This window comes from Schistocerca cancellata, chromosome 9, assembly GCF_023864275.1.
Source record: "Schistocerca cancellata isolate TAMUIC-IGC-003103 chromosome 9, iqSchCanc2.1, whole genome shotgun sequence".
Taxonomy (NCBI): domain Eukaryota; kingdom Metazoa; phylum Arthropoda; class Insecta; order Orthoptera; family Acrididae; genus Schistocerca; species Schistocerca cancellata.
In genome coordinates this window covers 497,137,919-497,282,097 of record NC_064634.1, presented here as the reverse complement: position 1 = coordinate 497,282,097, position 144,179 = coordinate 497,137,919, and positions in this window count along the sequence as shown.

The following is a 144,179-nucleotide window of genomic DNA, read 5'->3' as shown; positions in this document are numbered from 1 at the left end:
GCCAACAAACTGTCGGATCTCTGATACGCAGAACCAGTGATGTATTTTCTCCCAAACACGGACAGACAGGCTATCATAATACGTTTGGTTCATCAGTGTAAAACATACGAAATCGTGTTTGAAGAAACATTCATACTTATTACATCAACAAGAAGACCAAAAATGACATTCTTGAACAGCCAGTAGTGGATATTACTGCTCTGATTTGCAAAGAAGTATCTCTTCCAGCCGTTTAAAAATGCAGCCAATGGCCGTTGCATCGAATATTAGTTTTGTAAAGGGAGGGGGTGGGCCCGCATCTCGTGGTCGTGCGGTAGCGTTCTCGCTTCCCACACCCGGGTTCCCGGGTTCGATTCCCAGCGGGGTCAGGGATTTCCTCTGCCTCGTGATGGCTGGGTGTTGTGTGCTGTCCTTAGGTTAGTTAGGTTTAAGTAGTTCTAAGTTCTAGGGGACTGATGACCTTAGATGTTAAGTCCCATAGTGCTGAGAGCCATTTGAACCATTTTGGGGGGTGGGGGGGGGGGTGGGGGGGTGGATCTCATTGCCAATAGTTTGGGGAGACACGAGCAGGAATTCTTTGATTAGTAAATAAGTACTTTTCTAGTGATGTCTGCAGACGTTTGGCAAGGATGGCACTGCACTACGAGAGAGAGCACAAGAAAGTCTTCGTTTCCCGAACCAGAAGGTTTGAATACACACATGCATATATTCATTCTTGCAAAGATTGTTCTTGAATATGGAGTGGACGAGAAGCGTATGTTAGTGATTATACAAAACAAATGTTGTCATACCGCCCCTGTTGTCTTTTCAACAGGCCATAACACGCAGAAAAACATATCTACAGGGTATAAACAGGATTACACGACAACATTATGCAAGAAAAATGGAAGTGGGTCTAGACAGCCTTTCTTCATGACGCCACTCCATATCAAAGTGAAATTTCTTTTCTCTGTGATGTACTGTAGTATTTGGGTGAAGTGGTGTTTGCGCTTGGGGACTGTATGGCCGTGAGGACAGATTTACAAGTAATTTATTGAACATGAAATATTCTTCTTGACAACAGACAAATGGAAACAAAATAGAACTTAATTTACAGCCCAACAGAAAAAAAAAATGGTTCAAATGGCTCTGAGCACTATGGGACTTAACATCTAAGGTCATCAGTCCCCTAGAACTTAGAACTACTTAAACCTAACTAACCTAAGGACATCACACACTTCCATGCCCGAGGCAGGATTCGAACCTGCGACCGTAGCAGTCGCGCGGCTCCGGACTGAGCGCCTAGAACCGCTAGACCACCGCGGCCGGCTCCAGCCCAACACAGTTCTTGAAGGCAGGACTCGACAAGAGCATAACAATCTATGCTAAGAGTACGACTGTAAAACCGTCGTGTCTCTCAGTTCGTCTGTTGGAAAAAGCTAATCTCCAGAATTATTAAACGAATATTGATGGTGGTTTCACAACTCGAGCGTAGCTTGGGCACCGTATAGGCTTTACTTCATCAAAACTGCATCATGGGAAAACAGATACTGTGTTTTAAAATTTGAGGAGTCTGCTCAGCTTAGTAGTTAAGATGTTTACCTTAGTGACGGCACCAAAGAAACAATAGACGGCGCTGTTAGGTGCGTAGCATACCAACGTTAGTTTTTTCTTCGCCAGTGACAGAATTATGTGCTGAAATCTTATCTTTAGAAACACAAATTAACATGGAAGTTACTTGGCTAGGAATTTACTGATTTCAATTTTTTTATCAAAAACTTAAAGATTTTTATTGTTTCTTTCTACAGATTTCGTTTATATTCGACTTCTTGGATAGGGAAAACGGATTTATTGACAAAGTGTTCCTATAAGGGCTCCGTTTTTCCTATCGAGGCGCGTATTCCTAAAAAGCGATGGTATGCGAAGCCTATATTTAACTTACATTAAGAAAAGAAGGTGTACAGCCAGTGTAAAATGCCTTTAAGACAATAAAAACAAAAATCAAATAGACTTCGCAGTAGCAGACAGAACTGGGCCAGTGACAGCTTGCCGCGCGGAGTGGCCGTGCGGTTTGAGGAACCAAGTCACGGATTGCGCGGCCCCTCCCGCCGAAGGTTCGCGTCCTCCCTCGGGCATCGGTGTCCGTGTTGTTCTTAGCATAAGTTTACTTTAAGTAGTGTGTAAGTCTAGCGACCGATGACCTCAGCAGTTTGGTCCCTTAGGAATTCACACACACTTGAGTAACAGCTTACAATTTATGACCCCTGGCCACAGGCAGAAAATCAATAATAAACACAGGACAAGAAACATCTTTCTGATTTCATTAAGGCTTTATACATTAACACTCGTCTAAATATAGTCAACGGGCACTCCCAGCTAGTGCTACTCCTGTAATCTGGAAGACCCAGTTTGCGTCCGCTCTTGAATTGCCGCCTTATGGGCCGGAAAAAGACACCAACCGCCCCACTGGGTTGTTTGTGTCCATGTAGCGGCCGTGGCACACACTGATCGTTAGTGAGGTCCCATAAATTGCTCGACGGGTCAGGAAAGGTTTCCTGTTGTTGGCTCTCCACCGTCTGGCTGCATTCCAACTGCTCCGCGGGCAGACAGCACGTACGGTCCACTTGCGTCATTCCCGGCACCTGGAACAGCCCCTGCTGCCTGCAGGACAACTCGGGCGGCCGTCGCTCGTCACTGCTGCTTCCCTCCTAGGCTCCGCTGCTCTGTCCAGCTCTCCTGCTGCTCGATCCACGACCACCCCCATCAATGCTCTGGTCTGACGCTGCCCCAGCCAAAACTCCGACCTCTGCCGGATGGCCACGAACGCTGCCGGCAGCACGCGCTACCGGGAAAGCAGCACTGACGCAGCCCGTTGAGTGGGTCGGAAACGTCACGTGACACGTATTACGAATTCACGGCACAGTGAAGCAGGGCGAGTTCTCTGGGAACTGACCTTGCACAAGCCTTACTGTAGCTCCACTTGTTTTGAGCGGTGGTGTGGATTGCGGCAGCAATTTCTCGACTTTGTCAGTAATTTGTTCAACCGTAAGCCGTCGTCGTTCTTCGATAAGTGGATCAATTCGGGTTTCCAACGCCGAAATCACTACCGCTAATGAACACACAGAACGATACTCAACTGTTACACTTCTACGACCACTTTTGAACTATTCCACCTACTTGCAGCAACTACGAGGGTGAGTCAAATGAAAACCTTAAATATTTTTTTAAATATTATTTATTGTGCAGAAGTGGTACAAAAGTATATCACTTTTCAACATAATCTCCCCCACGCTCAATGCAAGTCCTCCAGCGCTTACGAAGTGCATAAATTCCTTTAGAAAAAAATTCTTTTGGTAGTCCACGCAACCACTCGTGCATCGCGTGGCGTACCTCTTCATCAGAATGCAACTTCTTTCCTCCCATTGCGTCTTTGAGTGGTCCAAACATATGGAAATCACTTGGGGCAAGGTCTGGCGAGTATGGTGGATGAGGAAGACACTCAAAATGCAGGTCTGTGATTGTTGCAACTGTTGTACGGGCAGTGCGGGGCCTTGCATTGTCATGTTGCAAAAGGACACCTGCTGACAGCAATCCACGTCGCTTTGATTTGATTGCAAGCCTCACATGATTTTCTAGGAGATCTTTGTATGATGCAATGGTGAAAGTGGTCCCTCTAGGCATGTAATGCTCCAAAATGACGCCTTTTTCGTCCCAAAAGAGAGTCACCATTACCTTCCCTGCTTCCCTGGCTTCAACTGCTGCAATGTTCTGTGGAGTCACAACTCGTTGCACCTGACCTGGACGAGCAGCATCTTCCACTGAAGTCACACCATTTGCGAACTTCCTACTCCATTCGTAGACTTGCTGCTGTGACAAACATGCATCACCGTACTGAACCTTCATTCGTCGATGAATTTCAATATGTTTCACACCTTCACTACGCAAAAACCTAATAACAGAACGCTGTTCTTCTCTGGTGCAAGTCGCCATCTTTATACTGACACTGCGACGGTATGTGTGCATCTACATTACGCTGCCACCTACAGGCTATTCTGCACGCTGTTTGTAGCACGCTTACCAACTTACAGGATAACGGCGCAAAATTTCGATTTGTTACAACAAATTTAAGGTTTTCATTTGACTCACCCTCGTAGCAGGGTTCATGCAGCTGTCGCCGTATTGTTTGTCATCCGAGAGAACATTCTCGGTTGTTGTACAGTTTTCGAAAGTAAAAATCGGATCGCAGGACAGTATTCTTTGAAAGTACTTTCTTCGAGTGGACTCGCGATCTCACACCGTAGAGTTTATGTGTACATAAGAAGTAATCAAACAAAATTAACAAGCTCCGCAAGGTTGCCAATTCGCACAGTAGTTCCAGTTCCCTGTATCGACGATTGCCGTCGCTATATACACCGATGAACCAAAACATTATGACAACCTGTTTAATATCGTGTTGTTCCACTTTTCAATCACAGTACGACAAAGATTCTGCTTGGTATGGATTCTAAAAGCCTTTGACAGGATTCCAGAAGTATGTGGCAGCTGATGTCTACTCACAGGCCAAGCAATTCCCGCAAATTGTGGGATAGTTGTTTACGGGCACAGTTAGCCATCCGTTACCCAAACTAGAGGAAGAAGATACCTTCATTAAAGAAAAATTAAACCTCGCCCCAATGAACAAAGTAGGACCATGAATAAGAACAAATTGAACAGTTTTAGAAACTCCTCTTGTATCGTTCTTTTTACCCTTGCCAGAAGATGTCGAAGCACCTAGAGTGCCGTCCACATTGACAAGTGATTTGTAAACCAGCATTCGCCGGCGAATGCTGGTTAGTGTTCTCATTACTTCTTTATTATTGTATTGTTTTTTCTATTTATAGGTGGTTATTGGTAGAGGTGGTTATTGGTCGCGCCAGACCGCTCCGTGAGATTTTTTTTTTAATTTGGTCTAAAGTTATTGATTTAGGTTAGATGAGTATATCCTCAGTAGGATAAATTTTATTTTTATTAAAGAAGAACTACACATTGATCTTGCCAAAAGCCGAGAAGCGATTCTTCTTGGTGTTGTAGCTCTCTGGGGCACCCTGGGATGCTCTCTGGGTCACTGTAGGATGCTCCTGTGGCTACAGATCAGACACATTTGCTGACTACAGAGTGGATTCCATAAGTAATGCGACCAATTTTTTTCTGACGCATCGCTACACCCAGCATGTTGTAACCGGCTGGCCTAAGTGGAGGGGGGTGTTAGCTTCAAAACGCTCTTTGTCTGATTCGGCTGCGAGCTGCCGGAGAGTCTGGACGTGCGTTTCCATCAACCCCTTTTTGAGTTTATGTAACACGGCACAATGGATCATTCTGTAGAGCAAAGGTACGCTACCAGATTTTGCGTTAAACTTGGGAAGTCCGCCACCGAAACGTTTCCATAACTTCAGCATGCCTTGGGACTGATTGCTTGTCCAAATCACAAGTTTTCTGATGGCACAAGTCGTTCATGGAGGACCGAGAGCAGATCACCGTCGAACCTCGCAGTGGACGGCTATCAACCGCACGAGTCGACGAAAATGTGACGCCTGTGCGCGATTGTTTGAACTCTGACAGATGGCTGAGCACTCAACTGATAGCACAAACTGTAAACATGTCAAAAACAACCGTTTTCTGCATTGAGACCGAAGATTTGAACATGAGAAAGGTGTGTGCCAAACTCGTCCCAAAAGTGTTGACCGACGAACACAAGCACATGCGAGTGCTTCGGTGCCGAGAAATGTTGGAAATGTGTGAAAACGATCCTCATTTTTTAAACTCAATTATCACTGGTGATGAGTCGTGGATATTTTAGTATGACCCTGAGAGAAAAAGACAGAGTTCAGAGCGCACACCCCATCGTCGCCCCATCCAAAGAAGGCACACATGAGCAAGTCCAGAATCAGAACCATGCTCATTGTCTTCTTTGACGTCAGATGAATTGTCCACCACGAATTCGTACCTACTGGGACTACAGTGAACTCACTTTTCTACTTGGAAGTGCTCAAAAGACTGGAAAGGAGAGTCTCACGCTGCCAAAGCGACATCAAGGACACGTGGAAAGTTCACCACGACAAAGCGATGAGTCACAGCGCCTTCATTGTCAGCGACTTCGTAGCCAGAACCAAGACCCCATTGGTTCCCCAGCTTCGCTACAGTCCTGACCTGACTCCCACTGACTTTTATTTGTTTCCTCAGCTAAAAGGAGTCATGAGAGGAAAACGTTGGGACACGATTGAAAGCATCCAGGCGCTTGTTACATCAACTCTAAAGGACATTCCAGATAAGGCATTCCATGATGCCTCCCAGGCATGGAAGCACCGCCTCCAGAAGAGTATCGACGCAAGAGGGTGCTATTCTGAAAATTTTTGATTATTTGTACGAATATATTCACTAAATGATTTTTTTATGAATTTGGTCTCATTAGTTATGGAACGCACCTTGTAAGGCATCAGTGTGAGTTCATTATAATGCCACTCAAACCACAGTAGTACGATTCTCACCTTGCAACACGGGCAGTTATCCTACTGGAAGATGTCATCGCCGTAGTAGGAGACTTCAAGCACGAAGCAATTCAGGTGGTTCGCAGAAACGTTCGCCTACTTAACTGCTGTCATGATGCTTTCCATTACCACCACAGATCCTATGGAAGCCCAGCTCAGTGTGCCCCACTGCATGGTTCTCCCCTCACTGGCTCACATCTGTGGCACGGTGCATGTTTCGTGCAGCCATTCGCCTTGATGGCGGCATGGAAGGATCCAGCCAGTGATCTGTTGGGATTCATTCGACAGGCGACACGTTTCTGTTAATCCACGGCAAAACTCAGTGCTGCTGAGTCCACTGCAGTCGTAACTGACGACGTCACTGGCTCAATACAGGAACACACAGGGCTGTTGCGATGTAGAACACGTTCAAGAATGGCCTTTGAACGGTGTGCTCCGAAACTCTTGTGCCTGCTGCAGCACTGTACTGTGTCGTCAGATCTTCCACAGATCGCTGCCTGACCTGGATCACGGAGTGGGGGATTCTCCGACCTCTACGTTTTATGACGAGACGCGGTCGTCCAGTACTATACGGCCAACTCGTCATTTCACCAATCTTCAACCAGTTTCCAACAGGCGACCAGCGTCGCCGTTTCATCAGAGATTCTCGTTTCCAGCCGTAGTGCCACAGCAATTTTCCCCTTGTCGAAGCCGCTTATACCAGCGTCCCATATCTTCGCTATAATGACTGCTCATTCGTCTCTATTCCGCTTACGTTCTTTCCTTACTGCTTCAAGTGCATGCAACATCACCGGGAGGCATTAAATCTTGCAGTCAGCATTGGTCGTAATGTCTTGACTCGTCAGTTTACGTTAGTCTGTGTCATTACTGGATGGCTTCTGCAATACACTTAACTCATGAAGTGTGGTCTCTCAGACCACTCGAAAAGTTCCGAATTTCCAATCCAAGGTCAGTTCTGGTGGAATGCTCCTATACCCCCACAACCTCCTTAAATTGCTAACCCTACATTTTTTTGGTGTTGGGTACATTATCATCTTCTGTCTTTGTCGTTGACATTTCGTACTAACACGTGTTGTGGTCTCCTAGACCGCACCTCGAGAACTACATTAGTACAGAACGTGTTCGGGGCCGGTCATGGTGGCAAAGCGGTTCTAGGCTTTTCAGTCGGGAACTACACGGCTGCTACGGTCGCAGGTTCGAATCCTGCCTCGTGCATGGATGTGTGTAATGTCCTTAGGTTAGTTAGGTTTAAGTAGTTCTAAGTCTAGGGGACTGATGACGTCAGATGTTAAGTCCCATAGTGCTCAGAGCCAAGAATGTGTTCACAGGAAGGGCTCTGAAGGTCCTGTGTTTCATGAATTTGTTAGTTATGGATGGAGGAAGATGATGTGATTTACAGCAAGAAACAGTCGAAAAAGACGACGATTTTACAATTTTATGATTTTACTGGAGGGTCACCCAGAGGAAGAACTGCAGGACAATTGTCGTGTGGACATTTCTGCTTCTCAAATAAAATACCTAGAGTGTCAATCAAAATCAAACCTGTTCCTAGTCGTGATAAAGAAAAATTTAGACCTCAGTACTAAATGTCAATTTTGCAGACTTTCTTTTGGTAAAGTGAAATTTTTATATGCAAGTATAATTACTGGAATTTAAGTTTATGTGAAGCTTAACTAGCTACGGAGATACTATGATTTTTCAGAATGTGAAATTCGGTTTCCTAACAGTGAGTGTATGTGTACTACTTACAAAACTGCACAATAGTATGTCATTTGATGTGATAAAGAGAAAAACCGTGTAGGTTTTATTCGGTGAAGTGAATTCAACAGAGAGTACCTGAACAACTCGTAGATAAATGTAAAAATAATTATTATGTAAAAAAATTTTGAATGATTTACGCTTTAAATATAGCTTTAAACATATGAGTCCCAGAGACCCCATATCGTAGTATAAATTGCAGAAAAGTCGCCTTGTGAGTGAAGTGTAAAATTTGTTTATGAACTGGCATAAGCTGTCGCCAGGACAATAGTCGCCAAAGATGTAGTGTGAAGATCGATAACAGGCGCTGGATCAACCGCGCCTATCACGAGAGAGGCCAGAGATTCACCGACAAACAACAGGCTGCCAACGCCCTCTCGACAGCATGTGTTTAGATCGCCGACGCTGACCTGAGGGCCTCACTGACTGACACTCCAGTTTGACGTCTGTGAGTGTGTTGCAGTGCGGGCTCTGTTCCCGTCTCAGGTTACAGCAGTACATAGTAAATAAATGCCGAGTTGCTAGGACCTCCCGTCGGGTAGACCATTCGCCGGGTGCAAGTCTTTCGATTTGACGCCACTTAGGCGACTTGCGCGTCGATGGGGATGAAAGGATGATGATTAGGGCAACACAACACCCAGTCCCTGAGCCGAGAAAATTTCCGACCCAGCCAGGAATCGAACCTGGGGCCTCAGGAGTGACATTCTGTCGCGCTGACCACTCAGCTACTGGGGGGCGAACACCAGTATATACTGAGACCAGATTAGTGACTAGAGTTTGTAATAGTGGGACTACCGATATTGCCTGCAAGAGGACTATTACTGGCTGGTCAGGGTCGCCTAGCGGTTCTAGGCGCTACAATCTGGAACCGCGCGACCGCTATGGTCGCAGGTTCGAATCCTGCCTCAGGCATGGATGTGTGTGCTGTCTTTATGTTAGTTAGTTTTAAGTAATTTTAAGTTCTAGAGGACTGATGACTTCAGATGTTAAATCCCATAGTGCTCAGAGCCTTTTGAACCATTTTTGACTATTACTGATGGTCTTGGACCGCAGCACATGGACTCTATTCAAGATAAGTAAATACTTTCATTTCATGTAAATAAAGAACCGTGTCAATCCACATGTGCGTTTGTGTTGTAGAAAGAGGATAGCAGCCACCAATATCAACATCCTCTCCCTTGGTTCAAATGGTTCAAATGGCTCTGAGCACTATGGGACTTAACTTCGGAGGTCATCAGTCCCCTAGAACTTAGAACTACTTAAACCTAACTAACCTAAGAACATCACACACATCCATGCCCTAGGCAGGATTCGAACCTGCGACCGTAGCGGTCGCGCGGTTCCAGACTGTAGTGCCTAGAACCGCTCGGCCACCCCGGCGGGCCCTCTCCCTTGCTTCTCTACGGTACAAAGCTACAGATTATGTTCGTGATGGGTAATTAAGTCGTTAAGTGCTATACAAATATCTGTTTAAGACAAAACAGTAACCATTCCTACCAGCAGTCCCTTAAAAAGTAGAACTCCCATGTACTAAACAACTTCAAAAGTCTGATCACTTTTCAAATGAGCTTATGGGCTAGGCATGTAAAAATCTGTATGGCTGTTGGTTCCGTTAGTTTAAGATGATTCACCTGTAGACTAATGTAAAATTCAGAACCAAAACTGGTAAACCCAAGAATTAATAATCCATTCAAACTTTCATGTAAGACCTTTTTAGCAAATAATCTATAGTGTATAACTGTTTGTTTAGTGTTTGATAACAGCAAATATCAGTTATAAAACCAACGTTACTTGGAGGTCGCTGGGTGCTCCCATGCTCAAATACTGCGGTGCGGAAAGGGAACAAGCAATAAGACCAACGATGCAGGAGGTGGACTCGGTGATATATAAATCGAAAAATAACCGTTCACCTAGTGAATAAGAGGTGGTGTCACAACTTACAAGATCTGACGGTCATCCTCTAATACGTGAAATATGTGCACTAAGCAATAACATAACACGAAAATGAAAGCGTTCCCGAAGACTGGAAAACTGCAGCAATATGCCCAATGTACAGAGTTTGACGATTATGTGTGTAGATATTTTTGTTGGTGACTGAAGACAGCGTACTGAGCAGCAACACAGTAGTATTTACTTCATATCCAGACTAACATTTATATACACTCCTGGAAATGGAAAAAAGAACACATTGACACCGGTGTGTCAGACTCACCATACTTGCTCCGGACACTGCGAGAGGGCTGTACAAGCAATGATCACACGCACGGCACAGCGGACACACCAGGAACCGCGGTGTTGGCCGTCGAATGGCGCTAGCTGCGCAGCATTTGTGCACCGCCGCCGTCAGTGTCAGCCAGTTTGCCGTGGAATACGGAGCTCCATCGCAGTCTTTAACACTGGTAGCATGCCGCGACAGCGTGGACGTGAACCGTATGTGCAGTTGACGGACTTTGAGCGAGGGCGTATAGTGGGCATGCGGGAGGCCGGGTGGACGTACCGCCGAATTGCTCAACACGTGGGGCGTGAGGTCTCCACAGTACATCGATGTTGTCGCCAGTGGTCGGCGGAAGGTGCACGTGCCCGTCGACCTGGGACCGGACCGCAGCGACGCACGGATGCACGCCAAGACCGTAGGATCCTACGCAGTGCCGTAGGGGACCGCACCGCCACTTCCCAGCAAATTAGGGACACTGTTGCTCCTGGGGTATCGGCGAGGACCATTCGCAACCGTCTCCATGAAGCTGGGCTACGGTCCCGCACACCGTTAGGCCGTCTTCCGCTCACGCCCCAACATCGTGCAGCCCGCCTCCAGTGGTGTCGCGACAGGCGTGAATGGAGGGACGAATGGAGACGTGTCGTCTTCAGCGATGAGAGTCGCTTCTGCCTTGGTGCCAATGATGGTCGTATGCGTGTTTGGCGCCGTGCAGGTGAGCGCCACAATCAGGACTGCATACGACCGAGGCACACAGGGCCAACACCCGGCATCATGGTGTGGGGAACGTTCTCCTACACTGGCCGTACACCACTGGTGATCGTCGAGGGGACACTGAATAGTGCACGGTACATCCAAACCGTCATCGAACCCATCGTTCTACCATTCCTAGACCGGCAAGGGAACTTGCTGTTCCAACAGGACAATGCACGTCCGCATGTATCCCGTGCCACCCAACGTGCTCTAGAGGGTGTAAGTCAACTACCCTGGCCAGCAAGATCTCCGGATCTGTCCCCCATTGAGCATGTTTGGGACTGAATGAAGCGTCGTCTCACGCGGTCTGCACGTCCAGCACGAACGCTGGTCCAACTGAGGCGCCAGGTGGAAATGGCATGGCAAGCCGTTCCACAGGACTACATCCAGCATCTCTACGATCGTCTCCATGGGAGAATAGCAGCCTCCATTGCTGCGAAAGGTGGATATACACTGTACTAGTGCCGACATTGTGCATGCTCTGTTGCCTGTGTCTATGTGCCTGTGGTTCTGTCAGTGTGATCATGTGATGTATCTGACCCCAGGAATGTGTCAATAAAGTTTCCCCTTCCTGGGACAATGAATTCACGGTGTTCTTATTTCAATTTCCAGGAGTGTATGTTAGGAGTAGTATGTTTTTGGTTGGTTAGTACCTCCAAGTACATTTGGCAAGAGCAAGCCATTAATGCTTGTTTTCCCCCGAGCAGCAGGTCAGGTGTTGGAAGTGTGGACACTTGGACGCAATGCCGTTAGTCTATGATGCAGCTGTAGTCCAATAATTAAAAGTTGGATTAATAGGGGGGGATAGGGAAGGCTCAATGAAGAGCGGCCCACTTGCAATGTTACGGAGATGTTCAACTAATTCCACTGGCAGACACCACCAGAGGGATGTTACGTTTCATGGAGAAATTTACTGCTGAAATTTCAAGCAAATACGCTCCGGGAAGAAAATGGTTCAAATGGCTCTGAGCACTATGGGACTTCAGTTCTGAGGTCATCAGTCCCCTAGAACTTAGAACTACTTAAACCTAACTAACCTAAGGACATCACACACATCCATTCCCGAAGCAGGATTCGAACCTGCGTCCGTAGCGGTCGCGCACTTCCAGACTGTAGCGCCTAGAACCGCTCGGCTACTATGGCCGGCGCTCCGGGAAGAGTCGGGCAAGATAGTACTTCCTCTGCTCCGACATGCGCCTATCTAAATGACTGACGAGGCAGAATTACATGTACGGAGCTCTGCCTACACTCAATTTTCCCACGCGCCATTCCCGAATGGAGCGGAAGAAGATGGAACAAATGTTAGTGCCAGAAATACGCTCCACCACCCACCGTTAGATGGCCTACGGAGTGTATGTATAAACGCGTGGCGTGATCTGCGTTGTTCTCAGTGTGTACTGACTTCTCAGAAACAGTTACTTTCTGTCAGATGTACTTTATCTCTATGGAGCTACATAACCTTATTGCACAACCACATCTTGCCGTTTAAGTGCCAGTTTAAGGAGGGCTTTTACTTTGCCGTGAAGTCGTTCCGAGACGATCATTTTCTCTTTCGCTGAGCTACATGTACAGGACATCTTGTCTTTTGAGTGCCACTTTACGTGGACTTTACATGTCCATAAATGTTCCAAGGTTTTGACTCTCACTTTCGCTGTCCTGACTATTGCCCATCTCGGCTTGTAACTAACAGGCAAACGAGTGCTTCTTAGCCTCCGTTTATATATATATATATATATAACTTACTTATCGCGAATGGACCCAGAAGGATCACGCAAAGCTTTCTGACGTCGTTTCTTCCATACTTCTTTCATTCGTTCTCCATGTTTTCTTTTTCTTTCTTCTGTCCATTTTGTTCCTGGTCTCTTTAGTGCGTCCTTCTCCGACAATACAATCCACTTTTCCACCTAATTTCTAAAAGTTTTTCTATCTTTAACATCTTTAAGTTCAATATTTGCTTTTTGTAAATCTAATTTTACTTGGCTAATCCATGGTGTTGTTGATTTGACTTTTTCTATGTAAGTGAGAATTCTGTTGGTGAGTCGTGTGGGGGGAAGTCTAGTGACATGTCCATAAAATTTTAATCTTCGCCTTCTTATGTCTGCTGCCAGGTTTGATATAGTTTCTGTGGTTCTTCTTGATTGTATCCGGTATCCTTCTTCTGTTAATTTTGGACCTAAAATCTTTCTCATAATTTTGCGTTCTTCTTTTAGTATTTTTTCTAAGTCACATTTTGTGTGGAGTGTGAGCGTTTCACTAGCATATAGTGCTGCTGGCTTAATTACTGCGCAGTAGTGTCTGATTTTTGTGTTCGAGGAGATGCATTTTTTATTGTATATTTCATGTGTCATACCATATGCTCTCTTCATTTTCTGTTGTCTGATCTTCTGTGCAACTTTCTCTCCTCCGGTTGGCTCCAAAATTTCACCTAGGTATTTAAAATGTTTTACTCTATTTATTTTTCCATATTTTGTGTTCAAACTGTGTATATGGAATTTCGTACAGAAAAATTCTGTCTTTTGAAACGAAATTTGTAAACCTACTTTATCCGCGCATTCCTTAAGGATCTCTATTTGTTTGGTGGCGATTTCTTCATCATCTGCAAGTATGGCCAAGTCGTCCGCGAATGCTAAACAAGATACCTCCACGTTGTCTTTGGTTCTACCAAGATGGATTGGTTTCCAGTAGGATTGATTTTTTAATTCTTTTTCCCATTCCTTAATGACTTTATCCAGGACTAAATTTAACAGAAGTGGAGATAGCCCGTCACCTTGACGTACTCCAGTTTTTATGAGAAAAGGTTCAGAGATTTCTCCCCTGAATTTAACTTTAGATACAGTGTCTGTCAGTGATTCTTTGATAAGCCTTAGTGTTTTGGAGTCAAGTCCAAGTTTCTCTAAAATGTTAAACAAAGATTGCCGATCAATTGAGTCATAGGCTTTCTTAAAATCTACAAATGTACAAATTATGGGGGCATTTCTAATTGCTTTGTGTTTTAATATTGTCTTTAAATTAAATATTTGTTCTATGCATGAGCGACCGGGGCGGAAGCCTGCTTGATAATCACCAATTTGGCGTTCCAGCTGCTCTTGTGTTCTTTTCAGCAGGCATGTTGAGAGAATTTTGTAGGTGACTTGTAAAAGTGAGATTCCCCTGTAGTTATTGACATTTGTTCTGTCTCCTTTTTTATGTAACGGGTGAATAAGGGCACATTTCCAATCCTCTGGTAATTTTTCTGTTTCCCATATTTTTGTTATTATTTTTGTGAGCTCTTGCAACGACTTTGGTCCTAGGTTTTTTAATAGCTCTGCATCAATGCCATCTTCGCCAGATGTTCTATTATTTTTTAAGTTTTTAATGTGACATTTGATTTCTTCCTGTGTTGGTGGTAATGAATCCGGTTGAGCGTTGGCACTGATTTCTTTGGGAAACCTTAAACTAGGTTCTGGGCAATTTAGTAGGTTAGAAAAATATTGAGCCAATACTTTACAGTTTTCCTGGTTTGTTAGGGCTAATTTACCATCTGGTTTTCTGAAACATAAATTTTGAGGGATATATCCTCGTATTTTATCTGCGAAAGTTCTGTAGAAGTCTCTTGTATTATAGTTTTGGAAATTTTCTTCTATGGCATCCAGTTGTGCCTTTGTGTACTTCCTTTTTGCTTGCCTAATAGATTTTGAAACCTGTTTTCTAACCTCGTTAAATAAATGTAGACTTTCTTGTGATTTTTTACTGTTATATTCTTGAAATGCCTTTTTTCTCCTTTCCAATGCATTTTCACAGTCTGAATCCCACCAAGGGTGTTTGAATATCTTTTTCAAGGGAATAGTTTCCTTAGCTATTCGCGTGATTTTAGAATGAAATTCTTCCCATGTGTTTGCCTTTTCCTTCTCCCATTCTTCTTTTACTTTAGATTCTTTAATCTTCTTGGTGTCATATTTCTGTATTTATGTTTTCTTCTGATGACTTCTTCGTGCTGTAAACTTGATTTTAATTCTAGTTAGGTAATGGTCTGAATCAATGTTTGCTCCTCTGCGTACTTGGACGTCGTAAATTTCTTTTTGTACTGGGTATGAAATCGCCACATGATCTATTTAAAACTCGCCAATTTGTTGTATAGGAGATCTCCATGTCTTTTGTTTTCTTGGACATTTTCTTAGAGATGTTGACATTATCTTCAGGTTATTCTGCTTACATAGTTCGACGAGCCTTGTACCATTTTTATTGGTAAATTTGTGTGCAGGATATTTGCCTACGGCTTTTTTGCTGGATTTTCTCTCTACCAATTTGGGCATTAAAATCGCCGAGTAGAACTTTTGTATCATCTTTTGGAATCTTGGCCATTATATTCTCCAAATTTTCCCAGAACTTTTCTGTTTCTATGGGGTTTTTCTTGTTGTCTCCGTTTGTGGGAGCATGAACATTAACCATTGTGTATGTTTTGTTGGCACATTGTAAGCGCATCGTCATTATCCTATTATTTACGGGAGTAACTTCCTTGATGGAGCTGAGCACGCTCTTGTGTATGATAAACGCCATCCCGAGATGGGGGGCTCCTCTTCCAATTCGTTTATCCGTCTTGCTCTTAAAGATGCGATAGTTGCCATAATCTGATGTTTCTTCATCTGTAAAACGTGTCTCCTGTAAAGCTAGTATTACTATCTTTTGCTTTTCAAGTTCTGTTGTAAGGTTTAGAAGTTTTCCTGGTTGGATTAATGTATTTATGTTAAAGGTTCCAATGTATGTAGGTGTTTTAAGTGGAAGTTTGCCAGAGAGCTCCGACTTTCTCTGATGTAATCGTGTAAGTCCAGGTTCCCCAGAATCCGAATTCCTGGTTGCCATCTGTTGATGGGTGGATTGGTTACCACCTGGGGTAATGTTGTTATTACTTGCATGAGTCATACTTGCTTGTAATCAAGTTGGTCCAGTGTTTCCACTGGGTGTTTAGAACCAGGGATTGTTAGTTCCTGGCGCATTATGACCAGCCGCACATTGTGTGAACAGACGCTGACCAGGATGCCGATGGTTCCCACTTCAGACGCATCCTGGATTTGGGTGTTGACAGTGCTTATTGTAATGGCGGCACTTACTCGCCATGACACAGCAATGTCTTCGGGTTCTGTGGTTTTTGAATGAGTGTGACCCTTGCAAAGGGTCACCCTCCCACACCCTCGTGATGCTGCCGCCTCGGTCCGGGACTGCTTATTTGGGTTTCCCCGTATTCGCAGCTATATATATATATATATGCGTGTGTGTGTATACAGGGTGATTATTAAACTTTCAAAACGCTGTTGAAATAGCTCCACTGGTCAGAATGACGTCAAATTGCAACGGAATACTGTCAGAGAAGGGGAAAAACGTATGGCAGAAGAAAAATTAGTGTGAAAATTGATCAATAGATGGAGCTGTATGTGTCAGAATACGTAAATGAAAACATGTAATGCGCACGACCCACTGGAGTTGGTATAAATAGGCCAGGTACACGGCTTTTCCTCCGATCCTTGAGCGTCATGCACTCCGCCTCGCCTTCCGTATACGCCTTCCGTCCCCCATGCGGATCCTCTATGATCTAATTCCTTTCCCCCATCTGCTCCTATTCCTCGATCATATCCGCATCCTCTACACCTCCCGCCGTCTTGAACCCCCTCACCCCCTGGTTGCTCCTCTCCTCTCCCATCCCCGCCCCCTGCCACGTCTTCACCGTTGTGTCCCCCCTACCCTCCATCTCTACACCCTACATCTCCTTTCCCAAGGTGGCTTCCATCAACTCCCCCTCCCGGACGATGCCCTCTCTCCCTCCATTTATCCCTCCTATCAACTCTGATCCTCACTCCCCGTCCTTTCCTCTGTCCTTTCCCTGGGCTCCCTCTTACCCCACTCCGTCCTATTTCCCCCCCACTAAACCTCTCCCTACCTCCCTTCTCCCCCCCCCCACGTCCTTTTGTATTCCCCTCCTCTGCCTACCCCACTCCCTGTCGTGTCTGCCCCACACCCCTCTTATGGGTCCTCGTCCTCCATCAGCTCCTTTCCCGGTTCCCCCCTTCGCTTTTACTCTCCTTTCCCCCCTTTTTTGTTTTCCCATCATCTGTCCAGTTTCCCCCCACCTGCTCTCGGCTGTGGTATGTCACATTTGCCAACTTTTTAGTGCAGTGTTCCAGTGACTATTCAGTGTTGTTCGTCTTTCTCGTGTTGCGAACAGAAACCATGCTGTCGCTAGGTGTGAATTTTATGTCTTTTGCGAACAGAATCCAGACTGTCGCCGTCTTCTTTAATTGTCTGTCTATTGTTTTACCTATCTGCTTCGTATGTATTTTATTAGCATCATCATCCCTATGTTCTTTGTTTTAAGTTCCACGATTTATTTTCGCCATGTTACTCTTTAAGTCTCCGATTTTATCGCCTGTTTTTATTATTTATTCTCTTCATCTTTCTCACAAAGTCTGTAGGCTGAAGAGCGGAATACTAAGCTGCTGCCAGCCCGCCCCTTCGGGGGGAATTGAAATTCAATAAAAAAAAGGCTTTTCTTTTCCTCCTTTCGCGTCTGTGACGTTCGCCATGACTGTCTCAATGCAGGATCGAGCTCTGCTTGTAAAGCTGTATTACCAGAATGATGACTGTGCACTCGTCGCTCTGCAGAGGTACCGGACACTGAACGGTCTGAAAAAAAAGGCGTTGGTCCGATGACCGCCGTGGGTCTGGAGAAAATGATTCGGAAATTCGAAAAGGCGGGTTCTTTTAGTGTGCAACGTGGTAGAAGGAGGAAACGAATTGATCCGATGACAGTGGAAGCAATGGCCTCAGTAATGCAGGAGGAGACGAGTGGTGGTGTGCAAACATGTAGAGTTGCCCGAACATTGGATACACCCGTGAGCACGGTTCCATAAAATTCTATGACGCATCCATCTTTAGAATCCGTTCAAAATTACACATGTGCACGAGTTGCTTCCTGTTGACCTACCAGCAAGAGAGGCGAAGCCCACTACCATCTGACAGAATTGTCGAATATGGGCAACGGAAAATCCCCACGCAAATCTACCAGTATCACTTCATCCTGAAAAGATCACTGTGTGGTGAGAGTTTACGGCATCATTCATGATAGGGCAATATTTTTTTGAAGAGACAGGTGCTTCCGATCTTGTTGCCTGTACCGACACTGGTAAGCTCTATGAGTGTTTTCTGCGCAACCTCGTCGTTCCAGCTCTCCAACAGCGTGGATGTGTGGATGGGATCATTTTTATGCAAGATGGTGCACCTCCGCTCATTGCAAATCCAGTTAAGCAGCTGCTGAAGAGCCATTTCGGAATGTGCCTTCTGGCTATGGGGCTATCTGAAAGATGTTGTGTTCAGTGTTCCGACTGCAAACTTAGCTGCTCTGAAGGCATGCATTGCACAACACATTCTGAACGTGACCCCGGAAACACTTCGATCAGTTGTGGAGCATGCTGTTTCTCGATTTCAACGTCTTGCAGAAAACGGACAGCATATTGAAGATGTTTTGCGCCAGTCACACGCAAATTAATAGTCCGAAGGGATTTTCATTGATGCTTTCTATGCGGTTTTTGGCCTCAGGACAATTAAAAACCTATGTGATTGATGCTTTTTATGCAGTTTTTGGCCTCAGGACAATTAAAAACCAGTTTTTCCCATCTGATGTGATTTGACTTTGCCGTGGTGGATGGGCTTACGTAACTAACAGTATTACACTTGTACAGCTATGCACATTGAGTAGTACAGTTCGTTTAACGTCAGACGTACACATTAAGCATTGTTGTATGATTCATTTGTCATTTGTAGTCGACCACTATTAAATTATGATGCTTACAGCGCCATCTATCGCTACATTTTTTATCTATTTCTTTCTGCGACGCGTCCCCCCCCCCCCTTCTTCGATAATATTTCATTGCAATTTGACGTCTTTCTGACAGGCGACGTTATTTCTACAGCGGTTTGAAAGTTTAACTTTGATTATAATATGTACACTACCGGCCATTAAAATTGCTACACCATGAAGATGACATGCTACAAACGCGAAATTTAACCGACAGGCAGAAGATGCTGTGATATGCAAATGAGTAGCTTTTCAGAGCATGCACACAAGGTTTTCGCCGCTGGCGACACCTACAACGTGCTGACATGAGGAAAGTTTCCAACCGATTTCTCATACACAAACAGCAGTTCAGCGGCGTTGCCTGGTGAAACGTTGTTGTGATGCCTCGTGTAAGGAGGAGAAATGCGTACCATCACGTTTCCAATTTTGATAAAGGTCGGACTGTAGCCTATCGCGATTGCGGTTTATCGTATCGCGACATTGCTGCTCGCTTTTGTCGAGATCCAATGACTGTTAGCAGAATATGGAATCGGTGGGTTCAGGAGGGTAATACGGAACGCCGTGTTGGATCCCAAAGGCCTCGCATCACTAGCAGTCGAGATGACAGGCATCTTAACCGCATGGCTGTAACGGATCATGCAGCCACGCCTCGATCCCTCAGTCAACAGATGGGGACGTTTGCAAGACAACAACCATCTGCACGAACAGTTCGACTGCGTTTGCAGCAGCGTGGACTATCAGCTCGGAGACCATGGCTGCGGTTACCCTTGACGCTGCATCATAGACGGGAGCGCCTGCGATGGTATACTCAACGACGAACCTGGGTGTACGAATGGCAAAACGTATTTTTTTCTGATGAATCAAGGTTCTGTTTACAGCATCATGATGCTCGCATCCGTGTTTGGCGACATCGCCGTGAACGCACATTGGAAGCATGTATTCGTCATCGCCATACTGGCGTTTCACCCGGCGTGATGGTATGGGGTGTCATTGGTTACACGTCTCGCCGTCTCTTATTCGCGTTGACGGCACTTTGAACAGTGGACGTTACATTTCAGATGTGTTACGACTCGTAGCTCTACCCTTTATTCAATCCCGGCGAATCCCTACATTTCAGCAGGATAATGCACGACCGCATGTTGCAGGTCCTGTACGGGCCTTTCTGGATACAGAAAATGTTCGACTGCTGCCCTGGCCAGCACATTCTCCAGATCTCTCACCAATTGAAAACGTCTGGTCAATGGTGGCCGAGCAACTGGCTCGTCGCAATACGCCAGTCACTACTCTTGATGAACTGTGGTATCGTGTTGAAGCTACATGGGCAGCTGTACCTGTACACGCCATCCAAGCTCTGTGTGTCTCAATGCCCAGGCGTATCAAGGGCGTTATTACGGCCAGAGGTGGTTGTTCTGCGTACTGATTTATCAGGATCGATGCATCCAAAGTGCGTGAAAATGTAATCACATGACAGTTCTAGTATAATATATTTGTCCAATGAACACCCGTTTATCGTCTGCATTTCTTCTTGGTGCAGCAATTTTAATGGCCAGTAAGTTTGCAAATTCGTAAATCAGACGGATATCGTACGGAAAGTTCTCAACATTCTAAATCTAGGTGTTGGGAGGTGTTGTTGAGGTAATCTGAGAGGAGCGGGAAAGTGAAGGCAGGACTGGTTGGCGGGTGACGCTGCCTACATCACGGCCACGCCACAGCAGCTAACTACGGTACTAAAGGCGATAGCGGCTGTTTCAAGAACTCTGATCGTTGTGCTTATCTGACGATTGTGGCCAACTCTGATACAGATTGCCGAAGGTCTAATAGAACATTGTAGGATTTTCACCTACATACGCACTTACGTAGCATTTGTTTTCGTTGGGGATCAACTCTGAATATCTGCTAAAGCTCTGTCCACGTGCATATCGCTATGCATGTGACAGCATGCGCTACCTAATATGTTCTAAAACGCCGTCGATAAGAGCGGGATCAATCCGATGTTCATACCTCGGGTTCTGTTGATGACAGAAAGGTAGGGTCAGGCGGTTTGCATAGCCCTTGGGCTATGGACCATTTGTATAGCCAGCAGAAGCATCTTCTTACTATAACCGTACAACCTCAGAGTGTGGATGTTATACACTTCCTCCTGCTTAGGCAAACGGAGAAAATTGGTTGATTCTTTTTGCATTTTATGTGGACTACGATGGGCTTCATGGGAACTGTGGGCGCACAAGTTCTAGGGCTATTTATCGGGAAACCCCAAAAAAGGATTTTTGGTATATTTTCACTGTCACCAACGGACCAAAACACAGCCAAGGATTCCGAGACAGTTATGCACATCAACTGGTTGACATTTTTACAATATATTTCTCATATCCCGATCAGAATTGAAAATTTTCATTATATCTTCATCCATTTCCAAGATACAGAGGTTCAAAGTTGCCCTACTTCTACACGTAAAATACGCATTTAAAATACGCACGTAAAATGCGGTGTGAGGCGAAAACGTTGTTTATAAAGTGACGTAGAAGTGACGAAACACGGAGAAATATGCAGTAAAGTGTCTCTGTTATGATCTGAGATATCTTGTTGTAGTTCTGCAGCACATGCAATCTTTTTTTTCTTCGCTTCATGTAAAATTCGGTCTCAGGTTAAACTTAATTTTGTGTTATTTCAGTTTCACATAAGGAAACTACCTAAATTTTACTGACTAATACATTTATTTTCATATCAGTTATATGTCGTACTGAGCCAGGGAAAAGAATGGAACTAGCCGAATAAGGCTCTTATCTTAGCATAAAAGATGAGGATTTGTTCCCATTTACTTAAAAGACTAACAGAAAAGTGGAGTACTAGGTGCCTAAGTCTACCTTCCTCAGCACCTTTAAAACTTCACCCAAAAATTTTGCACTTGAACATATTCGCGGTTTTTTATTCTGAGAGATGAGAAGAAAGTGGCAATGAGAAAGACAGAAAAGTAATAAATACGGGAAGATAGTAGACAGTGGTTGTGATATACATAGAGTGAAGGTGACAATGGTAGTGTTAGACGAAGAGAGTGTGGCAACGGAACATAGTTGGTAGTGACACAACAGTGGTACGAAAAGAGTGAAGGAGACTTGACGGGAGGAGTGGGAGGAAGGGGAGAAATAAAGAGAAAGAGACAATGGAAGTGGGTGAGAGCCAGTGATAATGAGATAATGAGGAAGATGATAACGAGGAAGAGAGAGATAGTACCAGTGAGAAGAGACAGCAGCAGTGGGAAGAAGTGAATGAGAGAGACTAGCACTAAGAGAGAGCAAGAGGGAGACAGCGACAGTCTGAGGGGACACTAGTAGTAAGACAGAACGAAAGGGACTGTGGCTGTGACACAGGAGACAATGACACAGAGACAAGGAGAGACAGTGAGAATGAGTTGGGCTGGAAGATTGAGTGAGAATGGCCAAGTGGGATTGGACGGATATAAGTGAGCCGGCCGGAGTGGCCGAGCGGTTCTAGACGCCACAGTCTGGATCCGCGCGACCGCTACGGTCGCGGGTTCGAATCCTGCCTCGGGCATGGGTGTGTCTGATGTCCTTAGGTTAGTTAGGTTTAAGTAGTTCTAAGTTCTAGGGGACTGATGACCTAAGAAGTTAAGTCCCATAGTGCTCAGAGCCATTTGAACCATTCTAAGATGGGACGAATAAGTAACTGATTTGTAAGTAGTAAGCTGACTGCACTTACCGGTAACCTGGTACCTGCCTTACCAAACACTCGGCGTAGGTGGTCATTTCATTTTATGTCACCATAGATTGTGGTACCCAGGTGCGTATGAGTCAAATAATTACAGTTGTGCCTTACTGATATCGCAGTCATAAAATGTTACGATTCTGATTTTGGTGAGTGCACAGCGCTTCTAAATATGCAAAGCAGTTGCAGTTATTTGTACCACATTGAAATCTCAGTTCTACATTTCACATCAGTTTTATAATAATGCGACCTCTCTACATACAACTCCACAATCAACGTATAACCTACGAGGCATTTGCTGTCTTTATGAGTCCTGCATGGAATGGACAGTGCACATGCATTAGAAAATGTGTAAATTATAAACACAGTTATAATTCGTGGAGACTGTACATTGCGCAACACAATTAAGGGATTACTTTTTTTTAAACCACGTATGTGTGTCGCACTGAGGCTCAGAAGTTTGAAAGTTGACTCAGAGCTGCCTAAAGCCGTCGGCACACGGACCGTGCATCCGAACGTTGAGCGTTGAGTGTGCCGAGTTTTTGACGTCATAGCGTGGAATAGCACGTTCGGGAGTCTTTCCGAACGTGCAGAGCAATATCTGGCATGTCAGATATTCTGAGCGTGCGTCTGAGCGTTGACCAATGAGATGACACAACGCCACCTACGTCACAAGCACTCCGTCTCCCTTCAGTACAGAGTTGTGAGGCGCCATATTGGCATTTATTTCAAGCCTATATGTATATATGCCGTTTCTGAGCACCAGCAAATTGAGAATCACAGGAAACCCCGTTGTTAACTGTGTAATTCGTTACAATAAAATAATGAGAAACGTCATATTCGTGGCAAAAGAATTATTGTAACTTGCGTATTGTGAGAGTAGGCTATTTGAAGGCAGCGACACACTGAAGATCGACCCAAAACGTATTTTTCTTGGTACAATTTGTTATAATTAAATTTCAGTTAGTAACATATCTACGATTAAGGATTTCAGCAACGGGTAAGATAACCTGATTAGTTGGCGATGGTGTGATGTTGGTTTAGCGTAATGAGTAGAGTCACTGACCAGTGAAGAGTTTCATAACGACGCTGTGGTTCGCGTCTTGACTCTCCTGAAATTTTTTCCTAACATTCGTGCTTTTGTTAGGTTCTGATACTTTATTATTAGTTTAATATAAGCATATATTATAATATTTGATGTTATGTAAATATAAGTTCACCTTTTTTTTAGGAGTGACTTTGTTGGATTGCTACAGGACAGCTTGCGCTACTTGTATGAAGATATTTTGTTCCTTTTTCTTTTACGCCTCGTAGTTCACATGTTGCAAAGTTTCTGCTACTGCGTAGGAACAGTGATCAAGTAAGACTGACCGTGGGGTTTTTACAAAAATGTGGGAATGATGAAATCTTATGCGGGGAAGTATTCCAAATTTGTAATGCACTGTTTGTAATGGAACTTCCATAAGCCTGTGTCCTTATTAATTGGACATGGTACTTTCCTTTTCGTGGACGATGGAGGAAATCTGCGTTTTTATAGAACTAGCGTGGGAATTTTACGCACTCCCGTTGAGTAAACAGAGTGATTACGAACTAGAAGCATCCCTCAACTGCCGCTGGAGTGCGTTGTGATCGCATATACCACGTTGGGGCCCACGCACCGTATGCACAAGTCGCATCGTTCCTGAGCGTTCAGCAGCACGTTGAACTTGCCACGCTCCACGTTAACGTTCAACAGCACGGTCCGTGTGCCGACGGCTTAAGACAGTCCTCTATAGTGGTCCAAAAGCGTGGCTGTGGCGCCCTGCTGCGTCATCATCGGGCTCGGCGACCCTTCAGACTGCGAGGTCTCGACACATGCAAAAAGATAAATTAAAAAACCGCCACCGTGGACGTGTCAAGGTCCTCACAACCCTTCTTATCCACGTTTCATCCCTCCGTTTGACGCCCCTGCCTTGGAGGTCAGAGCCACGGCGCCTAGCGTTGAAATCAAGCACGTTTCATACTGGTGGCCCAAGAAAACATTTAAAAAACATCGCCGCTCGGAATCGATACGAAAAAGCCTCAGGTGGTGCCACAAAGGGAGCCGATGAGACCACCCCTTTCCTAAAGCCGTCTGCACACGGAGCGTGCTGTGGAACGTTAACGTTGAGCGTGCCGAGTTCAACGTGCTGCTGAACGCTCAGGAACGATGCGAGTTGTGCATACGGTACGTGGGCCCCAACGTGGTATACGCGATCGCAACGCGCTCCAGTGGCAGTTGAGGGATGTTTCTAGTTCGTAAATCACACTGTTTACTCAACGAGCGCGCGTAAAATTCCCACGTTAGCTTTACTAAAACGCACATTTCCTTCATCGTCCACGAAAAGGAAAGTACTATGTCCGATCAATCAGGACACAGGCTTATAAAAGTTCCATTACAAACAGTGCGGTACAAATTTGCAACACTTCTCCGCATAAAATAAACATTATTTCATGATTCCCACATTTTTGAAAAACACCAAGGTCAGTCTTAATTGATCACTGTTCCTACCCAATCTTTGGAACATGTGAATTACGAAGTGTAAAAGAAAAAGGAGCAAAATATCTTTATACAAGTGGCGCAAGCTGTCCTGTGGATTAAGCCAATGGAACAAAGTCACCCCTCAAAAAAAGGTGAACTTATATTTATATAACATCAAATATTATAGCATATACTTATATTAAACTAATAATAAAGTATCAGAACCTAATAAATGTTACTGAAAAAAATTTGGAAGTATCAAGACGCGAACCACCGCCTCAACAAATAACTCAATACTGGACTGTGACGTATCTAATCATATTATGTTACGTCTTGCTAAAAACCTTAATCGTAGATGTGTTACTGACTGAAATTTAATTATAACAAATTGTACCAAGAAAAATGCGGTTTGGGTGGATCTTCAGTGTGTCGCTGCCTCCAAATAGTAGCCTACTCTCATAATACGCAAGTTACAATAATTCTTTTGCCACGAATATGATGTTTCTTATTATTTTATTGGAACGAATCACACAACTGACAACGGGTTTTCCAGTGATTCTCAATTTGCTGGTGCTCAGAAACGGCATATATATATATATATATATGTGTGTATATATATATATATATATATATATATATATATACAATATGGCGCCTCACAACACTGTACTGAAGGGAGACGGCGTGCTTGTGACGTAGGTGGCGTTGTGCCATCTCATTGGTCAACGCTCAGACGCACGCTCAGAATATCTGGCATGCCAGATACTGCTCTGCACGTTCGGAAAGTCTCCCGAACGTGCTATTCCGCGCTATGACGTCAGAAACTCGGCACGCTCAACGCTCAACGTTCGGATGCACGGTCCGTGCGCCGACGGCTTAAGGCCGTTTGGGCGTTCATTTTCACGCATTTCGCTTTCGTAAACGACAGTACACAGTGCGGTGAGCAATAGGATGATGTTCTTGACACATATTGGCACTACTGATACGCCCGCAGACGATTCAAACCCTTTTCTAAGGACACCTCAGGGCTGGAATCCCACTGAACATGATCTTACGCAATGTGTCCTGTACCATAACGACGTACTAAACATCATACTGGGACCAGACGTTTCCGTGGAATTGACGGTGGAAGTGTATGACATTGGATCGAAGCGAACTGCAGGCCACAAGAAGTGCGGAATACAATAATATTCAAAGATGATGAAAGAGAAGTCGACAAATTTTGTGTGCAATAATATGACAATTTAAAATTAAGCGAGGGACGTACTATGAACTCATATATGTAAACGACCTTCCTTTTAAATACAACAACCAGAATTAGTTCGTTTTGCAGCTAAGTAGTGTAAGTAACCGAAGTGTAAACCAGAAACGCAGAAGACAGCTCGTCGGTCGTGGGACCTCCTCCGGCGGAGGCTGCTACCCTGTCAATTCGAACCTGTGACTGTGCTTTTTGCCCAGATTAGTCTCTGAATCTACAGGAGGCAAGATCTGTAGTACTGACATTGATGGAAGGCGACACTTCTCATTAATGTATCCTATTTGGTTATTACTCAAATGTTCACACTTTACACTGTCTTTTACAACACTCGACATATCATAAATGTATGGTAAATTTTCTATCCAATTTCCGAAATATGATACACATCTCCGGCTCACCGGTACGCACTAGACAGAGTGAGTATTACATATTCACACCTAAGTTAAGCCCGATATAGAGTACAACATGTCCGGTTCTGAATAACACCCGAAACGGGGTGACTATTACATATCCACATCTAAGTAACGCACTATACTGAAATACGTGTCCAACCCTCGAGAAACAGAGATACGTGTCCGGTCTTCCGGAACGCCCGAAACAGTGTGACTAGCGCAACCGAAGTCCTTCGTCTCCCAGGCGCGCCAAAGCGACACAAAGGTGTCCCAAGTACTTCAATTTGCAATATCTTTACTCTTATGTTTCTCAAAACTAGCGAAATTTAATAAAAGCGATAGACTCGTAGGGTAATCATGAAAGATTGTCGTAAAAAAACTGGGTTCAGTACAATGAAAAGTATGTAAATAGTTAGTAAGAGATGTTAGGCATTTTGGCACCCAGCACCAGAACGTGCCGACCAATCAGAAGCAAGTTCAGTACAACAGGACCGCTACATACTGTACCATCTCTCGCTCTTGTACCTCACTCCACTGTTGTGCCATATGGCACTTCACGTGTATCAAGCAGCATCAAGGCGAACTTCTACCAAAATAAAATACTGGCGGCGACAGCCAGGAATATTACACCTTACCAGCGGAAGGACCTGAATGGTGAGAAATCCATTAGAGCGCCCTCAAATTATTTATTCGATGCTCAGCAGGGACAGACAAAGGGTAAAGTATACTAAAAACTCTGTTTAAGGTACTGCGTATGAATCTAGCACGTCTTAGAGTGTGCGCAGAGATTAAGAGATTAGCGGAAGCCACCCGGGATGGAGGACGACTTCAAACCAGTTTCAGGACCGCAGTCCTCAGAAACAAAAGCTTGTCCGACTAGTTAAGAGTGAGAAAATATTAGTATTCAGCACAGCAAAACAATTTGCGACTGACGTAATTCGCGGCTGTCTTTTTCTGGCCATACTCCCTCACCGGTTCTCACTATAAAAACGCATTGATTTGTAATGTAAAATATCCCGTTTCTTGCAGGTAATCACATTAATTACTTTTGATGCTGGTCGCTTTATAGTGCTGAGTTGTGAGCGACCTTCGAGTACGCAACACAAAATTTCCCGGACTCTGTTTCTGCGCTCATACACTCCTGGAAATTGAAATAGGAACACCGTGAATTCATTGTCCCAGGAAGGGGAAACTTTATTGACACATTCCTGGGGTCAGATACATCACATGATCACACTGACAGAACCACAGGCACATAGACACAGGCAACAGAGCATGCACAATGTCGGCACTAGTACAGTGTATATCCACCTTTCGCAGCAATGCAGGCTGCTATTCTCCCATGGAGACGATCGTAGAGATGCTGGATGTAGTCCTGTGGAACGGCTTGCCATGCCATTTCCACCTGGCGCCTCAGTTGGACCAGCGTTCGTGCTGGACGTGCAGACCGCGTGAGACGACACTTCATCCAGTCCCAAACATGCTCAATGGGGGACAGATCCGGAGATCTTGCTGGCCAGGGTAGTTGACTTACACCTTCTAGAGCACGTTGGGTGGCACGGGATACATGCGGACGTGCATTGTCCTGTTGGAACAGCAAGTTCCCTTGCCGGTCAGGAGTGTAGGTAGCACACCACGCCTGGAACACGTCAATCGCGGCGCTCGGGGGCCACAGCACAGTTGTGACACCTGAGGATGGGATTATGAGTAACCGAAACAGGTCGTTATAATGAATGAACTTTACAACTGAAGCGGTGTTTTCAACCTGTCATATAATGGTCAGTTTCGGGTGTTCTTCCAACAGGATTATTTGTAATTTTATATGGTAGTTCCTCTTCAAATGACACCATACGTACACTTCTAAATGCTTTATCGAAGTAAATGATTTCACTGATAGTTCTGCAATTGTGTAGTCATACACTGAATGATTTTTATGTCTTTACATTCGCAGTACGTTACTTTTGTTTATTTTGAGGGTCAATTTTAAATCACCGTACCAAGCGTCGATTATCTGCAGCCCTTCTTGCATTTCGCTACAATTTTCTAGCGCCGCGACTTCTCTGTATACAACATCATCACCCGCGAAAAGCTTCATAGAACCTCCGATGTTATCTAGTAGGTCATTTATATGTATTGTGGAAAGTAATGGTCCTATAATACTCCCCTGGGGCACGCAGAATTTACTTTTACGTCTGAGAACTTCTCTCCGTTCCGATTGAATGCTGTGTTCTGTTTGCCAGGGACTCTTCTGTCCAGGCGCACAGCTGCTCTGAGATTCCGCTCCCTCGTATTCTGTTCATCAGGCGGCAGTGCAGAACTCTGTCGAGACGCGGCATCTACCTCGGCCCCTTTACCTACTGCTTTCTGCGTCTCGTGCACGTACAGTGCGACCTGTGTCTCACACGACCGTTGTTTTCGATAGCCATGCTGGTTCCTGCTGAGGAGATTTACGGTGAAACATCCTGGCAGTCCAAAACTGTGTGCCGGATCGCGACTCGAACTGAGGACCTTCGCCTTTCCCGGGCAAGGGCTTTACCAACTTAGCTTCTGGAGCACGCCTCACGACCCGTCCTCACAGCTTCTACAATTTTGGAAGGTGGAGGATGAGATACGATCGAAGTACAACTGCGAGAACGGTTCCTGAGTCGTGCTTAGGTAGCTCAGTTTGTAGAGCACTTGTTGACGAAAGACAAAGGTCCCCGAGTTCGAGTCTCGCTCTGGCAAACAATTTTGAACTGCCAAAAAGTTTCCGATTAGCACACACTCCACTACAGAGTGTAAATATTAATTCTGAGATTTTTGATATCCAGAAACGCAATAGTATGTTAGCATACAATATCTTTCAAAATTCTATAATAGATGGGCGTCAGAGATATACTTTTGTGTGTTTATTCGACGACCCTTCCTGAAACGGATATCACCTGCGTTTGTTTCCATTAATTAGGTACGCATCTCTCTCTCTCCTCCAAAGACCTCCGGCATACTGCTGCTGGGCGAGACTTTTTACATACTCTGTGGAGAATCTAAATCAAATGCCGTGGTATGACGTCCAGTGGCTTTTTCTCTGTAGAGCGTTTTCAGTTGCTTTTCTATGCCTTGGTCACTCGCTTCGTTATCGGTCACCTTGTCGTTTGGTCGACGATATAAAGCACTAACTACTCTGCGATCTCCCTCTGAGAAACAGTTTTGAAAAAAGCCTTTTAGTATTTAGGCCTTTTCTTTTTTGTTTCAGCGCCATTATGGTCACGAAGTGCGTGGACAGATGGCTTGTATTCGTTTACTGACGTAACATAAGATGCGCACTTCTAAGGATTTTCTGTGAAGTTGGTAAATGAGTTTTACTTTCGTATTCGTTTAACGCTTCCTCTATACCCCTCCTTACACTAATTTTGGTGTTGGTCTTGCAGCAGCTTCCTAAAAAGCTTGTCGACCCACAGTGGTGCTTGATCAAGGTATCTCGGGTCTCCAGCCGGGTGGTGGCGTTGATATCTCGCGACGTTTCGGTAAGTTTCATACTACTCATCTTCTGGCGGAGAAGAAAAACGCTAGCACCCGGCTGAAGACCCGAGAAACTTTCATCAATAGTTTACGCCGGGAAAGTCTACAGTGGGACTTTTCCATCCCTTGCAATTCTGCCCCGTCCATACTTGTCTAAAGCGTGCTGTACGATGCTCTCAACGTTTTCGTTGTCGCTCCACGTTGTCAGTGCTGGAGATGATTTTGTGATGACCTGTCAGCTAATCTGAAATCTGCCTCATGTCGCTCTTTCTCAGCAGGAAGATCTTCGTAACTTTGTTTGTATTCCTGCTTACAGCCGTATTCAGTGATGCTCTGATGGCTCTGTCACTGATTCCCTGTTCTACGCTGAGTCGGAACGTTCGGAACTGTTGGTCACCAGCAGTCTGCTTGCCATCAGATGGTCTAGTATGATATCTTCACATGTCAGGTCTCTGACTAAAGGTAATTTTCGGAAAAGGCTTCGAACAATATCACACGGTTCTCTGTCCCTGCTGTCCGTCGTAATTACCTCAGTCTCCCAGTAAATAGCTGGTACGTGAAAATCGCCACCTAAAACTACATAACAAGTCAGGAAATTTACGTTTCCCCTCTAGTATTCGGACACTACTATTGTTGAGGCAGTCGGTCTATAAAAGTACCCGAGGACCATTTATGATACATCTTAACACTTATCTACACCCGAATTATTTCACATTCTGAGTCTGTGCTAATCTCACTACATATTACATTTTTCCGTAATATATGTACTACTGGCCATTAAAATTGCTACACCACGAAGATGACGTGCGAAATTTAGCCGACAGGAAGAAATTGCAGTGATATGCAAATGATTATTTTTTCAGAGCATTCACACAAGGTTGGCGCCGGTGGCGACACCTAAAACGTGCTGACATGAGGAAAGTTTCCAACCGATTTCTCATACACAAACAGCAGTTGACCGGCGTTGCCTGGTGAAACTTTGTTGTGATGTAAGGAGGAGAAATGCGTACCATCACGTTTCCGACTTTGATAAAGGTCGAATTGTAGCCTAAAGCGATTGCGGTTTATCGTATCGCTGCAATGCAGCTCGCGTTGGTCGAGATCCAATGACTGTTAGCACAATATGGAATCGGTGGGTTCAGGAGGGTGATACGGAACGCCGTGCTGGATCACAACGGCCTCGTATCACTAGCAGTTGAGATGGAATGCATGTTATCCGCATGGCTGTAACGGATCGTGCAGCCACGTGTCGATCCCTGAGTCAACAGATGGGGACGTTTGAAAGACAACAACCATCTGCACGAATAGTTCGACGACGTTCGCAGCAGCATGGACCATCAGCTGCATTACAGACAGGAGCGCCTGCAATGGTGTACTCAACGACGAACCTGGGTGCACGAATCGCAAAACGCCATTTTTTCGGACGAATCCAGGTTCTGTTTACAGCATCATGATGGAGGCATCTGCGTTTGGCGACATCTCGGTGAACGCACATTGGAAGCGTGTATTCGTCATCGCCATACTGGCGTATGGGGTGCCATTGGTTACACGCCTCGGTCAGCTCTTGTTCGCATTCACGGCACTTTGAACAGTGGACGTTACATTGCAGATGTGTCACGACCCGTGGCTGTACCCTCCATTCGATCCCTGCGAAAATCTACATTTCAGCAGGATAATGCACGACCGCATGTTGCAGGTCCTGTAGGGCCTTTCTGGATACGGAAAATGTTCGACTGCTGCCCTGGCCAGCACATTCACCAGATCTCTCGCCGATTGAAAACGTATGGTCAATGGTGGCCGAGCAACTGGCTCGTCACAATACGCCAGTCACTACTCTTGATGAAATATGGTGTCATGTTGAAGCCGCATGGGCAGCTGTACCTGTACAAGCCATCCAAGCTCTGTCTGACTCAATGCCCAGACGTATCAAGGCCGTTATTACGGCCAGAGGTGGTTGTTCTGGGTACTGATTCTCAGGATCTATGCACCCAAATTGCATGAAAATGTAATCACATGTCAGTTCTAGTATAATGTATTTCTCCAATGAATACCCGTTTATCATCTGCATCTGCATTTCTTCTTGGTGTAGCAATTTTAATGGCCAGTGGTGTACATATATAAACACGCCTCCGCCAAAAGCATTCAATCTACCTTTGCAATAAATATTCAACTCCAAATTTAGAATTCCACTGCTGTTAACATCTGGTTTGAGCAAGGTTTATATCCGTTGTGCTATGTGCGCCCCGTTACTGTTTATAAGCGAGACTTGTTTCGGGACCTTTGCATAGACGCCCCTTGTATTAAACCTTCTCCGATATACTACGACGAATGCTACGCTTTCTGGACTCAGAAGGCATCTTAGGAGGCCTGCGGAAATTTTTATCCTAAGAAAACTCACTTGTGCGTGGACACGTCCTCCGCTACCCTAGTAGCTTCTTCCTGCGTGTGATGCACGCCTCATACTAAGAGGTACCCTACAATTCTGCACCCAATAACGGAGGTCGACATATTTGCTTCTGGTACCGCCGGAGAATCGTCTGAACCTCCAGTTTAAACCTTCTGCGCTGCTCCAAACCAGCGAACCACGATCGTTTATGGGAACGATGTTGCTTCACACGATTAGCCAGCCGCTTATAGGAACCGAGGGTTCGTCTGAACCCAGGCAGCAGGCGTCATTGATGTTTAAATGAGCCACGTTTTGCCGCTTCGTGTTCCCAGTGTGCACAGTCGCTGCCAGCAGAGCCTCCTCCACATCTCGAGCGAGATAAAATTAATCGTCGGTAAAGCAGATGCCAGACTGAGATTCATTGGAAGAACCGTAAGGAAATGCAGTCCGAAAACAAAGGAAGTAGGTTACAGTACACCTGTTCGCCTACTGCTTGAATACTGCTACCGTACCACACAGGGTTGATAGCAGAAATAGAGAAGCCCCTACGGAGAGCAGCGTGCTTCGTTACAGGATCATTTAGTAATCACGAAAGCGTTACGGAGATAGATAGACTCCAGTAGAAGACTCTGCAAGAGAGACGCTCAGTAGCTCGGCACGGGCTTTTGTTGAAGTTTCGAGAACATACCTTCACCGAGGAGTCAAGCAGCATATTGCTCCCTCCTACGTACAGGGCTATTACAAATGATTGATGCGATTTCATAAATTCACTGTAGCTCCATTCAGTGACATATGGTCACGACACACTACAGATACGTAGAAAAACTCGTAAAGTTTTGTTCGGCTGAAGCCGCACTTCAGGTTTCTGCTGGAAGAGCGCTCGAGAGCGCAGTGAGACAAAATGGCGACAGGAGCCGAGAAAGTGTATGTCGTGCTTGAAATGCACTCACATCAGTCAGTCATAACAGTGCAACGACACTTCAGGACGAAGTTCAACAAAGATCCACCAACTGCTAACTCCATTCGGCGATGGTATGCGCAGTTTAAAGCTTCTGGATGCCTTTGTAAGGGGAAATCAACGGGTCGGCCTGCAGTGAGCGAAGAAACAGTTGAACGCGTGCGGGCAAGTTTCACGCGTAGCCCGCGTAAAATTGGCTCATGCCACAACTGGAGACCGACAGCGCCGACTTCATCTTTCAACAGGATGGTGCTCCACCGCACTTCCATCATGATGTTCGGCATTTATTAAACAGGAGATTGGAAAACCGATGGATCAGTCGTGGTGGAGATCATGATCAGGAATTCATGTCATGGCCTCCACGCTCTCCCGACTTAACCCCATGCGATTTCTTTCTGTGGGGTTATGTGAAAGATTCAGTGATTAAACCTCCTCTACCAAGAAACGTGCCAGAACTGCGAGCTCGCATCAACGATTCTTTCGAACTCATTGACGGGGACATGCTGCGCCGAGTGTGGGAGGAACTTGATTATCGGCTTGATGTCTGCCGAATCACTAAAGGGGCACATATCGAACATTTGTGAATGCCTAAAAAAACTTTTTGAGTTTTTGGATGTGTGTGCAAACCATTGTGAAAATATCTCAAATAATAAAGTTATTGTAGAGCTGTGAAATCGCTTCAATCATTTGTAATAACCCTCTATATCTCGCAAAGAGAGGATAAAATCAGAGAGATTAGAGCCCCCACAGAGGTATACCGACAATCTTTCTTTCCACGAACAGTAAGAGACAGGAATAGAAGGGAGAACCGATAGAGGTAGTCAAAGTACCCTCCGCCACACACCGTCAGGAGGCTTGCGGAGTATAGATGTAGATGTAGACTCCCTATCATCTCCACCCCCCTCCCCCAGTAGGCAAACAGAGCGGATGGTGGCTTTCTTTCCCGATCTTCCCGCGTTTTTGCTGAGGGGTTCCATGACCTACCTAACGCCGAAGCTCCCAATGACAGGCAATCGCACCATATAGGCTTGTCCGGACCTCTCAGGAAGGTCGGCCACAGTCCCTGCTATTTTTAAGACGTAAGGAGCAGTCGTGGATCCGGTACCAACTTTCACCTTCCGCCCAGAGGTACCTGACCGCGCCACTGTTCGCCAGTCACTGTGAGGCAAGTATTAACCGGCAATTAACTGGGAACTAGGCGGGTCGGGTGGCGCAGCGTCATCAGGGATCTCAGGCGCGCAGTGGGCCCCAGAGGCGTTGACCTCAAAGGTCACAGTGCCACTGCAGCCCAGGGCAGCAGCCCGAAGCCTGCCGACCATGGCCAGCACAGCTTTCAGCCGTTTACAGACAGTGCCGTCCACTTGCATCCATACACAACAGCCACAGTGCATGATACGTTGTCTTAATATTATATGATGGGTGAAACCATGCTTGTATGCACACTCTAAGTCAAAAGGAATAACGCATCATGACAGCATTATCCTTTTTGGATAGAAGTTGTATATGAGCAGACAAACAAGTGATTACAATCTCACAAAGTTTGGATGCTTTATTGAAGAGGAAAGGTTCAGAAACTGAGCAAGTCGATAACACATTGGTCCACCTCTAACTCTTATATAACCAGTTATTCGGCTTGACATTGATTGATAGTGTTTCTGGATTTCCTTCTGGGGGATACTATGACAAATTCTGTCCAACTGGTGCGTTACATTGTCAAAAACCGATCTGGTCAGATGGCCCTGTCCGTAGTGCTCCAAGCGTTCTCAGTTACGGGGGAGATCTGACGAACTTGCTGGCCTAGATAAGGTTTATTAAGCACCAAGACAAGCAGTAAAGACTCTCGCCGTGTGTGTTCGGGCATTGTTGAAATATAAGCCCAGGATGGTTTTCCGTGTGAAAGGCACAGAACGGGGCTTAGAATATCATCAACATGATGCTGTGCTATAAGGATGCCGCAGATGACAACCAAAGGGAGCTGCTGTGAAACAGATGGCATCACAGACCATCACTCAAGGTTGTCAGGCTGTACAGTGGGTGACAGTAACGTTTACATCTTGCCACTGTGCTGGACATTCCCAGACACTTCTTCGGCCTGGAATCTCATCGACTGGAGCCGATTTGTCTTGAATGTTGGTTTCTGCTTCGAACTGAGTCCTGACGATCAGCGAAGACGTTTCTGGAGACGCCTCAAACAGCTGTGGGACACCACCCTGATCGTCGCCCGCCATATGGCCCGACAACCAGGAGTCACGGACTGGCATGCCATTTTTTTTCATAGCACGATCCCTTTGGTTGTCATGCGCTCCACCCTTACATCACAACTGTATGTCGACGATATTCTACACCCTGTTTTGTTGCCCTTCGTAGCGAAAGCCGTTCTGAACTTACATTCCAGCCAGATAATACCTGCTCTCACATGTAGAAAGTCCCTAGTGCTTCTCTTCCTGCTTGCCACACCACAGCTTGACCAGTAAGGTCGTCAGATGTCAATTGAGAACGTTTGCAGCGTTATGGGCAGGGCCCTTTGACAAGCTCACATTTTGATGATTCAGTACGCCAATGGCAATGATATCCCTGAGGAGGACATCAACAACTGTATCAAATGGTTCAAATGGCTCTGAGCACGATGGGACTTAACTTCTGAGGTCAGTCATCAGTCCCCTAGAACTTAGAAATACTTAAACCTAACTAACCTAAGGACATCACAGACATCCATGCCCGAGGCAGGATTCGAACCTGCGACCGTAGTGGTCGCGCGGTTCCAGACTGAAGCGTCTAGAACCGCTCGGCCACTGCGGCCGGCTATCAATAAGTGCCAAGGAGAATAACTGCTTGCATAAGGGACATAGGTGAGCCATCGCGAAGCTGACTCGCTCACTTTGTGAAACTCTTTCTCTTGAATAAATCATGCAATGTTTCTCAAATTGTAATCATCTGTTTGTCTGTTCATGTACATCAAATGTACTGATTCCGGCCCCATTTGTACAATTCATTGGAGATGCAATTTCTTTTTCTTATAGCATACGTTCTAGGATGAAAGACATTCTTCTTAAAGAGCTGTTCTCATGCGACACCAGAAATTGATCTTGAAAGAGGTATATCTCGAATTGCCGTTGTCATCCACATAGTATAGCTTACAGTGGTGCAGATTGTAGGAAACAATATCCTGTTTACTGGACTACCACAAGAAAGGTCATTAACTCCGGAAGTTATTAGCTGGTCCCACATGAGCAGATGTTAGCTACAGACCACGGGTATTTCCGATGCATTCTGGGAAACCCGCAGGCTGCACCCGTTGCGTTACTGGAGAGGCGACCTTGAGACGGTCACCTGCTGTTCTGGGAACCGGAGACCCCACCTCCCCTGCTGGGAGTAAACCAGAGAATTTTTGCGATGAGCCACGTTCGGGAAGTCCTGAGTGTTCATGCAATTTTCATGTTTTTGTTTTGTAACTGCTTCAAATATGGTGACGAGTGGAGAAATGAGAGCATCGAAAAATTCATACAATGGCACTGCAAAACATCTAGTTTGTGTTAGTTGGCACATGAACATTACCCCAACGATAAGGTAAAAAGTAGGGCATATGAAGGGCACGAAATATTCATAGAGGACATTTCAAATGTGCAAAAATGTGTAACAAAAAATAAGCAACAAAATGTGAAGCAAACTTTCTGAAGAGTCGAGAAAGGTTCAAACTTCTTACAGAACCGATGAAGGGAGGGCGTAAGAATTGTATAACCAACGATAAGGTGAGTGCCAATAACATGTTGCTTGGAATATTTTGCCGGCCGGTGTGGCCGAGCGGTTCTAGGCGCTTCAGTCTGGCAATGCGCGACCGCTACGGTCGCAGGTTCGAATCCTGCCTCGGGATTGGATGTGTGTGATGTCCTTAGGTTAGTTAGGTTTAAGTAGTTCTAAGTTCTAGGGGACTGATGACCTCGGATGTTAAGTCCCATAGTGCTCAGAGCCATTTGAACCATTTTTTTGAATATTTTCATTACTGTATTACCATTAACTGGGCTACGTCCATTACACTGAAGTTACAAAATTGATGAGATACCTCCTAATATCGTGTCGGACCTCTTTTCGCCCGGGCTAGTGCGGCAACTCCAGCTGGCATGGACTCAACAACACGCTGGATGACCTCTGCGGAAATGTTGAGCCATGCGGCTTCTATAGTCGTCCATAATTGCGTGAAATGTCAGTGGACGCAGCAGGCTAAGGAAACAACTGAACGGGCAAGGGAAAGGTGCAGGCCACTTATCATAAGTCATTTGTTACTTCACAATGGTCCAACGATTTTTTGTTGTACAGACACTCACAAAACTAACAAAATAAAAATTATTCAGGCAGTTACTCCAAAATATCTTCATTTGAATCACTTGATGACCAATCAGTTAACTTAACCGAATAAAATGCATCAATTTAAGAAGGACTAACTAGTAAATGGTACAGTCAATTATAACTCAAATAGACGGTCAGGACTGGGCAGCCAATGACAGCAGCGATGCTACAGATTACAATTCCAAAATTTGGCTGGCCAATGGGAGTGCTTGACATTAATGAATATAAAGGAAGTGGAATAACATGAAATTACTAAAGTCTGGTATCAACACAAATATGCAATATTCAATCAATCAGATAAGCCCTTTTGGCATAATCACGATATAGACGTGGAAATACAATTTAGCAAATTGAGAATTACACCAATATTAAAACTATTACCTTAAAGCCAAACTTCAGACAGGGAAAACATGGAAGGGGCAGGTACGGCAGGCCAGGTCTGAATAAGATGTTTTAGAATAACGGGCACTACTGGCTAAATTAACGCCCGATTGCTACGGCATAGAAACTCAACTTATGAGGTATGCCGTAGTAAACTAAGATGCCGACGCTGACAGGCTGCGCCCGATGATCAGTCGGGTAACAGGAAACACCCCGGGGCAGCGCCTTCAAACGCTACGAACGACTCGGAAAGTCGAGAGCAAACAGTCAGACTATAATTGATGCACAACAATCGTAAAACATATGAAAATGCTCAAACCAAGGCAAGAAATTCAATGCGAGCGTGGCCCCAAGCCCCAACAAAACTTCACGTATTCTAACAACAATATTACAATAAAAATTACTACGTATTCTAACAAGAACATCACAATAAAAATTACTAACAGGATTAACCGGTTAATCTACAGTAAAATATAACAAGTTAATGTAATAAATCACGCATACTCAAACACGTTAAATTAAGTGGCTTAAAAGAAAACAGGCAAATCCTGAAGGCCAACACTCAAATACTACCATAGTAAATGTATTTAGAACAGTAAATATTAACCTTTAAAACGGGAAAAATCTCACCAGAGTTGTAGAACTAAACTACCCAAATGAGCCAAGATTCATTGGGCCGTTAGCGTTTGCTTACCACGGCCGTAGGCAGTTTTATAGTTGTTACGTCAGCCAGCAACAACTCCCAATATAAATAAGACTTAATTTCGACGTCAGTGGTCAGTAATACACTTGGCGGCCTAGAACATATGACACAATTAATTTCAGACCCGAATAACAAGATAAACAGACACTGAACAAGTTACAATTAAGAGAAATTTTAAAACACATCAAATATGGCATTCAGATAATTTGAAACAGAGCCACAAAAGGCGAATTTAATGGTTCAAATGGCTCAGAGCACTATGGGACTTAACATCTGAGGTCATCAGTCCCCTAGAACCTAGAAGTACTTAAACCTAACTAACCTAAGGACGTCACACACATCCATGCCCGAGGCAGGATTCGAACCTGCGACCGTAGCGGTCCCGCGGTTCCAGACAGAAGCGCCTAGAACCGCTCGGTCACACCGGCCGCCTTGAATTTAATGCTTGAGACAGAGTGATGGAGGCAAGACAGCGTACCGGGAGCTACTTTAACAATGGAGCACTTGTTTGAATCAAGTAACCAGTACGTCATCCCCAAAGGGCAGAACAGACGGCACAACTAAATGAACAACACTCCAATACCCACATCAGCAACTATGCCTCCTGAGCACAGGTTAAACCGGCTGCGCCGGCATTAGGTCCAAGTGTTTCCGACCAACACAACTCTACCAACAGCCCGCAGGTTGAACAATCCTGTGCCCGTAAGCTGCGTGAAAAGTTCACCGTACATCACATGTGTCTCTTGTCTCTGTCTCTCCCCTGTGACCGACTGCCTCCCATGTGGTCAACAAATCGCTGCAAGAAACTACAACCAAAGACTCAACTGTCAGGCAACCGAAGCGCCACCTGGTGACTAGATAGAGGCGGATCGCGCCAGTAGGCAAAGATGTAAGAAGATAGAACGACCCGACACGGCTCATTGCGAAAGTGTTTTCGGTGAAGGGTTTTGTGGAGGAACTGACCTCTCGATTACGTCGCATAGGTAGACGTTCATCTGGGTGGTCAAATCATTCGCTCGAACTGTGTAAGACGTTCTTCAAATCAATCATGAACAATTCACCTACATCTACATCATACTTCGCAAGCCAACTAATGGTATGTAGCAGAGGGTACTTTTGGCACCACTATCTCATCCCTCCAACCCGGATCCACTAGCGAACAGTGCGTGCGAAGAATGATTGTCGGTGAGCCTCTGTACTGGCTCTAATTTCTCGAATTTTCTCCTCGTGGTCAATACACGAGATGTATGTGGGAGGAAATAATACGTTGTCCGACTCCTCCTGAAAAATACTGTCCCGAAATTTCAATAGTAAATCTCTCCGTGATGCTCAACGCCTGTCTTGTAACGTCTGCCAGTGGGGTTTGTTTAGCATCTCCGTAACGCTCTTTCGCCAGGTAAACGATCCTGTGACGAAGCGCGCCGCTCTTCGTTGGATATTCTCTCTTATCGGTCCTACTTGATAGATATCCCAGATAGATGAACAATACTCAATAATAGGGTGAACAAGCGCCTTATAAGCCACTTCCTTCATAGATGCGTTACAATTCCTTAAGATTTGTAAGTAGGCTGTTTATGTTTTCTTATTGGCAACGTTACGTAGCGCTCTGTATGAAAATCACTGGCTGTGCTGTGTGCAGCCTGTGGCTAGTTTGCATTGTTGTCTGCCATTGTAGTGTTGGGCAGCGGCAGCTGGATGTGAACAGCGCGTAGCGTTGCACAGTTGGAGGTGAGCCGCCAGCAGTGGTGGATGTGGGGAGAGAGATGGCGGAGTTCTGTAATTTGTCATGAACTGCTATATATATATTATGACTATTAAGGTAAATACATTGTTTGTTCTCTATTAATATCTTTCATTTGCTAACTATCCCTATCAGTAGTTAGTGCCTTCTGCAGTTTGAATCTTTTATTTAGCTGGCAATAGTGGCGCTCGCTGTATTGCAGTAGTTCGAGTAATGAAGATTTTTGTGAGGTAAGTTATTTGTGAAAGGTATAGTTTAATGTTAGTCAGGGCCATTCTTTTGTAGGGATTTTTGAAAGTCAGATTGCGTTGCGCTAAATAATATTGTGTGTCAGGTTAAGCACAGTCGTGTATAATTTGTTCTAAGGGGACGTTTCAGATTCTTCCGATGAATCTGAATCTGGTACCTGCTTTTACACTATCTGTTTTATGTTGTCATTCCATTTAGGCGACCGTGGTGGCCGAGCGGTTCTAGGCGCTTCAGTCTGGAACCGCGCGACCGCTACGTTCCAGGTTCGAATCCAGCCTCGGGCATGGATGTGTGTGATGTCCTTAGGTTAATTAGGTTTAAGTAGTTCTAAGTTCTAGGGGACTGAGGACCTCAGTTGTTAAGTCCCATAGTGCTCAGAGCCACCCGAACCATTCCACTTACGGTCGCTCTGAATAGTTAAGCCTAGGTATTTTACAGCAGACGCTGTCTCCAGCTGTTTGTCATCAGTAGTGTAGCTGTGCAGTAGTGGATTTCTTTTCCTATGTATGCGCAGTTGCGTCCCGGTGCCGTGGCATATTGTCATTCATATAAATTCCGTCTTTGTTTGAGTCCAATGACCTCCAAGTAGTCGAACATAACCATTTCCAGCTAGGGATCGGTTGAGATGGACCAGAGGACTCGGTTCATTCCACGTGGACACAGCCCACACCATTGTGGAGCCACCACCAGCCTGCTCAGTGCCTTATTATCAACTTACATCCACGACTTCCTGTTCTCTGCGCCATACTCGAGCCCTGCCATCAGCTGAAATCGGGACTCACCTGACCAGGCCACGGTTTTGCAGTCACCCAGGTTACAACAGATACGGTCACCAACCCAGGAGAGGCGCTGCAGGCGATGTCGTGCGTTAGCCTGTTAACGCCAAATTCCGTCGCACTCTCGTAACATATACGTGTGTCGTACGCCCCACAATGATTAATGCGGTTATTTCAAGCAATGTTGCTTGTCTGTTAGCACTGACAACTCTACGCCAAGGGTGCCCGCTGTCGACGATATTGTATGCCATCGCTGTCGAGCCGCTGTTCTGCAGGCTCCGGAATCGACTCCAAGGAATGACCATAAGGCACAACACGTTTGTATGCAGAACATACGCGGATGACCTAGTGTTTTTAGCACGGTTAGGCGACGAGGCAAGAGCGGCCCTGCATTGAATTAATTTGTATTGTATGGCTACGGGAAGTCGCCTGAACATGGCAAAGTCGGGAGCGATGAATATCGGGAGAGGACTCCCGACAGGAAGTGTAGCACCATTACAGCCGATCAGCAAGATGAAATGCCTAGGAATTATCTTCAATACAGAAATTCCGACGCACGGCGGCACTGAGCTACAGACATCTTCTGTAAACAATTCGTGCGAGTGTCCGAAGTCACAGGTTAAGGGCACTGGATATGATACAACGGGTCACCTTTGCAAACACTTACCTAGCTTTCGCATCCCCCAACTGGCACAAGTTCTTCCTACGCCGGTGGTGTTGGCGTGTTGTCCCGCCGAATCCTGGCGGCATTAGGATATTTTGATAGACGAACTCGCTCCACCTTCTCGTTCGGCTCCGGTAGCGGTGTCTCGAACGACACTGCTGTTGGTCGTTAAGTGAAGGCCGTCGGCAACTGCGTTTTTCGTGGTGAGAAGTAATTTGGTATTCTTGGTACACTGTGGACTGCAGAGTATTGAATTCCCTAACGATATCCGAAATGGAATGTCGTACGTATGTAGCTCCAACTACCATGCTACGTCCAAGGTATGTTAACTCCCGTAGTGCTGCCATAATCACGTCGGAAACTTGTTCACATCAGTCACCCGAGTACATATGGTAGCTCTGCAAATGCGCTGTCCTTTTATACCTTGTGACTGCGATACTACACCGTCATCTATATATGCACATACCGCTATCCCATGACTTCCGTGACCTCAGTGTATTTACAAATATGAGTTCAGAAAATATCTTGAACGCTCTCTGCTTAGCGTATTGAACATTCACGATTCGAAGAGTAATGCCAGCGATCCGATCGATATGCCTGAAAATCCCATTATGTGTTGTGATTCTTGAGTTTCTCCCGGCGAATTTGGTAATCAAAATATCCACGGGTGTGCTGCCGGTCTATAGTGTCCAACGCGCACAATATTTCGGCCATCATACATGTCGCCATCATCAGGTGAACTGACGGACTGAGCACCTGTGAACGTGCCGGCACGGAGATCCGTACGCTATGGCTGCTCAGAGGGAACTGGGTTCGGTCGCGGCGGCGGCCGATTTAAATACCCTCCGCCCGCGGCGCTCTCCCTCCGCCGTCCGCGCCCCGCGCCACGGTCGCGCGGTGCAACAGATATATTGTGCCCGTTGGACACTATAGACCGGCAGCACACCCGTGGATATTTTGATTACCATTATGTGTTATTCTTCTTTCGAGAGATGTATGAGTACGTAGAGATGGGACTGCCATAATCTTCTTCCCACTATTTCCGATGCCAAATTTTCGTCGTCGATATAAACGCGTTCCAAAATTTAAAAATTTCCTGGCATAAATTAACGCCAAACACGTCGCACTGTACGACGTACTTTCGGCGAGGCAAAGCCAGAACCCCTGAAAACCGTCCCCCGTGGCCTCTTGACCTGTCGAGCACGCACCGCAGTCGACGGTCCTGGAGTATAACACGAAAACCGGTCAGTTTACACCAGGGACGCGACCTCCGGGCGGATCTGAAAAAACCGGATCCGACTTCCGGTGCCTGCACGTTGTAACAGTGGGGAACACCCGCGACTGAGGTCGTCAAGAAAGTCTGCGTGACTTGCCCGTCCTGATCCCTCGCAGAAATTCGCACGTGTGTTGTTAGCTGTATGCCTCTAGCTTCTGCGGAAGCTGCTTGTGCTCAAGAAATCGAAGGAAGGCAGAAACGACATCATGAGGCACTCTATTGCCACCAACCTTCTTGCCAAGTTTCGTCTGGATTTCACTAAATCTTTTGATAGCGTAATACCTGATCGAAAGTTGCAACCGTCAGTGAGTCGAAACAGCTATTTAAACCTAACTCAAAAATGATATGACGCAAAGGTAATAATGATTAAAATTTTAGTCTGCACTTGCACAGACACCATTTGGTCGACCTGTATTCCTTACCTTCATGCAACAGCAGATTTCCCCCATTTTGTCCGTCAACTAACTTTCCCAGTGTTTGGCAAACTGTCATAGCTTAATTTTCTCTTGAAGAGTTTGTGATATCAGGGACATTAATCGGAGAACAGTATCAAATCCTAAAACTGTTGCAGCACGATAATGGATTTGTGGCTGGAAGATACTGTCACTATCGAGAAGACATGAGACGCGTTGGGAAGCAAGTCATGAACAGTAATGTTCCCACAGTCCAGATCTACCTTAGAACATACAATGACTACTATAGGTCCCTCGGAAGTGATTGCCCTTTTAGCATAATTCTGACCCCAACTCCCTTTGTCCACTCAGCGATACATTTTTCAAGCCGACGTCTATTTCAATACAACTATCTTAGAACGTGCAATGACCCCACAGGTCTCTGGAAGCCGAACTGTCCACCCTCTTAGTATAAATCTGTACCCAACTACCTTTGTTCCCTCTGCGATACATTTTTCGAGCCACCGTATATCTGGACACAGCTATATCACAACATTCACTGACCCTGCAGGACCCATGGAAGCCGAAATGTCCGCCCTCTTAGCATAATTCTGCCCCCAGCTACCTTTCTACATTGCACGATACATTTCTCGAGCCGCAGTCGGTATGGATACTTAGAATATTCGAATTCTATAACACGTCCCATTGTAGCCGAAGTGATTGGCCTCTTAGCATCATTCGGCCCTCAGCTGCCTTTGTCCACTGTGCGATACATTTTTCTAGTTCCCATCTATTGGTATAGAAGTACTTTAGAACAATCAATGACGTCATGTTTCCATGTAGAGAGGGAATTTGCATATTTCATTACAATATAAGAGGTATGAGAGATAAAGTTAGTGAACTGCTTATAGACGTAGACTCTGAAGTTATTGGTATATCAGAGCACTACTTAAATAATTTAACAATTCTGAGGCTTTCTTTACCAGTATACAGATTGGCTGGCTGTTCTTCAAGGAGTTCCTTGCGGGTTGGGGGAGTGGACACGTACATAAAAAACATTATTCCATTTGAGTCCATAGACGTATCACGGCACTGCAGTGAACAGATATTTGAATGTCGTGCAGGTGCAGTATAATTCAGTGAAACTAAACTTCAAATTGTTGTTGTTTATAGGTCCCCTAACTCTGACTTCAGAGCATTTCTGTTCAAGCTAGAGAGGGTTCTCGATTCACTTCATAGGAAGTACCAGAAATTAATTATATGTGGTGACTTCAGTATTAATTCTGTATATGATGGTGCAAGAAAAAGGATGTTGGTAGATCTCCTAAATTCATATGACCTGATGCAGACTGTGTTTTATCCAACTAGGGTGCAGGGGAACACAGCCATAGACAATATTTTTATTCATTATTCATTACAAGATGAGCATTCTGCTAGTAAAACTGTGAATGGCCTTTCAGACCATGATGCACTAATTTCAGCACTAAGAGACTTTTGTACTCGAACAAATGTTATATAAAACTACAAAATATGTAGAAAAGCAGATCCAACGGCAATAAGAGTTGTTTAAAACTCCTCAAGGAACAAGAGTGGCGGGATGTTTATAGTGACGATAACATAGATGACAAATATAATCCTTTCATTAAAACATTTCTCATTTCTTTCCATTAGTACGTTCTAAACGGCGTAGTAGCAGTAAAAGGCAACCTGGATGGCTGACTGGGGGGATAAGGATATCATGTAGAACAAAGCCGCAATAATGTCAAAAAGTTAGAAGTAGTCACAATCAAGCTACAGTAGCTCGTTACAAACAGTAATGTAATGTGCTTAAAATGGTATTAGGAAGGCAAAGAGTATGTGGTACGCAAATAGGATAGCTAATTCACAGGATAAATTTAAAACCATATGGTCAGTTGTGAAGGACGTGTGTGGTTAGCGGAACAAGGTCGACGATATAAAGTCAGTTCATAGTAGAAATATTTCTGTTACTGATAAATCAGATATTTAACAATCATTTTCTGAGCATTTCTGGGGAATTAAATAAAAAGTTAGTTTCTATAGGAAGTCACATAACTCTCCTGGGAAATGCCTTTCCGAGATTGACGACTGAAATACTCCTCTGTGATACAGAAAAGCGGAGACTGAGTCAATAATTAAATCACTGCAGACTAAGGACACTCATAGATATGATGGAGTGACAAGCAGAATATTAAAGTACTGTGCTGTATATGTTAGCCCTGTACTTAGCCATTTGTAGTTTTTCCTTTAGGAATGGTCAGTTTCCTGAACGATTAAAGTACTCAGTAGTAAAGCCACTTTATAAAAAGGGAGAAAGGGATAATGTAGACAATTTTAGACCTATTACTATGGCATCAGTGTTTGCTAAAGTTATTGAAAAGGCTGTGAATGTATGGGTATTTAATCATTTTATATCACACGATTTACTTTCAAATGTACAATTCGTCTTTAGAAGTCGTTTAACAACTGAAAATGCTATATTCTCTTTTCTGTGTGAGGTACTGGATGGGTTAAGCAAAAGGTTTCGAAAGTTGGGCATATTTTCTGACTTAACTTAGGCGTTTGATTGCGGTCACAAAATATTTCTCCAGAAGTTGGACCATTATGGAATAGAGGGGGGGGGGGGGGGTGCCCCAGGGATCAGTGTTGTGGCCACTCGTGTTCATTATTTATATAAATGATATGCCCTCTAGTATTAAGGGGACTCTAAAATATTTCTGTTTGCTGACGACACTAGATTGGTAGCAAAGGAGTGTGCAACGTTGGCTCGGTTTCAAATAGTGCAGTTCATGACATAAATTCATTGCTAGCAGAAAATAAAACTAACGCTAAATCACAGTAAGACTAAGTTTTTAGTTTCTAACACACAATTCAACAAAACCTGACGATTTAATGTCACAGAATGAGCATATGATTAATGAAACTGAACAGTTCACATTTCTACATCATCAGATAAACTGTAAACAGTCGTGGAAGGACCACGTTCGGGATTTTGTTCGTATACTTAGTGCTGCCATTTTTACTATTCGAACGGTATCTGAAGGGTGATCGTTCGACACGAAAACTAGTCTACTTTGCTCGTTTTCATTCTGTTATGTCGTATGCTATTATATTTTGGGGTAACCCTTTCCATTCTAAAAGGATATTTTTTGGCTCAGAAATGGACGGTTCGAGCAATAAGTGGTGTAAGTTCACGAACCTCTTGTCGTCCCCTGTTCACGAGTCTGGGAATTTTGACATTGGCCTCTCAATATATATATATTCCTTATTGTCGTTCCTTGTTAACAGTGTCAGCTTATTCCCAAGAATAAGTAGCTTCCACTCAGTTCACACTCGGCAGAAATCAAACCTGAATTTGGAACGGACTTCTTTAACTCTTGTGCAGGAGGTGTGCAGTATACTGTTGCGTCCATTTTCAATAAGCTACCACAGGAATTCAAAAATCTTAGCGGTAATCCACGCACTTCTATTCTATCGAGAAGTTCCTTGAAAAATTAAGCTGATTCTTGTTGTAATATTGACTGAGTTTACTTAAACTTATGGCTTGACCTTTTCGGGTTCATAAACATTTTATTTTTATCTGTGATAACTTTTATGTTGTAGTTTCATGTACTGACACGTTCCATGACCTTGGAGCCGGCCGGGGTGGCCAAGCGGTTAAAGGCGCTACAGTCTGGAACCGCGCGACCGCTACAGTTGCAGGTTCGAATCCTGCCTCGGGCATGGATGTGTGTGATGTCCTTAGGTTAGTTAGGTTTAAGTAGTTCTAAGTTCTAGGGGACTGATGACCTTAGAAGTTAAGTCCCATAGTGCTCAGAGCCATGACCTTGGAGATTTGCTCCTCAAATTGTCCCTACGCAATTGACGGGTAAATAAATAAATAAATACCCCAGGACCCACGGAAGCAGAAGTGATTGACCTCTTTGCAAAATTCTTTCCTCAACTGCCATTTTCCACTGTTCGATATACATTTCGACTGCCTGTAATTTTGGATACAGCTATCTAGAACATCCAATGACCCAACAGGTCCTATGAGAGCCGAAGTAACCGTTGTCTTAGCATAATTCTACCCCCAAGTGACATTGTACACTGCACGATCCTTTTTTCGAGCACCATCTATTTGGATACAGCTATCATAGAGCATTCAATGACCCCACAGAAGCCGAAGTGACCGCCCTCTTAGCATAATTTTGCCCCCAACTGCCGTTGTCCACTGTGCGATACATTTTTCGAGCAGCCTTCTATTAGGTTAGATCTATCTTACAACAATCAATGATCCCACAGGTCCTATGGAAGCCGAAGTGACCGCACACTTAGCATAATTCTGTCCCCAACTGCTTTTGTGAATTGCGCGATACATTGTTCGAGCAGGCGTCTAGTTGGATACAGCATATCCGCTCACAACCATCGACTTGGAGTGACAATAAAAGTAATTTGTCAAACCATCGACATGTTCCTATCAATCCATGGTTCAATTTCGATTATTCCATGACCACTACAGTGTTCATCTGCAACGTCATTGGCTCGACATGGGAACACACAAAGAGTCGTTTGACCTTGAGTCCCATGTCCTACAGTGTCCGCTGGACTGTGTGCTCCGAAACACTAATGCCTGTGCTGTGTCGTCAGATCTGCCACAGATCGCTGCCTGTCCAGCTACACAGAGTGGACAAACTTCCGATATCCACATTAAATAGTGAGGTGTTTACGCGCAACACGCAGGCTCCTACTCATGGTTTCACCGTCCTCCAACCACTTTCTGCAGATGGTCACTGTAGTAGCAGACCAACGGCGGACCAGCTCCGTTATTTCCAAGGTCCTCGTTCCTTACCATGTCACTCAATCACAAAGCCATCGTGTGGCACTTAATTTAGCTTTCGGCAGTGGTTACAGGGATTCGGCTAGTCAGTGTGAAAGGTAACTCTGGTGGGACTATTTAATTGATTGAGAATGTTGGACAAAATTTAATGTTCTAACAATATTTATTTTTTTAAACAAGACATAAATTATACTAAACAAGTTATAGACTGAATACCCTAAACAACTAACAGGTTATTTATGAAGGTAAGTCAATTATTATACGCAAAGTAGTTATAAAATTTTATTTTAATCAAATAGGAAACTTACAAGAACATATTTTTCGACATAGTCTCCTTGCGTTTCAACGAACTTGGTCCATCGATGTACAAGCGTCCTGATGCCCTCATAAAAGAAGGTTCTCGGTTGAGCTGCGAGCCAGGAATGCACCGCTTCTTTCACTGCTTCATCCGAGGCAAATCGACGGCCCCTTAATGCCTGTTTGAGTGGATCAAACAAGTCATAATGAGAAGGGGCAAGAACGGGACTATGTGGAGGATGATCCAGTACTTCATATTTGAGTTTCTGGAGCGTTTGAGCAGTGGGGGCAGCAGTATGCAGACGGGCATTGTCGAGCAACAACACAACACTTTCTGATAGCAATCCTCAGCGTTTGCTTCGAATTGCAGGCTTTAACATGGCAGTAAGCGTCTCATTGTTTATTGTTGTGCCTCTTTCCCCATAATGTCCCAGTACTGGACCTTGCGCGCCCCAAAAAACCGTAAGCAACAGTTTTCCTGCGGACGGTTGGGTCTTGAACTTTTCTTGCACGGCGAATTTGGATGTTTCCATTCCATACTCTGCCGTTTACTCTCCGGCTAGTAATGATGGATCCATGTTTCGTCATCAGTAATTTTTTTGAGATATCTAAGCGCGTTTGTTTATGCAACTGTGTGAGTTGCGACCCATCTTGCACAAACTTTATGAAACCAAAGTCTGATTTCGTAGTCAGAACCGTGACTAATTTGCAGACGATGTACCAGTTCGTCAATAGTTAATCGTCCGAAAAGAATCATTTCACGTGAACGCTCAATGGTTTCTTCATTTGTGGTGGTAAACGGTCATCCGGCTCCCTCATTGTGCGTAACACTTGTGCGACCATTTCGGAATTTTTCAATCCATTCGTGGACACTCCGCTGTGGCAAAACACTGTTCCCGTACTGTAACGAAAGTCTTCGATGAATTTCGGCGCCTGATATGCCTTCCGACCACAAAAAACGGATCACTGAACGTTGCTCTCCTTTGGTGCAAATAGAGAGCGGAACAGCCATGATTAACAGTACGACAGCGATAGCGAAACTAACCAAGCAGCTTACTGCAATGATATAACAACAAATAAACAAAGCATGCGTCATCAATGTAAAATGATCGTACTACCAAAATGAACAAAAACATAACTAAATTGCGGATAAAAATTGACTTACCCTCGTCGTACTCCACTGGGTGGATCCTGGTTGGCAAAGACAGTTTAGCTAGGTGATCAGTAAGTCAAATACTGTGGCCCTAAAATAGTGGATAATGCAATCTGAATAGATCTGAAGCTGAGTAGACTTTAATTGATCAAATCTACTGAAGTTTCTCTACATAGGTGCAGCTGAGAGCAAGTGGCGATTGGGACCTGCACGTCCTGACAACGCTGGAGCGGCAGCACGTTACCCCGCTTACTTCGCGCGGCGACGTGACGTGCAGCTGGCGGAATGTGTGTGGCGGGGGAGGTGAGGCGTGGAGGCGGCCCTTGTGAATCGACCACGCCCACCAAAGAAATGCACAAATCTCACAGTCTAGCGATCAGGCATACGGATCGCAAATTACTCTCTACCAGAGCCCTGATATCATGGTAGATTTCAGTGTATGACACACCCGTTCGCTGGTCGTACCAAGGACCAATTCGGGTCACTTATACGACAGAGCGCACAAGGATATCAAACGTCAAGACTGGTAAACCAAAAACGAATAAGTGTGCCCTTGGAAAACGAGAAGTCCGAGACGTTTCAAGTCACACTGTTGGTACTGTAAGAACTTCACCACCAGCTCCCCAGTCCAAACTACTTGCAAGTGAAGACAGTCTTGGGACACACATGCCAGAGCTCCGACCAGAAGTGCTTTACCAGACCAAAGTCCCGCAACTCTGAGCTACTCACCTCTCCAGAAAAAAATTCCATTTTCCCACAAAGTGCAGGAACGACACCGCCTTCACCCTGTCTTGAGCCAAACACAGGGCTCTATAGACGCAAAAATCTCACCTCCCACACAACTGCACAAACTCATGTCGAACCAGGGCAAGAGTTAAGTAGCCTGCATCAGTAAAACAAAAGGAAACAGCCAATTACTGTCTTTTTTAACTTTTCGCAGAGGGGGAAGAGATGATTTTTTCCAAAATGTTGTCGCTTACCACGGCAACAAGTGAACAGATATTCTCTTAAAGACCTTTATCCAAATCCTCTGTGCCTTGGAGCTTGTTAGTCCTAGCTATGAGGTGTAATAAAAATTCTATCGCTAAACGTTTCTCAGACGCCAGAGTTTTCTTATACAAACGAGGCAGCTGAGGGAAATGGTTCACTGGCCTGCTTGCAGTATCGGCGAACATGAAAACGTGAATTTTTAGTACGCGTGGCTCTGTACACAAGCCTGATTTACGACTCCACTGTGTAGACACCTTCCTTTAAACCATCGCCCCAGCGCAGTCATCTGCTGGCGCTGTGGCAGGTATTGCGGCATTGTTCTGCTGAAGCCCTGTCTTGACGAGGGGCTGCCCTGTCTGGTCTGTACGGCTGTGGACCTGTCTGGCAAGATTTACTAAGGGATGAGCTCGCAACTAATTGCTTTCAACTCCCAACATGCCGTCTCTACAACCTAAGAATCATAAAAATACCTCATGCTCTTAGGGCTCTACCAGGCTCAGTCAACATCTGCTCAGGCCGTTAACTCTCTAGAATCTGGCTCAACGTACATCATGTTGTAATGAAATCTTTAATAACTTTCCATATGCGAAAATAGGTGAGAGAGTAACTTGTATGCTCTCGAGTGTATATAAGCAAGCCTCTTTACGGTGTGTGAGGAGGACACCTGCAGTACCACTGACACGTCCCCTTTTTCTTGCTTCAGTCAGTGAATGGTATGATGGACGAACCACTGTTGCTAAACCTTATCAGCTCGAATCCCTCTAATTACTACTTCACGGTCTTTTCACGAGTCATATGTGGGAGAAGGAAGTACGAGCGGCGTGCAATAACTAACGCAAAAATTATTTTTTCTCGACCAATTTCGGTTAGAAAAAAGGCAGAATTCGTTGTGGAACATTGGGGAATATTTCCACTTCAGTCCCTATAGTTTCATGAAGATTCTTTTGGCAGAGAGTATCGCAGATATTCGTAGTCGCTTGCAGATTGTTTACAGAGGCCTGGCAATGAACAAAGGCACGGCGAATCATTGTGTTAGGTGTCTCTCATCAACGCAATGAGATTGCGCAAACCTTCCCGAGCTCCAGCGTGTGGCCAGCAGCACAGAGCTGCGACTCCTGCTGTGTTGGAACGTGCAGACACTCTCATTTATAGGGTCGTCACTTCGAACGGGAAACTAAACGGAAATCCATGGAGTGACGCCACAATACCTCTTAACAGAAAGCCACACAATGATCCACAAGTGATCTTTTGTATAGTACAACACTGGAGTTGGATAACCCTTTCACGTGTACTGAACTAACTCGTCACGAAATGCACTGCGCTTCCCTGAATTGTCTGTTTTCGATATCAGTCGTACCAGCTAAGAGTCGTAGAATGATCAAAACAAGCATGTTCCGATGGAATAACGGTTTTGTAGCCAGTTTGCAAAATTGAATACTTCTTGACTTTGCTTGGGAGCGTAGTGCAGTGGGGAAGTGGCGATCCATCAGCTTGGCTGAAAGCAAGGGCAAACTACAGCCGTAATTTTTCCCGAGGGCATGCAGCTTTACTGTATGGTTAAATGATGATGGCGTCCTCTTGGGTAAAATATTTCGGAGGTAAAATAGTCCCCCATTCAAATCTCCAGGCGGGGACAACTCAGGAAGATGTCGTTATCAGGAGAAATAAAACTGGCGTTCTACGGATCGGAGCGGCGTGGAATGTCAGATCCCTTAATCGGGCAGGTAGGTTAGAAAATTTAAAAAGGGAAATTGATCGGTTAAAGTTAGATACAGTGGGAATTAGTGAAGTTCGGTGGCAGGAGGAACAGCATTTTTGGTCAGGTGAATACAGGGTTATAAATACAAAATCAAATAGGGGTAATGCAGGAGTAGGTATAATAATGAATAAAAAAATAGGAGTGCGGGTAAGCTACTACATACAGCACAGTGAACGCATTATTGTGGCCAAGATAGACACGAAGCCCACGCCTACTATAGTAGTACAAGTTTACATGCCAACTAGCTCTGCAGATGATGAAGAAATTGATGAAATGTATGATGATATAAAAGAAATTATTCAGGTAGTGAAGAGAGACGAAAATTTAATAGTCATGGGTGACTGGAATTCGAGAGTATAAAAAGGGAGAGAAGGAAACATACTAGGTGAATATGGATTGGGGGTAAGAAATGAAAGAGGAAGCCGTCTGGTAGAATTTTGCACAGAGTATAACTAAATCAAAGCTAACACTTGGTTCAAGACACATAAAAGAAGGCTGTGTACATGGAAGAATCCTGGAGATACTAGAAGGTATCAGATAGATTATAAAATTGTAAGACAGAGATTCAGGAACCAGGTTTTAAATTGTAAGACATTTACAGGGGCAGATGTGGACTCTGACCACAATCTATTGGTTATGAACTGTAGCTTAAAACTGAAGAAACTGCAAAAAGGTGGGAATTTAAGGAGATGGGACCTGGATAAACAGACTAAACCAGTGGTTGTACAGAGTTTCAGGGAGACCATAAGGGAACAATTCACAGGAATGGGAGAAAGAAATACAGTAGAAGAAGAATGGGTAGCTCTGAGGGATGGAGTAGTGAAGGCAGCAGCGGATCAAGTAGGTAAAAAGACGAGGGCTAGTAGAAATCCTTGGGTAACAGAAGAAATATTGAATTTAATTGATGAAAGGAGAAAATATAAAAATGCAGCAAATGAAGCAGGCAAAAAGGAATACAAACATCTCAAAAATGAGATCGACAGGAAGTGCAAAATGGCTAAGCAGGGATGGCTAGAGGACAAATGTAAGGATGTAGAGGCTTATCTTACTAGGGGTAAGATAGATACTGCCTACAGGAAAATTAAAGAGACCTTTGGAGAAAAGAGAGCGACTTGTATGAATATCAAGAGCTCAGATGGAAACACAGTTCTAAACAAAGAAGGGAAAGCAGAAAGGAGGTAGGAGTATATAGAGGGTCTATACAAGGGCGATGTACTTGAGGACAATATTAGGGAAATGGAAGAGGATGTAGATGAAATGGGAGATACGATACTGCGTGAAGAGTTTGACAGAGCACTGAAAGACCTGAGTCGAAACAAGGCCCCGGGAGTAGACAACATTCCATTAGAACTACAGACGGCCTTGGGAGAGCCAGTCCTGACAAAACTCTACCATCTAGTGAGCAACATGTGTGAGACAGGCGAAATACCCTCAGAGAAGAATATAATAATTCCAATCCCAAAGAACGCAGATGTTGACAGATGTGAAAATTACCGAACTATCAGTTTAATAAGTCACAGCGGCAAATACTAACACGAATTCTTTACAGACGAATGGAAAAACTGGTAGAAGCTGACCTCGGGGAAGATCAGTTTGGATTCCGTAGAAATGTTGGAACACGTGAGGCAATACTGGCCCTACGACTTATCTTAGAGAATAGATTAAGGAAAGGCAAACCTACGTTTCTAGAATTTGTAGACTTAGAGAAAGCTTTTGACAATGTTGACTGGAATAGTCTCTTTCAAATTCTGAAGGTGAGCGAAAGGCTATTTACAATTTGTACAGAAAGCAGATGGCATAATAAGAATGGAGCGGTCTGATAGGGAAGCAGTAGTTGGGGAGAAAGTGAGACAGGGTTTTAGCCTATGCCCGACGTTATTCAATCTGTATATTGAACAAGAAGTAAAAGAAACCAAAGAAAAATTTTGAGTAGGAATTAAATTCCATGAAGGAGAATAAAACCTTTGAGGTTGTCGTTGACGTTATAATTCAGTCAAAAACAGCAGAGAACTTTTAAGAACGGTTGAAATGAAGGAAAGAGTATAAAAGATGAACATCAACTAAAGCAAAACAAGAATGTTGGAATGTAGTCGAAATAAAGAAGGTGATACTAGGGGAATCAGATTAGGAAAGCGACTAAGTAGTAGATGAGTTTTGCTATATGGGCAGCAAAATAACTGATGTTGATCGAAGAAGATAGAATGTAAAATGTAGACTGGTAATGGCAAGAAAAGCATTTCTGAGGAAGACAAATCTGTTAACATCGGATATAGATTTAAGCGTTAGGAAGCCTTTTCTGAAGGTATTTGTCTTGAGTGTAGCCGTGCATGGAAACGAAGCATAGGTGATAAACAGTTTAGATAAAAAGAGAATAGAAGCTTTCGTAATGTGGTGCTACAGAAGAATGCTGAATAGAATTGGGGAGACAAGAGATTTATGGCACAAGTTTACCAAAAGAAGGGATTGGTTGATGGGCACATTCTGAGGTATCAAGGGATTACCAGTTTGGTATTTGAGGGAAGTGTAGGCGGTAAAAGTCACAGACGGACACCAAGAGATGAATACACTAAGCAGATTCAGAAGGATGTAGGTTGCAGTAGTTACTTGGAGATGAAGACGCTCCCACAGTATAGAGTAACACAGAGAGCTGCATCAAACTAGTCTTCGGACTGAAGACCACAACATTAACAACATACAGTTAGATTGTTAACACGAATGGCATGTTAGTCTGGCAGGTAGAGTGAGTGACTGTGATCCTGAGGGTCGCTGTTTCATTCCCGCGTAGAACAGGAAGGGTGGCGGGGTGGAATTCCTCGTCCCAGTCCCTCTAAGATGGTCTCAAGTCCAAATAAAAGTCATGATGACCGAGAAAACAGTTCGAGAGCAACCATGATAATCAGCAAAAAATTCATGTATTCCTGGAAATGAAGAAAGAGGAAATGGTTTCTAGGAAACACTTAGTCAACTTAGATGCCATATACAGGGAAACAATAAAACCGACGAACTGCAAGGACAGATTCCTGAGTGGAAAAGGAGAAATAAAGGTACTATGAACACGTGTCCGGAAATGCATCGTTGCCACAGTAGATGGCGTTGACGAACGTGTATTCCTTCTCTGTCGTCGTCTGTGTGATTGATGCAGCGTAGTGCAGGCAGCAGAATGGTCCGGTAGTCCTGTCGGGAACAAGCCGAGATGGTATTTGTGTACGACCTGACAGATGGAAACGGTCGTGAGGCAGCACGGCTGTACCATAACAAGTACCCTCACGGACACCAACCACGTCACACAACATTTCAAGCCCTTTTTGGGTGTTTCTGTGATCATAAGTCCTTTCATACAGACGAACCTGCAGGGAGGCGATGGACCGTGCGTACATAGATTTGGAGGACCGGGATCTACAGGATAATGATACGAACCCTAGTACAAGCTCCACGTAAGTGCGCCACAAACATTGTGTGAGCCAAAGTAAGATTATGTGTATCCTGAATGACAACCACATCCCATGGAGGCTACTTTCAACATCTGTTGTGTCGTGGATGCGCTGCCGGGACTGTGCCGGGATGATTTGCTCTGTTTGCACCCACACCGTCCATTTGCAGATACATATCCATAGGACCTTTTTTCGCCCATTTACAGTCAGGAATCCGTTTCTGCAGTTTGTCGGTTTTATTATCGGTCACCCTGTATAAGCCGTTGTTTGCTTACAAAATTTCACATCTGAGAATGTTAGCAGATTTACTGCGTTGTTCTCTAGCGTTGTGTCATTTAATGGCGACTGGCTTAATTAAATTGGCACAAGGGTTTTTGGTTGCTTCGGCAAAATGAAAGCCAAAGTGAGCATTAGACTAGCTGAATGAGGGAAGCCTCCTGAACCACCCTCAAATTAACCGACATACTCCCCTACTAAGAGGTGGTACCTCATCGTGGTTCAGGTTTCACACATTACTGTGGAGGTGCGTTAACTGAATCTGTGGAACTTCGAGAATGTTCGGTTCCACGAGACGACACCTTTTCTAATTTGAAATTTCATGCTTTCGATCCCGCCTTCTGACTGATATATCTGTCTCGATAGATGTGTAGACGTCCGGCTCCGAAGTCTGCTATGATAGCTCTACCGTGTAACACCGAACGAAGATCACGTAGCCCTAAGACAGACAGTAGGCCTATACTGCCGTAGTGTGGTAGGAGTGTCCATGTGTTGTATAGTGCAGCCACATTTGTAATGCCAGGAATAGTCATCGCAACCCAGGATGCGACGTGTCGTAGAGGAGCTTTCCTGCTGCTGCGGGTGGCCTGTAGCAGGAAACCGCAGAGGGAACGCCGCGTTTCTTTCCTTGATCTGAGCCGCGGGTTATGGAGAATATTCTGTCAAAGTTTTGTTTCACTATCTCAACGCTAGAGGTCGGGGCAGCGTGTTCTTGATGTGTATGCGCGCAAAAAAGTCTGTTTCAGATTAGGCCTAATGTAGTGAGTCCTTACTATGCAGGTTTGCTTAGTAGGAGCATCCGCAGTTGGTTCAGTACTAGGCTCACTAACATACAAAGGCCCATATACATCATTACGACTTTGCAAACAGAAATAGAGTAATGGAGTTGAAAAACCTGAGACTACCAATAATAGCTTTTGATCCAGTACAGCCAGAAATTGCAAAGTATGTCAGGGATTTATTTAAGTAGATGGATGATGATAGTAGTTGTAGTCCGTGATTAAACACTTTGCTTGAAGACAGTCACCAGCTACGAGGCGTTATCTATTTTGTTTTTTTTTTTTTTTTTTTTTTTGGTTGGGTTTAAGGGCGCTCAACTGCTGAGGTCATTAGCGCCCGGTCACTGTTGTTAGAGCACATGGAATCTGGTAAAACTCAAGGGGATGGAGGGGACACCAGAAGGACCTGACAAAGATGCAGATAAAATAAGTAAAAAGATTAAATGTCTTTGGACAAGCCAGTTAAAGTTATAAAACGCAGAATACGAGCAGCTGCTCGAGCGTCATCAGCTAAAACATCAGGTAAAGTAGATGGCAGGGACATGGCAACACGAAATTGACTAAAACGGGGACACGACAATGAAACATGGCGCACTGTTAATGCCTGACCACAAGGGCACTGCGGGGCTGGGTCACCGGAGAGCAGGTAGCGGTGGCTAAACCGGCAATGCCCAATCCGCAACCTGGTCAGAAGGACCTCCTCGCGCCGAGATGGTCGGGAGGATGTTGTCCAAGCAGTTGGGAGCGGTTTTACTGCCCGGAGCTTGTTTCCTTGGAGGGATGACCAAGCATCCCACCACAACGACACAAGCTTCTTACATACAACCCCACGAACGTCAGATGACGGGACACAATGGGAGGCTGGCCGAGGCAGGAGGACTGCAGCCTTGGCTGCAGCATCCGCAGCCTCATTCCCAGGCACTCCTACATGGCTGGGAACCCACAGAAAGCTGACAGAACCACCATTATCAGCGAAAGAATCCGTTGAATCAAGGGATGGACCGGATAGGGAGCTCCAAGGCTCTGAAGAGCACTGAGTGAGTCAGAGCAGAGTACATATGATGAATGGCGGTGGCGGCTAAACTTTCGATCCGTTAAAAAGGAATCAATAAAAAGGGGCAGGCGACCGCGTAGGCCCCACCTGTGCATAGTGCGGAGGATACCTCCTCTCCAACAGGTATCATAAGCCTTCTCCAAGTCGAAGAACACGGCTACCGTTTGGCGCCTTCGCAAAAAGTTGTTCATGATGAATGTCGACAAGGTCACATGGTGGTCAACAGCGGAGCGGCGGCGACGAAAGCCGCATTGGACATTAGTAAGTAGCCGTCGAGATTCAAGAATCCAGACTAACCAAGCATTAACCATGCGCTCCATCACCTTACAGACACAGCTTGTAAGAGAAATGGGGCAGTAACTAGAAGGAAGGTGTCTATCCTTCCCGGGTTTGGGTATAGGAACAACAACGGCGTCACGCCAACGCATGGGGACTTGACCTTCGGTCCAGACGCGATTGTAGGTACGAAGAAGGAAGCTTTTGCCCGCCGGAGAAAGGTGTGCCAGCATCTGAACGTCAATGGCATCTGGCCCCGGAGCAGAGGACCGGGACAGTGCAAGCGCACGTTCGAGTTCCCGCATAGTAAAGGGGGCATTATAAGTTTCCAGATTCAGCGAGTGGAAGGAAGGTCGCCGAGCCTCTTCTGCCTCTTTCCTGGGAAGGAAGGCAGGATGGTAATGGGCGGAGCTTGAAACCTCCGCGAAAAAGCGGCCAAAGGCGTTGGAGACAGCCACAGGATCAACAAGGACCGCATTACCTGAGGTCAGGCCAGGTACCGAGGAGTGGGCCTTAATGCCCGACAGCCGGCGCAGGCTACCCCAAACGACGGAAGAGGGAGTAAAACTGTTAAAGGAGCTGGTGAAAGAGGCCCAACAAGCTTTTTTGCTGTCTTTGATAACTCTACGGCATTGCGCTCGGAGTCGTTTGTATTCAATACAATTAGCCAACGTAGGATGGCGGCGAAAGGTGCGTAAAGCACGTCGTCGAGCACGGATAGCGTCCCTACAAGCCTCGTTCCACCAGGGGACGGAAACGCGACGTGATGAAGAAGTAGTACGAGGAATGGAACGTTCGGCAGCATTGATGATAACAGCCGTGAGGTATTCGACCTGACTGTCACAACTGGGAAAATCGTGGTCCGGAAAGGTCGCCAGGGATGAGTAAAGTCCCCAGTCAGCTTTCAGTATGTTCCAGCTCGAAGGACGTGGGGATGGGGTGTGGTGCAGGAGACGAACGACACACAGGAAGTGGTCGCTCGAATAGGTGTCAGAAAGGACATACCACTCGAACCGATGGGCAAGAGCGGTAGAACAGATCGAGAGGTCCAAGTGGGAGTAGGTATGAGTAGAGTCCGAGAGGAAAGTCGGGGCGCCGGTATTGAGGCAGACAAGATTGAGATGGTTGAAGACATCTGCCAAGAGTGAGCCTCTTTGACAGGATGCAGGAGAGCCCCAAAGGGGATGATGGGCATTGAAGTCGCCAAACAATAAAAACGGCGGGGGAAGCTGAACGATCAGGTGCATCATGTCAGCCCGACTAACAGCAGACGACGGTGGAGTGTAGATGGTATAAACTGAAAAAGTAAAAGCAGAAAGAGTAATGCGGACAGCTATTGCTTGGAGTGGGGTGGTCAATGGGATGGGATGGTAATAGACATCGTCCCGAACGAGCAACATGACCCCACCATGAGCTGGGATACCGTCCACAGGGGTGAGGTCATACCGCTCCGAGGTATAGTGGGTAAAGGCAATACGGTCAGACGGGCGCAACTTGGTTTCCTGGAGTCCAAGGACGAGCGGACAGTGCAGGCGGAAGAGCAGTTGTAATTCCTCCCGATGAGATCGAATACCCCTTATGTTCCAATGAAACAACGCCATCGCTAGTCAAAAAGATGGGGGAACGAGACGGGGACGGCCGCGGAGGGCCAGGTTGCGAGGGAACAACGCTACAACCGACTCGTCGCCAGCTGCGGACGCTGTCCCTGGTTGTGTAGGAGGGGCAGCATCATTTGCCGACGAAAGGCCAGCTGAGCGCCTGGCAGCAGAACATCCCGGCGAAACTGAGGACGGCCGGGAGCAGCGACTCACGGATGGAGCGTCAGACGAAACGCGCCGGGGTGGAGAGGGGGATAGAGACTTCTTCTTGGAGGCCTTCTTGGAAGGCCGAGGAGGCACAGGGATGGTGGGCTGGACCCGAAGAAGGTCCTCACGCGCGGGGTCCGTTTTGGAACGCCGGACCTCGGAAGCTGGGGTCCGGAACGTTTCCCCGATGGACGCCTGAGAAGAGGATCGCTTCTCAGGTGGCGTGGGGGGAGAAGGAGGAGGAAGGGTGGCCCCTGGGGCAGAGGGGGTGGGGGCCACGGGGTAGGAGGATTTGGAAGGGAGGGATTTGGGAGGCGGAGGCAGAGCCCCCTGATGGGCGGAAGAGGCGGCGGGGGGACAGGATTGGGGTGAGGATACCGCGGAAGGAGTCGACACAACTGAGGCAAACGAAGTGGTCAATGGCACGGGATGGAGGCGGTCACACTTCTTCCTGGCCTCAGAAGAAGAGAGCCGATCCAAAGTTTTGATTTCTTGTATCTTCTTCTCCTTCTGATATGCGGGGCAGTCTGAGGATCTAGGCGAGTGGACGCCAGGACAATTAACGCACCAAGATGGTGGGGTGCATGTATGTTCCTCACGAAGAGGACGTCCACAATCGCCACAGAGGGGCTCAGCCTCACACCGTGACGACATGTGCTCAAAGCGCAAACACCTAAAACAGCGCATAGGAGGCGGGACGTAGGGTCGCACGTCACACCGGTAGCACATCACCTTTACCTTCTCCGGGAGAACGTCCCCCTCGAAGGCGAGGATAAAGGCCCCGGTGTCGATGCGACGGTCTTTGTGGCCGCGCTGGACTCGCCGGACGAAATGCACGCCTCGGCGCTCCAGGTTGGCCCTGAGCTCCTCATCAGATTGTAGCAGGAGGTCACGAAGAAAAATAGCCCCCTGCGTCCTATTTAGTGCCAGATGTGGGACAATGGAGACTGGGATGTGCCCTAGGCGGTCGCACGCCTGGAGCGCCGCCGACTGTGTGGCGGAGGTGGTCTTGATAAGAACGGACCCTGAACGCATCTTGCTGAGAGCCTCGATTTCCCCGAAGATGTCCTCAATGTGCTGAACAAAGAATATGGGCTTGGAGGTGGCGAATGTCCCCCCATCGGTTCGAGAACAGACCAAATAGCGGGGAAAGTACTTCGCCCCAAGCCGGCGGGCCTGTCCCTCCTCCCACGGAGTGGCCAAGGGGGAAAGGGCAGGAGAACCAGAACTAGAAACGGTACCTTTTCTTTTGAAAGACTCGGCCGCAGAGCGACCTGATACGTGGTGACGTTTCATCTGCGAAACGTCCGCCCCGATACCACCCACTCTGACCAGGGGCTCTCCCCACGGGCGCCACCCAGCCGCAGCAAGGGCCACCTGGCAGGATGACCATTGCCGGGAGTCCTGATGCCCCAAGGAGACGGGCATCTACTCCTTGGCCGACGTGGGGAGGGTGCAGCTCAGGTATCGGCAGTACGATCCCTGTGTTGTCAGGGGGCTACAACCTAGAGGGTACATGACGACCTCACCACAACGGGCTGGCTACCGTGCTGGATTTCTGGTGCCATGGAAAGTCCATCATGATCGCTGGTGCAGATGGAGATGCACTATGGGCGTAACTTGGACAACCCATCAGGCGTTTAGGCCCAATTTGAGGAATAGTGGGTATGGTTACAACGCCGGTGCAATGCTGAGTGCCAAGGTCTTAGTGCACTTAGGACCAGTGGTACACCACGTAAGGTGTCCTTCCCCAAAAGGCTCGTACTTCAGTAGAATTTTGAAAAATGGAGGTCAAACCCCAAGGGGGACCATCACATGGAAGGCCGAAACGGTTGAAACTCCTTTTAGTCGCCTCGTACGACAGGCAGGAATACCTCGGGCCTATTCTTACCCTGGACCCGCAGGGGGAGGCGTTATCTAGACATCCATGCAGGACAAGAAGAAGGCGATGAAGAGAATTAAAATTTTCTTCAGTAAGTAGAAACTATGCCGCAGTAACAGTCCGTCATGATGTACGTACCGCAGGCCAAAACAATTATTTGTGTTTTATTTGTGTAGTTGTATTTTGTTTTCAATTTACTTGCTATTATTTTATTCCTGTAGCTTTCTGAGCGTTTCTTGATCGTAGGTAGTATTACGAATACTGTTACTGTTAACTTTTAATGTGTTATGAAGATTAAAATAACATTTGATGAAAGAAGTGCTCTGGAAGTGTGAATTAAGCAACAATTTCCTGTGAGTGCATCATTAGGCGTAATTTGTCTTAATACATGCTTTATTTTTACTCTTGAATGAGGTGAAACGCATGTTCCTGTCATGAAGAAGTTTGATGATAGGTTATGATTTTCGTAAGTCAAACGCGGAAAATATGTGCGAAATACTGGAAAAGATGAACAGTATAAAGTTACCACGAAACCCAAGAAAAGCGTTTTAACTTTATAGCGCACGATGGAGAAAAGAATATATGATAATGCTCAAACATTAAAAAAACGCTTTTCTTGGATTATGTGGTAAGTTTACACTGTTCATCTTTTCCACTATTTCGCACATTATTCCGCGTTTGACTTACGAAAATCATAACCTATCATCAAACCTTTTCACAGGAATATGCATTTCACCTCATTCAAGAGAAAAAATAAAGCATATATTAAGAAAAATTACGCCTTATGATGGACCCACAAGATCCGAAATGCATCGTGTACTTAATAAAACACGAAACGTTGGGACTGAAGGTTTTTTTTAAAATTCATACTTCCAATGTATTGAATACAGCCGCGTTTGAAGCTGCAAAATATGGATAACATTAAAATGTCTGTTCACTACAACCTACTGACACCGATTTATGGGAAAAGGGCCCATAATGTTTATTAGATATATTATTCTTCGCTATGGAATGACTTACTTAATAGTAGTACACGTTATATTGAAATATACTTGTATATTAGAATCACGTTGTTATTCAAATATGTTAAAAGTAAGTATTTAACTGTAATTCATGACATGTTCGTGGGAGACACAGTGCTCTTCTGCAGTGGACTTTGTCTGATGTTCCTTGTCTGAGTGGCTTCATGCTCCGTGCATCTCTCCTGTACCGTCTGGGTATTCTGGCCAACACACTTTTCCCGCAGTAGCAAGCGGTGCGGTAGACTCTCGCTTTCCAGAGTCCAAAATCATTCTTGGCTGATCCCAACAAGGCTTTCGTCTCGGGTGGTGGGCGCAACGTGCTCTTAACGCTCTGTTTCCTGAGTATTCTTCGGGTTTTCACCGATGTACCCTTGACGCATGGGATAATCACCATTGCAGCAGGTTTCTCTTCACAGTCAGCAGACTGTGGCCTCGGCTTCTGAACTTCAGGCGTGTTGTATCTGACGGTTACTGTAACCTCTTGTGCGGAAGACGCTCTGTACCGGCTTTAGTTCAGGTGCTGTATTGTCACGGTCTGAGATATCACGTGCTCTGTGCATGCGTGTCGAAATCTGGGATCTACTGTGCTATCTGGTCTTCGCTTGATGAACACATCCAGAAATGTAAGTTGGTTACGTTCTACCGTCCCCGTCTTGATATTTTGATGGAGCGAATTCAAGTGTTGCGAGAAGTCCTATAGATGGTATTGTCCTTTTGACCAGACCTCTTACTTACATATCGAAAACAGCACGGGGTCTTGTAGATTGCAGACTTCAGCGCTTCTGCTCGAAATGCCTTCATAAACATACCGGGCACTACTGGTGATAGTGGCCAACCCATTGCTACTCCGACTGTAGTAATTTCCATCGAAAGGAAAGTATGTTGACGTAAGCACAAATTAAAACAGTTTCTTTAGCGTTGGCGCAAACTTCTACGATGCCTAAAGCCGTCGGCACACGGACCGTGCATCCGAACGTTGAGCGTTGAGCGTGCCGAGTTTCTGACGTCATAGCGTGGAATAGCACGCTCGGGAGTCTTTCAGAACGTGCAGAGCAATATCTAGCATGTCAGATATTCTGAGCGTGCGTCTGAGCGTTGACCAATGAGATGACACAACGCCACCTACGTCACAAGCACTCCGTCTCCCTTCAGTACAGAGTTGTGAGGCGCCATATTGGCATTCATTTCAAGCCTATATGTATATATGCCGCTTCTGAGCACCAGCAAATTGAGAATCACAGGAAACCCCGTTGTTAACTGTGTAATTCGTTACAATAAAATAATGAGAAACATCATATTCGTGGCAAAAGAATTATTGTAACTTGCGTATTGTGAGAGTAGGCTATTTGAAGGCAGCGACACACTGAAGATCGACCCAAAACGTATTTTTCTTGGTACAATTTGTTATAATTAAATTTCAGTTAGTAACATATAGGATTTCAGCAACGGGTGAGATAACCTGATAGTTGACGACGGTGTGATGTTGGTTTAGCGTAATGAGTAGAGTCACTGACCAGTGAAGAGTTTCATAACGAGGCCGTGGTTCGCGTCTTCACTCTCCCGAAATTTTTTCCTAACATTCGTGCTTTTGTTAGGTTCTGATACTTTATTATTAGTTTAATATAAGCATATATTATAATATTTGATGTTATGTAAATATAAGTTCACTTTTTTTTTAGGGGTGACTTTGTTGGATTGGCTTAATCTACAGGACAGCTTGCGCTACTTGTATGAAGATATTTTGTTCCTCTTTCTTTTACGCCTCGTAGTTCACATGTTGCAAAGTTTCTGCTACTGCGTAGGAACAGTGATCAAGTAAGACTGACCTTGGGGTTTTTACTAAAATGTGGGAATGATGAAATCTTATGCGGGGAAGTATTCCAAATTTGTACCGCACTGTTTGTAATGGAACTTCCATAAGCCTGTGTCCTTATTAATTGGACATGGTACTTTCCTTTTCGTGGACGATGGAGGAAATCTGCGTTTTAATAGAACTAGCGTGGGAATTTCACGCGCTCCCGTTGAGTAAACAGTGTGATTTACGAACTAGAAGCATCCCTCAACTGCCGCTGGAGTGTGTTGTGATCGCATATACCACGTTGGGGCCCACGCACCGTATGCACAAGTCGCATCGTTTCTGAGCGTTGAGCAGCACGTTGAACTTGCCACGCTCCACGTTAACGTTCAACAGCACGGTCCGTGTGCTGACGGCTTAAGGAGTCTCTCAAGGTAACCTTGCAAGGAGAGACAGCACGTCGAAGATCACTGTAAGGTATTCCAGCCCCAGGCGGAAGTTCTGGAGTTGCTGGACGAAATGCTCAGAATTTCGTTTGTGGTGCTGGCAAATGTCTGCAACCATTGCCGACTAATTAAAACGTTGGTGAACCATATTGTTAACTATTGTGTGGAGTGGCATTCCTTCCCTGTGGACTAAAGGCAATGTGTAAAGCTTAGGTTGTGCAGCTACCTGTAGGCGAAGTCTCTCAGCTGTCTTCTTATCTGGAAATTTGTGTTTACTTCCTCTTCACTCAGCTGATGCAACCATCTTCTTTTCTGCTGCTACGACCTGATAGACGATGACACCTGCAGGAGAATGGAACCTATGAACTGGGTAAAGAGGAAGACTATTGAGCTTCTCAAATACAGATTACCAGATAATAAGACAGTCAAGAGACTTCGTCCACGAGTAGCTGCACTGCTTAAAATTTTGAGGACTATCTAAGATTCACAAGTAAGTAATATCCAGTGCCGCCCAACACAAACAGATATGCCCTCTAGTATTATGGGTAACTCTAAAATATTTCTGTTTGCTGATGACACTAGCTTGGTAGTAAAGGACGTTGTGTGCAACATTGACTCGATTTCAAGCAGAGCAGTACATGATCTCAGTTCATGGCTTGTAGAAAATAAACTAACGTTAAATCACAGTAAGACTCAGTTTTTACAGTTCCTTACACACAATTCAACAAAACCTGACGTTTTAATCTCACAGAACGATCATATGATTAGTGAAACAGAACAGTTCAAATTCCTAGGTGTTCAGATAGATAGTAAGCTGTCGTGGAAAGCCCACGTTCAGGATCTTGTTCAAAGACTTCATACTGCCATTTTCACTATTCGAACGGTATCGAAAGTGAGTGATATTTCGACACGTAAATTAGTCTACTTTGCTTATTTTCATTCACTTATGTCGTATGGTATTATGTTTTGGGGTAACTCTTCCCCCATTCTAGAAGGATATTTTTGGCTCAGAAACGGGCGATTCGGGCAATAAGTGGTGTGAGTTCACGAACCTCTTGTCGACCTCTGTTCACGAGTCTGGGTATTTTGACATTGGCCTCTCAATATGTATATTCCTTATTGTCGTTTCTTGTTACCAATATTAGTTTATTTCCAACAATAAGCAGCTTTCACTCGGTTAATACTCGGCAGAAATCAAACCTCCATTTGGATCGGACTTCCTTAACTCTTGTGCAAAAAGGTGTGCTGTATACTGCTGCATCCATTTTCAATAAGCTGCCACTCGAATTAAAAAATCTTAGCAGTAATCCACGCGCTTTCAAATCGAAACTGAAGAGTTTCCTCGTGGGTCACTCCTTCTATTCTGTCGAGGAGTTCCTTGAAAAATTAAGATGATTCTCATTCTATTGCTGATAGCGTTTGCTTAAACTTATGGACTGATTTTCTTTCAGGTTCATGAACATTTATTTTTATCTGTTATTACTTTTTATGTTGTAAGTTCATGTACTGACACGTTCCGTGACCTTGGAGATTTGCTCCTCAATTTGGTCCTAAGGAACTTGACATTTAAATAATTAAAAAAAACAACAACGTTTGGACGTGGTTGCACCTTGGTTTCATCATGTGCTGGAAACAGTCATAACGGCACTCCTCGAACACCGAGACTCATGCAGTTTGCGAAAGTTCGTACCGAGTCTCCGCGCCATCAGCATCTGCCCTCGGTCAAACTCAGAAAGATCACACACCTTCCCCATTCTACACGGTCAAACTCAGAAAGATCACATACCTTCCCCATTCTACACGGTCAAACTCAGAAAGATCACACACCTTCCCCATTCTACACGGTCAAACTCAGAAAGATCACACACCTTCCCCATTCTACACGGTCAAACTCAGAAAGATCACACACCTTCCCCATTCTACACGGTCAAACTCAGAAAGATCACACACCTTCCCTATTCTACACGGTCAAACTCAGAAAGATTACATACCTTCCCCATTCTACACGGTCAAACTCAGAAAGATCACACACCTTCCCCATTCTACACACGAACTGCACACTCACTGATACTTTATGCACCGTGCGTGGTCTGACTAGCAGTCATTCCTCGCTAGGTGACGCTGCTATTGCTGGAAAGGTTTATATCGATAGTAGGTCGGTGGTTACAATGTTCTGGCTGATCAGTGTTATCTGCTTCTCTTTCCTCCAAAAGTCTGTTTAATTTCCCCACAGGCAGCAGCTGTCTTTACATGCTTCTAAAGCTTCGCATTTCTAATTTGAAATTATTGCGGTGTAATTAAATTCGTCGATATTGAAAATACAGTTTTTTTTTTTTTAAATGTTGACTGATCGAGGTGAAACATAGAGATGTTTGCCCATGTTTAATGCGAGTCTCTTCTAACACGAATGAATTTTTCGGTCCCTCAGTTTCGTGTTAAACATTTTTGACTGTGGTAGGCGACAAGAAAGGATTCTGCTAACTTGGAAGTGAGGCGTTTGAAGCAAGGAGGAAGTAAGAAGCAGACTAACACAGCCAAGGATAGCATTCCCGGTCAAAATAAAATAAAATATGTCGACCTGAGAATGAACCTCTTTAGTGCATCATCGCATGTGAATAGCTCGTGGATTGTGGGAAAACAGAAAGAAAGAGTAATTGAAGTTTTTGAGGTTTGGTACTACGGAAGTATGATATAAATTAAGTGAAGAGGTATAAAATGAAGAGGCTCCTTGCAGAATTCGCAATGAGGTATGTATGTGGGAACACTAACCAGAAGGAAGGACCTGCAGTGAGCAAAAATTGTAGGGGAATACAAGCGCTAGAAAACGAGGAAGTTGGACGTAGGTGCTACTCTGAGATGAGGTACTTGAAACAAGAGAGGAAATTGTAGCGGGCTGTATCGAACGAGCAGAACAGTCACAAACCCAAAAAAAGTATTTGTCTGCCCTATAGATTTTTCCCATCTACCTCTTTCACCATCGCCATTCGTGGATTGCTTAGCGAAAGTCCCAGTAGCCTTTCCTTATCTTATTCCTGGTACATGTTCTCTTTTCACTCCATTTGTTCACTTAATCCTTAACGCCTTTAAATAGTAATGCATCTAAGACACCCCCACGGTTTTCTTCTGAGAATTTCTCGCGGTACAACGCTCGGATCTCCACAACGACTTTTCAAGGACTCCTTCCTCATCTGAAACTTTCGACGAACGCTGCTGTTTCCTTCTGCTCGAGTCTACTTGGAACACAAACTGTTCTTTAGCTTCACCTCCACAGCTTTGATTAATGACATTTGTTTTTGGTCAAATGTTTCAAATGAGAGAAAACAAGACTTCCTAGAAATTACAAAATGGATTTTTGTCCGAATCTTCATAGCCAAACGAAGAACGGGTATTGGACAAATGAGGTATCGTATTGACCAGTGTGATTCCCACTTATGCACAAAAAACTCTTTGAAAGTAATCAGGGTAATGCAGAAGAATTTAATTAGTGCTTTAAGGTAAAATTGAATTATTTCACGAACAACTGCTGCTAGCTATGTAAGTGAAACATGAAGTTCATCTCTTAAAGGTCTAACGTTTTGCGCATAAAAATTTGCATTGGTGTCATATTTTATACTCAATTAAAATTTTTGAAAAAAAATCGATAAAATGCCTCGTAAAATGAGTCGCCTGAAAGAGAGAAGTAACATAGAATAGATTTGATGACTTCAGCAAATGAAGTGTTGAATGAGAATTTAAAGTTCAGTGCTTAAACTAGAAGAACAATAGTCCGATTAAAATTGCTTGATACTTGACGTCTGTCACTTGCCGTTACAGTGCTGCCACATAAGCTGCCGGTTACAGCTCGGTTACAGGCTACACACAAAAACGGCTGCTCATTTTTCAAATGGTGTCAACGTGTAAGGCGGAGCAATGTTGGATGCAGCATGCGCGAGGTGTTACGGAAACGGCACATGCTTTGTCTGCCTTAGATTTTAAGTGTCCAATGACTGAATTGCGGCAGACGACGGATTTTGTGGACCTGAATTTAAACTCACTCCCGAACCTAACCACAACCTCGTGAAGTGCAATATATACCAGAAAATGCTGACCAGCAATATGCGGCAGTACTAAAATCACGATCGCTTTGTTCACGGCGTTTAAAATTCAGATTCAAAAAGAAAAAAAGAATGATAGAAAGTAAATAAGAGCAAATAAAAAAAGTTAATTTTATGATGAAATGACTCAGCGAAGTATTAGAAATAAAAAAATTAAATTTAAACCAAGTAACTGAAAAAAATGACACTGAAAGTATTTTGATTAGATTTAGAAAAATAAAAAATTTCGCTGCTTTTCACGGAATTTGAAGCTTTTACTTTCAATACGTCGGACTTATACACTAATCACTATTCTGTGACATTACACTGCAAAAAGCTCTTGTAACTGTAACTCTCGGGTCTCATTCACAACGATTAATATTTGCAGCCTTCAAAAATTCGGCTTCACACAGTGTCGTGAGAAGTTTATCTAATGTAAGCCGATCTCTATGATTATAATAACTCTATAAACGACGCTGAATCGTGTCTTGTGCGAAAAGATCCACTAGGCCGGCTGCTGCTGCGGTCGCAGGTTCGAATCCTGCCTCGGGCATGGATGTGTGTGATGTCCTTAGGTTAGTTAGGTTTAAGTAGTTCTAAGTCTAGGGAACTGATGACCTCAGATGTTAAGTCCCATAGTGCTCAGAGACATTTGAACCATTTTAAGATCCACTAGTGTTTGGTTAAGGTTGTATATGAACCGTGTGTATTTCATTAGCGTCGTTTGCGTGTGTTGTTTTTGGTGTAGTTATCATGTGTGATGAAATACGAAATAAAAGGGCGACACGCAGGATCCGGATCCAAAAACATGACGAAAGAAAGCCGGACAAACGGCAAACGGTTCGGGCGTGACGTTTAGCGCTCCGACTGAAGGAAACCAGCTCCAATGCGTAAGGTATCGACTATCAAGTAATTTTTATCGGACTATACTGGATACTTGTCTGGTGCATTATGTAGACCGTGCAGTCTCTTTTCCTATACATAGCATTCAAATGCGTGTCAAAATTTCGTCACTCTGCTTCCTCCCTTACTTTTAGAAGAACAATTTCACAAAAAGATTGAATTTTTTTGTCAGATAGTTTCAATGTTTTATGTCATCGCTTGGTAGACATTTAAACGTAGTGGCGTATCCCACATGTCCGTTATCGTAATTTGCCCTGTACAGGAAGCAGGAAAGCTACGTATACGCAATTTCGGAGCTCCCAGAGGAAATAAAAAGATTATTTTTTCGACAAATCTCCCAAGTGCTCCGTATTGTCGCTAGGGCTCCAAGAAGGTTTTGACACTAGCTACGTTCAGACACAGTATTGTGATGACTGTTGGTTTAGAGATGTTGCTGGCAGAGTCGTCAGTTTACATTAATCCGCGTCTGGCATCTGGCTGCTAATGGTTGTCTAACACTCTCAAAACAGGCTGGTGTTTCACGAACAATGGCTGCAGGTTTCAGCGAAGCGGGAAAGCATGTCTTCTGAAGAGTCTGTCGGTGTCGCATGCAGCAAATGCTACGTCTTCCCCCCCCCCCCCCCCCCCCCCGCCACATGCAACCGAGCAACATCCCTAAAACAATATCCGTCTCACGGTGGCGCCCAAACATGCATGGAAGCCTAGCGGGGAAATATCCTCAGGTATTTTACGACATGCTTATCCAGTTAGTGTTGCGAAAACAGGTGGGCCCGTCGTAAGGCCTAGCATCCTCCTACCCCGCACAACCGCTACGGTCGCAGGTTCGAATCCTGCCTCGGGCATGGATGTGTGTGATGTCCTTAGGTTAGTTAGGTCTAGGTCTAGGGGACTGATGACCTCAGAACTTAAGTCCCATAGTGTGGTGTCACCGCCAGATACCACACTTGCTAGGTGGTAGCTTTTAAATCGGCCGCGGTCCGCTAGTATACGTCGGACCCGTGTGTCGCCTCTGTCAGTAAATGCAGACCGAGCGCCACCACACGGCAGGTCTAGAGAGACGTACTAGCACTCGCCCCAGTTGTACAGCCGACGTTGCTAGCCAGGGTTCACTGACAACTACGCTCTCATTTGTCGAGACGATAGTTAGCATAGCCTTCAGCTACTTTTGCTACGACCTAGCAAGGCGTCATTACCAATTGATATTGTGATTATAAAGCCTGTACAGTAACGAGAGATGTTCTACAAATGTGGATTAAAGTTAAGTATTCCAGAAGCTACGTACTTTTCTTTATAGCATTCATTACGTATTCTGTTTCAGACCTCACGCCAGCCTGCGTGAGCTTATAGCGTGCATTTCGGTCTCCTCCAACAAAACAGTGTTGGCACGTCTGCCGACACTTCACATAGTGCTCAGAACCATTTGAATTTTTGAATCCTCCTACCCAGTTCAAACACGTTTTATGCTTCTTCGTTACTGAATTTTATTTCATTTTCTCAAGTTAACCAACCACGATGACTGAAACTCAGCCGTAGACGAATGTTACACTCATCTAATGACCGAGGCGTACTGTTCGCTCCATTTAACCGGCGTTGTAAGTGATCCTTTCTGAAAATATTTCCCTACTTTTCTTCCTCGCCATACGTGTTAAACGGGTGTTATTTCTGCTAATTTTCAAATATATTCCACTCCTTGTTCATTTAGTTATTTAGGTACTATTCCATCGATCATTTGACGATTCTTTTGTTGAAACGATGTGGAACGAGTCAATTCACAGGATGTCTATACATCATTAATGTTAATATTGATGAACACATTAATTTGTAGTCCTTCTCACGCACTCATGCAACTACACTTAAAAATTAGAACTTTTTTTACAAGTCAACAGTTTTTAAAGAAAACTTCGTCCATCGAATAGAGATTGTGTGTGAGAAACGATTTAGGTAGCATTGAAAACATACTGTTGCTCGGAAAACGAACAAAAAGTTTTGGTCCTTCCTATTCAAGTTCTTTCTGGCCGAGCCGCGCGGGTTTAGCCGAGCGGTCTGGGGCGCTGCAGTCATGGACTGTGCCGCTGATCCCGGCGGAGGTTCGAGTCCTCCCTCGGGCATGGGTGTGTGTGATTGTCCTTAGGATAATTTAGGTTAAGTAGTGTGTAAGCTTAGGGACTGATGACCGTAGCAGTTAAGTCCCATAAGATTTCACACATTTCTGGTCCACTGACAGTTTCAGTGATGGGCATAAAGGTCATTTTTTCCTCTAGCGTTGTAGACACGGATATCACTACTCTTCTCAACTTGTAATGGATTATTTACGACGACATTCATCAGTGAATGTACGTATTGTGATGGCGCAGTTAAAATTCCTGGCTCGTTGGAGACATACCTACTTAACGACCGCAGGTGATCATTGAATAACATTCTTACTGCTCGCTTTTGTGCAGTCAGTATTTTCTTTCTAAGATATGAGCTACCAGAGAAAATTTGACATTAGACTTAACAGTCAACATTTGTTAAATATCGCAAGAGACTGATCATTTGTTCCCCACAGCAGCAATTATACGAAGAAAAAAAAATCAGCTGAGTTTAACTCTTGGGGTAGCTCTGTAATATGCTTCTCCAGTTCAAGTTTTCATCATTATGTACAGTCTAAACAAGAAGCAATCCAACCTGCTTATTTACTCCTGTTATTTATCAATTGAGGCATTACTCTATTTGTTGCACGGACCTCAGTATGATCTGTTTTATCGAAATTTAGAGGCACCCCATTTTCAGAAAATCATTCAATAATTCTTTTGAAAAATTCATTAAATATATCTTCTGTTGCTTTCTCTCTAATGGGATCTATCTACTATAGTCTGCAAAAAGTATCAGTTTAACTTTTTGAATGTTAAGTGGAAGGTTATTCAGCTAGGTAATGAACAGGAGTGGACACAAAATTGAATCTTAAAATTTTCTCTGCTTGCAACATTGTTTGAATTTATCAGAATAACTTTTTGCAATCCTTTTGTTAAGAGCAAGTTAACACAGCCATCAACTTGATAAAAGAGAATAACATGCTCTACACAATCAAACGCCTAGGAAAGTTCACAAAAATACCAACGTGCTATATTTTATTGTTTAAGGCTAGTATTTGGTGAGTGAATGTGTAAATACCATTTTCAGACGAGTAACCTTTCTGGAATTCAAAATGTGTTGTGCTAAGTAAAACGTTGCTACGAAATATCACATTACTGTTGAGTGCATTACTTTTTTGACTATAATGGAATACAGTGTCAGTAAGGAAATTAGAAAGTAATTATTTCTTTCTTATCACCTTTCTTATTAAGTGATTTAAGCAATTGCATATTTTTATATATTGGGAAAATCACTTGTGCCATTGATACTTCACACATAAATAACCGAGAACATTACTTATTTGTTTAGGAAAAGTTTTCACAATTCTGTTTGAATGCCCATTAACAGCATTTGGTTTTTAGAATGCATATAATTCTATTAATTTGAGTGAAGAATCTTCGCGGTATTTCTAGTTGCGTAAATGTTTGAAGAGTGACATTTTAACGTATTTTTCCTGATTTTCTACTGAACCATTTAATACTATTTTTGTTGCTGTTTTCAGAAAGTGACTGTTAAAAGTACTCAGAACTCTTGAACTATCGGTCACAACATTGTTCTTTAGTTTAAATATTATGTATCTTGTACACTGTCCAATTGTTCTGTCTACTGTTTCCCAATATTCCATGTACTTGGTTTGAAACTTATTATCTATTTTACAGATTTTCATTAGGATTTTCTATTTTTGTATATTTGATTACCTTCTTAAAACAGCACAATATTTTTTGTAATATGCGAATAATGTCGGATCCTGACTTACTCTGCCTTAAACAAATTTCCCTTTTCCTGTCACATGAGATTTAAATCCCTTTAGATATCTATGCCTTAAGTGACTTATTAATGCATGGCACTTCCTAGGTAACTTTTAGCAAAGCTACATTCACAGATTTAGTATGGAGTGTACTGAACTTTACATTAACGTCTCTTTCTATACATGCGTCATCCCATACCACTTCTTTTGACATGCTCTTAAACCAACGAACCATCTTCTCACTAACAATGATTGGTGTTGTGTATGATTCTGCATTACAGCTGTAAATACATACATTATTTCCAGAATGAGTTTTTCACTCTGCAGCGGAGTGTGCGCTGATATGAAACTTCCTGGCAGATTAAAACTGTGTGCCGGACCGAGACTCGAACTCGGGACGTTGCCTTTCGCGGGCGAGTGCTCTACCAACTGAGTTACCCAAGCATGACTCACGCCCCGTCCTCACAGCTTTACTTCTGCCAGTACCTCGACTACTACCTTCCAAACTTTACAGAAGATCTCCTGCGAAACTTGCAGAACTAGTACTCCTGAAAGAAAGGATATTGCGGAGACATGGCTTAGCCATAGCCTGGGTGATGTTTCCAGAATGGAAATCTGCCAGGAAGTTTCATATCAGCCCACACTCCGCTGCAGAGTGAAAATCTCATTCTGGAAACATCTCCCATGCTGTGGCTAAGCCATGTCCCCGCAATATCCTTTCTTTCAGGAGTTCTAGTTCTGCAAGGTTCGCAGGAGAGCTTCTGTAAAGTTTGAAAGGTAGGAGACGAGGTACTGGCAGATGTAAAGCTGTGAGGACGGGGCGTGAGTCGTGCTAGGGTAGCTCAGTTATCGCCGGCACGGTAACTCAGCGTGTTCGGTCAGAGGGTTACCTGCCCTCTGTAATAATAAAAAAAAAAAAAAACTGAGTTAATGGATCAACGACGAAATGAAACGGGGGTCTTGCGATGTCCGCACCGAGCAGATGAAACGAACAAAAACGAACAAAATGAGATTAAAAAAAAAAGTTGGTAGAGCACTTGCCCGCGAAAGGCAAAGGTACCGAGTTCGAGTCTCGGTCCGGCACACAGTTTTAATCTGCCAGGAAGTTCCACATACATTATTTATTTACATTAATTGACCATCATGGTCCGACAGCGAAGTAGAAACTGACACACATCAATCCTGCTATCTTGCTGCACGAGAGTTGGAAAATTCACTATTGAAATCAGATTTGAAGCACGTTCTCACAGGAATACCAGACGGCCTGTCTTGGGCCCATTGTTGTTCTCCTTGTATGTCGGTGATATCAAGTCGTTTCTCCTGTGTAGATATCATTTTTCAGACAACTATCTCCAGCTTTACCCAACTACCATATGTAATGAGTCCAATAATGCCATCTTTTAGATTAATCATTATCTGTTTCGAGATATGGCGGAAGTGAAACGTAGAGCTTGAAGTAAATGCAGAAAGTTGGAAATAGTTCCAGTATCCAATCACAAATTAGTTAGTTTTGAAATTCTCATAAAACTGTCTCTTGTTATTCCGGACAGCAGTCCCATATCATATGAGGAAACTGTAAGGAACGAGCCAGTAATTTTTTTTATGAACGCCTCAGCTGATGATGATGATGATGTTTGGTTTGTGGGGCGCTCAACTGCGTGGTTATCAGCGCCCGTACAATTACCCAATCTTTGCTCAGTCCAATTTCGCCACTTTCCTGGATGATGATGAAATGATGAGGACAACACAAACACCCAGTCATCTCGAGGCAGGTGAAAATCCCTGACCCCGCCGGGAATCGAACCCGGGACCCCGTGCTCGGGAAGCGAGAACGCTACCGCGAGACCACGAGCGGCGGACACGCCTCAGCTGGTCAGATAGCAGTGTCGCCACATGCAAGAAGACTTCCGCTTGCACCTATGTGTCCCAAAAGTTTCGAACCGTATTTCCATTGGATGTGAAACCTAAATTTATGCAATCACTCTGTGACTTTTAGACTGATGAGCCAAAACATTGTGACCACCAACTTAAAAGCGAGTTGGTCCACTTTTAGAACGCAGTTCAGCAGTGATTCTGTGTGCCAAGGATTCGACAAGTTCTTAATAGGTTTTCAGAAGTTTTTTCGCACCGGATTCCTACGCACAGGTCACACACTTCCCGTAATTTACGGGTCGCTGTGTTTTGGGCTCGGAGCTGGCGTCCGATAACGTCCCAGTTGGGTTTCATTGGATTCAGATAAGCTGAATCTGATGGCCAAGACATGACGTGAGTTCACTATCGTGCTCCACAAACCACTGCAGCATGAGTCTGGCCTTGTGACACCGACAGTTATCATGTTGGATGGTGCCATCGCTGTTGAGGCAGCGGTTTCGAAAAAGACGGTCATGTGAAACCCAGCTCGCGCTATTCGTCCACGAGACTCACAGGGCCATAGACACGGGTTCACAGGTAGATGCCGTGTTTCTTGACTTCCGCAAGGCGTTCGATACAGTTCCCCACAGTCGTTTAATGAACAAAGTAAGAGCATATGGACTATCAGACCAATTGTGTGATTGGATTGAGGAGTTCCTAGATAACAGGACGCAGCATGTTATTCTCAATGGAGAGAAGTCTTCCGAAGTAAGAGTGATTTCAGGTGTGCCGCAGGGGAGTGTCATAGGACCGTTGCTATTCACAATATACATAAATGACCTGGTGGATGACATCGGAAGTTCACTGAGGCTTTTTGCAGATGATGCTGTGGTGTATCGAGAGGTTGTAACAATGGAAAATTGTACTGAAATGCAGGAGGATCTGCAGCGAATTGATGCATGGTGCAGGGAATGGCAATTGAATCTCAATGTAGACAAGTGTAATGTGCTGCGAATACACAGAAAGATAGATCCTTTATCATTTAGCTACAAAATAGCAGGTCAGCAACTGGAAGCAGTTAATACCATAAATTATCTGGGAGTACGCATTAGGAGTGTTTTAAAATGGAGTGATCATATAAAGTTGATTGTCGGTAAAGCAGATGCCAGACTGAGATTCATTGGAAGAATCCTAAGGAAATGCAATCAGAAAACAAAGGAAGTAGGTTACAGTACGCTTGTTCGCCCACTGCTTGAATACTGCTCAGCAGTGTGGGATCCGTACCAGATAGGGTTGATAGAAGACATAGAGAAGATCCAACGGAGAGCAGCGCGCTTCGTTACAGGATCATTTAGTAATCGCGAAAGCGTTACGGAGATGATAGATAAACTCCAGTGGAAGACTCTGCAGGAGAGACGCTCAGTAGCTCGGTACGGGCTTTTGTCAAAGTTTCGAGAACATACCTTCACCGAGGAGTCAAGCAGTATATTGCTCCCTCCTACGTATATCTCGCGAAGAGACCATGAGTATAAAATCAGAGAGATTAGAGCCCACACAGAGGCATACCGACAATCCTTCTTTCCACGAACAATACGAGACTGGAATAGAACCGATAGAGGTACTGAAGGTACCCTCCGCCACACACCGTCAGGTGGCTTGCGGAGTATGGATGTAGATGTAGATGTAGACGTCAAGCGTAAGGGGTTAGAGTTGGTCCCTAATAGTGTTCACGTAGTCCAAAGCTGCCACGGTGGTTCGATTGTTACCACGTGTCTAATGGAAGCCCAGGTGAATGCCCGCCATAGCATAAAACTGCTCCCAACTGGCTTGTTTCCGTGGTGCGCTCCATGTTTCGACCAGCCATTCGCCTGGGTGGGGGCGTATATGGACACAACCATTTCCACTGATCCGCGGTCCAATCTCGATGATACCGTGCCCACTGCAATCATAAACGACGATGATGTTGGGTCAACAGGGGTCCTCTGCTGCAGAACAGCGTGTTCGACACTGTGTGCTGAACGTTTGCTCCAAAAAAGTTGTGCCTGCGCCAGCACTGTACGGACGCCGTACTCCTTGTCTCCTCCTCGTGGTTTCAGCACCCTTCAGCCACTTCAGGCAGATGCTCACGACAGCAGCGCTCCAACAGCCGACCAGCTTCAGTGTTTGCGGGGCGCTCGCTCTCAGGCATCGGGTCACAACAATCTGGCTTTTGACGAAGTCGCTTAAGTCGACGTGTTTCCGCATTTGCGCCACTTATCGTCTCTAGAGTGATTCCCTATTCGTCTTTCCTACCGCGTCACGTGCCCTCAGCGCCACCACACAGCATACAGCCTCGCGGTGGGCAGTGGCCATAATGTTTTGGCTCATCTGTGCAACCCGGGATCTACTATGTTTCTGAACCGGGGAAAAAACTTGATAGCACAGCCCCCCACCCCCTCACACTTGAGCTTTTGAAACAAGACGTCAAAAATTAGAAAAAAGCTAACGATTTTTCACATATATGTTCATTGTAGCGCTCATCCTTCTGAAGAGGTTGATACATAAAACGTATATGTTCGAGGAAATGTAAGACATGTTACGTGCTCGTAAGTGTGTCAAAGTGAAGTGATACGCCTCTACACACAGCATTCTTCTATCGCACGTATGTAATTCGATCCGTAGAATTCGAACGTGTATATTTTGTAATGGAAGCCATCGAACCTATATTATGGACAGTGGAAATTAAAATATCGTGTGATGCCTCTCCGGCTCCCAGTCGCCGCTTTAACATTCTATCCCAGTGGTTCGCAACAGGTGGTCCGCGGACCCCCAGGGGCTATGCCAGATGGGTCCGCAAGACGCTATTAAAACAAAAAATATATTAAATATATTTCGTATGATAACAGATTTTTTTGTTTTGGCCGCTTCCTGAATGAGCAGTTTTAAGCTCAATATTTTTTCAATAATGAATATGTCAATGCTCTATCTAAGTACCACAAATAGAAAACTTATAAAAAGACTCTTAATTTGGCTTTTTTAAGTACTTGATACTGTGATATGACAAGGTACCAATCATGCTCGATGAGTGGGTCCTCGAGAAAATTTTGTTGGGAACCCCTGTTCTACCCCATTAAAAAAAACTCACAATTAATACTGGATTGGATTATTTGAAGGGCTTATTTCAATAGTGGTACAAGTCCATTACCTCCACTTTTCTGATTATAATGCTTCTGAAATTCATGATCCAAACAAACACAAAGGTTCATATCTAGCAAGAAGCCATATGCTTGAACATTTCTGGTATCTGAGCTGCAGATTTTTCAGCGCTCATTTCACTTTAGGACTCTGTATCTCAAAATTAACAGAAATGGACTTGTGCCACTATTGAAATAAGCCCATCATTTGTCGCTGGGAGAATAAGAACTCGTCAGAAAATTTGCACGCTTTATTGTCTATTAGCTAATAACTATCTGTTTTGCGTTACATAAAATTAAATATAGGAAACATAAAACGAGTAAACGCAAGAGACAAGCAACAGTACACATTTCTTCAATCCTTAAGACCCAGCATTTTTTTCTCTCTAACCTCGTTACCCTCGCGCTTTCCTTTCTGCGAAAGAGTGTGTTACCTGATCGAAGTTCGTCAAACAGTTTGAAACACGGAAAATAAAAATGTCGTTGTCTAATACTGAAGAAGCCGTTGATACGAACAGTACCCAAGAACGGTGTGGTTTCTCGGTTTGATTAGGTCTATTCTCTCACTGTCAGCTACATAAAACGAAATAGGCCTTTCTAATATTGCAACAGTTCTAATACACGCCAAATAAGGAAGACTATTGTGGCACAAATGCTCATTTTTATCTACCTCAATTATATAAATGGCAAGACAGAATGTAATTAACGAAGTACCAAAATCAGATGCCTATTACGCCGGCTACAAGCAAAAAGTTCTATGTTAGGAGGTAGTTTCACATTTCGTTCATATGCTCCAGTTTCTCAAGCATGAGATCGAAAAGTAATAGTAGTACAAAAATTTTATACGAATTTGGAATAGTCATATTCTTCCATATGTGTGATGTCCCCGTTTCTTCTCGTTCCTAGTTCTAACAAACAATCTTGTCATCACTAATTCTGTAACTATTCCTGCCACTGTAAAATCTTATTTACCGATAACTTCAATAACCCTGCCAGAATATCCTATTCATTTATTCGGCATTTATTATCTGGTTAGACGTTATTACGTATTCGTACAACGCGTTTTCCTTGCTATTCCGAGAATATAACTTAAGCGAATGCTAACTGGGGACTTTTGTATAGTCTAGCGATCTGGCAAAACTTTTCTGTCAAAATTTCTTTTTCTTGGATGCGTGAAGAAGACAATATGTAAGTTTTCTTACCTGTTATTCCTGATAGTCGTTTATTTCCACTCTGGTAGTCTGAATCTATGGATTTCCTTAGTAATTATAACAACGCTGATTATTCGCACACCCAACCAACCACATAACAAACAGCGATTGGCATTCACCCGTTAGGGTTTATTCGGCTCAGCGCGTATAGCCCTGTCTCCTTTTGTCTGCAGGAAAGTTTTTTTATTTCTTGATGCGATGGCAATTCCACTAGCAAAGGTACCACGTAAGCTGTGCACGCATTAAAAAATCAACTTATGATTGGTTCAGAAATCAACTTAGAATGTGTTCAAGGATGTTCAAGAACCAACAGGGATCCGTTTCAACATCATATGAATAATCGATAGACTAACGTGCGTTGGAAGCTAGGAAGCCGGCCGCGGTGGTCGTGCGGTTCTAGGAGCTCCGGAGCCGCGCTGCTGCTACGGTCGCAGGTTCGAATCCTGCCTCGGGCATGGATGTGTGTGATGTCCTTAGGTTAGTTAGGTTTAAGTAGTTCTAAGTTTAGGGGACTGATGACCTTAGCTGTTAAGTCCCATAGTGCTTAGAGCCGTTTTGAAGCTAGGAACTTTATGAAACAAGTTTTATTTTTTTTTTCTCAAGAGTATGAATTCGGCGTCTCCTGAAATTGCCGCCCGGGGCGGACACCACGGTTTGTCCTCACCCCCCCTCCCCCCCCCCACTAGCTGGATTTGTGTATATTCCACGTCGACACAGATCTTATTACGTGTCATAATCAGCGTCAGCGTAGAAAGGCTTTCGCTGCTGTAAGCCAGCAGGCCCTGTCGCATAAAATGACTGGTGGTCACGGAGCGTGGGAGAGGAGCCGCTAGCAGATACAGACAGTTTCGTACTGGAGCGGACAGGGAACACGGATCCACACTGCGAGACGTGCCGGCAACGCATGGCTTTAACTGTTAAAATGTTTGCATACGACTCCACTGATTGACATTGACATTGACATTGTCCACACTGACAGCTTCTTAACCATGATTTCAGCAACTTCAAAGTCAAGCTCATATTTTAATCATAATTTAATTAAGATTGTCCGACATTGGAAGATTAAGCCGACACACCAGAAACGCTTTCTGCGTAGACACGCGCAAAACAACGATGATAGTTTACTAGGTAGTTTAGATTCAACTTTTAAGCGGTTCACACAGTCTTCAACTTGTGCTCAGCCGGAAAACATGTACTCACTGCGAGGAAATATTTTTATATTGTTTAAATTAAGGTTTTAGTCAGCCTCGAGAAACATTTAATAAACCGTCTGGGACTACTTGTTGGAGAGGTACCACCTATTCGCAGTGAACCGAATATGTTTTCGCGTAAAAGTGATTTGGTGTTTTAAAAGTGCCTCGGAAAACGTTTATTTGCGATTCGTGAGTGTGAGATATCGAACTGTCATTACATTAGTTGGAGATTATTCTATAAACTTGGAATGGTGCCCGACATGTGCTGACTAGAATCCGCGAATTTACATACGAATGTTAGTGTTAAGGCTCATTTATAGGGGCCATATTTTACGGCAATATTCTATCGCATTAGTGTTGCCGACACATTGTTGCAGTAGACTGCAATATTGCCGCATGACTGGACAATATAGCTAATGTTGCAGGTAGTTGTCGACGTATTACCGAGGTGCTGCCTGTATTGTCTACCAAGGGTGGAGTATATTTCGTATTGCAGCGCAATATCTACCTCTGTCCCTATATGTAGCCCGCAGCTCGTGGTCGTGCGGTAGCATTCTCGCTTCCCACGCCCGGGTTCCCGGGTTCGATTCCCGGCGGGGTCAGGGATTTTCTCTGCCTCGTGATGGCTGGGTGTTGTGTGCTGTCCTTAGGTTAGTTAGGTTTAAGTAGTTCTAAGTTCTAGGGGACTGATGACCGTAGCTGTTAAGTCCCATAGTGCTCAGAGCCGTTTGAACCAACCCTATCTGTAAATTGTGCACTTCCACCTTCACCTCTGTTCCATGCTTTTGTCACCGACAGCTCTGCAGTCACGTGGCTGAACGAAAACAATACCATTTCGCTTTTGTTTGACTGCTCGCCCACGCACGTATAGACACTTAGCTTGTTGTATCTTGTTATGGTGTTCCTGTGGACAGCAATGCAGATGTGAACAAACGAGAGATTAATGAATTTTATAAATGAGTCTCATATACAACTAAAGCCATGGAATGTCGAAACTAATGGGTACAAAGACGCAGTCTGAAAAAAGAGTCTTCAAATTGTTACCGATGAGGTCGAAATCACGCTTGATGAATCATACAAAAAATTCCGAAGTTTTCGTACCTATGCCAAATACGAAACAAAACACTTGCATGCCAAAAGTGAAAGACTAGATGGCTGTTTATCCACATGGTTTGCATTTGTATTGTCTTGAATTTCATACTACCTCGAGACGTACATAAAGCGCACCGTGGTAATGTTAACAGTGGTGTGTACTGGTAATGAAAATGAAAACTGTACTCTTGTTCCAAATCTTCGTTAACGAAACCTCTCAGTACGTCTGCGACAGCCCTGCATACTTCTTGTACCATAAGGCTTGTTGACGAATAGCGAACTTTAAAGAGGAATACTTCACTTCTTATAGGTACTGGTGATGGCCAGTCTGGTTTCAGCTGGTATACACTATATCATATTTGTGTCTGTTTTAGCAATTCTCGGACCTTTCACTGGGACGAGATTTTCGAAATCGTGTTTCGGTACTCTGGTAAAATACTGGAACAGATATGTATCCAGCATAGATGTGGCCGCATTTCGTGTGGCCGCCATGTTGCCGGACAACACTGTTTGGATATGTTGCCGACAATATGCAATTTTTATGGCCCTTGTAAACGTACTTTCAGACTGGCTCTAAAGACAGTTTTTTTCCTTGATTTTTCTGTTAAAGAACACGGTGAGTTCTAGGATTTCGTTACAGTACTGCTGAGATTTTACCACGTGCCACTCCATTATTTACAGTCGACTGTTTGCATCTGTGAAGACATGCATTTTGGCTTAAAAGAAGACCAATTGGAACATCGGGACAACTTTGCAAGACTCAGGGTAAACGAACATCTTAAATGGTCCGGAAACTTATAGGTCCGCTGGACCTTGTCTCTAGAAGCTGGTCTGCATAACCCTCCACACACAACGATCTGCTAGGAACAATTTGCGCTGGTAGTGTATCCGACGCAGGAACACTCCTTATCTCACCGTAATTAATAAATTAAATAGGGAGTGGTCGGAACTGCTAGAAGTAGTTATACCGAACCTTCACAATTTGTGACACACTCCAACATGACATCTGTGATACGATCTATAGACGGCTAGACGTAACCACGAATACCTGTGTGCGTTACGTCTGAAATATCCGTTTATTTGAACATGTCAGTTATTCATACGTCCAGTTAACTTGGTTCTGGTGAGACAAGTTTCGTGACCAGCAGACACGGTACTGCTTTGTCGGCTCCTCCTCGGCACCTCACATCGTGAGGTCTGGTACCTGTCATCATAATCAAAACGCAAAGTCTGACGTATGTAGCATACTAGCTGTTCCCACGCAAAGCACCAAATCTCGTGTGTTGCTGCTGGAAGAAGCTAGCCTGCTCTCCGCTCACGACATGTGGATCATTGTTGGTGTTCTGCCACTATTAATGTTCATGTGCCCATTTCCTTTCGTACATATCTTTCTCTGAAATAAATTTTACATATTTCTTTCGGCAAAGTTTTCTTTCCATCTGGTGGAAAACGAATTTTGTTTCCAGTTCCCCCTTGCAGGTCCTTTTATTTAGCAAGGCATATTTCAATCATTTATAAAGCCAGAGGTCGTTTAATTTTCCCCTTTATATTCGTCGAAACCGGTTCGCAGTAACAGCAATTTTGTTCTGTTCTCAGAAAAAATTTGCTCCGAACAATGTGTCCTCTGTACTGTCGTAGTGGAATAAATTCGCAGAATTACTTTTCGTCGTCTGCTTTCCTTATCTGCAGTTGCGGGCTTTCTCTGTAAACGTACCCCGTGTTTCCTCGTTTTCTTCCGTGAACGCAGAGAAATTAATTACTGGAGTACCTGTAGATCTCGTTTAGACGCCCATTGAAATTCAGATTCGCACATTGGCATACGAAGAAGACGATAACATCACATATAAGAACAAATAATTTTGCTTTTGGACAGGATCCACATTAAACAAATAATTACTCTCCCTTTTTACCACACTCTTTTCACTGAAGTTACAGCTTCTCCAGAGTGTCTTTGTTCGCGTTCTATCAAATAACCGGAAACAATGCTTTTTGCTGTCTGCACTTATGGAATCCCAGGTTTTTCAGAAAAATATTCACCAATTGAAAAAAAAGAACTTGCTGTGGTTTCAGTAGCTACTGAACTGCGCAGCATAGCTGTTATTGTTCAATAGTTTGTGATCTTAAACGATAGGGAACCTGACGCTTTTATCGATTATGGATGTGGGACGTTGCGACTGCCATGAATAATTGTTTGCAGAAATAGTGGCAGTTCAGTTCAACTCCAAACAAAGCTCTAGGGCCCGATGGAATCCCAGATTTTGTACTGAATTTGCAACTTACTTAGCCTCTCTTATAACTATAATCGTAGATCCCTCGAAAAATATCCGTGCCCAGTTCCTGGAAAAAGGTACAGGTCACACCCGTGTACAAGGGTAGCAGAAGTGATACACAAAACTACCGTCCTCTATCCTTGACATTGATTTGTTGTAGAATGATAGAAGATATTCTGAGCTCAAAGATAATGAGGTATCCTGAAGAGCATGATCTCCTCAGGGCCAACCAGCATGCATTTCGAAAGCCCAGCTCGGACTTTTCTCACATGACATACTGAAGGCGCTGGACGAATTCAGTCAGATAGATGCAGTTTTTCATGGTTTCCGAAAAGCATTTGACTCAATACCGTGTCTACGCTTATTGTCAAAAGTACGATCATGGTGTATCAAGTGAAATTAGTGACTGGATTGACGACTTTTTGGTAGGGAGGATACAGAATGTTATCTTGGATATAGTCATCGTCAGATGTAGAGGTAATTTCAGGTGTGCCCCAGGGACTCTTGTTGTTGAAGGTGTTTATTAACGACCCTGCAGACAAATTAATAGTAATCTGAAACTTTTGCAGATCATGCACTTATCAATAATAAAGTACTGTCGGCAAGAAACTGCTTACATATTCTATTAGATCTCAATAAAATTTCAAAGTGGTGCAAAGATAGGCAACTTGGAAAACCTTACAGTTAAAGAGCTTGTTATTGATCATGCTTCGTTCTGATTTGATACACATCTGCCGTTTCATCCGAGGTTTTACCGAAGAGTGAGATGTTTTTATGCGTACTTGCACCTTGGAAGTTGTGGCACATGAAGTATTATTTTCATATGACATGAAGATATACCTCCATGGCATGAAACCAGTTGTCATACAGTAAAAACAGAATAAACAGCTGTAACGGATTTGAACTGTCACTCAGTTTAATATAGACTATTCTATCATCTCTGATTTTAAACTGTTGGATTGTCCTTCACATTATGTACTGGCAACTTGGTTTAAATGTTCAGAAATGTAAAACTGCGCCCTTCAAAAAGCGGAAAAATTTAGTATTCTGCGACTATAATATGAATGAGTCATTGTTGGTATCGACCAACCGATACAAATACCTGGGTAAACGTAGGGGTAACGTAGGCTCAGGAGTGGGTAAAGCAGGCGGTAGACTTCGGTTTATTGGGGAAGTACAATCAGGACGTTGCTTACAAGTCACTCGTGTAACCGGTTCTAGAATATTGCTCAAGTGTGTGGGACCCACACCAAATAGGACTAACAGGGGATATTGAACGTATACAGGGAAGGGCAGCACGAGTGGTCACAGGTTTGTTTGATCCGTGGGACAGTGTCACACAGATACTGAAGGAACTGAACTGGGAGACTCTTGAAGACAGCTGTACACTATCCCGAGAAAGTCTGTTAACAAAGTTTCAAGAACCGACTTTAACTGATGATTCTAGGAATATACTACAATGCACTATATGTCGCTAACAAAGAGATCGTGAGGATAAGATTACAATAATTACCCCACCCACAGAGGCATTCAGACAAACATCCCTCGAGTGCTCCATATGTGAACGGCACGGGAAGAAACCCTAATAACTGGTGCAATGGGAGGTACCCTCTGCCTTGCAACTCAGAGTGGTTTGCGGAGTATAGATGTATATGTAGATATAGAACTGGATTGGGAACTGAAATCGATTAAAATAAATGGGTAAATCGGTTAGCAAGTCGGGTGTCTAGGGTATGAAAAACCTTTCCTGCTCCTGGATCTGTGAGGATAGTAGCTTCAGTAACAGTACTCTGCAAATGGGCAGGATTGCAAAGTTCCAGGTGATTAATATTCAGTAGCAGTATTGTAATGATACACCCATAAGCTACAACTCTCCTCTGTTCTGTCAAAACCGACTGCTAGGAAGAAACCAAAACACCCAGTAATTGTGTACTCAATTCTTGTTTGAAACTATATATGAGGAGAAAGAACATATGTGGGAGAAACCGTCGAATGGATTAAATGCTCTGAAATCGAAGTTTAAACAGACTACAAGAAAGAAAAACAAATCGTAGATTTTCACAGTACAGCAGTTCCTCTCTCGCTGTCAGTTTTAACAGAATTCCTGTACATTGTAATTTAAAGGTACTACCGCTATTTTTCCCGAGGGCATGCAGCTTTACTGTATGGTTAAATGATGATGGCATCCTCCAGGGAAAAATATTCCGGAGGTGAAATAGTCCCCCATTCGAATCTCCGGGCGGGGACAACTGAGGAGGACGTCGTTATCAGGAGAAAGAAAACTGGCGTTCTACCGATCGGAGCGTGGAGTGTCAGATCCCTTAATCGGGCTGGTAGGCTAGAAAATTTAAAAAGGGAAATGGATAGGTTAAAGTTAGATGTAGTCGGAATTAGTGAAGCTCGCTGGCGGGAGGAACAAGACTTTTGGTCAGGCGAATACAGGGTTATAAATACGAAATCAAATAGGGGTAATGCAGAAGTCGGTATAATAATGAATAAAAAAATAGGAGTGCGGGTAAGCTACTACAAACAGCATAGAGAACGCATTATTGTAGCAAAGATAGATACGAAGCCCACCCCTACTACAGTAGTACAAGTTTATGTGCCAACTAGCTCTGCAGATGACGAAGAAATTAAAGAAATGTATGATGAAATACAAGAAATAATTCAGATAGTGAAGGGAGACGAAAATTTAATAGTCATGGGTGACTGGAATTCGGTAGTAGGAAAAGGGAGAGAAGGAAACGTAGTAGGTGAATATGGATTGGGGCTAAGAAATGAAAGAGGAAGCCGCCTGATAGAATTTTGCACATAGCTAACACTTGATTCAAGAGTCATAAAAGAAGAAGCTTTCGAAATGTGGTGCTACAGAAGAATGCTGAAGATTAGATGGGTAGATCATATAACTAAGGAGGAGGTATTGAATAGGATTGGAGAGAAGTTTGTGGCACAACTTGACAAGAAGAAGGGATCGGTTCGTAGGACATGTTCTGAGGCATCAAGGGATCACCAATTTAGTATTGGAGGGCAGCGTGGAGGGTAAAAATTGTAGAGGGAGACCAAGAGATGAATACACTAAACAGATTCAGAACGATGTAGGCTGCTGTAGGTACTGGGAGATGAAGAAGCTTGCACAGGATATAGTAGCATGGAGAGCTGCATCAAACCAGTCTCAGAACTGAAGACCACCACATCAACAACCGCTATACACGGACAAAAAACTTGCGTTACAAACCCGTACAGGATGTTTTCTACCCTCAGCTTACCCACGGCTAAACTGCGTGTGCCAAGACGACGCCCCCCTGATGGAGGCCCTCCAGCGCCTGCAGAAGCTTCAGCGGAGGGATCAGATTCGGACGACGTCGGACGACAGCCCCGCTACGGCTAGTATTGTCCCGTCTTATCTGAAACCTTGAACTGACGCTTTCGGAAGGTGGTATGGGAATTCAAGTCCCACCGCCACACCTCTCTGCTGATTCCTATCCAGTGTACGGTTAGGAAAATTGGAAATTTGTGGTAAGTTCCTATGGGACCAAAGTGCTGAGGTCATCGATCCCTAGGCTTACACACTAATTAACTTACGCTAAGGACAACACACACACCCATACCCGAGGGAGGACTCGAACCTCCGAGAGGGATAGCCGCGCGAACCATGGCAAGGCGCCCGAAACCATGCGGCTACCACGCGCAGCTGTATGGTGAGGCAACACATTTAGACACACATCTGATTTCGCATACAGTCAGGAGCCACAAGTGTTTAGTGGGTTGCCTGTCCTGTTGGCGGGTATTTCTCTCTCTGTCTCCCTCTTTCCGTGGCCAGCAAGGGTACCAAGTCGCTCTGAGGTTGGCGCTCAATTGGAGGAGGTTCTTAGGAGGACGTTTTCCAATTTCATTCACATGCATGTGAATGTTATAACGCCACGAAAAGGAAGGGGTGAAAAAGGGTAAATACACTCCTGGAAATTGAAATAAGAACACCGTGAATTCATTGTCCCAGGAAGGGGAAACTTTATTGACACATTCCTGGGGTCAGATACATCACATGATCACACTGACAGAACCACAGGCACATAGACACAGGCAACAGAGCATGCACAATGTCGGCACTAGTACAGTGTATATCCACCATTCGCAGCAATGCAGGCTGCTATTCTCCCATGGAGACGATCGTAGAGATGCTGGATGTAGTCCTGTGGAACGGCTTGCCATGCCATTTCCACCTGGCGCCTCAGTTGGACCAGCGTTCGTGCTGGACGTGCAGACCGCGTGAGACGACGCTTCATCCAGTCCCAAACATGCTCAATGGGGGACAGATCCGGAGATCTTGCTGGCCAGGGTAGTTGACTTACACCTTCTAGAGCACGTTGGGTGGCACGGGATACATGAGGACGTGCATTGTCCTGTTGGAACAGCAAGTTCCCTTGCCGGTCTAGGAATGGTAGAACGATGGGTTCGATGACGGTTTGGATGTACCGTGCACTATTCAGTGTCCCCTCGACGATCACCAGTGGTGTACGGCCAGTGTAGGAGATGGCTCCCCACACCATGATGCCGGGTGTTGGCCCTGTGTGCCTCGGTCGTATGCAGTCCTGATTGTGGCGCTCACCTGCACGGCGCCAAACACGCATACGACCATCATTGGCACCAAGGCAGAAGCGACTCTCATCGCTGAAGACGACACGTCTCCATTCGTCCCTCCATTCACGCCTGTCGCGACACCACTGGAGGCGGGCTGCACGATGTTGGGGCGTGAGCGGAAGACGGCCTAACGGTGTGCGGGACCGTAGCCCAGCTTCATGGAGACGGTTGCGAATGGTCCCCGCCGATACCCCAGGAGCAACAGTGTCCCTAATTTGCTGGGAAGTGGCGGTGAGGTCCCCTACGGCACTGCGTAGGATCCTACGGTCTTGGCGTGCATCCGTGCGTCGCTGCGGTCCGGTCCCAGGTCGACGGGCACGTGCACCTTCCACCGACCACTGGCGACAACATCGATGTACTGTGGAGACCTCACGCCCACGTGTTGAGCAATTCGGCGGTACGTCCACCCGGCCTCCCGCATGCCCACTATACGCCCTCGCTCAAAGTCCGTCAACTGCACATACGGTTCACGTCCACGCTGTCGCGGCATGCTACCAGTGTTAAAGACTGCGATGGAGCTCCGTATGCCACGGCAAACTGGCTGACACTGACGGCGGCGGTGCACAAATGCTGCGCAGCTAGCGCCATTCGACGGCCAACACCGCGGTTCCTGGTGTGTCCGCTGTGCCGTGCGTGTGATCATTGCTTGTACAGCCCTCTCGCAGTGTCCGGAGCAAGTATGGTGGGTCTGACACACCGGTGTCAATGTGTTCTTTTTTCCATTTCCAGGAGTGTACTTTTCCCCTTCTGACCACGACCAAATTTCCTCGAATGGTTTTGAACGGTCTGGCGGTTCCACCCTGTACACCCGCCAAACTCCAAATTATATTCTTAGTGATTGTCCGGTAGGGCCTCACTTTCTTCCACACAGGCTAAACGTACGAAGTTATCGTAATTTCATAGAGAATGTGATATCTGATCTGTTAGCAGATGTGCCTTTAGCTGTGCGACAAAGCATGTATTTCATGCACGATGGAGCACCTCCTCCTTTTACTGTTAATGTCCGTCGGCTTTCAACAAACAGATTCGGTGATAGGTTGATAGAGATGGACCAGTTGCCTGGTCTCCAGGCTCTCCGCACCTAAACCCACTGCACTTGTATTTGTGAGGGTATTTGAAAGCGCATTTGTGTGGAACCGCAGTGCAAGATGTTCAGAGCCTCCTTGCCCGTATTATGGAAAGCTGCGAAACCATACGCAATACTCCAGGAATATGTCAGCGCATCCGAGGTTCACTACAACGGCGGTTTGATGCACGTATCAGTGCCGACGGAGGGCATGTTGAATACCTCCTGTGAGAAGAAGTTGCATGTGATATGCTGGTGCGTCATGTTCGTGTGTGTTTCCCATGATTAATGACTTGGAGTAAATGAGTTGTGACTTTGAAACAAAGCGTTTCCAGACCCAAGTCCATATAACGCAATTTCTTCGTCTACATGTGAGGAATGTGTCCTGCAATTTGTGCCATACATTTTTGCTGCGCTCTGTATATCTTGGATGCCACAATATTTAAAACATTCTGAACATTTACGGTTTCGTTCTGTTTCGTTGCATATGTGTGACAATACTGGACAGTTGTAGTAAACATGTAGGCCGCGCGGGTCTAGCCGAGCGGTCTTTGGCGCTGCAGTCATGGACTGTGCGGCTGGTCCCGGTGGAGGTTCGAGTCCTCCCTCGGACATGGGTGTGTGTGTTTGTCCATAGGATAATTTATGTTAAGTACGAGGGCAGTTCAATAAGTAATGCAACACATTTTTTTCTGAAACAGGGGTTGTTTTATTCAGCATTGAAATACACCAGGTTATTCCCAATCTTTTAGCTACACAACACTATTTTTCAACGTAATCTCCATTCAATGCTGCGGCCTTACGCCACCTTGAAATGAGGGCCTGTATGCCTGCACGGTACCATTCCACTGGTCGATGTCGGAGCCAACGTCGTACTGCATCAATAACTTCTTCATCATCCGCGTAGTGCCTCCCACGGATTGCGTCCTTCATTGGGCCAAACATATGGAAATCCGACGGTGCGAGATCGGGGCTGTAGGGTGCATGAGGAAGAACAGTCCACTGAAGTTTTGTGAGCTCCTCCCGGGTGCGAAGACTTGTGTGAGGTCTTGCGTTGTCTTGAACAAGGAGAAGTTCGTTCAGATATTTGTGCCTACGAACACGCTGAAGTCGTTTCTTCAATTTCTGAAGAGTAGCACAATACACTTCAGAGTTGATCGTTTGACAATGGGGAAGGACATCGAACAGAATAACCCTTTCAGCGTCCCAGAAGACTGTAACCATGACTTTACCAGCTGAGGGTATGGCTTTAAACTTTTTCTTGGTAGGGGAGTGGGTGTGGCGCCACTCCATTGATTGCCGTTTTGTTTCGGGTTCGAAGTGATGAACCCGTGTTTCATCGCCTGTAACGATCTTTGACAAGAAATTATCACCCTCAGCCACATGACCAGCAAGCAATTCCGCACAGATGGTTCTCCTTTGCTCTTTATGGTGTTCGGTTAGACAACGAGGGACCCAGCGGGAACAAACCTTTGAATGTCCCAATTGGTGAACAATTGCGACAGCACTACCAACAGAGATGTCAAATTGAGCACTGAGTTGTTTGATGGTGATCCGTCGATCATCTCGAACGACTGTGTTCGCCCGCTCCGCCACTGCAGGAGTCACAGCTGTGCACGGCCGGCCCGCACGCGGGAGATCAGACAGTCTTGCTTGACCTTGCGGCGATGATGACACACGCTTTGCCCAACGACTCACCGTGCTTTTGTCCACTGCCAGATCACCGTAGACATTCTGCAAGCGCCTATGAATATCTGAGATGCTCTGGTTTTCCGCCAAAAGAAACTCGATCACTGCCCGTTGTTTGCAACGCACATCCGTTACAGACGCCATTTTAACAGCTCCGTACAGCGCTGCCACCTGTCGGAAGTCAATGAAACTATACGAGACGAAGCGGGAATGTTTGAAAATATTCCACAAGAAATTTCCGGTTTTTTCAACCAAAATTGGCCGAGAAAAAAAATGTGTTGCATTACTCATTGAACTGCCCTCGTAGTGTGTAAGCTTAGGGACTGATGACCTTAGTAGTTAAGTCCCATAAGATTTCACACACATTTGAACATTTTGAGTAAACATGTCAACTACTTGCTGAGTTAGGTGTCAATCCCCAGCCCCTCCTAGAAGACCGCTAGCGCTGTTGTGTACAAACCAGGAGTGTACAAATGTTTGAATACAAATTCCTGTTTGAGCCGAGGGACGTACTTCAAACCGTTTGCGGTGACGCTGATGGCCTGTATTCCTGGCTCGCCGACGCCGATCAACTGGGCTGGAGCCTGGAGCCACCAGCGTTCAGGCGTGCAACAAATTCATCTGTTCCCAATACCAGGACTAGGTGAACGAATAACTGGCCCACACACTCGTAACGCGACGATGCCAATGATATGGGTCTCTAACTCAGCGAATTTCTTCTCTTTCCTTATAACATTACCGCCTTTAAATCAAAACGAAATCATTAACCATCACGGAAAATTATTTATTACATATGTGTCTTTGATGGTAACGTTATAAGAAAACTGGGGCAAAGAGATATCTTTCTTTCAATCTTAACTGTTTTCGTAAAAGTTGAGGTTGATTAATAATGCTGCTAACTTTCATTTACTTTAAAACTGAAAATATAATGACAGCCAATAGTTAGCTTGGAATTAACTCGTTTGGTATTTTGAATGACCGTGAAAGATGTATAATTTCCTTTCGCAAATATAGCACTCAAATATTATCGGACTTGGTGGAAATAAACAGCTGCAGGTCCTAATAGCTGTAAAACGCAAACAGTAATTACGCGTTTAAAATTATTGTGAACCAAACGAAATCCTTCCGTATTTAAATACTACACGCTAACTGCAAATGGTTAAATTTTATTCTGACTTGAAATGAAAATTCTTTGCTTTTTAAATGGCGGAATAGCAATGCAAGAAATGTTTTTATACTTTTCAATGTGTATCTGATCTACACAACAAAAAAAATTATACAGCTGTGCCACAATAGCCACAGATCAAGCGATACAAAGAAGTGAATACTTTTACGTTAACGTAAATGATCCTGAGCTAGTGATGAGCATCAAAACGTATACGGGGATTAGTGAACACAGGGTTGTGGTAGCGAGACTGAATATTGTATCTCCCAAATCCTTCAAAAATAAACTAAAAGTATACTGTGGTGTCACCGCCAGACACCACACTTGCTAGGTGGTAGCTTAAATCGGCCGCGGTCCATTAGTACATGTCGGACCCGCGTGTCGCCGCCATCAGTACTTGCAGACCTAGCGCCACCACATGGCAGGTCTAGAAAGACGGACTAGCACTCGCCCCAGTTGTACGGACGACATTGCTAGCGACTAGACGTACGAGGCCTTCCTCTCATTTGCCGAGAGACAGAATAGCCTTCAGCTAAGCACATGACTACGACCTAGCAAGGCGCCATTAGCCTTACCTACTTTGAGAGTTATAGTATAAATGTCTCAAGAAGAACGCTGTATTCATCAGAGAATAAAAGTTAAGTATAAAGCAACTACGTACTTTTCTTGCTACCATTCAATAGTTATCCTGTTTCAGACTTCACGCCCGTCTGCATTAGTTAGCGTGCCTTTCGGCTACCTCCGAGTGGTGTGGCTGTCTTGCTACGCCACAACAGTTTGGCGACGAGTCAACGTGTTCTTCCTACTTGTTTTGCTCTGATTTGATTTGCTTGTGTCATGGCTTCGCCACAATCTCCAGATGTACTGTCCGAATTTTATCGCTTGCAGAATCAGCAGACGCAGGCGTTATTGGATGCCCTGGGACAGCTCGTCCAGGGTCAACGTGCGCTGCAAAACGATGCGGCCGCCGCCGCTTCCTCACAGCTACCGCAGCCACAACATGCAGTTGCACCGCCGTTTCGCCAGTTCGATTCCACTCAAGAATCTTGGGCGGAATATTCCCGACAGCTGGATTTTCATCTGGCAGCCTACAGAATTCGAGGTAACGAGCGGCAGCCTCACTTATTGTCTTGTGTCGGCGTGCAAACGTACCGTGTGATAGTGAAATTGTTTCCCCGACGCGACGTGGCTACTCTGTCCTACGAAGAAATTGTGTCGGCTTTAGATGCCTATTTCAAAGAAACAGTTAATGTGGTTGCAAAACGGTATACGTTCTTTCGTACGAAACGTACGGCCGGTCAAACTAATAGGGAGTGGGTTGCAACTTTGCAAGGCCTTACTAGGGATTGTGAATTTCAGTGTGACTGTGGCCTTCCTTATTCAGATACAATGGTGCGTGATGCAATAGCACAGAACGTTTCTGATGTTCGCATAAGGGAACAGATTTTGAAACTAGTTAATCCCTCCCTTCAACAAGTGATAGACATATTGGATAGGCAAGACACACTTGACTGTGCTCAGGAATCTTTTGAAGCTTCGCCAGCAGTGTGTAACATTAACCGGCCCGCTGGACGCGCTGCGCGGCCCGGTAACCGGCCCTCGCGCACTTCGACGCAGCTGACGCCGCGCTCTAAACCAGGTGTGCCTCGCCAGCACACAAATGCAGTGAAATCATGCCCGCGGTGTGCAACGAGACATTCGCGTGAAAATTGCCCGTCACGCCAAGCTATTTGCTTTTACTGTCAAAAGAAAGGACATGTTCAAAGTGTTTGCCAGAAACAGCTCAGATTAGACAATCAAAACCGTTCCAGGCCCTTTGCTTCGCGCCGGAATCGAACCAAGGACACTCAGGCTCGGGAACATTCGCCCATGGACATTCATGTAGTTAATGCCACTCCGCCCAGTGTTCCTCTTTCTACTAGTAACTGTGTTTGTCCCACAAAAAGTGTGCGTCGACGTCGACGGCCATCCCGTCACGTCGCAAGTGATTCTGTACCAGTGTCTGTTCACGTTGCACAAAACAGTCGCTCTTGTCGTCAGCAGGACAATAAACTTTTTGTAGATTTGGACTTTGCCGGACAAGTGATACCATTCCAGCTCGATACCGGAGCTGCAGTTTCATTGCTCAATCACGCCACGTACAAACAACTGGGCGCACCGCCGTTGCGTGCCGCAAAAGTTCAGCTCACTAGTTATTCAGGACAGCATATCCCTGTGTTAGGACAGTGCAGCCTTCTTGCAACATACAAGGGACAAACAAAACTTGTGTCGTTTTACGTTCTTCGTTCTTCTGCTGCAGTGAACTTGTTTGGTTTAGATTTATTTCAATTGTTTAACTTGTCTATCGTAAATCAGGTCCTATCAGTGAACCAGACTGTGCCTTCAGCCAGTGTTTCTAGTCTATGTGAGGAATTTGCAGACATTTTTGCACCGGGCCTTGGTTGCGCTAAGAACTATGAAGCACATTTGGAACTCAAAGTCACCGCGCAACCGAAGTTTTTCAGAGCGCGCAATGTTCCCCACGCATTGCGTGATGAGGTCGCAAGAACATTACACGATTTAGAATCCCAAGGTGTAATTGAACGTGTGCAGGCTTCTCTCTGGGCCTCACCCTTAGTGATTTTGCAAAAACCTTCCGGCAAATTGAGACTTTGCGTGGACTTCAAAGCAACAGTGAATCCACAACTAGTGACTGCTACTTTTCCTTTGCCCCGCCCGGAAGATCTTTTTGACAAACTGTGCCCGGGAAAATATTTTTCAAAGTTGGACCTAGCAGATGCGTACTTGCAAATACCGGTGGACGAAGAATCCCAGCGCGTATTGGTGGTTAACACGCATCTTGGACTATACAGATTCAAAAGACTGCCATTCGGGTGTGCATCCGCCCCTGCATTGTTTCAGCAATATTTACAAACTATTTGTGCGTCGGTCCCTACTGCAGCAAACTATCTGGACGATATAGTGATCTCCGGAAAGACAGAAGCGGAACATTTACAAAATCTCCGAACATTATTTCAGGTCTTGCGACAGAATGGTCTTCGTTTGAGGAAGGACAAATGTGTGTTTTTTGCTCGTGACTTGCCATATCTGGGCCATGTAATTAATGCCCAAGGCATACATCCGAGTCCGGAGCACCTCCGTGCCATACAGGACTTGCCTTCGCCGCAGAATTTGAAGCAGCTACAGAGTGTGTTGGGAAAAATTAACTATTATCATAAATTTCTTCCTCATGCCTCTTCCATTTCAGCTCCGCTTCATCGCTTACGCCGTAAGGGTGTTCCGTTCGTCTGGTCGACGGAATGCGAACGCGCCTTTCGCCAATTGAAATCGGCGTTGCTTTCCAGTACTTGCCTTACGCCATTCGATCCCCAGAAACCCCTTTTGTTGATTGTAGATGCATCGGATTTCGGGATCGGTGCTGTGCTTGCGCACAAAGATGGTTCGCATGATCGCCCTATTGCCTTTGCGTCCAAATTGCTCTCGTCAGCGCAAAGAAATTATTCCCAGATAGAGAAAGAAGCTTTGGCTCTCGTGTTTGGTGTTACGAAGTTCACGATTTCTTGTATGGTCGTCACTTTACCATCATTACAGACCACAAACCTTTGACATCGCTTTTTCATCCGAACAAGCCTGTACCTCCACGTACAGCGCAGAAATTCATTCGCTGGTCTCTTTTCCTCTCGCAGTACCGCTACGATATCTTGTACCGGTCCACTGCTAAGCACGGAAACGCAGATGCGTTGTCCCGTTTGCCTGTTGCCGAGGATAAAGCATTCGATTCTTCCGAACTTGCTTGCATGTTCATTGATGCGGACACTGATGACGTGGTCGAATCGTTTCCGATTGATTTTCGTCGTGTAGCTACAGCCACAGCTGCAGACCCTGTCCTTGCTACCGTTTTGCGTTTTGTTGCTACGCAATGGCCCTTGTAAAAGTCACGGATCGTGGATCCGTTGGTTCGCAGAATTTCAGTCATTCTGCCAGGCCAATGGTATTCAACATCTGACATCCGCGCCGTTTTCGCCTCAGTCAAACGGTGCCGCTGAACGTTTGGTCCGGACTTTCAAGTCACAGATGTTGAAGTTGAAAGAGTCGCATTCTCGGGAGGACGCGTTGTTGCTCTTTTTGTCTTCGTATCGCTCTCAGCCCCGCGATGGTCGCTCGCCGGCTGCGTTGCTTCACGGTCGTCCTCATCGAACCTTGATGTCTTTGCTGCATCCGCCGCATCAGGTTCCTGTGCAGCGGCAGACTCCTGCTTTTGCTCCTGGCGACGCTGTATTATATCGCAACTATCGCGGTTCAAGGCGTTGGCTCGCAGGGCGCATTCTTCGCTGCCTCGGCCGCGCGATGTATTTGGTTATGGGGGTCTCTGGTGAGGTGCGTCGGCATCTCAATCAGCTGCGCCTCTGTCGTCGCCTGGGTTCTGCCGCTCCCCGTCTGCTTTCAGCGACGGAGCCGTCCGGTCAGCGCCCTGGGGACCCATCTACTGGCTCGCCTCATCCCCAGGTGTTACCGACGATGCCTTCCATTCTGCCCCATGGCGTCGCGCCGCCGCAGCCGCCGCTGCAGCCGCCGCCGCTGCCGCCCGCAGAGGACGCTTCGCTGCAGCCGCCAACCGCCTCCCTGGGTCACGCGCCGCCGATCGCTTCCCGTGACCAGCTGTCGTCCGCCCTGGACCTCTGGCCCGCTCCGGACCACATGGCGTCATCGCGTGTCGGATACCCCGATGCAATGGAGGTCGACCCTGTCTCATTACGGGCGCATACGCCGCATGTTGACGTGCACCCTGGAGTAGGTTTCCAGGCGTTTCCTAGCTCCCCTCGGACCGAATGGCCGGGTGCGGGTGGCACAGCCTCGCCTGTTGTTAGGCTCCCCACCTCATCGCATACGTCAACATGGGGCCCTCCCCACGGCGGGCGGAAGCCTTATAACACGACCGTTCGCCGATTTGCGGGGGAGGAATGTGGTGTCACCGCCAGACACCACACTTGCTAGGTGGTAGCTTAAATCGGCCGCGGTCCATTAGTACATGTCGGACCCGCGTGTCGCCGCCATCAGTACTTGCAGACCTAGCGCCACCACATGGCAGGTCTAGAAAGACGGACTAGCACTCGCCCCAGTTGTACGGACGACATTGCTAGCGACTAGACGTACGAGGCCTTCCTCTCATTTGCCGAGAGACAGAATAGCCTTCAGCTAAGCACATGACTACGACCTAGCAAGGCGCCATTAGCCTTACCTACTTTGAGAGTTATAGTATAAATGTCTCAAGAAGAACGCTGTATTCATCAGAGAATAAAAGTTAAGTATAAAGCAACTACGTACTTTTCTTGCTACCATTCAATAGTTATCCTGTTTCAGACTTCACGCCCGTCTGCATTAGTTAGCGTGCCTTTCGGCTACCTCCGAGTGGTGTGGCTGTCTTGCTACGCCACAACATATACCTATTCGAAAAACCAGTTAAAATTCGCATGATGCCTTCCTGAGAGACAATCTCCACGCCTTCAGAATTAACAATATAAATTTAGACCAGATGTGCCTTGAATTCAAAGCAATTAAGAGATATATACCAAATAAATTAACAAACGATGAAACTGATACTCCCTGGTACATAAAGCGGGTCAGAAAACTGTTGCAGAAACGACGGAAACAGCATGCCAAATTTAAATGAACGCAAAACCTCAGAGGTTGGCGGTCTTTTACAGAAGCTCGAAATTTAGCAAGGACTTGAATGCAATATCCTTATAATAGTTTCCACAACGAAACTTTGTCTCGAAACCTGGCAGAAAATCCAAAGAGATTCTAGTCGTATGGACAGTTTGTTAGCGCCAAGACATAACCGATGCCTTCTCTGCGCGATAGCAATGGAAATACGATCGACGACATGCTACTAAGGCAGAGTTACTAACCAGAGCCCTCCCAAATTCCTTCACCAAAGAAGACGAAGTAAATTTTCTAGAATTCGAAACAGTTGCCAACATAAGTAAGTTGGCAGTCGATATCCTCGGAATAGTGAAGCAGCTTAAATCATTTAATAAAATAAAGTCTTCCGGTCCAGACTGTATACTAAATAGGCTCATTCCAGAGTATGCTGATGCAACAGCTTCATACTAAACAATCATATACGACCACTCGCACGCCCAAAGACTGGAAAGATGCACAGGTCACACCAATATTCGTGAAAGACAGGAGGTACAATCGACTAAATTACAGGCCCATATCATTAACGTCGATATGTAACAGGAGTTTGAATCATATATTGTATTCAAACGTTATGAAATGCCTCGAGGACAACGGTCCACTGACACACAGTCAACACAGATTCAGAAAACGTCGTTCTTGTGAAATACAACTAGATCTTTATTCCACGAAGTGTTTAGTGCTAGTGACAAGGTTTTTCAAATTGATTCCGTATTTCTAACTTTTCAGAACGCTTTTGACACTGTTAACATTTTTCCTTCCGTAAAAGTGATGTTCTCTGGATATGCGAGAAAACCACTACAGAAAACGACGAAATTTTACAGAGAATGGGAATGATAGGGGACCACTGGCTGTGCCGCAGAATATTTTTACCCCCAATAATTAAAAAAGGAAAACACTCCAGAATATGATGGTCTCTGAGATAGGGGCAAAGAAAAAAAAATTAGGAAGAAGCGGGAATTATCTGAGTACTTGCAACATATTTAACAACATTCGGCCAAATAATGTTGATTGCTCCATGCTGTATCATTGTTACCAAACACTGTTATGTATATTACAAGAAGAGTTCTTGTTCCTTTCGTCTGCTACTTGTTTCATTGTGTTTATTTCATAAGCTAAGACAGTAGCTCATTTTGCAGTTCTCTGTTAGGTGCCGCACTTCCGTCGTAGCATTCGGTTTCCCCAGCCCCTTAATCAAACGATTTCCATATCATCACTGACGTTGTCACAGAAACATGGGCCAAGCGCTCTAAGCGGCTTTGACCTTGATAATGTTCTATTCTGTGTACGCTTGGCGGAGACTTCTATCCATAAAAGCTCCTGGCTTTAGTTCTGGATATGATGCACAGCCATATCATAAATCATAGACTTATGTTTTTGTCAGTTTTCTCAATTCTGCAGTGGGTTTGTCTAGAAATTCACCAAATGCCAAATATCTTCCTCAAAAATTTATTTCGAAGACGTTAGCTTCTCCACTTTCGATAATTGTTTTAATATGCAAGAGATTAATGTGCAAGCCTATGTTGGCACTGTGTTGTATCTTTGAATTTCTTGAAATATGCTTATATTTTATTACATATAGCAAAGCATATGTCCATTTCGTTTTGTGCTCTAGTAGTAATATCGTCCACGATATTGACCTTTATAGGTAATGGCTCAAAGGTAACGGACAGGTACACTTTTCGATTTTTGCAGAGTCAGTTTTTACCGTGCTGCGTTAATTTGTGGTGACACAATTGCATGGGGGCTCAATTAACTTTTTTATTATGCAAATAATTTTACTGTCTGTCCGGTTACGCAGTCTCGTAACCGGTTGGCCCTGACCAGTATTTGTACGCAATCTGACTGCATAGAACAACAACAAAGAATGAAAGAAAACTTCCGTTAACACAATTAATTACTTAAGTCCCCAGCAACTATAAAACCTACGAAACAACAAAACACAAGTGTAGCTGTTCTGTGTGTGGAAGTGTGATTCAACGTACACATCTGGCACGGTTCTTCCTCAATAAGACCAGATATTTTAAACACCATTTATACTGAAGTAATTAAAAAAAAACAGAAATACTATAATTGCACATAGAAACCACAAATATAGTCTAATACAAGAACACGAGCCAGATGCTTTGTTGACTGAACCTGTGACCAAGAGGCATTATTGTTTAAGACATTGAAATAATAAAAAAAAGGAATTTTTTACCTTCATATATATTGACGAAAGGTACACTCTGATCATTACAACATCTGCATTCGAACAACATCTGCTGTCTAGCCCATCAAAACAATATGATAACATCTGAACAAGCACTCTCCATGGGAACTTCTCAACAACGACTCGCTACTGCAACATCTCCACAGGCGCTCTCCACCACCGCTTCTCGACAAGAACTCCAGACGACTTCTCGACAAGAACTGCCAGTGGAGGCGGCTGAATAATACTCTTTGGCGCAATCTCTGGCGCTGTGACTCAGTGTAGCCACATTTCACAATGCCAAGGTCAAAGGAGCCCCATAGTCATGGAAGGAGCATAAGGGAGCAGATGCAGGTATCCTGCATCGCCCTCCAAGACGTGGTTTGCCGTTGTCTTCCTCCGGCCTGTTACCAAGAGTCAAGCGAGTATCCTGTGTGTGAATGTGATAAGTGCTTGTACATTCTAGTGTTGGGTTTGCTTGGTTATGATTAAAGTGAAAGGGAAGGGTGAAACCCAGTCCCGGCATATGGACTACTCCTCTGTAATGGCACTAAGGAGGTCGCCGAGCTTAACGGATAACACAGTGAATTATTTAATTCTGTGATACAAATGACGAGTCCTTCTTCAACTACGTATCGTTCTCATGTACACCATTATACAAGGAAAAATCAAAGTATGAGGCGGTAAACTAAAAATTTCAGCTTCAAGAAATATTCTTCCATTTGAGTTTCTCTGCACTTTACTTTTACCTCATTTTACTGTCACTCTCCTCTATCTTTATTCTCCTCTTCCATTTCATATAATCCATTTTGTAGTTCTCATACCTGACCTCATGCAAGATATCATCGCATCCCATACAATATTTCATCTCACTTCTCCCTATCTTCTCTCAGTGTGTGCAGGACCGAGACTCGAACTCGGGACCATTGCCTTTCGCGGGCAAGTGCTCTACCATCTGAGCTATCCAAGCACGACTGACGCCCCGTCCTCACAGGTTTACTTCTGCCAGTACCTCGTCCCCTACCTTCGAATCTTTACAGAAGCTCTCCGGCGAACCTTGCAGAACCAGCACTCCTGAAAGAAAGGGTATTGCGGAGACATGGCTTGGCCACAGCCTGAGGGATGTTTCCATAATGAGATTTTCACTCTGCAGCTGAGTGTGTGCTGATATGAAACTAGAGCACTTGCCCGCGTAAGGCAAAGGCCCCTAGTTAGAGTGTCGGTCCGGCACACAGTTTTAATCTGCCAGGACGTTTCACGCAGCTACTCTGTTAATAGAGTATCTGCGTGTGCACATGGAAGACTTTTAGGCTATGACGTACGCGGAAGTTCTGTGATGAACACTTGCCATAGAAAGACTCGAAGGTAACGAAATCGAACCGCATTTGGAGTAAAGAGACTTCGTCTGTCGAAATTTTATGATTAAATTGTCGAAGTATTGGCGAGAACTTATCCGAATTTACTAACCCTCATGAAGCTACTCGCACTCAAGTTAATCTCGGGACAGAGAGCTGGCTGAAACACAAAGTAGGAAGCTCCGAGATAGCGATTCGTGGAAAGTCAGATTAGACGCCATAGGAGAATGTTCATTGCATTGGACAAAAATGTAGTCCCTACTCGGGTCGAATTTTTAGTGTGACCGTGAAATTATTTGGTCGCATGTAAAATCTAGATCAAATCAGGTTAATTTTCCGATGTTTTTAGCGGTTATCTGATTCCGCTGTGACAGTTTTAGAGTCATTGAAATATAGTCTACGGTCAGTAGCGCGTAAGTACCCACATCATCAAAATATTAGCTGCAAGCGACATTAACGTACCGTCTATAGACTGAGACGTTCAAAATGGGTTCAAGTGGCTCTGAGCACTATGGGACTTAACATCTGAGGTCATCAGTCCCCTAGAACTTAGAACTACTTAAACCTAACTAATCTTAGGACATCACACACATCCACGCCCGAGGCAGGATTCGAACCTGCGACCGGAGCGGTCGCGCGGTTCCAGACTGTAGCGCCTAGAACCGCTCGGCCACCCTGGCCGGCGACTGAGATGTCTATGAATTAATTGCAGGGGGTAGATACAGACAGACAACTTTGCGAAGTTCTTTTGAACCACGTTTTACTTAATTTGTCTTGAGCAACTAGTTCGTAACTAGTTCGACAGCCCACACGCAGTGGAAATGTTTTAGACTTCGTAGCTACACTCAGGCCTGACCTAATGGATGACTTCAGTGTAGAGGCAAGGGTTAGTGGACATGCTGTCATCATAGGGACTTTGATTACATCTACACGGATACTTTGCAAATCACTTTCAAGTGCCTGGCATAGTCAATAAATCAATCAAGAATTCTACGAGAGTATTTCTGCTAGAAAGAGCAGAAAGACAGTTGTTAGCATGCCACTTATACAATGAATTGGCATTATTTAGTTGCAGTACGATGGACGTAGAGGAATTGTGGGTAAAGTTTAAACGGACTTTAAGCCACACTCTGGAGCAGTATGTGCCAAGTAAGTGGACGAAGGACGGAAAAGTCACGCCGTGCTTTAACAACGAAATTCTAAAAATACTGAGGAGCAAAGACTGTTGCACTTTCGGTTTAAAAGAGAACACTCAAATAACGACAAGCCACAGTTAATAGAAATTCGTGCGTCTGTAAAAAGATGGATGCGCGGAGCGTACAAGAATTACCACCGTCATACCTTAGGTGTAGATCTTGCCGGGAAGCCGAGAAAATTCTGGTTCTATGTAAAACTGCTACGTGGGTGTTAAGCTTATATACACTCACTCGTTGACCAGTTTCGTATAGCAGTAGAAGACAGCAAAACTAAAGCCGAAGTTTTAAATTTCGCATTTGCGAAAATCATGCAAAGATATCGTTGTTTGACCGTCACGAAAACTCCCAATGAACATAGTGATAAACATACCTGGTGTAGAGAAACAAGTGAAAGAGTTAACAGCAAATAAGTCACCAGGTACTGTCGCTGCACTCGGACATTATGGGTTTTTTCCCTACTCATCTGCATTAGCATTTAGAGGTAACTGCCGTTATCTTACTAACTAAAAATTTTGTCTACGTCTTTTTGTATCTTGCTGCATCACGCTACGGCACCTTCCCATACAACACAACATCATCAGCAGATAGCCAGAGACTGTTGTTGCCGGCCGGAGTGGCCGTGCGGTTCTAGGCGCTACACTCTGGAACTACAAGACTGCTGCGGTCGCAGGTTCGAATCCTGCCTCGGGCATGGATGTGTGTGATGTCCTTAGGTTAGTTAGGTTTAAGTAGTTCTAAGTTCTAGGGGACTGATGATCTCAGAAGTTGAGTCATTTGAACCATTTGAACTAGTAGTGGTGCAGGGTAACCCTCCGCCACACACCATATTTGGCTGGCGGAGTATGTATGTAGATGTAGATGTAGATGTGAGGGATAGGATTCACTACATCCAAGCTATGCAAAAGACTTTGGACTGTACGACTTACTGGATGGACCCGGGGGCATGATACGCATCGGATTGTGGTATTACCCTGGATTCCTCACTTAATTTTGTAAGAAGCCAGTCGCGGAATGGTCGATGTTTTTATCTTGCTAATGCAGGTGGTTCATCATCTCCGTGACACTATCCTGTAAACCAAATAAATCCTTGATCACTCTCTATACGTTCAATTATCACCATTACTCGTATTTTGTAAGAATCTTTGCTCATGTGGGGAGTATTCTAGAACCGATTCCTCGATATTTTGCCATCCTCTGAGCAACCTGCATTTTCCCGATATCGTACTAATGAACACAACACTTTACGAACAACTGAGTCTTATTTCATTCTTCCATAACACATATCCATAAACTGTTATTCTGAGTCATTTTTATGAACTGATTGAAGGCATTCGTAGGAAACTTAAAGAGAGAAGCTCTTGAATTAATATCAAGAGTGCAGATAGTAAATCAGTATAATCAAAGAAGGAAAATCTGAAAGGTAGGAAGGGTATATATGGAGATGAAGACAATATTATAGAAAGTGAAGAGGACGAAGATTAAGACGCAACGGTGGGTATGAGGAGAAGAAATACTCTCAGATATCAAGAAGAATGTAATAATTCAAATTTCAAAAAAATCAGGTGCTGACACAGGTGAATATTCCCGAACTATCAGTTTCACAAGTTATGGTTGCAAAATACTGAACCATCACGACTTCTTTATAGACAAATGGAGAAATTGCTAGAGTTCGAGCTCGGGGAAGATTATTTTGGATTCCGAAGAAATGTAGAAACATACGAGGCAATACTAACCCTACGACTTATCTTGGAACATAGGTTAAGGAAAGGCAAACGTTATTTATAGCATTGATAGATTTAGAGAAAGCTTTTGACAATGTTGACTGGGATACCTATTTGAAATTCTGAAGGTAGCAGGGATAAAATACAGGAAGTGAAAGGGTATTTACAACTTCTACAGAAACCTGACGGTAGTTATTAAAATCAAGGGGCGTGAAAGGGAAGCAGTGGTTGAGAAGGGAGCGAGACAGTGTTTGAAGCCTATCCCCTATTGTTATTAAATCTCTTCATTATGCAAGCCGTAAAGGAAACCAAAGAAAAATTTGTAATAGGAATTGAAGTTGAGGGAGAACAGCCGGCCGGGGTGGCCGAGCGGTTGTAGGCGCTACAGTCTGGAACCGCGCGACCGCTATGGTCGCAGGTTCGAATCCTGCCTCGGGCATGGATGTGTGTGATGTCCTTAGGTTAGTTGGGTTTAAGTAGTTCTAAGTTATAGGGGACTGATGACCTCAGATGTTGTCCCATAGTGCTTAGAGCCATTTGGACCATTTGAACCCTTCATGATGATCGTGTTTGCCAACGGCAGTGGCATTTTTCAACAATATAATGTGCCATCCCACATGGCCAGGAGAGTGATGAGATAGTTAGAGGAACGTAGAGGAGAGTTATAATTCATGTGCTGGCTCTGCAAGTCGCCAGATATGAGCGCTATCGAACATGTGGGGGTTGCGATTGAACGTGGAGATCATTCCCCACCAACCCCCCCACCCCCTCTCCGGAATTTAGGGAATATAAGGAAATTGTATGTAGATGAGGTGTCAACTCCCTCTAGCGACCTACTAAGACCTCATTGCCTCCATACTACGACGTGTCGCAGTTGTTAAGCGTACCAAAGAGTAAGCGGTCGTAATGTTCGGACTGGTAAATGTACGAGGGTCACTCCAAAAGAAATGAACACTATTTTTGTAAAAATACAGTCTTCATTCTGCATGTGTGATAGTTTTACAGTGTGCAGATACATCCTTTCCGCCTGTTTTCAAACTTAGTTCAACCTGTTCCCACGAGTGGCGCCGTCACAGCGTGTCCTCAAGATGGCTGCTACACTTGACGTTCGTCAGAAGCAACGTGCTGTCATAGAACTGCTGTGCTGTGAAAAGGAGACAGTGGGAAACATCCAAAAGAGGCTGAAAAAGGTGTATGGAGATGCTGCTGTCGATCGCAGTACGGTTAGTCGGTGGGCAAGCAGATTACGTGATGAAAGCGGGCACGGCAATATTGAGGATTGTCCTCGCAGCAGCAGGCCTCGTATTGCACAGCCTCCAGACAATGTGCAGAGAGCTAACGAATTGGTGACTGCTGACAGATCCATATGTGACGAAACTGAAGAAACTTCAAGCTCGACTGAGTTGTGTTTGACCACATAGGCAAAAGCAGGATGTTTTGCTGTTGCACGACAATGCACGGCCATATGTCAGTCAAAAAACCATGGAAGCAATCACAAAACTCGGATGGACAACACAAACACCCGCCTTACAGTCCTGACCTGGCTCCATGTGACTATCATCTCTTTGGGAAACTGAAAGACTCTCTTCGTGAAACAAGGTGTGAAGATGATGGCTCCCTCGTGCACGCTGCCAAACAGTGGCTCCAACAGGTTGGTCCAGAATTTTACCGTGCGGGTATTCAGGCGCTGGTTCCAAGATGGCGTAAGGCAGTTGAGAGGGATGTAAATTATGTAGAGAAATGAAAATATTGTTCCTAAAGGATGTATCTACACAATGTAAAACTTTAAAACATGTAGAATAAGAGATGGATTTTTTTAAAAAATAGTGTGCATTTCTTTTGGAGTGACCCTCATATGTGTTTGCTTTCATCGCTGCATTTCAGGGTGCTGTGTACGAGAAGAATGATTTGGGTTTCACGGGACAAATGTTTTTGGAATCTATATTGGTTAGCAAGGAGCAGTTCAGAATATGATGTATAATTCAACAGGGTGGGCCATAAACCACGATCGGCAAGTTTTCAAGTAACTTAACGTGTAGCTTCGCGGTTACGCAGACCTGGAAATGTATTCTAGGTGACAAAAATAATGTTCCCTGCCCGTAGAACGTCTGTCTTCTGGTAGAGGTCACTCAGATAACAACGCAGGCGTCACTCTATGAAAATACGGCATCTACGTGTGTTCTGTTTTGCTTATACTTCTGGTGAATGCTACGGCATATGATCGCATACTGTTTTTCTACCTCCGTGATACTATTCTAAACGTTGGTGTTATAATGACGGATTCAAGCAGTTTCGCAATTGAAGAACGTCTTCTTATTATCACATGACGGCATAAACAGGAACAAACGGGTGAGACGCGTGATGAAATTAGGGAAAAATTTGTAATTGTTTCAAGAAAGTAGCCCTGCAGGAGATAATTTTCGGAAACTGATAGGAAAGGCTTTAACAACTGTGGCAGATGCACCACACATTGGAAGACCAAAAATCGACAAGGAAGCACTTGGCGTCGATGAAAACTCCCGGAACATCCATTCGTCGCTGGATGGAGGAAGGAGGTTACCGTTCATTTCGACACGGCAGCATCAAATAACTAAGTGTCCATACTATGAACAAGTGACGTGATTCGCGAGTACAGTTACTAGCCGCTTTTGCAACATTAGCGGCTTGATGGAAGGCTCTGATGTCAGATAAAGGTGCTGAATCTTAGCTTCCGGTCACAAAATGTTTAAATCTTGACGAAAGGCAACCCTGAGAATGATCGCTCCCGAACTGCTGCGGCCGACATGCAGACGCAAATGCCAGCCTATCGCGCCGAGAGTAACAGTCAACATATAGAGTCCGATGTATGCAAGAAGTATGTAAAAACATTCGTTTCTCTATTATTTCCTTCTTGCATTTATCTGCTTCTGTTAAATCCTGTTTCTGCTAAAGCTAGGGAGTCGTTTCATGTTGCTTCTCGTTTAAATACAATAAAATTAAATACTTCCATTCGTGACTTCTGGCCTGTAACAGTGATGTGGGAGTGTAGTTTCTTGCATCGTTTCTGCTGCCCTTGTTGTAGACGGCTATGACCTGATATTGCCGGCCGCGGTGGTCTAGCAGTTCACGCGCTCAGTCCGGAACCGCGCGACTGCTACGGTCGCAGGTTCGAATCCTGCCTCGAACATGGATGTGTGTGATGTCCTTAGGTTAGTTAGGTTTAAGTAGTTCTGAGTTCTAGGGGACTGATGACCACAGATGTTAAGTCCCATAGTGCTCAGAACCATTTGAACCATTTATTTTTGACCTGATATTTCTTCCAATTACTGGGTACATTATTCGAGAGATGCACGGGATATTATGTTTAAATCAGGGGCACTTTCAGCCCCAAATTATGTACAGAACCTAATATAGGTTCTGGGGCCTCTTTCCGTTGTGATGATCTCAGCTGTTTCTCGCCTCCACTGACAGTAACATCTGTATCACTCATCTTTTCAGTGGTGTGGCAATTGAGTTGGGTTAGTGTTCTTGGACATTCCTCTGTAAAGGAATATTTGAATACGGAAGTATTTCTGATTTTGCTTTGCTAAGCTCAATTTCAGTCCATATGTTATCCACGAGTCACCTACAATTTATGACTATGTTACTGGGCAAGGAATCATCTGAGGTTTCGCCTAAAGTTTTATCTAAAACACTGCAACCTACCGGAAACTGTGTCGCACGTTGTCTGGTTCTCTTTTTGCGAAACCATTACCACCCGCCAACCCTATTTTTCGATACCGTAGGTTAATGAATATTTTTCTACGTAATGTCACATATTTTTCACTCTATTCAAATTTGGTTTCATTTTTATATGTATGTACGTCGATATTTTGAGATGTTGAAATCGATATAGTATCTAGTGTGAATATCTTTGAACTTATTGTTATCCTTGATGCTGGTTTGTGAGTTTTGGTGCGGAAGCGTACAGAGTTGTCAAGTTTTTGTGTTGAATATGGTCTTGACTTTGTGTTGGAAATGAAAACATGAGCCTGAGATGTGGACAATGAAAAATGTTGTAAGTTTTATTAAGAGCAGTAATGGCTGCGAAATTGTATAATGATGTTTTGAACATGCGAAAGTATAAAAAGTTTGATAAATGTAAATTTTTGTGAAAAGTGAGTGTCAATAATTATTTTCAAGTGACCACTGTTTAAAAAAGTATGAATCACATTGCAATGAAAGACATAAATCATCAAATTAATCCTGAAACATTGTCTTCGTAAGTTCTTCAAGTCGGCGTCCGAGTGCTTTTCGCACCAACAGCGATAGTCATGCTACCTAGACAAAATTTTTAGTTACGAGCCAAAGCGAGAGCGAGATCGTCGTTGGATTGCAAATACAAGATAAGTGATATTATTGTTAATTTTCTTCAGTGACTTTAATCAACTGATGTAGCAATACCTGCGACATTAAAGACCTTTTAGTTGCGCCATAAAAAGATCATACTTCGAGTGCGCGACGTGATATTTTTTGAACTAATTAACTGTTAGTGGAGGTATTGTTAAAAACTTCAGTTTCTAACACTGTCGACTTCAGTTTTTTTTTCGACAAATGCACCATGTACATTGCTTCGATGTGCACCTAGATTGACATTAAACATATCATTGCTGTCTGTTTGAGGTTTTAGACAGCTTTGTATTCCTACAGTTGTGTAGGCTCCACTGGCTTTTGGAAGTGCTTCAAAATCTGGGACTCTGTTGTGAATGCTTCGACTGGTGATCATTACGATTGCAACAGTCCCATGTACTTGGGGTTTTTCTTTAGTTTTTGTATAACACTTCGTGGTTTCCTATAATTATTGTCAGCTATCAGCTTGTTTATATGGAGAGTCGCGCAATCGATAAAAATCTTGTCTGCTTACTACACACAGCTGCCTGGGTAGGAGCTTATAATGTGTAGCACATTCGTCATTTAGGGAGACTCCATAATTCCAGTCTAGAAATCACAGCCTAGGTTGGTTCAAATGGCTCTGAGCACTATGGGACTCAACTGCTGAGGTCATTAGTCCGCTAGAACTTAGAACTAATTAAACCTAACTAACCTAAGGACATCACAAACATCCATGCCCGAGGCAGGATTCGAACCTGCGACCGTAGCGGTCTTGCGGTTCTAGGCTGCAGCGCCTTTAACCGCACGGCCACTTCGGCCGGCCCAGCCTAGGTTGTGAGGCAACCTTCGAAGTCTCTGATCCAAGCCGGCCGCGGTGGTCTAGCGGTTCTGGCGCTGCAGTCCGGAACCGCGGGACTGCTACGGTCGCAGGTTCGAATCCTGCCTCGGGCATGGGTGTGTGTGATGTCCTTAGGTTAGTTAGGTTTAAGTAGTTCTAAGTTCTAGGGGACTTATGACCTAAGATGTTGAGTCCCATAGTGCTCAGAGCCATTTTTTTCTCTGATCCAAGCTCTTCACTCGCCTCAGAAGAAGCCCTCGATCAATTCTGAGGAGAATACTGCAGATTGTGAGCTTCGATGAGATTTCCGCGAGCAAGGTTCGTCTTTTCAGATTTCTCTGCTAATAGTTGGACTCATTCGCGTATGGCCTCGGAGCTGAGACGACAGGTATCCTTGGTCCCAACGTACGCCACAGTTGGCAGTTGGCTACAGCTTATTCCATGAGAGTAAAGTAAGGATGAAGAAGAATGAGAAAAAGTGGTCAAACGAAAGCTGTGACCGTTCCTTTCAAAAGAATGCGGACGTTTTCCTGCCCTAATCCAGCCAAATTCTTGCTCGTGGTTGATGTCCAATTACACTAATTTACATTTTGTCTGATTCGTTCTATGATGTAGCGGAACAGAATTGTTTAAATGAGGGGCCGTTTAGCCCCAAATTTGTCGAATTTGTGTTCTATCGTAATAATAAAAAAGGACAAGTATTTTTCTCATTTAAGACGATTAATTTTGTGTCATTAATCGTAAAACTTGAGCTTATTTTATTAGGTTTCTGGTAGTCACGTGATTCAGAGCACTGTTCGTGACATTTTTTACTATTTTCAGAACCAGCTCCAACTGTGCACTCATAATACTCTCGCCGCGGCCGTGTCGTGACCCTTGCGATAGAACGGCCTGCCCCTTACGTAACGCCCATCGTCCCCTGTCGTAGCTGCCTAGCTGTGTGCCAGCAGCGCGATTCAAGGATGCGCTCCTGCGGCCGCTGAATCAGTTCATTGGCCCGCGGGTCACTCACTGCTCCACATCGGTTGCCCGTCACGCAGTGCTGGCGATTCTGATACAAGAAAATTCGTTCCTCTCATCAACAACGTCAGCGTCGCGAACGTTTGGGAATGCCTGTGTACAAACAGTGTCACTGGAGAATGCGTTAGCAAGGTCCCTTCTACAGCTGTACATACGGGTGATAGGCAAAATAATGTGAACTGTGGTAGTAGTGGGAGGATTGTGTTTGACGGTCAACATTGCAGGTAAGGCACGTGTCGCGCTGGACTGCTCGTGTTCAGTACGGACTACGCATCAATGTAAGTAGTTTACGAGTAGTGCACACTTGGTATTTGCATTCAGAGGCCGAGATCGACGTGCAATGAAACACCTAACACAGTTCCAAAGAGGGCAGATTGTGGGGGCGCGATTAGCTGAAGCATCAGTAATCAGTTAGCAACTTATCGAATGTTTCAAGAACAACTGTTTCAACAGTCATGGCATCCTACAGGAAACATGGAAAGACATTATCGTGTAAACGTAATAGCGGGCGCAAATAAAAAATAAGTGAGAGAGATCGTAATACGCTAACACGAATTGTGCCGACATAACACAAAACTACAGTGGCTAAAGTGACTGCAGAGCTCAGTAGGCCATCTTCGCGACCCCGTATCTATCAACACCGTCGCCTAGAACTCCATAAAGCGAATATTCTTGGACGAGTTGCTATACCGAAATCATCAGTGACAAGAAGCAACGCAAATTAGAGTAAAACATGGTGTCAGGAGCCTAATCGAGGACGGCTGATCAATGGAAGCACGTCAAATGGTCCGACGAGTTAACGTTTTCGTTATTTCCAACATCGGGCCAGGTTTACGTCTGGAGAACACCAAAAGAAGCCTACAATCCTGAGTGCTTGATTCCAACGGTTAAGCAAGGAAGTGGAAGTGTGATGGTGTGGGCAGCTATATCATGGTATTCTGCAGGTCCCATCATTAGTCTCGAAGGCCGTGTTACAGCGAACGATTATGCGAACATTTTAGCTGGTCAGGTGTACTCCATGACTGAAATGTTGTTCCCTAACAATGACACCATATTTCAGGGCGATAATGCACCCATTCAGACAACCATGAAAGCACAACGATGGTATGAAGAGCATGCAATGAAATACAGCGTCTATCCTGGCCACCACAGTCCCCTGACTTGAACGTTATCGAACGCTTGTGGGAGGTATCGGAGCGCGGACTCGGGAGAAGATTACCGCCTCCCTCTTCACTACAGGAGTTAGAAGATATTGTAATCGAAGAGTGGCATAATATTCAACTGGAGACTATACAATCATTATATGCCAGTATTCCAAGAAGAACCGCAGTAGTATTACGGCCAAATGGGGTCCACCCCCTTATTAATAAAACATTCCCAAGTAAGTACAGGTGTTCACATTATTTTGCCTATGCACTGTATTTCGTTGTTTTAATTTTCGTTTTATTTATTATTATATGTCACCTAGCCCAGCACCCATACAGCCAGCTAGTGTGTCTTGTTAATCCATACAGTAGTAGGGGGACAAGGGGGACATCACGTCACTCTGCATTGTTGCCAGATGTATCCAAGATAGCGATGATGACGTCATCAAAGATGGCGTTGTGTAGACTTGGCAACAGCGAATGGCCTCATTCAAGATGGTGGATTTTGGTGGAAAGATAGGTCAATTGGGCTACCTCCACTAACCTAACCCTCCAGAAAAAATGGTGGGAAGTTCAAATTCCAACAGGATAATGCATCACTCCTAAGAAAACCGCTGGAAGATAAGTCACTTGAGTTTTCGCTGCTAATCTAAGAAAATCACAGGAAGAAGGTCAATTGGGCTATCTCCACTAACCTAAGTCACCCGACCGCCTTCTTCCTACAAACTGGCGCCAAATTTGAATTTAGATTTCGCTACCAACCTAAGAAAATTGTTGCAAACGAAGCTCACCTCCACTAACCTAAGTCACTAGACCGCCACCTCTTCCTAGGGATTGGTGGGAAAAGGACTCAGCCTGCACTAGGCCAATGGATAGAGGAAGGAATGTACTTTATTTATTTTGGAGCAATTTATTTAGGGATGGAGTATATTTATCACAGAATACATGCTCTGACATGTCCCACAGCATACAGACCTACAAACTACTCCTACATAACTCATGTATAAGACTCTACACACACATATACACACACGTGCTTCATAATTGTAAACAGTAAAAAATAACCCATTGCACAGCCTACATACGCGCAAACCACTCGTAAATAATGCAATACATTTACGTCCATAGAGCCAAACAAATCGTAAATTGTCTCAACAATAATAATAATCCTTCTAAAAGACTCTGCTTCCTAATCGTCAACTGTCTAAATCATACACTTTATTAAACAATTACAGGTAGCACCAGCACCACCCAGTGTGTTCGCCAATGAGTCCATAGCCCAACTGACTTACTTCATATCCACGCCACTAGAGGACGCTGTAGTGACGTCAGGTGATGATGCAAGTACTGCAATCTAAGATGGCGCCACCTAGTGGGTTTACCACGAGCTCCAGACCTCAACTGGCTTAGTACATTTCGTCGCCGCCAGAGGACGCCTCCGTGACACTGGTTGATGACGCAAGTACTGTTATCCATGATGGCGGCAAACCGTGTGTTCTCCATGAGGTCTAATACTCAGTACCAGAAGCAGAGGACGCTGTCGTCCAGTTCGTGACGTAAACCAAGATGGTGAGGAAAAATGGTGGGGAAACGACTGAGCCTGCTCTGGGCTGCTTGGGAGAGTAAGGATGGAGTGCATGCTGTTTACTTTCAAACAACTTATTTAACGATAATCTATCACACTGATACAAAAGATCCACCCTGATGTTCCTGGGGACATGTTGCATAGCCCACAGACACGCAACCAACTAAAATGGTTCAAATGGCTCTGAGCACTATGGGACTTAACATCTATGGTCATCAGTCCCCTAGAACTTAGAACTACTTAAACCTAATGTGCAGGGAGAAGACCCCCCAAGAGGGATCATTGCCGACAAAATTTTATTAAGTAAAATTTTCAATGCATAATGTTCGGCCGCAGCCGGCTTAGGCATACTGTGGTGGAAGGTGCTGGCCGGAGGACCATGGTCGGCACATTCCTGCCACGTGCTCCTCGGTCAGACTCAAGTCCCACGGGTTGGTTGCGCTGACGGGGGTACGCTACTAGCAAGGCGCGTTGGCGGAATCAACCCTCCAATCAGAGACTAATCGTGTGATCACGTGGGGACGCGGCCGGGAGCTCTCTTAGCTTCTGACCTCGGCCCCGAGTAGTCGCTCCTCTAGCCTCTGCCCCTCTGATGAGCAGACGGCAACCCCTCTTGGGGCTGCTCAGCCCTACGTAGGCACCACTGTACCATCATTACAAGAATAAACTGGGTCCATTCCACTCAATTAATTGTCATTTTACAACGCCCTCCGCTCCTGACGAACACTAACTAACCTAAGGACATCACACAACTCCCAGTCATCACGAAGCAGAGAAAATCCCTGACCCCGCCGGGAATCGAACCCGCAACGAACTCGTAATTTCAGTACACAGTAGCAAACTGCTCCTAAATAATTCTTCTCACACGCTCAGTACTCGTAAACTGTCCAAATAGCACACAGCAGGGCCTACGAAGCTGCTCGCGAAATAATGCAATCAACGCGCGCAAGCACAGTCCACCGCCCCCTGTCTAGTAGAGTACACAGGAGCTAGCGATAAGTGACGGATCAGTCAGATGTCATACCGCGCATAGCCCCTGCTCGGCTTCTGCAAGCATGAGGTGGCAGCACCCCCATTCATACATAACACATGAGAAATTCGTATCCACTAGACACCGATGATGACGCGATCGCACGTAGGGTCGACGCGGCCGTCAGCTGTGAAAGCACTCACAGACCTCCATTTAGAGTCACACGCCACAACACTCACGATGTGAGGCAGCCGCAGCTTGGGTCCCGCGCTGGCGTGTTCCATCACAGTACTCGAGCCGCCGTCGTCGCCGAACACTGGTGGCAGTTGCATGCTTCTCTCTACAGCCACCGTTATATTTTCATAGCATTCCAAAGCCTGTTCACCCCAGTATCATTTTCGAGGCATCTCCAGGCGCCATTTGTCTTTACCATTGAAGGCAGAATAGCACAGAGCGTGTTGACACATGCGTTCAACCACACGTACCCACCCCAGCTTGACTGACACATCGCAAACATTCTCAATTTTATTCTTACGTCACATGGCCTTATGAAAAAAAAAATATCAGTCAATTCCAGCTCTCCGTAATTTTATAGTGCCCCAGAAATAGCAAACGCTCGTTTTCTTGTTGTCTCAGCTTGTATGCGCCAAAATTCCTGCCCTAACAGAACCTGTTTACCAAAATATCTCCAAATCCAGTCTTCCTCCCAGACATAACGTGACAGCCTTCCTGCTCTCAACATATGCAAATGTTCTCACCGCTCCTATATCCCACCACAATCAATCGAGCATTTTCTTTTTGTGGCTTTCTGTCGTTATTTTGCACAGATTGCTAAATTGCACCGACAGTTCCCTCAATATATACACCCTCAACCTGTTCTTTGTTTCTACAGACGCTACACTCAGTGGTAATAAACTATTTTACACTGATCACCATTTCACACCGAAAACTATAAGTTGTCTACAGGTCATCAAATACATACGATACTTGCATGAATAGTGGAGAGTCAAACCGATCTCCAACCAGGGAATATATCAGCAGCACTTTCTCGATCTAGTAAACATGCAATTCTTATCCCCTTTATATCAGTGAACCGAAGTCACTATCTCAGAACTGATGTGAAAGACAGGCTCGTCCCCCCCTCCCCCCCACTCGTCGATTAAAATAACAACCATAATATTATACAATTTTCGCCGTACTTCTCGACATCAAGCACGCAGCAGTAGCCTCCCAATCGCTAACGCAACACAATGCACAAGATATAGACTGTAAATTATTTCTCCACAAACACCGAAATTTAGCGAGGTGCAGCGTGCTGTAAACCATTGACTAACTAGAAACAAACAGACTAAAATGATATTTGCACTCTCTAATACCGAAGTCGGTGATGTAACAGATTCCAGATGATCAATATTGTTTACAAACCAACTACAGTCTTTCCCACGTCTAGAGAACAGTCAAACGCGTGTCCAACACACCACAATCGATATTCCCTCAACTAAATAAAGGCACCAAGTGTACAGAAGCAGTCGACCGAATAATTTACGTGGGAGGGAATAACGCTCTACCGCAAACGCACCATCTTCTGAAAGTTACGCCTGATCACGAAAGCCGCCCAGCACATACTAAGCATTAGTTCGCTATTCGGTCGTCTAGAAGATGGCAAAGTTAACTATGACACTTTCCTACACTCCAACTGACCTCTGCATTCGGAAGACTGCTACCATTAACATGCGAATAGGAATCAATACCACCACAGACTTTGCATACACGAACACATTCTAGGAAACCCCTCACATATATTTCCTATCATTACACTTACAATTAAATCTTACGATAGCTGTTTCAACTAAACGATATTCGGCAGTGGGTGAAGTATTGGAAATACACTCTGTTGAACGTTGTGGCTCTGGAAATACCTGTACCTTCCTTACCATTAGACATACTCTTCCCTTCGCTATTACAGTACTCCAAGTCAAATCCATACCTTCCCAACAACAGCACATAGACATTTCCTTTACACGGACAGATATACTTTATAAACATGATGCTCAAATGCGAACATATCACACACCCGGCACTAATACTACGTATGATATTATCTCCTCAGTAACTGGATGCATACGATACCAAATAATATTGACCGAAAATCATCGATGGGTGTGCATGCCTCTTACATTCTTCCTACTAGTCATACCACTGTGTCATCGACGTAATCGAGCACATGTTAAAGAAAAAATTCCGATCCCAACAACTACTGCATGTTACTCTCAAAAGCGCTCGTCGTTCTACAGGTGCACCCAAGTATCCATGTTAAAACCTATAACTGCTTTACGAAACGAGGTACGACTTTACCTCTGAATGAGGTGGTGTTTTCCGGACAACCACCATGACGGTGATCGTAGAAATGTGTGTATTAAGAGCCAATGATGCAACCTTGCGATAAACTCAATGAACTTTGAAAGTCATTCAGCTAAGGAACGTCGTATGCAGGCGCTATTTGCGACTCCATCACACCACACGCAACTGCATAATTAATTAGTTTTTGCAACGCATTCTGTCTCGAGACCATATAAGACATTCCGCGATACATCCGCTGAGTTATAGGCGATGACAGACAGTAGTAGTAGATGATGTGCTGATTGAGGTCCTAAGAAGAAAAATATACACTTCCCAGATCTCTAGCCTTACGCTATATACACTCCTGGAAATTGAAAAAAGAACACCGGTGTGTCAGACCCACCATACTTGCTCCGGACACTGCGAGAGCGCTGTACAAGCAATGATCACACGCACGGCACAGCGGACACACCAGCAACCGCGGTGTTGGCCGTCGAATGGCGCTAGCTGTGCAGCATTTGTGCACCGCCGCCGTCAGTGTCAGCCAGTTTGCTGTGGCATACGGAGCTCCATCGCAGTCTTTAACACTGGTAGCATGCCGCGACAGCGTGGACGTGAACGGTATGTGCAGTTGACGGACTTTGAGCGAGGGCGTATAGTGGACATGCGGGAGGCCGGGTGGACGTACCGCCGAATTGCTCAACACGTGGGGCGTGAGGTCTCCACAGTACATCGATGTTGTCACCAGTGATCGGCGGAAGGTGCACGTGCCCGTAGATCTGGGACCGGACCGCAGCGACGCACGGATGCACGCCAAGACCGTAGGATCCTACGCAGTGCCGTAGGGGACCGCACCGCCACTTCCCAGCAAATTAGGGACACTGTTGCTCCTGGGGTATCGGCGAGGACCATTCGCAACCGTCTCCATGATGCTGGGCTACGGTCCCGCACACCGTTAGGCCGTCTTCCGCTCACGCCCCAACATCGTGCAGCCCGCCTCCAGTTGTGTCGCGACAGGCGTGAATGGAGGGACAAATGGAGACGTGTCGTCTTCAGCGATGAGAGTCGCTTCTGCCTTGGTGCCAATGATGGTCGTATGCGTGTTTGGCGCCGTGCAGGTGAGCGCCACAATCAGGACTGCATACGACCGAGGCACACAGGGCCAACACCCGGCATCATGGTGTGGGGAGCGATCTCCTACACTGGCCATACACCACTGGTGATCGTCGAGGGGACACTGAATAGTGCACGGTACATCCAAACCGTCATCGAACCCATCGTTCTACCATTCCTAGACCGGCAAGGGAACTTGCTGTTCCAACCGGACAATGCACGTCCGCATGTATCCCGTGCCACCCAACGTGCTCTAGAAGGTGTAAGTCAACTACCCTGGCCAGCAAGATCTCCGGATCTGTCCCCCATTGAGCATGTTTGGGTCTGGATGAAGCGTCGTCTCACGCGGTCTGCACGTCCAGCACGAACGCTGGTCCAACTGAGGCGCCAGGTGGAAATGGCATGGCAAGCCGTTCCACAGGACTACATCCAGCATCTCTACGATCGTCTCCATGGGAGAATAGCAGCTTGCATTGCTGCGAAAGGTGGATATACACTGTACTAGTGCCGACATTGTGCATGCTCTGTTGCCTGTGTCTATGTGCCTGTGGTTCTGTCAGTGTGATCATGTGATGTATCTGACCCCAGGAATGTGTCAATAAAGTTTCCCCTTCCTGGGACAATGAATTCACGGTGTTCTTATTTCAATTTCCAGGAGTGTATTAGAAATTACTTCCATTCAAACACATACGTGCATAGGCTCACACCCACAAGTCAATCATATTTCACGCACTCTCATATCTCTAAACGAGTCACCTACCTCGAATCTGTCTGCTACAGTGAAATTAGAACCTCCTTTTAATCACACCCTACACATCCTCCAGTCGCACGCATTTCTACAGCTTTCCACAAGTGCTAGTTCCAATTTAAGTTGGAGAAAGACATATCCAACGCTTTCTGCAACCCATGTAGAAACAGATCGAGCTGAGTTATTGCAACGGGACAGTGTTTTGAGCATTCAGTGGAAATGCGCGCAATTTGGTGCATACCCAAACTAGATACAAGTAGTACAGATCCCCAACATGCTATCTTCGTTATTCTATACCCTCGCCCCTCCCAACATAGAAAAATTACGAACTATAAAAGCTCATCCTATTTACAATTCACCCCAGAATAGCGTAGCGTAGCGTGCAGCCATCCAGGCATTCCTAATGGTTCACCAAGTCCGACACCTCAAACCGCAACTGCCTATTTGGAGACGATCATATTAAATATACAAAGACCGCATAGACCACTTTAAACTTTCATCACCTATACTCTAAGCGAATTATCGTATGAGACGCTCCCTCTGCTCCTGTTTTAAACACTGTTTTCTAACACGATTTTGTACATTGCCAAGCACTTTGTTTCTTCCACGACTTCGAGGTCTGTGTCATTCTAAACAGACATTAAGACGCTGTGATCCACGACCTCTCACAGAAAACTAGACATCACACGGTGTGAATCATATTCTTACAGCGGACAGCATAACACTGGATGATTTTTAAATAAAACACACTTACAACGTAAGAGAGTTTGGCAGCGTTGTGACAGTTTCTAAACTACCGTCCGAAAGTGATTCATGACCTCTACATTTAAACTCATATGTCACCGTGACGGAATTCCTAATTTTGCGTGCATGGAGTTGTGGGAGGATGAATGGCTGGCGGTGACGGCCAATAAACTGCGGTCGGTAAAGTCAACCACTTGGCCGTGGCGTTCCTCCTGCCGGCTGCTCAGGCGGGAAGAGGTGGCGCTCACACGTCTTCGGATCGGGCACTGTCCTCTGACACATAGCTATTTATTACGGCGGGAGGATCATCCGTTTTGTGATGCTTGTGGTGTGCACATCTCTGTCCGGCACATTTTAACAGACTGCGTTTTATACCGTGATGCAAGGGCAGCAGCACACGTTGATGGGGATCTGCCCTGAGTTTTAGCTAACGATGAGACGTGTGTGTCTAGGGTTTTTAAGTTTTGTGATTTGTCTGGACTCTGGCCTAAACTTTTAGGCTGGCGGTTTTAGTGTATTGCAGAGTGACTGACTCCTCCCTTTTTTCCTTGCGGTCAGCCAGCCACTTCCATCTGCTCCATTGTTTTAGCTCCCTCTACGTTTTTCTTCCTATGTTGTCCATGTTTTACTGCTGACGCCCTGCTTCATCCCACGCTTCGGTGTGGGTGAGCACATATTTTTCCATGATTGTTCCCCGTGTTTTATGTTTCGTTTGATGTAAATGTTCTGAGTTTCTTTCTTGACCCCCGTCTTACTATGATACTGAACGGGCGCTGAAGACCTTGCTGTCGTGCGCCCACAAAACCATTCTACTACTACTACTACTACTCATTTATCCGATTTCTGTTTAGCTGCTAGCAACCCACGGAAGTTGTCACCCATCCACAATACTTCTTCCCCCAACTCAAACAAGCGATGTCACTCAATAATTATGTGGTACGCAATGCGCGGATGGAATGGAGAAGACACCGTCGATGTACTGAAATATTACACAACCGACTTGGTTCAAATGGTTCAAATGGGTCTGAGCACTATGGGACTCAACATCTTAGGTCATAAGTCCCCAAGAACTTAGAACTACTTAAACCTAACTAACCTAAGGACATCACACACACCCATGCCCGAGGCAGGATTCGAACCTGCGACTGTAGCAGTCCCGCGGTTCCGGACTGCAGCGCCAGAACCGCTAGACCACCGCGGCCGGCCCACAACAGACTTGATAGTGCGAAGAATTTTACAGTAAGTTGAGCACCGGCCAGTCATGTGACAGCATGCTTCCCCAATTTCAGTATCATAGTTAAACCATGCCCTCTCCACGTTACGAGTATCACTGTGAACATCGATAGATGACTGAGCAGTACGTCCATTAACTCTTAATTCTCGAACACATAAAAGTATACGAGGCAGCGCTGTACATATTTCTATCACCTCGAGCATTTACGATCCCTCTCTCAGCGTATGGGAGTCACAGAGCATTCTCGCCGTCTTAGGGTAAAGACCATCCTCATACTGTCATTGACCAACCAGCCCTGCAGCATAATTAGCGAATTAATCTGCAACAGATCATAAGAAGACTTCTGCACTCCACGTCTCGAGAATGAATTGACCTTTCCGAGCCCTAACCCGTTCAAGTGCATGAGATTTCTAGAGATGCTGCCATGTCGAGGAGCTTAGCACCACATATGGATGTATAGTAACAGATTACAAAGTGCCGTCGTATAATAGCAGACATTTAAGAAGAAGAACAAAGGATTGATTTTTATATGCGATGGAGCCCCAGACAGATGGAGCTCAACGAATTTTTACATAAATCAACCAAGCTATCAACTCTAAAGTATTTTTCTAGAGTCTTCGATCCGCACCTGGAAGGTATTCATAAGAGAGAGAACATAAACCCATGCACTATTAAGACTACAACGTTCTTCACTTAAAAACTGGCCATAATGTTAGATCGCATACGTTTCCGACATGTCAGCCACACATCCTTCCTCCCCGTTTCTCTACCCTGAACTATCTTATCGAATCGTAAAACATTTGCGTTGCATGATACGAGCGCAACATAGCTTTGCGAAGTCGTATAGTGTCCACTGTTCACATCCAGTCACGGTTCAGAAATTATACTATGCTTGCATCAGGCCTATATATAAAATGATAGTTAGTAGCTTCCTACAAGGAAACAAACGCATAGCAGCAGCGTTCAGCATGTGAATATTGCGAGTCATTCCGTCACTAACTATGTAAACAACACATCTGTCGGGCAAATGTGTACACAGGGATTGTAGCGCGTCAGCAGTAGAAAGAGGATACTGGCCACCAACCAACATTCTCTCCTTGCTTCCCATAGTAAAACCCTACCGTGGCAATGAGATGACATGCTTGTTCCACCTCATAGAGTTGTGCAATGTTATGCCCAGATATTAAGACTTGTCAAGCAGGACACTATTAATGCTGTATTCTAACATTACAGGTTTGATATTCCTACTCATCCGCATTAACTTACATTTATCCACATTTAAGGCTAGCTGCCATCCAACACAGCAACTGGAAATTATGTCTAAGCCGTCTTGTATCTTTCTACAGTCACTCAAGTTCGACACCTTACCATTCACCACAGCATCGTCAGCAAACAACTGCAGATTGCTGCCCTCACTGTTCACCAAATCATTTATGTATATACAGAACAACAGCAGTCCTGTCACACTCGCCTGGGGCCCTCCTGGCGATGTCCTTGTCTCTGGTGAACACTCGCCATCGACGACAATAAATTGGGTTCTATTATTTAAAAATTCTTCGAGCCATTCACATATATTTGAAGTCATTCCATACACCTTCGTTAGCAGCCTGCAATGGATCAATGTGTCAAATGCTTTCCGGAAATCTAGAAATATGGAATCTACCCGTCGCCCTTCATCCATAGTTCTCAGTATATCATGTGAGAAGAGGGCAAGCTGAGGTTCGCACGAGCGATGGTTTCTAAAACCGTGCCAATTAGTGGATACAAGTCTCTTCCGGAACGTATTTCATGCACTTCCAGACAGGCAGCCCAGCTTTCTTCATTTAGCTCACATGCAGATGAAGTAACCAGGGTTGCCCATCTTAAGGTACGTGAAATAGCCGAAACAATCGTGTTCGACAATGTTCCTGGGTGCATTACGTGTTACCAACCATCTCCAGTCAGACAGAATCTGCCCTCATCCATGAAGAGCTCGTGAGTCCTTCCATCTTATGTCCCTGGCAATAACACCAACGCTGGTCCCTATGTGCTGGTGCCACCGGAACACAGCATAAGATCGTCGCGTAAGAGACCGCCCCCACGCACCCGCCGTGCGACTGTGGAACGCGAGTGTTATGGCGTAAAGTCAGCTCCCGTACACCAGTCGGGAACGTCAGAGAAGAGATGGCTGTGTGAAGAGGTCAGCCAATCGCTTGCTGACCGACCTCCCTCCAGGACGACAACGCGACAGCAGTGGCACCTACATCAAGAGGCCAACAGGTGGCAGCCCGCTTCGATAGCAGCTTCAACGTTAGCCACTTCGTTAGCTGCCCCATCCTAGCCCCTATCTTTAGCAATCTGTTTGCAACACAGACTTGTGTTTGTCTGTTCTGAAGAAGACGGATTATTTTGTATGCCGCCCCTTGCTTGCGACGCGTCTATCAAAGTTAAGTATTTGTACTTGTCTTGTTGTAATAAAACTGATTAATACGAGTTGTTTCATTGTTTCCCTAGCGGACCGCGTAGTCACGTCGGAGAGAAAGCATGCATTGCACTCCTGCTAACACTTTATCTACCATTGTGCCTCAGAGACCCATCCGTGATGTTTAATATCTTCTCTATTAGTAACTACACATTTTATTTAAATATAATTTTATGACTTTCCTAATTTGTCAAGTCAGTCATAATTTCGGATAAAAATTATAAAAATTTCGCTAAGGCTCGCAGGTCCCTGCAGTTAGAAGCAATTTTTCAACACTAAGATGTCTATCAGAACAGCTTCTTTTACGTCATTTGCAATTGTTCGCTTGCGCTGGTATTTTTTCACTGCTCAACAGTCCTCCTTGTGATAAGCACTTATTTATTTTGGCGCATTATTTCATAGCTGTTATCTGTTCTACGAGTTGAAATGTTGTGGAGAAAAGGACAATCAGATGAGGAGATAAGGGAATTCTTGGAGCAGTCTTCGGATTGTGAAAACCCACTTAGTGAATGTGAATCTTCCAGTGATGATGATGAGGTAGATGATGATGAGGTAAATGCCGCTGGAAACTCAGAGCTACAGGAAGATCATGACTATGAAGAACCCATTTACAAGAATCGATAAGAAAAATTGATTGAAAATTCTGTAGAGTGTGACCTATTGTTTCCTCGTAATGAGAATGAAAAGGGGTACAGCTCCTCAACCTGGAATTTCTGGCGGTTGAAGAAATAAGGGCACATTGAAAGAAGACTTAGGGATATACAATTATTCGATTAGGAACTGTGATAGTGAAGAATCTTGTTATGTGTTGTTCTTTCATGTGCCCCTCATTGACAAAGACTGTTTGTGGTCCATGAAGGAGCGTCGAATCGTGTACGAGGACTGTATGTGTATAGATATGCAGGAAATGAAAAAGTTTCTTGGTGTTCTTATCCTGACCGGAGTTTACAAGTCAAGAAGTGAAGGTACCAGTCAGATTTGGAGTGTTGAGAATGGCCGACCATTGTTCAATGAAATCACGTCTCGCAACCGCTTCCATGTTATTCTGAGGTGTTGCGATTTGACAACGCAGCAGCCTAACTTGAGCTTAGGTCAAGTGACAAACTGGAACCAATTGGAGAAGCTTTTACGACGTCGGAAATTATCCTTAGAGATGCCTACATTCCAGGATGATACATGACCGTGGATGAACAGTTGGTCGCATTTCGAGGTCGCTGTCCATTTCGACAATACATACAATCAAAGCCCAGTAGATACGGAATAAAATCCTGGGCAATTCGTGACAGTCCAACAAGCTGCTGCTGGAAGATGAAAGTGTTTTTGGGGAAGGAGGAAGAAAGCAGAGCCGTGCGACTTGGTGAGAATGTTGTGAAAACCCTGGTGTCTGAACCTGAAAAGTTTCGATGTAACAATCATCTGTGATATATCTTTTTACATCTCTCGAATTATCTCATTATTTGCTGCAGAAAAAGAGCCGTGTGGCTCGATCAGCGATATTCCCGCCGCCAGTATGGGTCATCTTTCCCGTGGTGTGCACAGAGCGTGCAGTGGTGCCACCTACCGGGCCCATCGGTGAGCGAGGGGTAAGCTCTAGCAAGTAGCGAGCATTTTGTTTTGGGACGGCTAGCAGTAACGTCGTTTGGGAAGTCTGGCGGACAGTACACGTGTCGTGCGAGGCAGCAGGAAGAGCACATATAAAAGGGGCTGTTTACCCGGGTGACGGCGCCGTAGCAGGTATCGCCAGCGTGGAAGCAGTCACGTTACTGGGAAGCCGTTGGTGTATTTCGCTCCCTGCATGTCTCCTGGCACCGGCATCACGGCGGCTGGCTTCGTCGAACAAGCAAGAGGGTAAGGGCCTTGCTTGTGTTGTAAATTGTGGCCGGAATCGACTACTTGGTTCAGTGCTGTTGGCTTTATTTTCTTGGCCGGCAGTTGCTGCTCCTACTGAGTCTGTCATGGAATGTGTTAATTTCACCTTGCTAAGTATGCAAGATTTTAGTGAGAGCTGTATGTGATGTGATGATTAACATTTGCTAGGGCCTGGAGTGCTGATACATTATGTTTGTAGATTGCTATTGTCAGTGTTAACCCCCATTGAAAACAGTTTGGCTTGTCCTTGTCTAAGTGCCGCCTGGTTATTGTGTTTATATCACACGGCTGAGTTAAGATGGCCAATTGCTATAGATATACATGGATAAAATTTTCCAAGGATATATTTTGCTGCGAATTGCAATAACATTACTGTTACGTTTCTATCTGAAGTGATAGTGTGTCTTAGAGACACATGTCTTGTTGTAAATTAGTAATTTCATAAATTCTTATAAGTTACTGAGAGCCCAGTTGTTATTGTGTGTTTAAATAGTTTGAAACTGATTCTATTAATGAAAGTTTAAGAATTCCATCAATGACAGTATGTGGATATGGTAAATAATTCTGATTTGTTGTTGCTTATATTCTGATTTCTTTTGGTAATACCAATCACTGCAGTAACGAAAGACTACATTTCCTCGTTGAATTTTAGTAAATTGTTCTTCAGGTTGATCATAGTTATTGAGTAAATAATTTTTAATTCATTTCACTAAATGTGTAATAGGCCATAAGTGCCGTGATTTATGAATGTTTAAATTTGGAAGTAACTTGATCTCACCTAAATGATAATTTTAAAAATGTGTTGATGCTTTTATTTGTTATCTGTCTTGTTTAAATGTGCCAAATGAATGTTCAGTGCAACTGTCGATGGTGATTGTCTGATGTGTCACCTGGTCCAGTCCTACCACCCTACAGCCTATTGTGCTGCACTTGTGTCGTTGTGTAAAAGTTGAATTCCGTGCTGTGCTGACACATCAAAAAGATCTCACGCTAGTCGGTACTATATGATAAAACAATGGTGAACTGCCTGCCGATCTTATACACCTTAAACTTGAAGTATACTCGACATTAGTTGGTTTTCAACCACATCTGATGACAGGATTTTATGTCCCTAAGAAAAACAATGTTGTTACCGTTCTTAGCTGTATTCATGACCAACTAACGGTGTCATCATAAAAAGTAAAGAAGCCTGAATTCACAATGATATTCAATGCCACAAAGGACGACGTTGATACAATGAACCAGGAGATACGATGCTACAGTGTGAAGGCGTCTGCCGTTGGTGGTTTTCTTCAGCATGAACGATGTAAGTGTAGTGAATGCATACATAATTTGGGTGATGGCTACCAATTAAAAAATGAGACTTCAGACTTTAATCAATTTGGGCAGCAATTAGCAGGGGTTAAGAAGTCGATGAATTCATTAGTAGCACCGAATACAAGATGGAAAGTGATTCCACCAGCTAAGAAAAGGAGAATATGTGCAAACTGTGTTGAGAAGAAAGATAGAAAAAGTAAAATTACATGTCACACGTGCACCAAGCTTGTATGCCCATCATTCTACTATTGTCTGTAGCCTCTACGCAAATTTGCAATAAGAATGAAAGTCAACGTTTCTTACACTAATGGCCATTAAAATTGCTACACAACGAAGATGACGTGCAATAGACGCGAAATTTAACCGACAGAAAGAAGATGCTGTAATATGCAAATGATTAGCTTTCCAGAGCATTAATACAAGGTTGGCGCCAGTGGCGACACCTACAACGTGCTGACATGAGTAAAGTTTCCAACCGATTTCTCATACACAAACAGCAGTTGACCGGCGTTGCCTGGCGAAACGTTGTTGTGATGCCTCGTGTAAGGAGGAGAAATGCGTACCATCACGTTTCCGAAAATGATAAAGGTCGGATTGTAGCGTATCGCGATTGTGGTTTATCGTATCGCGACGTTGCTGCTCGCGTTTGTCGAGATCCAGTGACTTAGCAGAATAGGGAATCGGTGGGTTCAGGAGGGTAATACGGAACTCCGTGCTCGATCCCAACGGCCTCGTATCACTAGCAGTCAAAATGACAGGCATCTTATCCGCATGGCTGTAATGGATCGTGCAGCCACGTCTCGACCTCTGAGTCAAAAGTGGGGACCTTTGCAAGACAACAATCATCTGCACAAACAGTTCGACTACGTTCGCAGCAGCACGGACTATCAGCTCGAAGAGCATGGCTGCGGTAACCCTTGACGCTGCATCACAGACAGGAGCGCCTGCGATGGTGTACTCAACGACGAACCTGGGTGCGCGAATGGCAAATCGTCATTTTTTCGGATGAATCCAGGTTCTGTTTACTGCACCATGATGGTCGCATCCATGTTTGGCGACGTCGCGTTGAACGCATATTGGAAGCGTGTATTCGTCATCACCAAACTGGAGTATCACCCGGCGTGACTGGTTACACGTCTCGGTCACCTCTTGTTCGCATTAACTGCACTTTGAACAGTGAAAGTGTGTTACAACCCGTGGCTCTAGCCTTCATTCGATCCCTGCGAAACCCTACATTTCAGCAGGATAATGCACGACCGCATGTTGCAAGGTCCTGTACGGGCCTTTCTGGATACAGAAAATTTTCGACTGCTGCCCTGGCCAGCACCTTCTCCAGATATATCACCAATTGAAAACGTCTGGTCAATGGTGGCCGTGCAACTGGCTTGTCACAATACGCCAGTCATTACTCTTGATGAACTGTGGTATCGTGTTGTGGCTGCATGGACAGCTGTACCTGTACACGCCATCCAATGTCCGTTTGACTCAATGCCCAGGCGTATCAAGGCCGTTATTACGGCCAGAGGTGGTTGTTCTGGGTACTGATTTCTTAGGATCTATGCACCCAAATTGCGTCAAAATGTAATCAAATGTAAGTTCTAGTATAATACCCGTTTATCATCTGCATTTTTTCTTGGTGTAGTAATTTTAATGGCCAGTAGTATAAAATGTAAACTTGGAATAAATCAAATAATTTTAAAAGTATTTATACCTCAAAAGTCGGTCATGTCATAAGTGGTCATAATAGTATTAATTTACGTCGATTTAAACAGCACTGACCTGAGAGACCCGACTGGTAGGCCTTACCGAGGGTTAAATGTGGTTGCAGTTCACCGTGGTTGACCACCTAAGCCCTCTTTGGAAGCAATGTTCGTAGTTCAGAACGCTCTATAAGCACATGAAACGAGGCTATGAGCAATAAGACTCTCCTGGGCTACTCTCGCCACACTTCGTCCTACCAGTTTCCCGATCATTCCTTTCCTTTTGAAGTCATCCGAATCCTGACCCTGGATACATTGGACTGACACACGGTGTCTTTTTCCTGTTCTTCCAATTGCCCCGTGTTGCGTGGCCAGCCCCATTTGGTGCTACAGTCATGCCATCTGACTTCCAAATTTGTGTGCACGACTAGTAGGCAAAATTCTTTCGCATTTTCATTAGCTTACACCCAGTAATTAATATGTTACGTTGGTTTATGCAGCCCGTCCTCTTACTCTGTGAAGTAGTGTATTTTCCTGTCCAGTTTTACATTGCACACCCTGTGTCTAGTCGTATTAATGGTTCCCGTATAAAACTGTAAAAACTAAATTTATATCTTGCTATTACGGAACTGACACCGCACGTTCCTATATGCAATATTTCAAGTGTTTGTACGTCACAGCCACCAGTCTTGACGTAGAGCAACCTGTCTAGCGTCGTTAACGTTTTGCCTTGCTGGTTGCTCTGTTTTGCTATCGCTTAGCCTGTTCGATTGACGTTATTTCTGCTGTCACCTCTCTTCAGTCACAATAAATTCGGACGACACTAAGACATTTGTTACAAGCGACTTACTTTTGTTCTACCTATGTGTGAAAGAGGACAAATTTTAGTAGGGCCGATTGTTAGAGATGTACAAGTGCTAAGCTGAGAGCAAGAACTACACCTTACGAAACAGATTAATAAAAAGCGCGAGTGTTAATACTGTATTTTAGCTTTTTCTTTTAAAATTCGTTACATTACATTCTTCATGCGGTTAAGTGTTCTACCGGAACTATCGATGCCTTTCCATAGGAGCATTGCGCCACATTAGCAGGGGTGTAAGACAACAATGTAGTCTTTCGTCCCACTTTTTAATATGTACATCGAAGAAGCAATGACGAAAAGAAATGATTGATCAACGGCGGGATTAATTTCAGAGTAAAAGCATATGTAGAAGCATATCAATGCAATGTTTGCTGATGTCATCCTTATCCTTAAAGAAAGCGAAGAATAATTACAGGACTTGTTCGCCGGAACAAACAATATCATGGGTAATAATTGGTGCAGAATACGGACATTGAGTGAACCGAAGAAGAACGAAAATGTTGAGGAGAAAGATAAGTGAAATTAGTGATAAAATTAACATCAGAATTGATATATTGCCAGGACGGAGACTAAATTTGCACATGAATGTAATACACATGTGTTCACGTCTAACTAAATATGTTCTGTAAGAATTCTGTGTTTTTAACTCGTGATTCCTGATTGGGTCGTGGCACCCGTCTCTCTCCTTGTCTCCACATTCTATCGTATGAACACCTCAACGTTCTCGGTAAAAGGCAGCAGAAAAAAACTTTAATAAACGTAAACAAGGCCCACTGTAGACTGTAACGTGATTTTTATTTAATTTCATCGTGCGATTAGCTAATTTCGACTACTTGTCATTGTCAAGCACTTGCAAAACCAACATGGAAAAGCGCTACATATTCTGCATGCATCGCGTGTGTATCTAATACACTACACACCTCACATTAAGATAAAACACGTCTTATCTTAATGTAAGGCGCGTAAAGTGTCACTTAACATGCGATGCATGCAGAAAATGTAGTGCTTTTCCATGTTGGTTTTGCAAGTGCTTGACAATGAGATGTAGTCGAAATCAGCTAATCGCAAGATTAAATAAATATCACGTTACAGCCTACTACGAACCATGTTTACGTTTGTTAAGCATCTGGAGGTAGTGGATCTCCATAGATGAAAAATTTAAAAAAATGTTCTCTTCAGTAAAAAGATACACACACACTAAGGTAAAAAAGAAAAAAAAAACGCCGAACGACGAACGACGAAGGACTTACCCGAATTGGACGAAATTCGGTAGATGAGATGTACACGTACAGACAAGCAATACATTACAACAAATAGGATAACCCATTCAAGAGAAAGAGCTTCACGAACTGAGCCAGTAATAACACGTGGGTTCATCTTTGGACCTCATGCCATACAGCCCGACGACCTGGAGTGATGGTCAGGGGCCGGCCGCTGTGACCGAGCAGTTCTCGGCGCTTCATTCTGGAACCGCGATGCTGCTACGGTCGCAATTTAGAATCCCGGCTCGGACATAGATATGTGTGATGTCCTTAGGTTAGTTAGGTTTAAGTAATTCTATGGGACTGATGACCTCCCATGTTAAGTCCCACAGTGCTTAGAGCCATTTGAACCATTTTGAACGTCTGGGGTGCCATTTCTTTTCATAGAAGCTCCCCTTTCGTTGCCATGCCCGGCACCCTTATAGCACAGCGGTGAGACGACGATATTCTGTGCCCCCTTTGTTGTTCTTCATGGCAATCTTATACTTCAGCAAGATAATGTCTGCCTGCCCACGGCGAGAGTTTCTACTGCTTGCGTTTGTGCTTGCCAAATACTACTTTGACCAGTAAGATCGCCGGATCTTCACCAATTGAGAACTTTTGCAACGTTATCGACTTTCTAATGGATACCTCACAACTAGGTTGGGCATAGCCTAAGGGAAAACCATGGAACGTTGACCCACAAATCTGTCATTTTTTATTTCACTTTACTACGTTACAACATTAACATTACAATTTAAAACTTATTAAAGGAATCAGAATTGTCACCAAAGCTTGAGCATGCTCAAATCGTTAAAAAAAACAACGTTTACTATTGTACCATTAAGAGCAGGACATGAAAATCGGAAGCACAGGGTTCCCGAAACAAGAAAAGTCACATCAACTGGGCATGGGTGCAAGCAAATTCAACAACCAAATAAATTACAATAACACCTGTTAAATTTACAAACAAATTGCAGGCTTACGTAATGGTTACACAACCAGATAAAAAAATGGCTCTGAGGACTATGGGACTTAACTGCTGAGGTCATCAGTCCCCTAGAACTTAAAACTACTTAAACCTAACTAACCTAAGGACATCACACCCATCCATGCCCGAATCAGGATTCGAACCTGCGACCGTAGCGGTCACGCGGTTCGAGACTGAAGCGCCTAGAGCCGCTCGGCCACTGCTGCCGGCAATGCATAATCTTTGGTAAGAAAATCCCTTAAGCAATAAAATATGCAGTCCCTCAAACAGGCCAACTGGGAAGGTATAAAATTTAAACGTCAATGCCCACTCGTATATTGCAACCAAACTTTGACAACAACCCTTAACAAATATACAATTGCTCAATATTCACAATAAGTTGAATTACATGGAATTGAAATGTACGTCAGCATACACCAGCACAAAGTTTGACACAACCTATAATAACCATACAATTCCCAAAAATTCGAAGTAAACTGAGAGCTACAACAAACAGCTATCACAGCCAACAAGGAACGAGCAGCCAAATGGCTGCGGATCAAGGAAGGGTTCGGCAGTTTATATTGATAAGTAAAAGGTCTTAAACTTAACGCGCTGAGAAGTAGTAACAAGAGCGCCACCTTTAAAAGAACTGTTACGGAGGTATAGGGCTTGGCAAACACGCCTTAACCTCCTGAGCTCTTTAAATTCACCAGACAGATCTAACTACTGGTTCCCGCATGAACGGCGTCACCTCGCCGTGGCACGCATGAAACGATCAGCTTAACTTGAGCCACCACGACGAGACTGGTAGTGGCGGCAGACAGCCGGTCAACCCAGACGTCGTGCGACGACGGAAGAGCTGCCGCGCCAACAAACAACACATCTCTGCTCCGGGCCCAGGGAGCGGGAATACGTCGTTTGCTTTCAAAGCTGCCATGTCAACACACGCGAAAAGGGAACAGTAATCTGACCAAATAAAGCTTCACACAGTAAAAGGTTCGGTCAAACTTTCAGGAAAAATTCCTCACACACAAATAAAGAAAAGATGTTATGTGGACATGTGTCCGCTTAATTTCCATGTTAGAGCTCATTTTAGTTTCGTCAGTATGTACTGTACTTCCTCACCGCCAGTTGGCCCAATTGAAGGAAGGTAATGTTGACTTCGGTGCTTGTGTTGACATGCGACTCATAGTACTAGCATCAAGAACAAGAGTACGTAGCATCAACAGGTTAGTGTTCATCACGAACGTGGTTTTGCAGTCAGTGCAATGTTTACAAATGCGGAGTTGGCAGATGCCCATTTGATGTATGGATTAGCACGGGGCAATAGCCGTGGCGCGGTACGTTTGTATCGAGACAGATTTCCAGAACGAAGGTGTCCCCACAGGAAGACGTTCGAAGCAATTGATCGGCGTCTTAGGGAGCACGGAACATTCCAGGGACTGGGGAAGACCTAGAACGACGAGGACACCTGCAATGGACGAGACAGTTCTTCGTGCAGTTGACGATAACCCTAATGTCAGCGTCAGAGAAGTTGCTGCTGTACAAGGCATCGTTGACCACGTCACTGTATGGAGAGTGCTACGGGAGAACCAGTTGTTTCCGTACCATGTACAATGTGTGCAGGCACTATCAGCAACTGATTGGCCTCCACGGGTACACTTCTACGAATGGTTCATCCAACAATGTGTCAATCCTCATTTCAGTGCAAATGTTCTCTTTACGAATGAGGCTTCATTCCAACGTGATTAAATTGTAAATTTTCACAATCAACACGTGTGGGCTGACGAGAATCCGCACGCAATTGTGCAATCACGTCATCAACACAGATTTTCTGTGAACGTTTTGGCAGGCATTGTTGGTGATGTCTTGATTGGGCCCCATGTTCTTCCACCTACGCGCAATGGAGCACGTTATCATGATTTTGTACGGGATACTCTACCTGTGCTACTAGAACATGTGCCTTTACAAGTACGACACAACATGTGGTTCATGGACGATGGAGCTCCTGCACATTTCAGTCGAAGTGTTCGTACGCTTCTCCACAACAGATTCGGTGACCGATAGATTGGTAGAGGCGGACCAATTCCGTGGCCTCCACGCTCTCCTGACCTCAACCCTCTTGACTTTCATTTATGGGGGCATTTGAAAGCTCTTGTCTATGCAAGCCCGGTACCAAATGTAGGGACTCTTCGTGCTCGTATTGTGGACGGCTGTGATACAATACGCCATTCTCCAGGGCTGCCTCAGCGCATCAGGGATTCGATGCGACGGAGGGTGAATGCATGTATCCTCGCTAACGGAGGACATTTTGAACATTTCCTGTAACAAAGTGTTTGAAGTCACGCTGGTACGTTCTGTTGCTGTGTGTTTCCATTCCATGATAAATGTCATTTGAAGAGAAGTAAAAAAATGAGCTCGAACATGGAAAGTAAGCGTTTCCGGACACATATCCACATAACATATTTTCTTTCTTTGTGTGTGAGAAATGTTTCCTGAAAGATTGGCCGTACCTTCTTGTAACACCCTGTATATCCTCTCTAAAGCTTCACTAGACAGACTAGAACGGCAGACCGACCACTTGATTAGACAATACCAAGCAGGCTTCCGTAAAGGGCGGTCTTGTGTGGAACAAATTTGGAGCCTGAAAATGATTTTACAACACAAACAGAACCTGTACATTACCTTCAAACAACGCGTAAGACTGTATCGACCGGAAAACTCTCTTCAAAATTCTAGTTGACTGCAAAGTAGACAACAAAACATGGACTATCAGAGCCCTTTGAAATTCGCACAGGTGTCCGACAAGGCGATGGCCTCTCATCGCTCGTTTTCAATCTAGTGTTAGATAAGGTAATAAAAGAATGGCAAATATCACGACAGGGGATAACCTTAGGAAACCTACAGATTAAATGCCTGGCTTTTCCAGACGATTTGGCGATTGTCACGAAAGGTATAAACGAAACAAAAGAAGCTATTGAAAAACTACACGAAATCGCTTCCAAAACTGGACTACAGATCTCTTACGAAAAGATACAGTTTACGAGCACAAAGAAACTCTCATCTCTGAACACAACGTACGGCACGATTTACAAAACGGCAGACTTCAAATACCTCGATGAAACACTACAAATGAGCGGAAATAACAGAGACTCGAACGAAGAAAGAAAATCTAAACTGGACAAGGCATACAAAGTAGTGTGGAATCATTACAACAAGATGTCTATCTCCCAGAAAGCCAAATTACGCCACTACAACACGGTGGTGCTCCCCGAAGCACTGTATGCAGCAGAGACTACACTTATCCTTGGGCATACACCTATCAGACAACTAGAAAAAGTAGAGCGGAAAATACTTAGGAAAATATTTGGCGCAACTAACAACAATGGAATATGGATCAAGAAACCTACAGGGGAACTATACAAACATACGGAGACAATCACAGAAAAGATCACAAAACGCAAACTACAATTCCATGGACAACTATACAGAATGCCATCACACAGACTGACCAAACAGATCTTTGCTTGGGTAACCACTAGAAACAGCAAATGGGTGGCAGAGGTAAAAAACGACCTGAACCAATTCAGCATCACACCAGACACAATAAACGACAGAATAAAATTCAGAAACACCATTAAGAAAAGTAAACTACATGAGATACAATGTGGCCGGCCGGTGTGGCGGTTCTAGCCTCTTCAGTCTCGAACCGCGTGACCGTTACGGTCGCAGGTTTGAATCCTGCCTCTGGTATGGATGTGTGTGATGTCCTTAGGTTAGTTAGGTTTAAATAGTTCTGAGTTCTAGGGGACTGACGACCTCATATGTTAAGTCCCTTAGTGCTCAAAGCCATTTGAACCATTTTGATACACTGTGACAAACGAACAGGCGTAGAATGGACCGAAGAACACAAAGAAGATCACTGACGGAAGACGAAAGAAATATGGGCAACCAAAGAGGCAACCAAGATGAAGCCGAAGCAGGACGCCGACAAGAAGCATGGACAGAGGACCGGAAACAGAAACACAGCGAGCGAATGAGGGAAGTTTGGGCAGCAAGGAAGGCAGAAAAGGGAATTGGCAATGTAGTTTAGTATAACTGCGCTCTTTAAGGGCAAAACACCAATAATAATTGTTGTGACTTGGGAAGACAGCCAAGCCACTATGATTGGTAGCCGAATGGCACGCGTTTAAGCTCACGCAGGCTGGCGTGAGGTCTGGAACAGTTAAGGGAATTTATAGTATCAAGAAAAGTACGTAGCTTCTGGAATACTTAACTTTAATTCATAATTGGTGAACATCGGTCTGACGGTACATGCATCACAAGATAAATGGCAAATGATAATGGGAAGACAGCCAAGCCATTATGATTGGTAGCCGAATGGCACGCGTTTAAGCTCACGCAGGCTGGCGTGAGGTCTGGAACAGTTAAGGGAATTTATAGTATCAAGAAAAGTACGTAGCTTCTGGAATACTTAACTTTAATTCATAATTGGTGAACATCGGTCTGACGGTACATGCATCACAAGATAAATGGCAAATGATAATGGCGCCTTGCTAGGTCGTAGCAAATGACGTAGCTGAAGGCTATGCTAACTATCGTCTCGGCAAATGAGAGCGTAATTTGTCAGTGAACCATTTCTAGCAAAGTCGGCTGTACAACTGGGGCGAGTGCTAAGACGTGTCTCTAGACCTGCCGTGTGGCGGCGCTCGGTCTGCAATCACTGACCGTGGCGACACGCGGGTCCGTCGTATACTAGCGGACCGCGGCCGATTTAAAGGCTACCACCTAGCAAGTGTGGTGTCTGGCGGTGACACCACAATAATAATAATAATAATAATGTACATATATACTGAAGAGCCAAAGAAACTGGTTCACCTGCCTAATATCTTGTAGGGCCCCCGCGAGCACGCAGAAGTGCCGCGACACAACATGGCATGGGTTCGACTAAGGTCTGAAGTAGTGCTGGAGGGAACTGACACCATGGATCCTGAAAGGCTGTCCATAAATCCACAAGAGTACGAGGGGGTGGAAATCTGTCATCTCTTCCAAACAGCACGTTGCAAAGCATCCACATATGCTCAATAATGTCCGTATCTGGAGATTCTGGTTGCCAGCAGAAGAGTTCAAATTCAGAAGAGTGTTCCTGGAGCAGCTCTTTAACGACTCTGAACCTGTGGGATGTCACATTGTCTTGCTGGGATTGCCAAAGTCCTTCGGAATGCACAATGGATATGAATGGATGCAGGTCATCTGAGAGGATGCTTGCGTACGTGTCACCTGTCAGAGTCGTATCTAGACGTATCAGGGGTCCCATATCGCTCCAACTGCACACGCTCCACACCATTACAGAGCCTCCACGAGCTTGAACAGTCCACTGCTGAGATTCGGGGTCCATGTATTCGTGAGGTTTTCTCCATACCCGCTCGATACAATTTGAAACGGGACTCGTCCGACCAGGCAACGTGTTTCCAGTAATCCACAGTCCAATGACGGGCGCTGGCGAGGCGTAAAGCTTTGCGTCGTGTAGTCATCAAGCTTACACTAGAGGGCCCGAAAGTCCATATCGAAAGGATGTATCGTTGAATGGTTTGCACGCTGATACTTGTTGATGGCCCAGGATTGCAATTTGTAGCAATTTGCGGAAGGGTTGTACTTCTGTCACGTTGAACGATTCTCTTCAGTCGTCGTTGGTCCCGTTCTTGCAGGATCTTTTTCTGGCCGCAGCGATGTCGGAGATTTCATGTTTTACCGGATTCCTTACATACGCGGTACACTCGTTTAATGGTCGTACAGAGAAATCCCACTTCATCGCTACCTCGGATATGCTGTCCCGCAGCTGATGCACTAACTGTAACACCACGTTCAAACTCACTTAAATCTTGATAAACTGCCATTACAGCAGCAGTAGCCAATGTAACAACTGTGCCAGGCACTTGTTGTCTTATGTAGGCATTGCCGACTGCAGCGGCGTATTCTACGAGGGCAGTTCAATAAGTAATGCAACACATTTTTTTTTCTCGGCCAATTTTGGTTGAAAAAACCGGATATTTCTTGTGGTATATTTTCAAACATTCCCGCTTCGTCTCGTATAGTTTCATTGACTTCCGACAGGTGGCAGCGCTGTACGGAGCTGTTAAAATGGCGTCCGTAACGGATGTGCGTTGCAAACAACGGGCAGTGATCGAGTTTCTTTTGGCGGAAAACCAGGGCATCTCAGATATTCATAGGCGCTTGCAGAATGTCTACGGTGATCTGGCAGTGGACAAAAGCACGGTGACTCGTTGGGCAAAGCGTGTGTCATCATCGCCGCAAGGTCAAGCGAGACTGTCTGATCTCCCGCGTGCGGGCCGGCCGTGCACAGCTGTGACTCCTGCAATGGCGGAGCGTTCGAACACACTCGTTCGAGATGATCGACGGATCACCATCAAACAACTCAGTGCTCAACTTGACATCTCTGTTGGTAGTGCTGTCACAATTGTTCACCAGTTGGGATATTCAAAGGTTTGTTCCCGCTGGGTCCCTCGTTGTCTAACCGAACACCATAAAGAGCAAAGGAGAACCATCTGTGCGGAATTGCTTGCTCGTCATGTGGCTGAGGGGTGACAATTTCTTGTCAAAGATTGTTACAGGCGATGAAACATAGGTTCATCACTTCGAACCTGAAACAAAACGGCAATCAATGGAGTGGCGCCACACCCACTCCCCTACCAAGAAAAAGTTTAAAGCCATACCCTCAGCCGGTAAAGTCATGGTTTCAGTCTTCTGGGACGCTGAAGGGGCTATTCTGTTCGATGTCCTTCCCCATGGTCAAACGATCAACTCTGAAGTGTATTGTGCTACTCTTCAGAAATTGAAGAAACGACTTCAGCGTGTTCGTAGGCACAAAAATCTGAACTTCTCCTTCTTCATGACACGCAAGACATCACACAAGTCTTCGCACCCGAGAGGAGCTCACAAAACTTCAGTGGACTGTTCTTCCTCATGCACCCTACAGCCCCGATCTCGCACCGTCGGATTTCCTTATGTTTGGCCCAATGAAGGACGGAATCCGTGGGAGGCACTACGCGGATGATGAAGAAGTTATTGATGCAGTACGACGTTGGCTCCGACATCGAGCAGTGGAATGGTACCGTGCAGGCATACAGGCCCTCATTTCGATGTGGCGTAAGGCCGTAGCATTGAATGGAGATTACGTTGAAAAATAGTGTTGTGTAGCTAAAAGATTGGGGAATAACCTGGTGTATTTCAATGCTGAATAAAACAACCCCTGTTTCAGAAAAAAAATGTGTTGCATTACTTATTGAACTGCCCTCGTACCTCGTACATATCTCTGTATTTGAATACGCATGCCTATACCAATTTCCTTGGCGCTTCAGTGTATAAAGTAATGGCAAAGCGCATAGCAATACCGTTAAACCTTGCACTCCTTAAAAATTACTAGCATTCAAGAGTGATTACATCAGCGCTTTCTGGTGCAATAATGCAAACCTGCAGCACCTTATCTCGCACAAATATCCAGCCACAATTTATTCCCTTCTCGAAACCTATCACACTTCCACAACTTAAGGCCTACAACACAAATTGCAAATAGTAGCACTTAACGATGGTGATGCGCTCATACACTGGTAGGTGCGTTAATATAACAGGCCCCATACCATATAAAACAGGCATGAATTTACAATATCAGGTACTCAAAATAACACTTAATTTCGTTCAGGTGTCAAGGAACTGCCGACTTGCAACATATCTGAATCTATCATGATTTAACGACGACCCGAATCCCACACAGCCAGTCTATCTGCTATGTCGCGTTGTTTGCGCACGTAACTCGATACGCACGATGAAATGAACAGTGTCTTCATTAATTTGTACGTGTTAGAAGTCGACCGCAGACAGACATGTCGCGGATGTCTGATTACAGTTACTGCGGAGTCATTTGTGGACCATGACCTAAACGCTTCAAACTGCTGTTACACACAACAAAAAGAAAAGAAAGTTAATGGCAAGGTAATTTAGTTCCGCTGAAAGACGTCGAGCAAAAAATCGAATACGACCTCGTGACTCATATTAATTTTGGGTTCGTCATCGTGGGCTTAAGTAAGCCACTGCGAGGACACACCTGGTACTGGACACTGCCACTGGAGACCCCACCCAGATCAACTCCAAGAAAGATCTGGAAAGAGGGAAAGGTACAGGGTTTTGGCCCCATACAACGAATAGCAGTAAACACACAAACAATAATTTTAAGAGCAGTATCAATTTCAGCTACTGCTACACGATAGGGATCCAAACCGCGTGTCGAAAGGAGTCGTGCTGATTGTGTCAGGTGCACTTGTAACGATCCAGTTACCCGTGTTTTTCTTATACGACATAAAAATATTAATTTGTGATGTGTAGGAGAAGATAATGAATATGGAACGGTTGTTGAGTGACGGGAAAAAAGGCAGCAAGTAATAATTATGAGAAAAAGTTGTTACACGCTGAAAAGAACGTCTGAGCTGCTACCTTTGTGTACAGGGAAATGAAGTTCGTAGGAATCTAATGTGAGTACAGTGCAGGCACTAATTAATGGTCGCACATCAACGAAAAATGCCATTCAAGACCTCCCATTGTTTTGTCAGAAACCAGGACAAAAAAAATGGCTCTGAGCACTATGTGACTTAACATCTGAGGTCATCAGTCCCCTAGAACTACTTAAACCAAACTAACCTAAGGACATCACACACATCCATGCCCGAGGCAGGATTGAAACCTGCGACCGTAGCGGTCACGCGGTTCCAGACTGTAGCGCCCAGAACCGCTCGGCCAATCCGGCCGGCCAGGACAAAATACAAGACATTGTTGTACAGTGAGTCTGAGCATTGTATTCACTCTGGGCTAATCGTTTTATAATTGCGTCAGGTCTATTGCGGTTAATACTAATATTAAAATGAAAATCTGTCAGGAAGCTATTTCTACGAGGAGCAGAGTCTGTAAGGAAACTGAAGAATATATTTAGGTCGGTGATCGATGGTTTAATTAATACAGAAGTGGTTCTATGTTTCAGTAACGCTACCTAGGGAGCCTGTATACCAGTGTGCAGCTTTAAACCGCCACGTGAAACGATGACAAGCTTTATCTTCGGTTTAAAATTGATGTTCAGTTGCTTTGTTAACAGCGCCATTGGTAGCGTAGAAGTTTTAGTGCTGTCAGATGCAAACTCCAATACCACAGTTATGATTCTTATGCTTAAATTTTGTAGGGGATTTTTAATTTACGCCCCTTGCTGCGGTGACTCGCCCGATTCAGATTGAGAAAACTACATTATTACTGAACTTTAGCGCTCGGAACTGAAAACAGACTCGAATAACATTTAAATACACTCCTGGAAATTGAAATAAGAACACCATGAATTCATTGTCCCAGGAAGGGGAAACTTTATTGACACATTCCTGGGGTCAGATACATCACATGATCACACTGACAGAACCACAGGCACATAGACACAGGTAACAGAGCATGCACAATGTCGGCACTAGTACAGTGTATATCCACCTTTCGCAGCAATGCAGGCTGCTATTCTCCCATGGAGACGATCGTAGAGATGCTGGATGTAGTCCTGTGGAACGGCTTGCCATGCCATTTCCACCTGGCGCCTCAGTTGGACCAGCGTTCGTGCTGGACGTGCAGACCGCGTGAGACGACGCTTCACCCAGTCCCAAACATGCTCAATGGGGGACAGATCCGGAGATCTTGCTGGCCAGGGTAGTTGACTTACACCTTCTAGAGCACGTTGGGTGGCACGGGATACATGCGGACGTGCATTGTCCTGTTGGAACAGCAAGTTCCCTTGCCGGTCTAGGAATGGTAGAACGATGGGTTCGATGACGGTTTGGATGTACCGTGCACTATTCAGTGTCCCCTCGACGATCACCAGTGGTGTACGGCCAGTGTAGGAGATCGCTCCCCACACCATGATGCCGGGTGTTGGCCCTGTGTGCCTCGGTCGTATGCAGTCCTGATTGTGGCGCTCACCTGGACGGCGCCAAACACGCATACGACCATCATTGGCACCAAGGCAGAAGCGACTCTCATCGCTGAAGACGACACGCCTCCATTCGTCCCTCCATTCACGCCTGTCGCGACACCACTGGAGGCGGGCTGCACGATGTTGGGGCGTGAGCGGAAGACGGCCTAACGGTGTGCGGGACCGTAGCCCAGCTTCATGGAGACGGTTGCGAATGGTCCTCGCCGATACCCCAGGAGCAACAGTGTCCCTAATTTCCTGGGAAGTGGCGGTGCGGTCCCCTACGGCACTGCATCCGTGCGTCGCTGCGGTCCGGTCCCAGGTCGACGGGCACGTGCACCTTCCGCCGACCACTGGCGACAACATCTATGAACTGTGGAGACCTCACGCCCCACGTGTTGAGCAATTCGGCGGTACGTCCACCCGGCCTCCCGCATGCCCACTATACGCCCTCGCTCAAAGTCCGTCAACTGCACATACGGTTCACGTCCACGCTGTCGCGGCATGCTACCAGTGTTAACCCTGCTGTTCTGTTCACTTTTACTTGACATATATACTGTTCGGGTCAATATGACCCGACATATCAAAATGCTTTAGAAACATAAATTTTGGTACAGTTTTAGCTATCGACATTGTTGTTCTATTCCAGTACCTTGTTAGTAATAATAATAATAATAATAATAATAATAATAATGGTAATAATAATAATAATAACAATGCATACAACTTTATTGAGGGATATTTTTCATTTAAATATGCACATAAATTTGAAACAACAGACAGTTTCCATTACAGGCATTCAACTTAGAAAGCACTACAGTTTTTCCATACTTCTATTCTTATTGTTGACAGTTTAGACGTAAGTATTGACATTTTCTAACAACAGACAGTTGTCATTACAGATATTCATCTTAGAGCACACTACAGTACAGAACACACTACAGTTTTTTTATTACATTCCAACATAGAAAGCACTACAACTTTAGAATCCTCTCTTCTTACTGATTGTAGTTTAGGCACAAGTATTCACATAAATTTGAAACAACAGAATTTTCAATACAATCATCTTATAAAATACTACAGTTCTTTTCTTACTGCTTGCACTGTGGACACAAGTAGGTTACATGTTTCTTGCAAATATGTTTACTACATTTTCCACACACCATGTTTGTTTTATTGTCATTACTTGATGGACAGAACTTACAGCGTGCACGTTT